The sequence below is a fragment of the Carassius auratus genome, chromosome 19, assembly GCF_003368295.1.
Source record: "Carassius auratus strain Wakin chromosome 19, ASM336829v1, whole genome shotgun sequence".
Taxonomy (NCBI): Eukaryota; Metazoa; Chordata; class Actinopteri; order Cypriniformes; family Cyprinidae; genus Carassius; species Carassius auratus.
Genome location: NC_039261.1, coordinates 6,374,909 through 6,519,087, shown reverse-complemented (window position 1 = coordinate 6,519,087; position 144,179 = coordinate 6,374,909). Strand labels below are relative to the sequence as shown.

General features: G+C 36.7%; 3 protein-coding genes across 5 annotated transcripts in view; all 3 read right to left on the bottom strand.

Moving 5' to 3' along the window:
• samd12 (sterile alpha motif domain containing 12) overlaps positions 1-65,971 on the bottom strand; it is an 81,863-nt gene extending 15,892 nt beyond the window's left edge. The window contains exons 1-5 of one of the 3 annotated variants that reach the window (XM_026288560.1): positions 65,205-65,760; positions 48,672-48,862; positions 46,620-46,749; positions 35,961-36,101; positions 21,661-22,093 (exon numbers count right to left, since the gene is read on the bottom strand). In XM_026288560.1, the coding sequence (XP_026144345.1) occupies positions 22,065-22,093; positions 35,961-36,101; positions 46,620-46,749; positions 48,672-48,862; positions 65,205-65,268 (555 nt within the window). In that variant the 5' untranslated portion in view covers positions 65,269-65,760 and the 3' untranslated portion in view covers positions 21,661-22,064. Of the gene's footprint in view, positions 1-21,660; positions 22,094-35,960; positions 36,102-46,619; positions 46,750-48,671; positions 48,863-65,204; positions 65,761-65,814 lie in introns of those variants that run through there. The other 2 variants (XM_026288562.1, XM_026288561.1) reach the window with 2 other exon arrangements.
• Positions 65,972-67,396: 1,425 nt separating this feature from the next.
• Positions 67,397-70,071, bottom strand: abrab (actin binding Rho activating protein b). The gene is made up of 2 exons (XM_026288559.1): positions 69,213-70,071; positions 67,397-68,858 (listed from the first exon to the last, which is right to left on the bottom strand). Exons 1-2 carry the CDS (start codon positions 69,833-69,835, stop codon positions 68,375-68,377), a joined length of 1,107 nt encoding a protein of 368 aa, XP_026144344.1. The 5' UTR covers positions 69,836-70,071; the 3' UTR covers positions 67,397-68,374.
• An 8,554-nt stretch (positions 70,072-78,625) lies between these two features.
• LOC113119250 (angiopoietin-1-like) lies at positions 78,626-129,279 on the bottom strand. The gene is made up of 9 exons (XM_026288558.1): positions 128,410-129,279; positions 107,203-107,358; positions 106,654-106,775; positions 104,492-104,733; positions 98,957-99,084; positions 97,326-97,427; positions 92,960-93,126; positions 84,301-84,431; positions 78,626-81,071 (listed from the first exon to the last, which is right to left on the bottom strand). Exons 1-9 carry the CDS (start codon positions 128,761-128,763, stop codon positions 80,908-80,910), a joined length of 1,566 nt encoding a protein of 521 aa, XP_026144343.1. The 5' UTR covers positions 128,764-129,279; the 3' UTR covers positions 78,626-80,907.
• Between the last annotated feature and the right edge of the window lie 14,900 nt (positions 129,280-144,179).

Genomic DNA, 144,179 nt, shown 5'->3' with positions numbered 1-144,179 from the left:
CTAATGCTTCATGTAACACATTCTACAGTCAGTAATTAAACTAAAAATCAATTTGTCTGGGAGAAGACAGAACATTGTGGCTTGCATGTGGGTGTTGGAATCGCTTCATTACATACAAAGACATTCTTTCCTCTTTTTTCCTTCTGGTTTGTTTTTAAGGGGCCGGAAATTCTGCACAGGGCAAGTCTGGGCCTAATTACACAGATTCTTCGGTCACATTATAACAGGAAGACCCCCATGAAAGCTAGAGATGAACAAAATACCAAAAAAAATACAACAGTGACCCAAGTCAATAAACAGCTTAGTGTCTAGACAACATGCTTGAGATAACTATTTTTCCCGAAGTAATTATTTTATATTCTTTCACCAATATTGAAGTAAAAATAAGTAACAGAATTTAAAACTCTCAAGTGAAAACTACTCACAGGATGGCACACAGCTTATACCAGATTGTATGTAGATTCAGAAACACATTAGCAGCTGTCAGCTCTATGGGCTGGGTCATATAAGGGCATGTGCCAAACAACTCAATGATAAATATTAATAAGACAGCGCAATGACTCCGGGGAACACATGCCATCATGACAACATCATTTTTCTCTCTTTGAATATAATAACTTCAGTCTCATCCATCAGTAACGGAAGGGAAAAAGCTTCCAGCTTATTGCAGCAGCATTATGACAAATGTTTAATGTAAGTGACAGTGGTGTTATTCAATATGGTGACTCCAGGTAAATCTCACCCGGCTATGATTGAATTACTCAAAAAAGCAAAAAGGAAAAGGCAAAGGAAATATTTGCACAAGCCACAATGACTAATTTCAAACATTGAGGAACAAGTAGTCCCGGAATTTGTTGCCTGATAAGACACCCACGCTACACTGACTAATCACGGAGGAATACAGCCTCCTACCCCTCCTCTTCCCCGTAAATCCATTCAGATGTCAAACGTGTGATTGACAAATACAGTTTATTTGCACAGAACACAACGCCTGGGTTTCGCCTAGTATGTGCCTTGGGGGAAAAAAAATGCAAAATTGAGAAAGGAAATTCATCAAAGCCTGTTTCACAAAGAAAATTACCATAAAAGTTGTTAAGGTCCAGTGTGGAAGTAGTTCATAAAAGGATAACTCGTACAGAAGTGGGGTCCAAAACAACACCGGACCCCACTGACTTTAATAATATGGACAAAACCCAGGTTTTGAATGACATGCGGGTGAATAAATGATGTGAACTTTCCCTTTAATAATGAACTGGATCCACTGATAGCATTATTTAAGTATATCTTTTACTGAAAATATGAAAACTAGACAATATAATAAAGCTTCAGCACTCCAATTAAGGTACCTAAACCATTAAAAATGTGCACTCGTCTGGATATACGCCTGATTATTATGCTCTGCTCTATCATTAAATGAATTAATGCTGCTGTGATCAATAGGAAAAGTACACAAATATTTCTTTTAAATTAAATTCTGTTCATTGAATTTACCCCAGAGTCATAATTACTGTACCAGGAATAAGAGGAAGAAGGAGAGACAGACAGAAAAAGGAAGCAAAAGAGCACATTCCCTGCCCTCCTATGCAGCAAAACTGTTTTCTTTAAGGACAACAAAGAGCTTGGTGAAGCGGAAATGGTTTCCAATCCATTTTCTCTTTAGGATCTAATGCTAATCACTTCCTTCTATACGGAAATGGACCGATACTATTATTTTTCCTCCCAATTGTATTAAGAGACCAAACACACACACGCAAACTAAAGATAAACTATACCAGAGATGTCTAATTACTCTTTAAATCGGAAAAGCCCATGAAAATAAGCCAACTCATTTCCAGTTCGGAAATCAGTCCAATAACACATCTAATCATGCATGGCAGTTCCAATGAACACTGCTGGGGTAATGTTCCCTTTGAGCTATGCTCTTGTGGACTTCTTAAACAGTAGGAGGAGTTTATATCAGTGGTTCTCAAACTGGTGCTAATTTTGCCTAATGTTGAGTCTACGCCATTCATAGTCTACCCTGCATCATATTTGTTGAATAAAATCTGACAGTTGTTTCTTACTAACTTTGGGGCACCAATTTCTAAAACAGTGTCTGTTTTGATCTTGAATGTCACACCATTTCACAAAATATTATGTGCATTTTTTTTGTACAACTATTTGTAAGGTGAAGAAGCCTTGTATTATCCCTTAATCACCAGAAAAGAGTAAAACCTGCCGCAAAGACACAATTTCTATCGTCCTTTGAGTCAGGTTCAACTATTTATTAAACTCTCAGCCAATTTTCACTTGTATGAACGAGTCTGAAGATCTTTTTTTTTTTTATGACTAATCCTGATTTCAAGGTTAGAATCATGGCCATTGACAGAACAAATTGTGAACATGACCAATATGTGGGTGTTTTACTATACCCAAAGAGTGACAAAACAAATTACTATTATTTAACCTTTATCTAAGAGGTTAAAAGCATAATATCTTAAGATTGCAGTGTGGAGAATCATAATATGTGATGCTCAATGCCACTGTCATTGAAGCAAACATTACACACCAATGGCAAAGCTAACACTAATAGACTTTTTATTTATGTATAATGTGATTAGAGAGGACTAAGCAGAAACAAAAGATTTAGAAATATAGTTAATGTGCAGCACATTAATAACAATGATTCGGTCTGAGTATTTTGCTCTGTGTGTGAATTCAGCTTGCGTCTGTCTAAATATAATATCTCTGTTTGGTGATTCATTAGCGCTCTATGCTGAAGCTCTCCAAATGTATTTGGAAAGCTTCCGTCTGAAGGGAGGATGGGTTGGCACACAGCAGCAATAACGAAAAATAGCAGGATTTCACTCTTCATTAAGGGAGAGGAAAATGAGTTTGTCTTTCCTCGTCAGTCGAATATGAGCAGCATGGCGCATTCACACTCGGTATTAGCTTCGGAGACATCCAACATTTTAATGATGGTTGGGGAAAAAAAGAAAAATGGGGAAAATATCTTTAGGTGTTAGTGGAGTAAACAATATGTGACTATGCAGAACAATATTCAAATACAATCAATCAATTTAAATATTTATTGAAGGGATGTCCTGGGTGTCCTTCAAGGCTGTCTGTTATAATGGAAATTAAATTAAGCTTCATCCCTTATTCTGTAAAATATTTACATTAACTTACATTGGAAGTCAAAGGAGTACGGATAAATTGTGATTCACAAAGCCAAAAAAAAGTGTTATTTTGAGAATACTTAAAATAAAATAAAATAAAATGATGTGGAAGAACCTGGCTTCTGTATTAAACTCCATTCAGTTTCATTACATGGATAAAAAAGATTTTAATACAATAAAAATTTTAAAAATACAAATTTAGAATTAGGGTGAGTACAAGATGACTTTTTATTGGAAATAAAAAAAGTTACAATAAAATAAAATAGAAATTATCCGTAATGCCTTGCCTGATTGACTTCCACTGAAGCGGTTTAACTGTAAGCACTATTTTTATTTTTTTGTCTGTGGCAATTTAAGGAATCAACACAGAGCTTATCTTGTTTTGAACCCAGCCCAGAATTTTCCTTTAAAAGCAGTAATAATGGCAATTAAAATCAAAAACAAATTCACAAATGGATATACATGCCACTCATACATCATTACATGAGCTGGAGAATTCTACAAGTGTAGACAGATGTGTCTTACTGCCCTAAATAGACAGGATTGAGAAAAACCTTTCAGCCTAAGCTTTAAGATCCCCACCTAAAAATGAGGTAATAAAAGAAAAAACATGAGGTAAACGGTCTTTACACAGTCTTACTTCAATGGATGTAATTATGCGAACATGCTCATTCTAAACATTTATTTGAAACTCCAATATTATTTTAAAGTATAATCATTTGTGTGTTCTGGCAGTTTCAGAGAAAGACTCCCGCTGTGAATGAATCACATGCTTAAATATAAGTCCCACTATTCCAATGCTGAATCGAAGGGGAGCCACAGAAATAATGTGCAGGAAAATACCAGTTTCTTACAATTGCCTCCACAAGCTCTGTAGATTGTCTTGTTGATATCATAGAGTGCAGATTTCTTGACAAAATCGTCTGATAAGGAAAGCATAATAGCAGTAAACACAAAGCCATGCAATTTGTAACTTTCCATCTATGAGGCCATTCAGTGTGGACTTTCCTGACAATCTTCCCTTGGACCAGCAAGCACTGCCATCGCCGGCATTTGATAATTGCTGCCTCTGCTCACGAGCTTAATGAAGGTGTGGGTGCGCTGGAGGAGGGCATCTTGACAAGTGTTTAAGAGACTATTTCTGCTATGCATCTCAGCCACCCATCTCTCAAAGCAACTCCTAAATTACAAGCTCATTTGAGGGCAGTGCTAGACCTGCGTGGAGCCGCACATCAAAATCAGCTCTAAGAACTTCCCACAGGTGAAAACGCAAGGCAGCACTTTCAGGCATCAGGCAAAGGTAAACAGTCAACGCTCTCTGCTTTCAATCGAGTTATGTAGGCTGAAAAAGATGGTTTTGGCTTGCATGTCAGCAATTATGAAACACAAACATTGATGATTTATGCGCTGCCCTCAGAAATTAAGAAATTGCCTGTAATCAGCCACCATCATTTATTCAGCAGAGTTATGAAGATGCTGACAGATGTAGATGGTCTTCTGCTCATTATTCTACCCAACAAAGTTTTTTCGTTTCTATGTGGCGAGGCTACTGAGTTAAGTTTTATTTCCTAGTGCTGGGGTCATCCAAGCCATCAATTCATGAGACTGCTACTAACCACATGAAACATGGGTATATCTTTACAAGGTCCTTATATGGCATTTGGTTCAGCATAATCAGCACCTCATTCTGTAACTATTTTTACCCTCAATCTACATATTTTCTAGCACTGTAATCAGTCTTGTGGAAGAAATATATTCATCTGCATAAACACACACAATTACAGATTTATCCTGTATAAAATATACAACTATGAGAACATTATTATCTTCTTCCCACTCATCCAAACCATGCAATTACAATGAAGGAGAATTAAAGCTTTTAGGCTTTAAAATGACACAAAAGCACCATGTAATTATCATAAAAGTCGTTCATATGACTCGAGCACTATATATGTGTATATATATATATACAGTATACTGTATACGTATGACATGTCTTCTGAATCCATATGATAGTGTGTGAAAAATAAATCATATTTAATGGGTTGTTATTAGTTGCAAAGGCGTGGAAAATTTCCTGGAAAAGTTTCAAAAAACATTTTTTATGTTAACGGCAGCCGGTCTGACTTTGAATTGACTCATTCAGATTCTGAACTACACCATTTAGACGGATTCTGAAGTAAATTGTTCAGACAAATCCTGGAATCAAATCATTCAGATCAATTTTGAATCAAATTATTGAGACCAATTTTGAAGCAAATCATCTGGACTGTTTCTAAATCATATCATTTAGACCAATTTAGAGACAAATGATTTAGACAACTTCTGAAGCAAATCATTCAGAATGATTTATTCACAAATCGGTCATTGCTACAAATCTTGGTTTCAGAGGACTTGGTGTATAGTTTATGATTTGTGTGAATCACTTTTATGATAGTTTCACGCGTTTGCATTTTTTTAACAGTTGAAAGCTTCTGTCTTTACATTTCTAACACCAAAAAAAACAAAAAGAAAAAAAGTAATGTGGGTATGGATAGATTTAAGTGTGAGTAAATAATGACAGAATTTGAATTTTTTTGGTGAGCTGTCCCTTTAAACTTCCCAGATGCTTCCACAGTGTGTCATCCCATGCCATGTTATTTGAAGTGACTGGGGTGTCTATATGAATGCTGGCATGACTCTCAGAGGGACCGCGTGGTGTTTGATGGACCCTCCACGGGGACCAGGTAAAAAGCAGCCCCTCATATACTGCGAAACGGGGGCACTGATAGGCAGTCTTTGTGATACCACTGTAAATTACAGCACTGAGGACCCACCACACACAAAAAAAGCCCTGCCACCCCTCTGTTATCCATCTCACATTTTTGATTGCTCCATGCGGGAGGGACGGGCGGAGAGGGGAAGGAATAGAGGGAGGGGAGAGGAAAGGTGAGGGTTTAGATAGTTATTCTGTGAAGAACTGATGACACTTTCTGGAGGGGAGTAAAAGACAAGGAGCGATTATCACAATCGGCCCTCCTTTTCTTGGATAGACAGGCTGATTGGGGGTCTTTAGCTCAGAGACCACCACTCAGTCTTTTCAGCAGAAGCTTTGTGAAGATGTTAAATGCTCTCAAAAGCTCCTACTGAGGCATTTTTCTGTCTGCTTCGCGTCAATGGTATTTGGCTCTCACTGAAGGATTTCTCTCTTAAAGGTCATGTGCCAATGAATTTCCTCCCTTATTCATATTTTAGGGGAAAAGTTCTCAAATATGAACACCCAGATATAAACACCACTTTTTGATTGGCACAGAGGGTGTTTGGCATTGCAAATAGAGTTGGCGGGCAAATCGAAATAGAGGATGCCAAGAGACCTGTTGAGTTTTCTTGTTTTGGGAAAGGTTTATACAGAGCTCTGCTACATGGTTACACAAACTGTTTCAGTATAATGTCTCATACAGCAGTGTACATCATTTGTATGATGATATTTCAGTCTAAAGGCAGTGATTTAAATGGCTCTATATCCAATTCCAATTCCTGGAATGAAAAATGAAAATTCCGCCATCATTTACTCACCCTCATGCTGTTCCAAACGTTCTTATTTCAGTGGAATGTTATCTGCATCCCCATTGATATTAATTGTATGGACAAAGAGCCCCAAAAGTAAGAACCATAATAGAAGCAAACAGCAACTGAAGGAGAGGGATACATTTTCAACAAAACAAAACAAAAAACAAAACGAAACAGAAAAAAACAAAACAACACACAAAAAATAAATAAATAAATAAATAAATAAAGCAGTAGCAGGCAGCAACTGACAGAGAGGAATATATTTTCAACAAAGCAAAGCACAATAAAAAAGAAAAAAAGAAAAAAGAACATAACAAAAAACAAAACGAAACAGAAAAAAAACAAAACAACACAAAACAAAAAAATAAATAAATAAAATATAAAGCAGTAGCAGGCAGCAACTGACAGAGAGGAATATATTTTCAACAAAGCAAAGCACAACAAAAAACAAACAAAAGAACAAAAAAACAAAAAACAAAGCAGTATCAGGCAGAAGAGGAAAACATTCAACAAAACAAAACTATTTTTCCTCCAGCCATATTTTATATCTTTTAACAAATATCTCTTCATATCACTACTCATGATATGATACATTTTGCTTTGAAGCACATCATGTACAAGGTGTGTTCAAAATGGACTCACATGCTCAAAATATGATTGCTGATTCTTGTGCATATAGCCGACAGAAAATAGGATGTTAATAGTCATGATTCTCATCCTATTGCATATTTTATTATGGTGTTCATTCCACATCTGTGGAAGAATGCGGACAATCATTGGAAATGAAAATACTATATCTTTTCCCCCTTAATGGGGTTCTTTTACTTCTTGATATTACTGCACAGGGCCAGTTTGTCTTTCTCTACTTCTCCTCTGCCTCTCTGAGCTCTTCAACCCCGAGGTACAAACATTTATAATTAAGGTCATGTCAGAATCGTTTCAGTCACATGACACTCATATATTCCTCTTTTAATTGTGTTTCTATGAAGCAAGAGCAGGAGGTCGGATCAAAGGACTTGCTGGTTTCAGACTCCTCTCTCTCCTATTCTTTCCATCTCTCTAATTATTTGGACTATTTAAGCTGAGAATGAGAAAGCAAACAGCAGCTGCAGTGTCCCTGCTAATACTAAAGAGTTATTCATGCTCAGCCCTCCCTTTCCACACGCTTTTCCCGTAAAAGCACATCGACACACATCATATTGACAAAGACACCAATCAATGTCTACTACACTTGATCTTAACATGTAATCTTTAGCTCAAGACGCATTAACTCTTTTGAAGCCGTAGTTATAACACTGCTCTTCTTCAGTTTGTTCCTCTATTCCCCTGCTAATGGTGTGGAGATATTAGTAGCTCTCGTGCCGAGTTTGGTGCACATGAAAAGAAGAAAAATCAGGAACGCCAGGATATATCCCACTACAGAGGAGGATTGCCGAACATCAAGATTTCAAACCTCGACGAGCCCTTGCTGATAGAAAAGATACACGAATATGACATACCGCCTCGTCCCGCTCCTTGTCTGCTGATCAAATCAGCAATACTGTTCCTCCACCCCGGTTCTCTGAAATTGGAACGCACATGCGTCGCTTCGATGAAATTCTGCGTGATTTATTACCTCTTATAACTTTCATGTGAGACTTCATGAAAATCTCAGCTGTCTTGCATTTTTTATTGTTCTGACAGGATTTATCAGTCGAGGGAGACAGATCTGAGGGAGAGAAAAAGAGGGATCGATTGTGCCTGCATTTGATCCTTGTATCCTTGGTTACTGCACACAGGTACAAGGACAAGCGTACGCACATACGCCAAATGGGCCTCCTGTATGTGGATGTTTCCATGTTTGCAGGGGCGTAAATTTCGTCTAACAGTTGGGGGGACAATAAACATAAAATTTCTCAAGAGCAATTTTTGAAGGGGACACAAATGATGCAGCTTAAATTGTACTTGTAAGGAAATGTATACACAGAGGAAAGCCTATTAGTGCAGCAGGGAGACCGTGCCAAATTAGACAACTTCAAACTGTTGTGGTCGCGCTGCGACAGCGGTCATGTCTGTTATAGACATTACTCTCTTGCCACGTCCACAGTTTTCCCATGGAATTAGGCTACTTTTTCACTGTTCCCGGGGATTGTTTTTCATGTCGGCGCCGTATTTTAGGACACGGAATGTGGTTTTTAGTGCGGGACCCCCTCAAAACATGGTGACTCTCTCCCCATGAAGACTGGAGTAATAATGCAGAAAATTCAGCTTTCCATTAAAAAAACTAATATTTCACAATACCACTGCATCTATTTTATAGTAGCCTTAATGAGCACAATGAACTTTTTTTTTCAAAAAAATACATACAGATCCTAAAATTGTTAGTGTATACAAAAAAATCTGCATGTTTAACTAATCTCTGCTCATAAAAGGGACACTTCACTCATTAATAAAAATTTTGTCATCATATATTCATCCTCATGTTATTGTAAACCATTATGCATTAATTTCTTCTGTGGATCAACATTAAAGTTAACTTAGAGGCAGAGGTGTGGACTCGAGTCATGTGTCTTGGACTCGAGTCATGAATTTGATGACTTCGGACTCGACTCGACAAAATGTACAAAAGACTTGCAACTCGACTTGGACTTTAACATCAATGACTCGTGACTTCACTTGGACTTGCGCCTTTTGACTCGAGAAGACTTGCTACTTCCCATGAAAACCTGGGGGAAAAAAAAAAAATTTACACGGCTGCGCCGCTCTCCGTATTACTGGGCCCCACACGTCACCTGTAGGAGAAAAAAAATCCATCCGTGGCAAAGGTTTTGCAATCAGTCCCCTCAGTTTATAAACTGTACCCACGAATTCCCAATTTGTGCACTCAGATTTTGTAAACCGTACCCTCGGTTTTTGAATCCGTACCCACGAATTCATATTGCGTGCGCATGCTTTTGCAATCTGTTAACTGACACGCATTTGTAGCTCCGCCCCCACCGGCAGATTCATTTCTGTTTATTAACAATTATTTTTCATAGTATCCAATGAGTCCACGATCAGCATTCACAAAATAGTCTTCTTTTTAGCGTTTATTTTACATTAATCACCAATAGGATAAGACACAGCTGCCTGTGTTTTATGGCCAAAAAAAATAAACGCTAAAAAGAAGAAGAAAATAAGGTTAAAAAGCAATATAAAACAAATAATATGCCGGTTATGTTTTAATTCCTTTTCTCTCTAACTGAATGCAATGTTATTTTTGGCCTCATTATTTAATAATACCATTAATAGTGAAACTTGCATCTAACTCAGGCAGGTGGGGTGGGGTGGATGGAGCTTAGTATAATAAAATCACATAAATAAGTCTTCATGCATGTTAAGAAAGAATTGTACACAACACAAGCATTTCCAAAACTGTCAAAGGTTATTTAAAAATAAAGCAATTCATGAATTATTTTCTTGTACTCATTTATTTAGCTTACAAATTAAAATGATAAAAATAACTTCATTATTATCATTATTATATATTATTATACAGGTTATGCATAAGAATCTTTTATCCAAAATAATTTACAACAGAGGAAAAAATTACTCCAGAGTTAGTCACAATGGCAGTTTTATTGTATAATAATAATCAAGATTATTCCTTTATTATTATTAAACCTATTCCACATAATAATATTCAGTAAAACTGTATGTTAACACGTAGCTTGCTGCATGAATTCCGTGAGTACGGTTTACAGATCCGTGGGAACGGATTGCGAAAGCGTGTGCGCGGATTATGAATTTGTGGGTCCGGGTTCAAAAACCGAGGGTACGGTTTACAAAATCTGAGCACACGGATTGGAAATTTGTGGGCACGATTTGTTACACAGAGGGAACAGTTTATGAATTTGTGAGTACAGTTTATAAACTGAGGGGACGGATTGCAAAACCACCGCCACGGATTGATTTTTTTTTCTCCTATAGGTGACTTACGACACCCGAAGTTGCACAAAGAAAGGTAAGTTTTGAATGAATGCTAAGCACCTTATTGGATTTACAATACTGTATCACCGAGACAGTAAACACACATCTCCCTTGCTGGTGCATGCTAACAAAAATAGGGATTTTTGAACCCGGATTATATGAGGTACATGAGTGTAGCACACTCAGATGGAAAACCTCGCCAACATCATGTCAACGTCCATTTTATTTCTGTGGTAAGAGGACTTGAAATGACTAGAAACTAAAATGGCAGGACTTTGGACTCGACTTGAGACTTGTTGGCTTTGACTTTTGACTCGACTCGGGACTTGCCTCATCTTTGACTCGGGGGCAAAGACTTGAGACTTACTTGTGACTTGCATAACAATGACTTTGTCCCACCTCTGCTTAGAGGGATAACTATCCCTTTAAGATGCACATGCATATTAGTTATTTATAGCAAGTGAGAAATTGTATTGCAACATGGAAGGGATTCTTATGGTTTTGAATCAAAAACTTGGCCTGAATGGAGTATTACAGGAAATGTCAAGAATGCTTCATTAAGCTGTGAAATTTGTCTTTTTCAGCGAAACAATTTGATTCAACATTGATTAGATGGTTAGATGGATGTGTTTATTGTTTTGACAAACATGAAAATGTTGCTTGCAGCAAAGCAGCAGAGCGTTGGAGAGAACACACTTCTATTTTTAAGCCAATGCATAATGAAGTTCATGGAGCAAAAAAACAAAAACAACAACAAAAAACTAAAAAACACTTCAGACACATTTTAACCTGATTTTGCTTTCCTGCAGAGGCTAGAAAGTTATTAAAAGAATCCCTACCATTAATACAAAATAGTGTTGCTGCTCAACCTAAACAAATGCATTTATTTATTTTAGGTTTTGTGTCCTGAATGCTGGAAAACTGTAGATTTTGCTTTGGAACCATAAAAGTACAAAAGACAAACAACTTCATAACTATTTGCTCTCTATTAGTCTCTCATGGGCTGTTTCTGAGCAGGTGGTGTGAGAGAACCTTCAGTTCACCTTCACGAAACTCACTAAATTTAATCTTGAATCTCTGGCAACGTACACACTGAGTGGCCTGGCCACCTTAAGATTACATATAACCCATCTGTGCCACCCCAGCAGTCTCTCTGGGGACCCTCCAGCAGCAGATGCAGTATAAAACTTCATTGTAAAACTGTAGAAAGGAAGCAAGAAAGACTTCGCCTGAAGCCTGTATTTCTAATTCGGGGACCACACTGAGGGAATCTGACTCCAGAGCAGCAGTCCTGCGTCAAAACCTCTTTCAGAACAGGGGACTGTATTGGTGAACCTTGCCCTCCATTTGTTGTGTACAAAGACGAGTAGCTCTTGTTCGAGAATGATCTGCCCTGTGCTTTGACCTGCTCATGAATCAGCCAGACTGAATGCCATCAGAATAGCTACTTTCATCTACTTAAGTGGTCCTGCTACTGATTTTTCGTTGGGCGATAAAGTTATTTGGTGAACAAAGAAGCGCTAGATACATTCACAGATGATGGTTTATTCTGCATCCTAACCATAACTGTGATGCCAAGACAGCGACAAGAGTTAATGCCATTTAAATGTATTTTGTCCAAAGCCAGGGGTTTTCAAACAAAAATATAAAGATTTTGTAAATATAAGGCTATATGGCTATATATACAGAAAACCAAGGTGACTTTCATTGTGTTGGAAACTGCATTGCGCCTGGCTGGGACCCTGTACAGTATTTGAGGCTCAGTGGAAATAAGTTGACTCCACTGGTCAGTTTCGTTACACAGCTGATAATGGAAATGGAAGCACTAGTAAAGAATCTGATCCTCTTAGTTTGGAAGCTGCTGACATTTTAGGATTAAGTCCATGAAGATTTGAATCCCATGAACTGTAAAAAAACAAAAAAACAAAAAACATCTCAATAAACTGACACACTTGAATTTGAACAGTTTCCTTAAAATACATTGAAATCTTAAAGCAACAGTTCATTCACCAAAATTAATTAATTAATAAAAATAAAAATAGTAATAAAAACAGAATGAGAAAAATAAATTAATATTTTGTCAGGTTTCATTTGCCAGAGCTCACGTTAGCAGGGCTGTGACATAAAAATGTCCCATATGACAGCTCACAAATTGTCTAATATCTAGCAGTTTTGTTTCAAAGAGGAATAAAAATAACACAGGGTTGGGATGAACAATGTAAAATATGTAAATATGACACTAACACATTTTTGGGTGAACACAGCATGACCAAATATCTACATAACGATGTAAGAAGTACAGCAATAAAGCTGAAATTCTGTGAAAAGTTGCATAAAGCATCCATTAATATAGCAGGAGTACTAGGCTGCACTCTTTAACTTGAATCTGTCTCCATTTTATGTCAGCAATAAATCTGTACACACTATATCTCTATGGCTGCTGAGTGACAGCCTCCACACACTGTATTGTTAGCCTGTGAGTTCTCTTGCCTACATTCTTTTTCAATAAGGCAGCACTAATACAATTTTTTGGGGTCACTTTTTTGTGAAATCCTGTCACTGACAGGTGGGCCTATCAGCTGAAATGGCAGGGGATCTGGGCCCAATACTTTTGTCAGATGCATTGTAATTGTGAGGGGCAGTGCGGATGAACCGGGTGGTCGGGATATTGCTTTGTATTTCCCTAGAGCCCCTGTCGCCTCCTCTAGTCTTTCACTACATCTCTCCCTGATTTTGTGTGGTGAAGAGACAAAGAGGGACAAAGAGAGAGAGACCAAGGCTTGGCTCACATACTCATTCGCTTAAGTGAGAACAAGGAATATGTAGATATCTACAAAAAACACACACACAAAAAAACAAAAACAAAAAAACACAGAAAGAGAAAAGACCAGCTGAAAAGACCAGCTTAACAGAAAAGCCATAATGTTCAGCAGAAAAAGTTATCTAGAGAAGCTAGTCAAGAAAGTCTAGATTACCCATGTATATTCTCATTTATCTCAATCTGCCATCTTTGCTCATGGGCACTCATTCCATCCAGGTTTGTTTGACTGGCTGTCGCCTAATTACAGAAGGAAAAAGACTCCATGATAACACTCACTGGTGGCCACACAAGATCCCTTGTAGTCCTAAACACTTTTATAAACAAATATAGCCAGTTTCTTTCTTTTCCAGAATAATTCCAGAATAAAAGTAAAGAAATGAACAAATAAAATAGGGTAGGGTATCACAATATTACTGTTTTTTGTCTGTATTTTTGATCAAATGATAGCAGCCTTGATGAGCAGAAGAAACTTCCCTGTTTTGTGCTTCTAATTTGTAACTGGCTTTTAGTTTTGTTCTCTCTCCACGTTCGTCACTAATCATGCAATGCCGATTCTGCTTATGAAAGTTAGATTAAGTGAGACAGAAGTGTTTATTACGTTTGAAATATGGATATTTTTCTTACAGGAGGATTTGCTACAGGAGGCCTTTATTCACCCCCTGTAGCCATGTGAGGCATGTTTTATTATGGATGAGTGAACTTTATTTGACATCTTTTGGATATACTTTGCAGGTAATGACTTCAGTCTGAAACTTATGGACATCTTCAAAGACCCTCCTTTGTGATGCTTTGCCAGGACTTCACTGCAGCTGACTTCAGTTGTTGTTTGTTTGTGGGTCCTTCTGTCTTTAGTTTTGTCTTTAAAAAGTGGAATGCATGCTCAATTGGGCTGAACATGACATGTTCTATTGACATGGCAGTTGCATAATATTCCACTTTTTTCCTTCAAAAACTCCTGGGTTGTTTTTGCAGTATGTTTTGGGTCATTGTCCACTTCTTCTTTGAAGCGCCGCCCAATCAAGTTTACTGCATTTGTCCAAATCTAGCAGAGAGTATTTCCCTATACACTTCAGAATTCTTGTTCTGGCTGCTTCTGTATTCTGTCACATCATCACTAAACACCAGTAATCCAGTGCCACTGGAAGCCATGCATGCTCTTGCCATCACACTGCTCCACCGCTTCACAGATGATGTTGTATGCTTTGGATCATGAGCTGTTCCAAGCCAGTGCTTTTTTCTTGCCGTCATTCTGGTACAGGTTGATCTTAATTTCAGCCGTCCAAAGAATGCTTTTACAGAAGTGGTCTGGCTATTTTAGATGTTGTTGTTTTTTTCCAAAGTATAATCTGGCCTTGTTTGCACCTTGTGGTGAACCCTCTGTATTTGCTCTTATGAAGTCTTCTCATGAATGTAGACAGTGACACAACTTCCTCATGGACAGTGTTCTTCACCTCGCTGGCTGTTGTGAAATGAATTTTTCTCTACCATGGAAAGGATTGTAAGATCATCTATCACTGTTGTCCTCTGTGGATGTCCAGGCCTTTTTATGTTGCTGAGTTCACTAGTGTTTTTTTTTTTCTCAGAATGTACCAAACTGTAGATTTGGCCACTCCCAATGTTCCTGCTAGCTCTCTGATGGATTTGTTTTGACTTTGAAGACATTCACTAGCATGAGCTCCATTGACCACGAGATGTGGGTTCAGAGCAACAGCTTCCAAATGCAAAGGGCACACTTAGAATCAACTCCAGAACTTTTACCTTTTACCTTAATTGATGCAGAAATAACAAAGGAATAACCCATGCCTGTCCATGAAAAGCTTTTGAGACAATGGTCCAATTACTTATGATCCCTTGAAAATGGGGGGAGGCATATATTAAAGAGCTGTAATTCCTTTAACTTTTCCTCCAATATTGATGAGAAATTAAAGATCAGAGTGTGTACTTTAAGCCCATATTCATTATATAACTGTAACTTTATGACTGTAAATGTTTTGGTCAGCAGCTAAAATAATAAAAATTGTGCTTGTGTCAGGCAAATATATATGGACCTAACTGCAAGTGAACATACTGCACACAAAACAATATTTTCAAAGATTTGCGGGCCTCGTTATAAGTCACATTTTTCCCACAGCTGCAAATCCACACATTTCCATATTTGAATCTGAATTCTAATTTCTAGAACAACAGTGTTCACAGATAAGACGTGAGTGTTGTGTGCCTGGTTTGCAGCAGGCAGGATAATCTTGCTCTGAGTGGAGTGGCTGTACTGTAACTACCTTAATCCTTTATCTCTCGTTCCCTCTTTTTCCCTGTTCTCCTTGCCTCTATTCCTTTCTCCCTCCTTTTTTCCTTTCTTCCTCCCTTCTTCTTCAGTTAAAAGAGCCATGCTCTCCATTAACTCTTTTCAACAAGAACTCTGGAGGAGAGTACGCCATTAAACACAAGCCCATTTTAGGCAACAGGATTAAAAGGGAAAGAGTTCAGTAGAATATGTGAGGGGGAAGGGTTTAGAAAGTGCTGGAATAAAGTCAACACTCAAATCTGGTAAGGCGAGAAAGCAGTTAAGAGAGTAAGAGTGCTTCTCAGAGATAGACGCCCTTCCAAAAGGTCCGCAAATGCTGAGAGAAGAGAGGAAACAGCATGGCTGGACACACAACACTAAACCTCACTAGGTGGTTTGGATTGGTTCCCACAGCCCCATCCGTCCCTCTCAAGCTCAATGAAGGCGTTATATAGGAGTGCTCTCAAATCTCCCGCTGCTAGAAAACTGACAACACAAGTGGCTAACCAACATTGCAGGAGTTGAAGACAAAGAACGGCAGGTCCTGGCTTAGTTCGTGATAAGACTTTGAAAATGATAAATGGCCCTGAGCTCAGCATTAAGAAGGTAAGCTGCAGTGGGTCCACTCCAGCTTAGGGATGAATCTTTTGTTGACCGTTCTCAATTCTCATACCTAAATGCAGAAAAATAGGGCAGGCTATGTAAAAATGCATTCGGTTAATTAAGACGAAGTAGACCGCAAATCTATGTGACGTTCTGCTGGCAATGGGGGGGGTGTCTCTTGCTGCAGTAACCTGTAGTGATTGGACATTGGGGGGATGATAACATTTAGATAGGATGAATCTCTCTGACCCACCTTAACTATGTTAACAGAAGTTTCTATAGCACCTTTCATAATACTGTATAATGTTGGACCCGGAAAATTGCCGGAACTTTGGCGGGTCACCTTCTGTGTGAATGCAAACACATTCCGTGATTGATTCAGGGATCGGTCCCGGGTCGGGGACCTAGTAACATTGCCGGGTTCAGTCCTGGAACGAGCACTGTGTGAACAAAAGCCAGAACTAATGACGTAAAGGGTGTTTTGTAGTGATGACCCACATTATCACGTGACTCTTTTACCAGGTGTTTGAAGGCAAATCAGCGCTTGCGGAAAAAAAAAAATGTGGGCAAACTGTAATGAAGCAGAGATCAGTTAGTTCCTCACTTTCCGCACTGACGCTGAGATCGTTCGCCAGCTTAACCCTCTCGCATGTTAGTTTAACATATTCTTACTGAGCCCCTAGCGTGAGTTTCTTTAGGCGACCGTTATTTAAGAATGTATAGCCTTACTTTTTCCATGGCATCACGTCATGCTTGTCATGTGACACAACACAGTCAAAATAGATCTGTATGACACATGGATCGCTTTTATTTAGTTTTTCCTGTTTTATTCAAAAATTTCCTGTATGAAATATCATGAACTGACAGGTGTAAACTATATTATGAAATATCTGATATTCAGATTCTGAAATACGAGCAAGGAAATATAATTGGTAGTTTAAAAACCTTTATATTGACCGTGTTAGTTGATCTATAACGGGTGATGGGCGCCGCCATGTTAGTTCGCGCTGAATCCGAGCTGTGGGATTTACCACATGCAAATTCATCCTCTCCTCCTGAAAACACAAACGTAAATCCACGGTAAACTGGGAGAAGAGCAAAGTAAACTTTAGTAACCTACACAATCTGTATATAATATCAATAAAAAACATGTTGTCAGATTATATTTGTAAGGATCATTATTGCCGTTTCCACAGACATCAGCATATATTTTACAAACTGTAAATGTATGTTTTTGCTAGTACTCATGTGTATGTAAATCTCTGAAACTTTAAATAAGCATTAAATGGTTGAAAATACTGAATGTGTGTGATAATATGACAAGCGCTCAGCGCGTCTGATCTGGCTCTGCGCCAGGCAAAGTGCGAAAGCAGATTTCAATTCAGCAGTTGATGATGTGACGCACTGAAAGTTCTAATGACACCGGTGTGATCGTACGCTTCATGGACCAGCCAAGACTGATCACACCGGTGTGATCATATGCGTCAAAGGGTTAAATGAAAGTTAACGTGCCTATCGTTTTCGACTTGTACATTACATGTAATATCCTGATGTCAAATGTCTTTACGGGACTTTACGGGTTGTGTGTGAACGCACGCACATAGTCCGGGTAATCACTGTCAGTGTGAAAGTGGCAAAATCTAGCGAACCGGGAACAATTGCCAGGACACATTACCAGTGTATTTTCACAGTGTGAAAGGTGCTTATCCAGACAATGATTGGTTTCAAATACTTCTGAGGGAGTCTCAATCTGCATTCTAGTGCAAGTGCATGTTCATAATATAATACAAAAATTTGGTAGAACGGTATATACAATAAAACCAAAACTTATTCAGACACCTTCAGCATTTCTCACATTATCACAGTTTATTCACTATGGTTTAGAAAATGGTAATAAAATATGACAAGAACTCAAGAGACAAGAGTTAAACTGTCAGAATAAATTCATCTTGATAATGTCAGATAACTTTGATAGAAAGGTATGTAATGAATTAGGTTGAATAGCTGTTCGATGTCAGCTGTTATATTTAAATACACAATTAGATAATACCAAATTAGGTCAAGCAATTAGCAAACAATGTTTAATTTTGTTCAATCTGGTGTAAAAAGTTTGCATTAGCAATTTAAGAAAGCAAGTGTTTAATCAAGTGTCTGAATAATTTTTGGTCCCACATTTTTTTTTATCAATTTTACTGGTAGTCCAGTGTATGAAGAATTTTTGGGTATGTCACAGTTTACTTTATTTTGCTATCCTCACTCACATAAATGAACTATAGAGTCCTGCATTTTTTTAGTAAAAAAATGAGAAAATTATATCTGGTGTCTGATTAATTTTTGGTTTGACTGTATGAATTTGTATAATGGGAAATAAGAGATTGAGAAATAAATTTTTGTAACAATGTAAAAGTCTCTAATGTCTCTTTTGAGCATAGTAGAGGAAAAAAATAAACGGTCACACTTTATTTTAAGGTTGACTTCTCGATATTAACAAACGTAAAATGTGCTGCTTCTTAATAATTAGTAAGGTAGCTGTTCCTGTAAAAGTAGGTATGGGGTAGGATTATCGATGCAGAATATGGTCTTGCAGAATATGTGCTTTATGTACTGAATAACAGCCAATATATTAATTATAGGCATGCTAATAAGCAACTAGTTAATAGTGAGAATTGGTCCCTATACTAAAGTGTTACCAAAATAAATTAATTAATTAATTAAACATCTACATGTTCATTGTTTAAAAGATGGCCAGATATTGTGCCAATTTTTGAATAAAGTAAGTGCAATGAACAGGTCCAGGAATCTGTGGACTCTTTCATAGTGATTTCATGGTAAAATGTGTTAACAGCATTGAATGTACTACACTCCCACTGGTGGCTTAGAGCATAATTACCCAAAATATCCAATAAACAAACACATAGGATACTGGGGATGTACAGAACATTGTCAATGGTGGCAAAATTTTATTTACATTTTATTTTTGATGGAGTTTTCAATGTGCCGTTTTCACTCGGCCAATGAGCTCCACATTTAGTGTATATATATGAGGATAGAAGACTTTTTTTTATAAGCCTTCCATATCTATGCAGTACACTCACAATGCGGCATGAGGTGCAGACAGAAACTCAGAAATGAACAGAGGAAGAATGAAAAGTGACAGAGAGAGAATAAGAATAATATTACAGTGACGGCGGCAGGGATCTTATCAGAGATCATGAGCTGATGAGAGCAACACTCATGTTAGAGAACACTTATCACTTCAGAGGAGAGAGGGGGCAGTGTGGAAGATGGGGAGAGAAAGACAGGGAGAAGAAAAAGATAAAAAGAGGAAGGAAAGGAAAAAAGAAAAGGGTGAAGGCAGTGAGTTGTTTAGGATCAGACCTATGATGTGACTCCTTGTGCGGAGCTAGAAATTACAAACATACAGCCTGCACCGATCAGTGAACCTTGGCTGAAGAATTGTGTATTTTTACCCCAGTGTTAACAAACTTTAATAGGATGAGATCGCACAAACTAAGCAGGGATGCATATATATTATAATGCATTTTTATCTTCATTTTAAGGCAAGGTAAAGATAAAATGCAATTGCTTATCCCTACTGTTATTAATATTCATGGCAGCTTAAAAATTCCTGACACAAATTTGAGGTGTGTTTTATAGTGTAATGGAAAGCCAGTGTTTGCTTGAATAGGCCCGAAGCTGCAGCATGAACATCTCAGAAGCCTGCAGTCTCAAAAGAAGGGAGGACGTATTATGCATTTGCTTTATAACCAGACAGCTTTGTTATGAATCGCTGCCCCGAGTGTGACAAATTACTATAAAAGGGACTATCACAATAAACCAGAAAGTGAGGAACACTCCAAATTGAAGTGTGTGACACACACACAAGCTCGCCCCGGCATTCACGCACAGTATGTAATTATGTGAACGAAGGGTGTAAATAAAACCGACTGGGCTTTTATCGCTGCTCTCTGTAATTGATTTGCTAGATCTGCTTTGTTCCTAATGGCCAGAGGATACATCTCTGACCTGTACTGAGGAGAAATGGAGAGGGCAGCTAGGCACGACGGGGGTGGTTTGATTTGATTTGTCGTGGTGCTGAAACGCTTGGCGTGGCTCGCCTTAATCACATGGCTTAATTAAAAACCGGCAGCGTGCGGGGTTGGAGGGGTGACTCCCTCACCGCATGCAAATACCGTCGTTGCCACCTGTCCAGACCACATCATTAAATAAAGAAAAAAAAAAAAAAACACTGACTACCGCTGGAGGCCATAATTAAGCGTAAAATTGGGCTAATAACAAACTTGTCACGGGTGAGCATGCTATCAGATATTATAATAAGGTAGACTTTGTAAAATCAAAGAGATGATGAACATTTATGTCTCCTGCGAGCTGCCAGAAACACCAGAAGTAGGGATTTGGCACTTGGAGAGACTTTGGAAATGCCGTTTGATGGTTTTAAATCACAACCAGTCTAGTCTAGGCATAAAACATAACCTTAATTAATCCAAATCCTAATAAATGCACTTCCGATGAGGCGTTCCAGCGTTTCCACAACCTCCTTCCAGGATTAGTTTGCACAACGCAGGTGCACGCCATTGAAAAGAAGGATAAATGTACACTCAGCATGCACAGAGGAAGTTGTAACAGAGACAGCCAGAGACATAAATCGTAAAGACGTCCAAATCTTTGTGCGGCACGCAATGTGCAAACAGAGAATATTAAATGAAGACTCTTGAGCACAGAGGTTGTTTATATGCATCAAATAAACCTGGCATCAAACCTTAAATAACACACTATTACTTATGTTAAGACCAGCACCTAAGCTAAGTTTTTTTTTTTTTTTTTTTTAAACAATACAATATTTTTCTGCCAGGCACTGTTAGATACCCTGCCGTCTGCAATTTATTAAGCAGTACATTTGAGAGAACCTTCTCATTGTGTTCGATTTCACAGCAACCGATCTGGGGGCAGCTGTACACTGTGTTCTCTAGACGAACTTCATTGTAGGTTTTCAGGAACACAACTATTTAAAAGCTTGGATTAACTAAGATTATATTCACTCCGTATTTGGGACTTTCAAACATATTTATTAGGTATACTTTATAATCTGTTATGTACATATAATTACAGACTGGAGTGGATTGGCATCTTTTTTTATGACTTTTGAAGTTTAAATTCACTATTATGTATGTAGGGTGTTAAACAGGACTGGCAGGCTTGCATTAAGTTGTTTGAAAATAGCTAAAGGAACCACCAACATAAAAAACTGATCTAAATACTACAACAAATTACATCACATATCAATCATCACATATCAAACATCATTCACAATCAAAACGCGTGTTTATACTGAGAAACAGTTCAAACAACTGGGGTAATATATTGCCCGCAACCGGGGGTGGGATAATGGTCCATCCATCATGGGTTTATTGGAACACCATTGGCTAAAACGAGGCACCATCTGTGTTCCTCCGTCTGGCCTCTGTCAGAACAGGTGACGGCAGCATCGCTCCTTCTGGTTCTCATAATCTCGCTCTCAGCCAAAATGTAACATCTCAACGCTAACAGGGCCCATAAAATATGAGCATCTCTTGCCATGGTGAGCCCACGCATGCTTTGGACAGATCACTCAACGTGGAAACATCTGAGGTGGAAAGAGGATGCACAGCACTTGTTTCTTCTGTGCCTGCACGCACCCGGCCGGTTATGACTGGTTTTTTGTTATCAGGAAAGCTATCAGGATGAGAGGGAGGTGAGCAATTAAGACGGGTAATTACATAAGGGGATGACAACAAGATGGAGTGAGAGGAAGAATGTAGGGAGTGTGCACTGCATAAAAATGTCTTAAATATTTTAGTACGTTGTTGTATTTTCTTTAGTTAAAAACGAGTAAGGACAAAAAACATACTGCAAGATATAATCTTTCAAAACAAGATTACATAATTTTACAATTTAAGCGAATTGTTCTTGTTGCAAGCATGTTTGGAGAGTTTTGAGTGCTTATACATAGATCTTTAGAACTAAAGATAGATAAACAGAACTAAAAATAATTGCATAACGTAACAAATAGAATTACAATTTGACTGAATGACAGAACTAAAGATATATGAAAATGAAAATTAGATTGGCAGAACGGCACAGAGTGACAGAATGATAGACAGAATGATGGATAGAATTTATAGAAAAATAGACAGAATGATAGAACGACAGATAGAATGCTATTGAACAATAAAATGCTAGAACAATAGGTAGACAGATCAATAGCTCGATGGACAGACAGACAGACAGATAGACAGATAGACAGACAGACAGACAGACAGACAGACAGACAGACAGACAGACAGATAGATAGATAGATAGATAGAACCAGAAAATGATAGAATGGTAGTTTAACAGACCAATTGCTTGCTAGATAGATCAACACATAGGATGAAATATAGATTGAAACTAAGATGAAAGATGCATTGGATTTTTTATTTAATGGAAATATCCAACTCAAAAGGAGTAAATGATGACAGAATCTTCTTTTTTGTTGATTTTTTCTTTCTGGGCTATTCCTTAAAGATGACAAGGAGACAGAGAGACACATTTAACTCTGTGTATCAAAGGCCTGCTGAAGATCAATCAAGCAGAATAGCAAAAAGCCCTTTCAATAAAGTGGCTTTAATCTCCTCACAATGTTTCCATCAAACTAAAAGTAAGTGTCATAAAGGGGCCCAGGGGCTTAATAACTACCCCTGTGAAGAGTGTAAATCTTTAATAGGGGGCAAAACTAAGCCTGCAGCTACTCTGAAACTTACACACACACATACTTGCTCACAGATATATAGACGGGGCACAAACAGCTTGACATTCTCACACAAGGAACTATAGTGCAGTGTATCTGCTACTTACAAATACAAATAAGTCTCATTGGTACCCACCCTTTAGGCAGTCGTTGTCGGTAAATATTTATAAACCGATTTTTATCAAGGCTCAAACTGATTTAAGCCAATTTGCTCTCCATGAGTCAGTGAGATTCTGATATACTGTGAGCTGATGCAAGAGCAAACTCACAATTAGATCACAGCTGCGACATTATTCATGGAGTGGTAGTAGAGAACAGGAAACAGGGACTGAATGAATGAAATAAAAATCCCAGCCACAATTCTAGAATGTTTTAAGTTGTTGCCAGGTTGTTGCTATATGGTTTCTAGGAAGTCGGGCCGTGAAATGTAATATTTCTGTCATTATGTATTCTCAATTGCAAACCCATAAGACTTGCCTTTTCTGTGGAACACAAACTGTGCATTGTTCCTTACCACAATTTTTTTAATGGAACCGGAACCAGAACCGTTAGGTGGAACCGGAACCGGAACATTTTTAACGATTCCCAACACTGCTTAAGAGAGACTGATTCTTTGAACTGCTTCACACAAGTCGTTTACATATAATTTAGAAATTATGTATAATTAAATCTATTTTTTGACCTTGCATGCATGTAAACCTGTTTTAGGATACTCATAAAACAATATCAGCAACCTTAAAAATGGCATGATAGGGACATGTGACTGTGCTGTTAGGAATGCTCAAATTTCACTATACTTGTATAGTGACAATAAAGAATCTTGAATACATACAATACATACATATATAAATGTGATGCGATCTGGGAAAACACGCTGGATGTCGTACTGGGACATTTTCAGGAAATTCGAAAAATAGGTTGCATTCAATTAATATTCTATAACATCATGTCTATCACCTCTAAAGAGATCTTGGCAAAAATCAATTTTCAATATTTATTAATTCATTTTTTAATATGGTGAGATGGTGGAGCGCAAGAAAACAATGTAGTCTGAGGCTGCTCACTTTTTAGACGATCTTGCTCATCTCTGTCCACTCAGTCGTGGTGATGTCAGTGCCCTAAAAGATGTTATGATGGACTATTTCAAGTTCAGAGATGAAGGATTCGATGATGATGTTACTAAAGAGGAGGAGTCTGTTATATGTACAGGTGTGCTGCGCTCGCTTTTCTAACTAAAAGGTACATTATTCGTGCTATCCAAACATATAAGGGGCGATAAAACGTTCAGAGATTATGCCTATCTTGATAAATAACAGAAAACAGTCCTCTTCGGTCTAATGTTAGTCTGTAAGTCAGCTTTCATATGGTATCAAAACCTAAAATAGGTCAAATTTCACCATGTGTTGGGTTTTCCTAGATCGCATCACAAATAAATAAATAGGGTTAGCCTATATGAATGCCTTGTTCAGCAGAAGTCATCATAGAGGTTTGTAACAGTTCGCGGGTAAATGATAACAGAATTTTAATTTTGGGTGATTTATCCCTCACTCTAGAACCAATTCAGTCTTATTTATGAACAAATCATTCAAACAAGTTTTACAAACCTGATCAAACAATTCACTGAGAAGGTCCAAATCAACGTAACGATTGATTCATGAAGCTGACATTGTTACGCTTATCATGGATGTGCAAGTTTCACATTAACTTTGGTCTGTTTCTCACAAAAAAACTAGTACTTGTAATTAGCGTATAATGCATTTTAAAATGCTCATAATATGATTACAGTTATTTTTTATGGATTACATAATTACATATTCATACAATGGCACTCCTCTTTTGTCTCGTTTAAATTTTCCTTTCAAAAATGCTACTGTGTGTCATACAATTCAGTTTTGATTATATTCACAAAGACAGACAAAAAATATTTCAAATAATATATTTTCGTACTCTTAGCTTTTTTTTTTTTTTTTTACATCAATATGGCAAGTTTAATGGCAAAACAAGTTTGAAAAAAGTAATATAAAAGCAATCTAAAAAGTAGTCAAAATACATTAGCTTAAAATTAGTAACCTAGATTACTTAAATACAAGTGACTACAGTTTTCATAATGTAATCTGTAATCAGTAACAGACTACAATTAGTAAGTAATTTACCCAGCTGTGCCTACAGTCACGCCTTGTTTCTTATAACAAATTAACACTTTTAATTAAAGGAAGAAAAGTGCAAACTTTTCCTGAGAAGAAGACTGTAGACGATATTCACTTCTCATCATGCTCACCCAGAGAGGGAGGAAAGGGACATTTTGGCAGGCAATTAAATGTGTAATGGCAGCAATTATAGCTAATGATGGATTGTTGATCAGTGCTGGAGAATGTAACAGCAATTCTTTAGAGAAGGAATGGATGAGGCTAGAAATGAGAGAGGATGTGTGCGCGACGGCACAGCAGGGAGAGCAGGTTCAATAGTCCAGTGAAAGGCTACAATCAGACTTATTGAAAAACAAGAGGTGGAGCCCCTGGGTTGACTGAGAGGGGGAAATTAGCTTTATTTGTCCAAAAGCCTCTGTAGAATATGGAGGGGAAAATATAGCATAATTAAGGCCATTTATCCTGTGAACTCAAACAGATGTTTATGTCATTTTGAGAGGTCACCGTTCCATGGACATAACATGTACAGAACAGTTCCTCTGGTATATTGAGCGATTTTCTTTCGCATGAACTCACAAGTCCACTTCAGATGAGAATCTGAATAAGACGAGGGGGAAATCGAAGCGGAGTCTGCCAACTCAAGAAAGTAAACCTGAACACCTGCCTCTGAAAACCTTCATATTCAGACCTGCTGAACAAAGCTCGGACAAGCACAGGAAAACCACATTCTATGTATCTTATCTCCAGAAAGGATGGTGTCTGCCCTTTTATAAACATCTGTTTTGAGTGATTCTGACAATGCTAAATGGCTGCAAAATACATACCGAATAAACAGAATTAAGTCTGCTTTAAGGATGATTACAAATATGTCAATCATGCACATTTATTATTATAAAATCATTCTCTTATTTGCATTATGTGGAAAACTAATGATATAATTCATAATTTATACATATTGTTTCTAATTAAAAAAAATCCCTGTCTAAATAACAATAACTAAACACTATTATACTGATGGGAATTACGCACATCCAAAGTTAAAATTAGCCTTAAAATTTGACCAAGTAAAATGAAAGCTTGATTTTTTTTTTTAGGGGTAAATGGAGTCATTGTATGGTGACAGTCAGCTAAACACACTTTCCTTCCCACCCCACAATATAATCTAGGACACCAAGCCACCTTCTCCTAACCATTCCTTCACTCTGTTCTTTAGAATAAACTTTTTCAAATGCCCACGCTAATAAAAAATATACAATGATTCTACAATAGTTTTGGGCATGTTTCAAAGTATTATTTAAAAGTACCTTGAGCATGTAAATAGAAAATACAATCGTAAAATAAATATGGTAATCATGAAGTACCTAAATACCACAGTATTACCATCTGATGTTATCACTGTACCATAGTTTCATCACTTTACAGTACCTTCATAGGGTGTAATATTCGACTGCAGGAAGTCTCAAATTACAGAGCTCAAGGGCCACTGTTAGAAATAGCTGGGGCTGGAGCAAGAGAATAAAATGGACAGTTAAGTAACCTTAGGTGAAGTAACCTGCAATCCTAGCCATGTGATAAACCAGCCTCACACTCTTACTAGCTCATTAATAAAAAAAAACGCTTTTAAAAGACCCTTTTCATTTCCCACAACAAAGACAATTTAAACATCTAAACCCGCCTTCATAAAATTATTACATGCTTCCAGTGTGTCAACTTTCAAGTTGACATTCAAGAATACCAATTCAACTATAACTCATCTACCAAAGTCAAGAACGGTGCTCTTCTCATACTAATTGGATGGATTGTATTAGGAATTTGCCAATTTTATATTAAAATTTAACTGTCAGACTTAGAGACTGGATGTTATTGCTAACTTTTGATGCTAGACGGAACACAAATTTTTTCACGGTTATTAAAAAATAAATATGATTTAATGAATTACTAAGCCTTCTACCTATGAAATCTGATTTAAATACATTTTACACCCTGTCCACACTGCAAGTAACATGACATTTCAAAACCAGATTGCTCACACATGAGTGCTTGGAGTGAATGTACAGTAGGTTGTTTTGTAGATGTGCAACAATCCTGATCTTTCTCATGCAGAGCAGACACAGTCACGCACTATGAAAAGCACAGCATTAAAGAGCCTGACCTGGCCTGAATGATAAAAAGCAATGAAGAAATTTTTTATTAACAACCCTCGGTGGAGCAGGGCAGAGTTTGGACTGGCTTCCTTGGTTTAATGCCCACAGTATTGATCCTGCTGGCGAGGTCCACGGCCTATTGCTGGGAAGCTGACTTCATGGCAACTACCAGTGTGTATATGCACACAAGGCAGTGCATGTTTATGTGAATGTATAAGTGTGAGTGTATCTGTGAGAGCATCTTGGCGTCGGGCGGCCGGAGAGCTCGGTGGTTTTGCACTGCAGATGGGGGGGTGGGGGGGATGCAGACAGAGTGGAACCGGGCCGATGCGTTTTTAATGGCACTGCTGCTCTCTGGAAACTGATGTACGAGGCTCCACGCTGTGAAACTCAAACCTCCAGCCAGTTCATTTCTGATTTTCTAATCCAGCCAATGCTACGCTGTTCCTCTGTATTGACCGGATGGCTGCACCTGACAGACCTCCAGGGCAAATGATCCCATTTGCACAGATTTATCTGTATGGTGTAGACCATTGTAACAGCTCGGTGGATCATGTATCAGTTTTTGCAAAGTATTTTTTTTTTTCTGAAATTTTGAATAGCTTCTGAAGGGCAGTACAAAAAAAAAAAACATATTTAGTCAAAATAAAAAAAGAAATTACACATCTTCATTCTGTTCAAAAGTTTTCACCCCTTCTCTTAATGCATAATTTTCCCTTCTGAAGCATCAGTGAGTGTTTGAACCTTCGGTAATAGTCCCTCAGTTGGTCTAAGTGTGAAAAGATTGACATAAAAATCATACAGTCATTGTTGGAAAGGGTTCAAATACAAAAAAAAATCTGGAAAACCAAAGAATTTGTGGGACCTGAAAGAATTTTTCTGAAGAACTGCAGGCAGTTGAACTATTCAGGACAAACAAAGGACTCGTGAAAACTATCACTAAACAACAACAATAACCCTCACCTGTGGATCATATTTTAGATTTAGTCCGAGAGCTTTCAGTCCCTCCATTGAAACTGTGTGTACGGTATACTGTCCATTAGGGCTGCACGATATTGGGAAAAAATGACATTGCGATATTTAATTTTTCTGCGATATATATTGCGATTTTTTCTTACAAACAAAAATGGTGTGAGCACACTTACATTCTCATTTTAAATTATTTAAACATCGACACCATCGTGTCAATTGATTAATATGCGCGAGGGAGAGAGAGCAAGACAGCGCTCGTGTTGTTTGAAGACGGCGCTCTCTCTCTGTCTCTCTCGCGCGTGCGCTCTCTCTTTCTCTGTCTCTCTCTCTCTCTCGCGCGCGCTCTCTCTCTCTCTCTCTCTCTCTCTCTGTCTCTATCGCGCACGCTCTCTCTCTGTCGCGCTCTATCTCTCTCTGCCCTGTTAAACTTGCATGTGTTTTTCAGTCCTGTCAATGATAAACTTTCACTCTATGATGGTTAAGCTGTGCAATTAATCCGCAAAACAAATTCGTCAAGGGCCGGGGAGCAGCTGGCACGTACAGTTAATGAATAACAGATGAAATACGACAGCCTACATCGCACATCCTGCGATGTGACTATCGTGGATTCGTACATCGCGATATCGATGCTTAAACGACACATCGTGCAGCCCTACTGTCCATGTCCAGAAAAGTAAGAAAAACATCATCAAAGTAGTCCATGTGACATCAGAGGATCAGTTCGAATATTTTGAAGCATCGAAAATACATTTTGCTCCAAAAATAGCAAAAACTACGACTTTATTCAGCATTGTCTTCTCTTCCTTGTCTGTTGTGAGCGCGTTCAAAACACTGCAGTTTGGTGATATCCGGTTCACAAATGAATCATTCGATGTAACCAGATCTTTTTGAACCAGTTCACCAAATCAAACTGAATCGTTTGAAATGGTTCGCGTCTCCAATAAGCATTAATCCACAAATGACTTAAGCTGTTAACTTTTTAATGTGGCTAACACTCCCTCTGAGTTCAAACAAACCAATATCCCGGAGTAATTAATGCACTCAAACAGTACACTGACTGAACTGCTGTGAAGAGAGAACTGAAGATGAACACCGAGCCGAGCAAGATAACGAACAACAGACTGACTCGTTCTCGAGTCAAGAACTGGTTGCATCGGTTTTCAGATCTCCAGTAGTGATGGGAAGTTCATTTTTTGCCGCAAACCGGTTCTTTTGGACAGTTCGATTCAATAAACCGTTTAAAGAAAACGGTTCACCAGTTCTTTTGCGTTCAACGTAATGACGTCATTGCCGATGATTGCCCTTGATTCAAGCCTTCGGTTTACCCGTGCTCATAAAACTAGCACAGAATCAGTTCAGAATCAATCACCAAAAGAATCAGTTCGGTTCAGAATTTCTGTGTGTCGGTTTGCTTCACGCTGAATCACACATGTGCAGTATCATCAGCTCCTCGGTTTTCGAATCGGATGCGTCCGACAGAAACTGTTCTGGACTCGAGAACTATTTTTCAGTGAACTAACCCTTTAAGAATCAAGCGTATGTAAACTTTTAAAGGGGGCATACATTCAACTATCATTTTCTCTTGTGGACTACATGTAAACATCTTTTTTGTGAAATATTTTATTCAGGTCAGTACTAATTAAACATTAACATGCATTTTGTTTACCCACTTTTACTTTGTTAAAATAATTTAAATAATAAAAAAACTAAAATGTATGCAAACTTTTGACTTAAGCTGTATATATATGCACTATATACACAAACACTTAAAATTAAACACTGCACAGGGACAAAGCTGTCTGCATACTGTAATCCATATGCATGTGTGCACATTTTCTATATCTAGGAGTCTCAGCCCTTGTGTCATTAATAGCATGTTCTTCTTCCTCTGTCCTTGAAACACAAACATGCATATATATATATATATATACATACATACACACACACACACACACACACACACACTTCGCAGTTTCCTCTATCTTTTATTTGGAGGAATATCGTGCTGCAACAGGCATCTCTGTGACCTTGGTATTCACAGCCCACAAAGTGCGACGCAACAAGATGCGGTGAAGAGCAAAGCAAAATGGCACAGCTAAGATTAGCCTTGTAGTTCTGATACAGAACATGAAAACTAAAGTGGAAATGTAAGTAGGGAGCTCTCGATTTCTCATGTCAAGGGTATTTTAGTCAGCAGTGGGTGGAAGTTGGTGAAAATCAGTAAAAAAAAATGAGATCATGAAAATAAATCTAAAGATGTTCAGTTTCAATAAAGACAGTTTTGCTTGGAAATCACATTTTAATGAGCAATGATGGTCAATCGAAGGAACACAAACAGTTCTCTGAACTTTCTAAGCCCTGTACTTCTATTGAACGTATTGATGAAAATCCAAGCAAAAGATCTGCTTGAACCCTGAAGAGACTCTTCATGCCTATTTAGCAAACAAAAGAACCCTTTTGGAAGTGGGATGTCTTTCATTCATCAATAGATAAACATTTTTCAAAATGCATTTCTTTGTTAAAGCTTTTGTTTGAATGGATAGTTGAGAATTGGTTTGAACTGATTGTCCCTGAGGGACAAAAAAAAAAAAAAAAAAAAAAATTCCCTCAAATTGATTTTTAAAGAAAACTGTACTTCAAAGAAATGCTTAATTTCAATTCAGTTGTATAATATCTCTTTTCAATTTGTAGAACTGCAAATTCAATTTAACTTGGCGGAGGATCTCTTAAAGGGACAGTGCACCCAAAAATTAAAGTTTTGTTATCATTTACTCACCCTCCTGTCATTTCTTTATGCTATGCTGATTTCTGGGACGCAAGTGCTGAAATTTGCGTGCACAAGAATCCTCTAATTATAACACATGAATTGTAGACATTAAAAATTATTCATTATGCATATATTTTTCGTGTTATAACAGAGCTTCATGAGATTGTGATAAACTGAGAACTATTTGCTGGTTTCCTACCATGCCAAACCATGTACGTAGCAGTCTATGCTTGCTTTAGTTAAAAATAACAGTGTTCAGTGTTATAACAGTGTTCTGGGAATGTTGATGCTTTAACAACAAATATTTATCAAGAAAGTTTATGCTGGGATTTCATATAAATTTCTAGGATTTCTTGGACACAGAAAGAAAGTAACAATTAGTAATGTAACTAATTCGTTTTGAAATAAATTAATCAGAACAGTAACATGATTACCTTTAAAAGGAGTAATCAGTAATTTAAATTTTTACTATTCTGAGACTTCAAAAGACTCAAAACAAAGCATTTATCTCATTTAATTTTATATATGCTGAGGACTCTATTAAACAACATGTGACTGAATGACAGGAACTTATGGAGGAATAATAGGAGAGTATATTTCTTTTACTCATTTTCTTCAACAAGACTTAATCACATCTTCCCAAACAGGGCTCAGGAAGTGTCTCTTCTGGGATTGCCTAGGAAGGAAATTAAAAAATGAAATTAATCTGACCTTCTGGAGAAGAGGAAGGGTTCCTCGAAGCGCCGCAAAATAATGATACCAATCTGCACCTTTTCCCACCGACACCCCAAGAGAGGGGACCACTGAGTGCATTTCTCTCCCTAGAGTGCTCTCTCTGGCTTTGTCTCTTTCTCTCTCGCTCTCTTTCTCTCGCTCTCTCTCTCTCTCTCTCTCTCTCTCTCTCTCTCACACACACACACAATAATGTTAATAATAGAGATCTCCTCACCTCTGTCTCCTAGATATACTAGTGCAAATGCTACAATGTGCATCCCAAGACTCTGCAAAATACTCCATTTAAACATTACAGACTACCTCAAAACATGCTAGATTTTTTTGTGGTGCACTTTATTTATAACAGCCATTACCTTTTTCATAAATAAAATACAGCACTTTAAGACTGTTATTGACCAGTCCAGTATTAGTTTCTTATAAATTACACTACATATTGCAAAAATTTTATGTCAAAAAATTTGTGCTGTGCAATGATTAATCGTAATGATTAATCGCAATTAATAGCATCCAAAATTAAACGTTTTTACGTACATAATATATATATGTGTGTACATTTATCATATATAACATGAATGAAAAATACATGAATGTGTGAAAATACAGGGCACTAAATACAGGGCACTAAACCGTTTCAACGATTGAAAACAAAAAACGGAAACGAACTGAATTTTGACAGGAAAAGGACCAGAAACCGAAACGAGAGGAATGCAGGAACAGGAACGTTAAAATATTGATTCTGCTCGGAGTAAACCAATTGGATTTTTTTTTTCATTTAAAGCCCTGTTTATAATGTAAATTATATTCATATAAATATATACAATATATATACTGTACGTGTGTGTCTTTAGAAATACATAATAAATATACACAGTACATACACATAGTATATAAACAAAAATGCTTCTCCTTATTTTTGCAATGATTAAGATACAACATTTTCATCTTGCAGAATACTGTTAACTCTAAAATAGCACATGCTAAATGTTTTCAAACAATAACATGACAAATTTATCCACCACATGATCAATAAAACACTTCTATCACACTTAGAAATGTTTTTATTCTTCTTCTTAAAAAACATTAAAACATCACAGTGTATTATCATCAAACTGCTATCATTAAAAAAATATGAATGTTTACCTCATCCCTCAAAGACTCCCAAAGACATTCAAAGCACTTTGAAAGGACGGAACGTTTTTGTTACTGATCACTTTTGCTCTTTTGGTTTGATAAATGCGCTTTGCTGGACTGCTATTAAACTCCCTGTCTAACTTTCTAGATGGCAGCCAATTTAAAACCTGTATAACAACCTCTGAGATTTGACCCTGTCAAGACACATGTATGCAATAATTCATAATCTGTGCAATAACCTCTATGATTCTGACCTCTTCATGAATTAAAATGAGACTGATGTTTTTGGGGAATTCAGAGATACTTGAATCAAAAAGGCTAGAAGAAAGAAAAAATAGATAATACTCATTAAACTCGGCTCAGTCACTCTTTGTTTTCTGGGCTGCCTGATTCATTAACATTGAGAACATCTATTTTTATCACAACAGTGTAGATGGTTTTTATCTCCCCTGAAGTCTAATATTCGATGTAGCCATGGATACCGATGTAAAAGCAATGTGTAAACACTAATGAGAAATAATTATGACAGAATGATTAGAACTCAGCAGTTCTCATTACTTCAAGGCCCATAAACAATTGTACAACCGCTTTGTGAGCCATCTGTTGTGATTGTTTGGTATCTATGGGTGGGTTTCAATTTTGTATTGATGATTTCATTGGGTTCTGGTACTGTCACAGTTGGCAAAATAACAGGTCTGATCTCACTCAGGGGAGAAGAGAAGACGTTCAACATCAGCAGATACTGTAGATGTCCCACAGACAGAAAAACTTACACCATGTTTAGTTATGTCCACATGTATGAGGTCACTGTTCCCTAATGGGTGTACAGCAACAAAATACATACTTTCCATATCATACACATCCAGCCAAATGCTAATGGAAACGCCTAAAATACTTCATGCTTACAATCAAAGAAATATGGGTTGCATTGAATCTATTAATTTGGAAGAGCTTATGTTTGTCTGAGCCATGTGTACCTGTTCCTGACACGAAGAGCTGCGACAAAGATTGAGCCCTGCTCGCAACGTGTTCTAATCCAATTTAATCAACAATGAAATGATTAGGGCTAAACAATATTTAAAAAAAAAAATAATACTTGGAAAGAATGAATCATTCTAGATTTTGTTGGGGAGTGCATCTGCAAAAAAAAAAAAAATAATAATAAAAAAAACTATTTTCGTTTAAATCTCACAAGCTCGGATTCACCACGAACTAACATGGTGGCGCTCATCACCCATTATAGATCAACTAACACGGTCATTATAAATCGTGTTTAAGCTACCAAATACATTTACTTGCACATATTTGAAAACGTACTATGTACTTATGAGTCGACAAATTACGACATTAATAATTTTATTAATTTCAACAAATTTACAGTCAGACAGACACTGGTATCTATAGTCTTTGGCTACATCCACTGTATCGCACACGTTTTTTACTAACACGGCCCCAACCCAGTTTCCCACTTGTAAAAAAACGACTTTGTTGTGGAGTTAATATGCATTCAACTCATAAATACGATCCATCCGTCATGACTTGAACACACCATTAATGTTGCCTAAAAAACTCACAAACTTTGCATTGATTGAACGACAATATAAAATCCACAAACACTGCTCACAATAGCATGAAATAGCATGACATGAAAGCCAATCAGTGATTTCCGCCCGGTGGATGGTTATATGAAGTAGAAAACACTGGCTGTTACTGTCCGGTTCACTGTAACTGATAAGGCCTTCGTGGTCCAGCCATCCCTCTGGCATTCACGGGAGCCAGAATCTAATTATTTTCTCTGCATGGTCCAATGAGCCTTAAAGGTTAATTATTGTCTGTCTGCATGATACCCGACTGCCAGTGCACAATAAAAGCTGTTAGTCGCTGCAGATAGGAGCTAATGTCAGACTGTGTGTATCCAAGTGTCCGACATGAGTTACCAGGTGCATTCGTGAGGAGGATTCTATGATATTTTTTTTTTTTGTGGCTTCATTTACTATGAAGACAAGCATGTTTGCTTTGTATTGCAAAAAAAAAAAAAAAATAAAAAAAAAAAAAAAACCACCAACATTCAGCCTTGCTTTACTTTGTCAGGCACAGCAGCTCCTCTTTAGTCCCCTAAAAATACTGTCCTTCACTGGGCGATTGCAATTTCTGGCCGATTTAGAGAGCATCTGTGTTGCTGTCCGTTCCCATGCACGTCATTGTTTAGTTTAGTTTGTATATCAGAAAGAAGGCAAAAAACAGCAGTGACAGCTGGGGCCTTCACCAAATAATACCTCTCTTTCTCTCCTTTTCAATCACCAACTCTCTCTTTCAAGGAATGCTTAGCCAGTAAAGATGGAGGTCAACAGATCTGAATCCTGTTGAACTTGAGTGAGGTTTGTGCACATGCAGATATGCAAGGCATGCAGTCAGCTTTTTTACAGTTCCTATCTATCTATCCATCTATCTATCTATCTATCCGTCCATATACAATATGCATCTATACATCTCTTTAAACATCCAACCATCTATCCGTCTATCTTTCCATCTGTCGGTCCATATATTGATGGCTTTTTAAACTAAAAGTTTCAAGTTTAAAAAATGGTCTTGACACACTTTTCATTTCTAGTTAAAAATGACTCTTAAATGAGTTTCTTTGAATTGCAATTCTGCAATAACTTTTTCATTTAAAGTGTGAGGGGACCCTCAACAAGATCAAGAAGACACGAAAAAGAGCACTACTACACAGGCTTAACTACACAATCTACATTAAAGGAAAAAAAGGTTCATAAAACAGCTTCATAAAAGGGTAGTTATCCATTAATTAAAATCTATTAAGGCAGGGTTAAAGTGAAGAAAGTTCACTTCAGTTTAAATGAAAAAGATCAGAAGTCTATATGCATAGCTGTACATGTTTGTGTGTATGTGCATGTACCTTGGGTGAGCAGCTGCAGAGTGCGGACCTCTTCTCTGACGCGGAGCTGGAGGACCTGCTGTAGGATGTACTGTCTCTGACTCTCCTGCATGATGCCCATACGCTCCAACTTCCTGTCAGTGAGCCTCATCAGAGCTCGACCTGCACACACACAAACACAAGAACATGAATCCAAGCTGGGCTGTACAAAGAAAAAAAAATCATTACAAATTGCACATTTATAACACATAAAGAATAACTGTAGTTGCCAATTATTAGGCGCTATTATAATTCCCTTGTGGAAAAACGGATTGAGTATTGTAATAACCTAAATTACAAGAACTTAACGAGAATATATTGTAATTAGTGAAACGAAATAGACTGGAATTTTTTTCCTAAAGCTAGAAATATGATCAAGGTCAGATGAAGTTCACTGTCATTTTTAATCATCGCCTCACAAATATTCTCCTAATATCAGTGCTGATAAAAGTCATAATAGTGCCTGTCAATGCCCCAGTTAACAGCTGCCATTTGTGCACAATAAAGTTAAAGCCATTGTACCATCTCACACAACGCCTTGAGGTAGCGAAGCAGAAAGCCTGCAAATGCATTTACACTGCGATGAAAATTTTTAATTTGGATGTTTTTCGTGAAAGAGATAAAACACTGTATCATTATCTATGGTAAGGATGGTATTCAGATGGAGCACAGTACAATTTTCAGTGATTATGTTGCATTATGAGTGTGGATGCTCTGCTCCTGTCACTTGTTCCCTCACTCTCTCTTAATGGTCGTGTTTAAATCGCAGCATGTCTCCGGTGAAGAGGAAAGCTATGTAGAACTGAAAAAATAAATCCACTGAAAGCTAACCAAACAAACAATTTAGCTGACCCTTACCCACTGGAGAGCATTTCATGTGGTAATGCAAAAACCGGAAATTAAAAGGACAAAGGGAACACAAAGAAAAATTAAGTAGCACAGTTTATCAGTAAACGACAGGGCAGCCTCTAAAAAATCAGTACAATTACAATAATTAAAAGGCAGGAAACATCTGTTAGAAAATTGCAAATAAAATAATACATGTAGTAAGCTTTATGATTAAAATAAGCAATAATGCAGAGAAGAATAATGTGGAGAAGAAAAAAAGAAATGCACTAGATAGCATATGGTGATTTTTTTAATATTCAAACCATTCTAACTGATAAGGATCCCAAATCACTCAACAAAACTGCCACTCTATATAATAATAATAATAATGATGTACATTGGTGACATTTAAATCAATATAATTAGCAAGAACAATATTCAACACATTGCAAAAAGCCAAATGTTTAAATGTGCAAGGCATAAAACAAATATACATGACCAGACGTCTCAACACAGTAACTGACTCCAAATTTACACTGGCCCTGGGCCATCAGGTCCTCCGTATTGTTGCGTCCTGAGTTAAATACATTCTCTGAACATTTTATTATCTGTATTCTCGATTAAATTGAAGTGATTTGATGTTCATTTATATTTCTTGGGAAAAAAGTCAGATACTTAAGAACAACAAGATTCTTTTAAAGTAAAAACAGATGTACATGGGCTTTTCTTTAGAATCATTTTATAGGACAGCCTACAATAAAGCAATATGAGAACAAAAAAATCCCTTTTATTGTGTCTGATCAACTCAAACGGTATCACATTTTGATGCCATCTATATTTCTAAATAGAATATTGAGGCGCCATGAGCACAGATGGGGCCTCTTTAGTCACGGAACATTAGAAGCAGAAAATTGGAGTATGTGTGAGGCGTGTAGGTTGAGGTGATCGGGGTAAGGTATTTCAGTATGTTGGTAGAGTGCCAAACTACCCCTTCATTTGGCAGCATTTGGCTGAAACGCCTCAATGAGGAACAGAAACTCGGCGTGCCTTCTCTCTGAATCACTGCCATAAGTGTTTCACTGAGAAGATGAGTCAAAGCCTGGTTAAAGAACAGAAGAGAGTGTGAAAACAGAAAAGAAAGAAAATAAGAGAGGAATACATATACAGATGGGAAAAGAGTTACAGTACACATGTGAGTGCATGAGAAAAAAAAAAGGGAAATGTGCCATTCTAAACAAATAACTGTCCAACAAAAACATTTGAGATGTTTCTTAGATGTTACTTAGCAGGAAGAACAGGTCACTGGGTAACAGCTGTCTCAGCAAGATAAGGATGCAAAAGAATTTAGTCTGGTAGAAAACAAAAAAGCATAAATTATTGTCTGCTATAGACACAAGATGTGTTGGTCATCAATTGCGCAAATAACATTAAACATAGAGCTTCACTTGAAGATGATTCAAAATATAAATATGTCCTAATATTGAGTGTTTTGAGACTATTCCCAAAAATCATATTGAAAGCTAACTAAACAAAACAATTAGAAAATGCAAAAACTGACTATTTCTGTGAAAGGTAAAAGAACAACAAAGAAATGTATTACAACTACTGCTCTTATTTAATGTATTACTATTTATAATAAAATATTAAATAATTATAATAAAAATAATTAGAAATTAAATGTATGTTACATGCTATAAAAATATGCAGCCTGTGCATCATGTGTTTGTTTGCCCTTGAGTGGTGAAAATGGCCTTTTCATGTTTTAATGACATTAAAGTCTCTTGTCGATCCTTCCAGTAGAAGCTGAGCAAGATGTTAGTGCAAACACCATCACTGCCGTTTTCTTTGTTCACGTTCCTGTGTCTACTTATCTTTGTGCAACTAACAGAGAAATGGTTTCAAAAATGTAACACCATCTTGGATTCCAGCATACTGATCAGCTGGAAATCACACTCCACCCTTGGCTTCTTCTGAATACTGTTGTGACTGTTATACAGTGCTACTACAATAACCATTTAACTAAGGCTACAATCTCAAATCAGAGCCTAAATGATGCATACGCAAAAAGTAGTAGATTAAATGGTTTGCAAGCAACATTTAAAATCACAAACATATAATCATATTATAGGAGCTGCAATCCACATACAGTATGTTAGACATTAGGGCAGATAAATTCACTCTCTTTCTCCCTCCGGTTGCTGGACTGGCATACTAGTCTTCAGTCCTGATGAATGGATTAGCTTAAAGCTCTCTCTCCCTCCACTGTCACTCTAGGGACCTGTCCCTTTTACATGTGATCCAAAAGCCTGGCTAATTACTTCTCCAACAACCAGAAGGGATGACAGACAGAAGGAGAAAGAGAAGGGGGCTGGGGCGGCTCTGGGGCCTATAAAGATGGAAATTAACCTCAATTTCTCTGACAAAACTCTCATGGTGAACAAGCAGGACTGTACTTGAGAAACACTGAGGCTGCTCGGACTGGTGAAGGAAACTCCTCAGGTGATACTGTAGCATACTTCACATAGTTTAACCGCAGCTGCATTCATGAGTCCCAAGAGGACCTCTCATGCTCTCATTCTTTCTATCACACATACACACACACACGTATAGACACACAACCTGGCAGGCTCGCTAGCCCCTCAAACTATCGAAGAGCCTGAGTGCATAGCTGCCAAGTACGTCCCTATGCAGATCCATACAGAGTACCATCCAACAGGCAAGATTATGCAGCAAAATTACCTACTTTACATGGCAGAGGACCAAATTCTAAATGAAAAATGCCAGTGAGGATTCAAAACCAGTTTTTTAAATCTGTAAATCTGATGCTGAATTGAATGTTCTGCTGCATTTATTCAGAAAATGGAAGAATAAATTTTTATATATTACATTATTTTCTATATTACATATATAATCAAATGGAGAAATGTCCAAAATTCAGCATTCATTTTTCTGTTTTTTTTTTTAAATAGTAAAATAGTCGGCCTATTATAAAGAAACATTTACATTGTTCTCATTACAACTACTAAAATATATAAAGTAAAACATTTGGTTTGGCCCTGGTAAGTATAAACATCATCAGTGAAGTTCATGCATGTTCAGAAGGATTGATGTAAGGTTCATATTCACCCGTGACTTTTCTGTTCAACTGCCATATAGTTATATAAAGAAATATAAACCTAAAGTACAAGTGTAGAAGAAAAAATACAAAGTCAAGTCCTGCAACAGCTTATCTTCAGTGTTCCTAAAGTTCCTAGGACATCCCTAGGACAACTTAATAAGTCCAAATCACTTGAAGGAGATTGAACTGTTATCATTATTTGGACTGTCCTGTTGCTGAGCCCATATTGATCACTAGATAAGAGGACAATGGCATTTGGAATTTAATCAAAAGAGGGCAGATAGTAAGAGTTACAGGGATGAATAGAACATAAGGAGAGAAAGGGAGAGAGAGACATTGATGCTTAGCGATGTGCATTTGTGCTGGCAACAACCCCACACTTGATTGTGAACGTAACTTCTACTTAATGACTTCAAGGAGGAAAATCAGCATAATTTAAAAGCGGTTTAAGTGTGTAAATGTAAAATACGCTCTCGTATCCCAGCTTAATCTGAAAAGACAGCCGTAAGTCAGTCATCTGCAGGCACTGAGGCGATATCAAAGCATTTAACTTTTGGTTTGAGAATCCCCAGCCTGACATACGTAGCAACAGTGGCTCAACCAACAGTTTGGGGGTGGGGCTTATGCATGTTAGACCAATAGCAGACGGGGGCAGTTTTTATCTAGAAACCTGTTTGACCACAATTTTTTAGCGATTCCATTTGGTGGCTCCAGTGGCGCAGACATTTTGCATTTTACTCTGAAAAACTAAAACAGTCAACTGGGACAGTCAAGTCAATCAACTACATGACCACCAGAGAGGCAAACTATTATGAATGAGCAGTCATAACATACCATGTCTTTCCACATGACATACGCATTTGGAAAGATCCTATAGAGAATGGGAATCCCCTCACAGTGGCAATGCATTCTGGGAATTTAGGTCATGGTACAGTGGAGACTGGGTAATATAGTGAATGTAGACGCTTGATATTATTAATGTGTTTATATTATTCTACTTAAGGTCCGTTAGAGTGGTTATGACTCACTTTACATCATTTGCCAAAGCCATTTGCACGGGCGGTGTGGAAAACATGCTTTTTTCAGGGTTAGAAAGCTGGAAAAGCAGAGGTATTTTCTGCATACATCGATAAGGGGTAAATTATGCCATAGCCCTCATCAATGTCTGCATTAAATTCCTCTGCTTTTGATTAACGCTATATTGATACAGTAAGTGTTAATCATTCCAACGTGATCTTAAGTTGAATCACATAAACATAAAATAATATAAAATGTCTGCATTCACTACAGAACTCTATTAAACTGAAACTCAGTAGGGTAAACAACTCAAATAAGACTTGTTCTTAATAAATGATCTCTGTAGATTTATTATATATGGTGGTTTGCATAAAACTATAAGTCTTCACATACAAATAGAAGAAAATTCTATATGGAAACATTATCTTGCGGCAGCTCGTTGATACCCAGCCACTTGTTTGTACAGATTAAGTTTCATTAATTTATTTGATCACTTGCATCGTTGTTCGCCATCCCTAATAGTAAGAATCTTCACCTTGGTTCAGTCAAGTCAAGATATTTTTTTGCATAGCATCCACAATACACATAATTTCAAAGCTGCTTCTAGAAAGTTCTTTATGCTTAATTATTTACACTAAGCAGTTTTACTGGGCAACATGATGATATATAACAATGATAAATAATCCACTGTTTGAGAACTAGCTATGTATTCTCCCCTTTTAAAAAATAGCCATGGTTTTGCTACTCTAACCAAAGTGTTTAAGCAATTAGCTTATATTAGTACCACTGTGTAGTGAAGGAGACTGAATAATGAATATTTGCAGCCTTTCAGACAAAGCACATAGTGATTTTTTATTTATTTAAAGAGACTTAATTATTAATCCGTTTTATTCTATGAGTATTTAAGATGGTTTTAAAAAAAATAAAAAAAATAATAGTAACCGGTCAGGTTTTTCTGTGGTGATTTGCGTGCGTTTACACTGCGTGCTCCTGAGTGTTACCTAAAACATGGCATAATCCAGCACGGAGTGATGTGGATTCCCATTCTCTACAGCAGAATTTGATGCTGTGCCGCCGGCCTCCATTTCACCAGAATGTAAAACTGCAGCATTATCAAGATGCTCATTACACTCCATCCAGAAAAACATCAGTTGTGTGAGTCATCCGCTATATACAGTGGCATGCAAACCGCTCACCTCAACATCCATCAGAGCATGATGAATAAAATGCTTGAAAAAGAAAGTAATAGCAGCCAAAATATTAATTGTTAATGTAGCCATCAATATAATATCACTGTACACCCCCCACACCCCACCCATCAGAATACTTAGAAACACAAAAATTGCAGTAGTTTCATTCAGGCCACATCATGTTCTTATCCTCCAACATCACCACAATTCAATCTGATCTTTCCTCTCCGTCCTTCTCCCCAGAATACTGAAAAATTGATCTGATGGCTCTGAATTGCATCCCTGCAGAACACTGCAATTTCAGACGCTCATACCTCATCATCCCGCTCGCGGAAATCACCGCCGTGCTACCGAAGGCTGAAACTGTGCTGTTCTGCAAAGACATCGTGCTGAATCCCAAATATACACGGCTGCTCCCTTGAAGTCAGAAGTCTAGAGTTGAATTACACTGGGATTTAGCAGATTATTGAGATACAATTGGACAATTTCTTCCCTAACTTTAATGAACCTTTTATCGTAACAGCAAAAAATATAATATGAATGGTTAAGATCCATTGGTATCAAATTAGCGACACAAATTCCAGGTTTAATGCCAATTCCAACAAATGAAAGAGACCATGTATTTTTGATTCAGTCTCAGATAATCAGAGTACTGGGTATTTCACTCAGATAACCTACAGCCTATGCTGCTTTTCACCAGCTATCTTAACCTCATCACATCTCTGATAGTCACTGAACAGCACACTGAAAAAAATGGAAAGTACCATGTAAAATCCAGAAAAGAATTCATATAACTTTTAAAACTGGAGTCACTACTGTGCAGACGTCATTACATGCAGTTTACAGACAGGATTGTGTTTATAGAGGGTGTGACATTAGGTCGATGTTTAGTTTGGGTCCTTTGATTCAGCCCAGAGTGGAAGCTGGGAATGTTTTGTAGAAAACATCATTGCAGCTATTTAAGTGTTAGCCCTGAATATGTGTTTAACTCTAAAGCAATCGTGTTGAATCTTTTAAGATCTATTAATGTCTTAAGAGGCATTTCAGAAAACATCAGATTTTCTATGTCCATATTACAACATATAATTTTCATGTTAAATATGAAACTCAAATACATGTAAATTCACTGTGAACAGAAAGATCAAACTGGGACTGCATGACAAATGCAGTCTATATGGCCCATAAAAAAGCTCATAAACTTTGCCAAGACCACCGGTGTGCTGCCTGATGGGAGTCTCTTTTGCATGAGTTGTTTATAACTCTTAATAAAGTCATATAAATAAACCCAATGTCTCACCACACCCAGTATTCTCTGGCCTGATCTGACCAGCAAAGAGCCAGAACGCCTGCACAGACATCGACTGTCCAGTGCATGTGGAAGCACGAGAAGAGCCAGTTTACTAGAAACATCCCAGCTGGATTCATTTATCCTCCTGCAGCAGAAGATATGTCAAACTTTCCTTTATTTCCTGTAAAACCACAGAGAATGATCCAATGATCATGAAATGATTCAGGACTACAGTATGATTTGATGATGCTGCCAATAGCCACGCCAGACCGAACAGTGGCATTTTTCATAATTGCTGTGAAACATGCTTAAAAAATGGACACTTGGGTTACAGTGACACCATAAGTCAAAGTGCCTACTTCAGATTTTATTGCTTAAATCCAAAATGTGATTATGCTTGTTCACATGACTTTTTAAAAAGCACCACATACAGTAACAGACTGGAGAGGCGACACTGCTAAATTGACTTTTAACCCCAAAACATCCAACCCTGGTATTAATTATTGTGTTGTATTTATCATAGTTTATTAATAATATGTGCATGATTTTTTAAATAATTAATTTTGTTCATTTAGAAAAACATTTTTTTTTTAATATAAAATTCATAAAATATTAATGACTAATGCCTTGCCATCACACTACAGTCCTACATATTCTTTTTTTACAGTAACTCAAGGGCACAAATTATTACATTGCTTTAAAAACAAAAACAACAAAAAACAATCATTCTGACCTGGCTGGTTTAACTGATATGTTATGATGCACTTTAAATTGAAATATGATTAATATCCAGTACTCGTTCAATTTAGAAAAAGCCCAAAATGTGGTTTTTGCTGTTTGCACTGCCATCCATAAAACAGATCTGACCATCAGTCTTATGCTAGACCTTGTGCACATAAATAAATAAGAAACACTGGCAAAACGCTCACAACAGTTCTTGAATGATCATTTCATTTTAATGTCCAATTAGCCACTATCTGTCCAATAACAGCTGGTTATTTAACAGCATTAATTGTGGTATTATATAGTGTTGTATTTTCATAACCCTACTGTGCTGTGGCCCATGGGATTGACGTCTATTTGAAATCCAGCCCAGATTTTCATTGTATCTGACAGAGCAGCTCTGGTTCAGTCATTCTCTCTTATCTCCTTGGCTGTATATTACACAAAATGAGTGCACCTTCTCCCCTGATTACACCTACGCTATCAAAAATATGTGCTTAACTCATTTACCAAAGCACTCGCTGCCTCTGTCTTTGTAATTACTGCAGATTAGGGACTAATATCTAATTATGCCTTAATATGCTTTAATGCATTTTTAATGACAGCTCGGTGTTCCAGTCAAACTCTCAGAGCGATTTGGGAGATGTGTCGAAACGGTGAGGGAGAATCTCAACAGTCGTATGTTGGCGATGCAAAGGTTTATCTTACTACGCTCTGGTTCAAACGGAAACAAACCGACACTTAATAGTAAGTCATTAGGTAACTTAATAGTTAGTAATTTCATGCTCTCTCAAAGCTGTATTTGAGGATGCTTGGTTTGATGTAAAGCTGAATGAAAGCATTGGCGAAATCTTCAAAAATCCTGTGAATTTCAGAATGAATGGACTCTAAAATGTGATCTGATGAAGACATAATGATTAATCAATACCAGTTTCAGAGGCTTCACTTTATAACTCCACATCCCTTGAAGCTCTGATGGATGCATTATTTTTTTACCTTTTGAAACAATAAAAGAATTAAATATATACATGAATGGCATACAGGTCCTCAGACATATGGCTTAACCTTAAGATAAGATAAAATAAGATTGTTGTTAAGATGAAATAAATGTTTATCACATAATATAGTCCAATATAAGAGATGTACAGAATTCAACTGATGTGCAAATGATCAAATGATCTGCATCTCATTCATTCAGATTTGTTTAAAATGTTTAAGATGCAGAAACACACAGTGGTATGGAAGAAAACCACACCAGAAAGCATCTGTTTAATGTGCTTTTGCACAAGCAAGTTAGTTTTTAACATTGTATTTTTGTGATTTGGCACTGATCCATCTCTCTTTACTCTAATGAAATGTGTTAAGCTATGCATGGTATGACCAGAGATGGATGCAAATTGTATTGTGTCTCTAATTGGTAAGGCCTGATGTTTATGAACTGATTCCAGTTAATTAATACTGGATCATCAAATCGAGCAGTTTGCATATTTTCTGCATAAATTTAGGCTAATTGGATCACGCATCACCCTAATGCAAATCACATTCACAATTCTTCCAGTCAAACTAGAACAATCCAGAATGGACATAACACTGCTTTAGTTAGCATTACTCATGACAGTTGAGATCAGTTGGCCAAATCATGATAAATCACCACAAAGGCTTTTCATCAAGAGACCTTGGAAACTGAACATTTACAGGACGACTGCTCTTGATTAAAGGACCTCAGTTCATCAGCACTGTGCGATTACACTACTGCAAAGAAAGCCATGATTATAAACAAAGCAGAGCAAATCACTCCATGATCTATTTGACCGCAAAGTTTGATTTTGGTATACTTCATCTCCCACTTTAATAAGAAGGACATCTTGGGAATAAAATACCATTGACCCTGATTTCCAACTACAAATTTTTTATTTTATCAAATCAAAGATGCCAATTTTAGAGTTATATAAAAATTTAATAAACTGTACATTATAATTAGATATTGCTTTTTAAATAAGTACAAAAAAGTCAATAAAATGCAATAATACAAATTCACTCTTAATATAATATAAAATAAAATAAAATAAAATAAAATATGAGTATACACCTACAAAATGTTAACATATTGGATTTTGATGCTATGCCTGCACCATGAAAGCAATTCATCTCTATAATGCTTCTTGAAGTAGGAACACATTAAAGCACAATACAACATGAAAAACCGTGGTACATTCATCCATCACTACAAGTTAGCTTACAACATTAAAACGACACAAGCATACATAAATTCCCCCGACATGCCTCCTCAACTACACAGGAACCCCTGCTGAGCTAATAAACATCAGAATGCAATCATCTAGGCTGAGCCGGCAGCAATTAATGGCAGTGCCATTATGAATGTCTTAATGTTAGTGGAATGCGTGCGTAAGCGTTGGACTGTGGGTATTTGACCTTGGACAAGATCACTGTAAGACTGACAGGGTGCCTGTGTTTACCTGTGATGTCGTGCTGCTTGAAGGAGTCACTGTAGACTTGGTGTTGATTGGGACAGTGTTTCTTCAGCCATTTACACACGTCCTGCTGGCTCCACAGGGCCACGGGTTTGGACAGCTTCACAGTTCCCGGCTGGGCAAGGGAAAAAGAGAACAATGTAATTGTCTTCTGGAACCTTACAGAAGAAAATATTCATTTTTCCATCATGGTTTGTGCTATATGCAATATTTAAATTATAAATGAATCAGATCTTTTCAATAAATTGATTGAAGCATTTCACAAAACGAGTCAGAAAGATTCATTTATTGTACAAATGATCTGGTTCTTAAGTTAAACTTACTGATCATCGGTGAATAAACTTCACTGGATACTCACATAAACCGGTCACATAACTTCATTAAATGTGGAAAAATATGGACCACTTTTATTTGTGACCTTTTTAAGGCTTAAATGCTTCAGTTCCCATTCCCTGTAATTGCATTAAAAACAGCAACTGACACATTCTTAAATGTATTCCACAGAAGTCACACGAGTTTGGAAGAACGCGAGGGGTGAATAAATAATAACAAAATGTCATTTTTGGGTGAACTATCCATTTAATGACCGCCTCCTGTTTGAATGCCAATACTTGCCATTTGAGTGTGGTGTGAGCTGAATTCAGAGCGTCTGGAAAAAGGGCCATTGTGACAGCGCTGTTGAGAGCTGAAGTGTATGCTACCTTTAGGAAGCAGGCTAATTCAGCGGCGACAACTCAGGCAAACAAACAGACGCTGAGTCAGTAGAAACAACCTCCAGTGGGGCGAGAGTCACAGCCCAACTAAATACAGCACCGAGCTAATTAACCCAAGATATGTGCCACTGAGCTGCGAGGGCAGGCCCGCGGAGCCGTGATCACTGACAGAGTATTACAAAAGGATTGATGAGGTTTAATATAAAGACACTTTACACTGCATCGAAAGAGCAGTGCGAGTGGAGATACCATCGTGAGCTCCGATCACGGAAGACTTTAAGAAGTTGTGAGGACAGAGTCACCAGTTCTGAAGTTCCTGGAGGTAGGAGACAAGTGGGAACGGCTTTGTAGGTGGATTCCCAGCCAATTAAATGAAGACGAGTGACAGATGAGATATTGAGGGGAGGAATATCTCAGTGAGCTTTTAAATTATAACACACGCATGCAAACACAATGTCACAGTCATTCTGTCCTTGGTATAATTAGACATTCAAGAATTTTCATGTTACTATAGCAACAAAGCATGATGACTTGAAGATATGAATGCATAACAGCACTAAAATAATCATCTACAACAACAGGAGTCAGAATTCATATTGGAAGCATTGTAGGCTTATGACTTGAAGGGTTGGTCGATATAAACAAAATGCATTATTAAAGATGACAGAGAAAAATATATGGCTTCAATGAAAATGACAATATGCGTTTTTATTAATGCATTTTATTGTTGGATGTATGGCGATTTGATTAACTTGTCTATTTCTCAAATATATGGCTCAAAAGTTTATATATGATTGGCAGTAAATTTAACTGAAATTTAATAAGACAGACAGCCTAAATCAGAGCAACAATGCACAGACTCCGTGGATTGGAGCGCCATCTCGTGGTGAATGGTTTAACTATCAAAAATATGTGTGATGTCAGTGAGTTTAATGTGTGCAGTGAGAAAATGTGCTAGCTTTTGTTTAAAGAAGCCAGTGCAGATTTTAACTCTGCATCACTTATTAAATGATAGTAGCAGAAACTGTAAAAAAGGGGCATTAGCTATAATTCATTCCAATCTCAAATTAAAAAATGTCAGCTTTACAATCATAGGAATAAGTCACATTTGAAAATATATTTTAAAAGAAAACTTATTTTAAATTGGAAGAATATATTACAAGATTACACAATATTGCTCAACTGTAGTTTTGAGCAAATAAATGCAGTCTGGGTGAGCATAAAATATTATTCTTTTAAAAGACCCCAAACTTTAAAGCGGTAGCATAATTCTAGAAGTCATTAGCGTGTGAGATCATGGTAATAGTCTTGAATCTCTTCTCACCCTGGAGAGCTCAGATTCTGAGACAGAGCGCTGAGGTGGAGATCGTCGCTGGAAACCAGGACTCTGGTCCTGAAAGCCTGGGCTGTCATCATCCAGTCCGTGATCAACAGACACTTCCTCCAGGTGTGAGGTCACATCCTCTGCACACACCTGATGGTCAAGCCCATTCTGGGTCAGATTGCAGTGAACAGCTGTGGAAAACAACAAGTCCAGGACTGGTTAGTGACCAATAATGGCCATGAGGTGGAGCCATTGTGTGAAGATGTGAACAAACTGTAGCTGTAACTGATGACTCTTTCCAGACTACATAGCAAAATGACATGAAACGACTCACCAGTGAAGGTTTAACACACAATATTATGAATAAGTTATTGACAGCAATTCAGTTTTACATCTTGCAAAATGTATATTTAGAGCTGAAGTGCGCTCAAGCTCAAGTCTCCCTGTCTGGGCAATGACAAATGGAGGTAGTGCAGAAAATGTTGCTTTAAAGAGCACCTCCTTTAAAATTATTATTATTATTTTGTAATATGTAATAATAAAATAAGATTTGCAATACCAAAACTGGCATTTTGCCGGGTCTCTGAAGAATACAAAGCATTAAATCCAGCATTTAAGGCATGCTATTTAATAAATACGTTTCACAATGTCCTCTAGATGGCATGAGATGACAAAATTATACATCTTCCGAGGTCTGATAGACACTACAGCATTTTTATAATGCTGGCTGATTGAAATCAGAGGTCTCACACACCATAATGTTAATGGACATGGAATATCTTGTAACTTTTATATAAAAAAATAATAAAACAGGGCTTTTATATTTCTCAGTGAGAACAATCATTTGGTTAATGCTTACAGACCATTTTGTGATTATTTTAGGTACAAAAATGTTAATAAAAAAAGAAGGAAAGAAATCTTTTAAAACTCAGTCTTAAAAGCTTTTGCTTACAGAGCACATTTCTGTCTGTCGCTGTGACAAACTGCAGAGCGTTAAAGAGAAAAACACTTGAACAAATCCGTCTGTCATGTTATCTGAAGTGAATTGAGGCCAAGCAGATGAGAGCCAGACGAAGCTTGTTCTGGCAGAAATTACACAAAGCTGAAGACTGAATTAAAAGCCCAAAATAAAACCGAGTGCTGCCTCATAGCTGAAACATAGGGTGGTTAATGACTATCCACAGATCTCCAAGACGGCCATATGTGATTACACTCTGAGTACATGTGACTAAAAAAATCATTACTGAAGCATCAGAAATGCCAACTGTTTAATAGTTAATAATTCAATAAATTCCATCCCATCTGTTTGCAAACAATAAACAAGCGTCTTATAATAGAGCATTTAACAACCACGGGGGAAAATTAGTTAATACAAGGGACAGGTTAACCAAAAACTTACATTCTGTCATTGTTTTGCATTGTTTGTGTCTTTTTAAAACATTAATTAATCTTTTCTTCTGCGGAACACAAAAGGAGATGTTCAGCAGAATGTCCATGCTGCTCCTTTCCATACATTGAGAGTAAACGGTATGTAGCTTTAGAAGACTATATTAATATAGTGCATAATTCATAGGACTACTTTTACAATGCTTTATTTGTGCTTTTTGTCATTTTTGGAGCTTTGCAGCCTATCCACTGTCTTTTTATGGATGAGAGCACAAGAGCAACTTGGACATTCTGTGAAATCTCTTTTGGTGTAAAGAAAGTGAGTCATACTGGTTGACATGAAGGTGAGTATATTTTAAGAATTGTAATTGTATCTTTAATTCTACTGGGTTGATAAGCTCAACAAGCTCTCAGTGCTAACACCAGCCTGTGGCATTGCGTAACGGGTCATCAAATGAATCTAAGCCATGATGACATCTGCTGAACACCATTTAGTGAGAGAATGACTGATAACTTGAGCAGAACAAATTGCTCTGCTATTATTTACTGAGCCCCTGTTGCTGTGAATGCTGGGAATATTCATCCTGTGTGATGTGTCAGTTCCAAAACAGACAGAGCCAGAGCATCTACAAGAAAAGAAGCAGCCTTGAAACAAAAGCAACTTAGCATGCAAAGCACGAAGCGTTTCCTTCTCTCGGATTCCCTCCCTTTCTCTTTTCTCCATGCTTCGCTCTCCATCTTTCTTAGGTTCCACAAAATTGAAACCATTCGGTCAGGTTGTTTAATGGCCAGGCACTCCACAGGATATATAAAATTATACATTTAACTCAATTTTCACTTTATTGCTGGAATTTATTCCAAAAATTGTCTTGCATCCCATAACGTTTACTATCATTAATTCACACCAATACACATTACAACACACACACTCACAAAATCCATTCATCTCAAAGACAGAGCATTGCCCTTGATTTGTGTGTTTGGAGGGGTGTACATGTGCCGGAGGATGATGTTGGGCCTTGAGGTGGGTAGGATGCTTTTTCTGCCTTAGCCTCTAAATATAGATCAGAACGTTCTTCCTCTCTTCTGTACGACATGCGCACTGAGAGAAGAATGAAGCGAGAGATGCTTCATGGTTTAATCCAGCCCTGCTTTCCTACCCCTCATTTAAAGCACTAGTTCACCCAAAAATTTTAATTATGTTAATATGTACCATCATTAGAATAAATTCCATTTTAAAATTAAGGATGTCCCGATTAGGTTTTTTGTGCCCCCCATCCGATCCAAGTCATTGAATATTTCTGTCGATACCAAGATACTGTCATATTGTCTCTCTCTATGTATATGTATGCACACACTGTATAAAGACATTGTTAGATGTAAACATGTATCAATGGTAGACATTGTACACAGACGGTGTGGACACAATTATAAATATGGGACTACTGATATAAACTTGTTGTATTATTTTTTTTTTGTGCTATGCACATAAATTTCAACAACTTCATTTGCTTTTAATGGCGGTTGGTAAACACTCTTAAAGGTGCATGCTGCCTCCAACTCCACAACACCATCATGAGAATCAGGCTTTGGAGAGCCAATACTGATCAGTTAAAAAAATGCTTGATTGGCTCCAATCCCGATCCTTGAGATCAGCTTGGGACATCCCTATATAAAATATTTAAACAGAAACAGTTATTTTAAATTAACATAAATTAGTTATATACTATGTATTATTATATTTTCTGTATTTTGATCAAATAATTGCCCCTCTGTGAGCAGCCTAAAGTTACAGTTTTTTTTTTTTTAATCAGAAATGCCCTTTGTTGTAGCCTTCAAATCAAAAAGTGCACCTTACGAAGCATAACATGAATTTGGATGTAAGTTACATTATCAAACATAACTGGTTTTTGCATTTCAAACATGATGCCTCATGTCATATTTACAATACATTTCCATTAATGCATTGCAGTCCAGTACAATGCAGTCTATTTGCTTACATTCCTTTCCATAGACATCAAACATACATCAAATAAATATTTAAGAGTAATGTTTGATGGAAAATAGGGTAACAAATTACAGTGTTCTTCACACAAATATACAGAAGATGAATATTACACAAGTTTGCAAGCACTGCATGTTTTTGACAATATTAAGAGCTGCTGAATTAAGATTATTCAAAAGAAAACAAAAGGCTGATAATGTGATTTGTGATAAAGTGAAATAACATTTTTATCAACTCTCCCTTTAAATGAGAAGGAAAGTAGGGTTGGTTTACACAGTGAAGCATTTCCTATAATGCGAAAGGCCGGAAAGGATGAATGAACAGAGGATCGATTCAGCTCAATAGTGTCTGAAAATCACAACTCACATTACCCTTAGCCTCAGCAGTATAGTGAGTATATCATCTGCAGCGCTCTAGTGTGCTTCATGATGGGTTTGGCTGTGCAATCTGAAGTAAGGCTAGATGGCAGGTCATTCAAAAGTGGAGTGGTTTGTTTGTGCACTCAGCGTGTGACCCAGAAACAGAAGTGGAGTTGGTTGAGAATCAGCTGATTCAGAACACAAACGTACATCACTAGTTGGATGGGGTGAAGAAATAAAGCCTGGTCTACTGTGCTGTGAGGGCTGTGTGTGTCAACTGCTCTGATGCACACACACTGAAGGAGGGTGGAAATCACTAACCTATTACAGTATATACATTATCCATAAGGAGAAACCAACAACTATGACCAGACCGTGCTGCTCTCCTTGACTTAATGACTAGACTGATGTGATTTAAATTCTAGTTTTAAAAGCATAGTTTTATGTGTTAATTTCATTAAGAGGCCAATTGCCATTTGATTATTTTTTCTTTAACTCATTTATAAAGCATTTGTGAAAATATAATCTATGAATGTTTTATATCACTACTTTTCATAAATTTGGGGTTTGTAAGATTTAAGATTTTTTAAGGAGTCACCAAGGCTGTATTTATTTGACCAATAACAAAAGAACTGTGAAATATCATAATTTAAAACAACTGTATTCGATTTTAATATATTTAAATTGTACTTTATTCCTGTGAGGACAACGCTGAATTTTCAGCAGCCATTATTGATCAGAATGATCAGAAATAATTCTAACATTTCTTTTTATAATCAAAGTTGAAAACAGTTGTGCTGCACACTTAATATTGTTGTGGAAAATCTGATACTTTTTTAGGATAATTTAATGAATCCAAAGTTTAGTTTTTTAATTAACATATTTTGTAACATTATAAATGTCTTTACTGTCAATATATTGCATCCTTGCCGAATAAAAAAAATAAAAAAATAGAGAAAAGGTGGGGAAAAAAGAACTGACCCCAACTATCCCACTGTGAAAAACTGCAAGACAATTATAAGGCAACTTAATAATACATATTCATAACAACAGAAATGTATCATGGCAAGTGGTTAGGAAGGAAAATGACTATTATGGTTCTAGATAATTTTTTCTTCTTCCAAATAGGGGTGTGCACAAATAGTCAAACATTCGATCTGTAATAATTATTTGAAAAATAAAAAGTATTAAAAACTTTTTATTTGGGAGATTGAAGTTCTTCAAACAGTGGTACAAGAGGATGTGGTGCTGGTCCTTCAAGAGTCACTCAAAACTTATCTGTCCACAAAGCCTATAAAAATGAATGTATTTAATATAATGTCTCAATGTATTTCACAATACTTCAGCATGTTATTCTAATTAAGTGAGGGTAATTTTCTAGGATTTTTTACCCAAGCAAAGTCTCTCAGAACCTGACACCTTGTAATTTCAATTCAACCTTCAATGCAACCTTCCTGGAGACTCGAAATTCAAATTGTTGGGGGGTGGGGAGGGGCGAAGTCATGGTTAGAAGGCTTGGTTGAGTGCAATCAGGCAAGACGATGAAGAAAAAGTGCTGCTGTAGCCTTCTAGGTTTTTTTTTTTGTTATTACACATGCACCTGAATAATTATGTATGTCTTTATAATAAATTGCTATTGCTGACAGTACAATACTGGACAATGATGTAATCTGCAGAATTTACAATTATGAGATTACAGTGATTCCCATACAATGAGTGCCGGTGTTTTTATATCACTGTTTTCAGAAAAACAAATTTTAATTTAATCTTGCATGTAATGTCTGTTAAAGCAGTTTTTTGAGCGGACCACTGCTGTGTACAGCAGTTACCGGGGAAACCTTGATCTGTACCACTCCAACAGCGACTCCTGCTGGCAGAGATTGAATTTGCATACATACACGCCTGTTAAACACTGTACTATGGTATAAATAAATTCAACTGTATAGCAGTTTCACTGCAGTTCATGGTATTATGATAGAATTAAATAACAATAAAAATAATACATATGCACTTATCTGTACATAGTAAATTAAGTTATTTTTAAGCGGTTGTTGACATCCTATCTAAAAGGTGATTTAGCCAAAAACAAAAAAACAAAAACGTTACCACTGTAATATGTCTTGCAATAACCGTGCATGCAAAGGTTCTGCGTGACTGCGAGAGTATAAATAATATCTGCAAAATTCTAAAGCTCAAAGTTCAATGCCAAGCGAGATATTTTATTTAACAGAATTCGCTTACAAAAAACGACCCGTTTGGACTACATCCCTCTAGTTCCTGCAGTAATGACGCCACGAAAACAGTTTTTTGACTAACCTCCACCCATATGAATTCACAAAAAGGGGGCGTGGCCTTGTTGCGCTCCGACGGAGAATAAGGAAGTGCTATGTTTGTGTTCGTCGCCATGTCGTAGAAACGCTGTTATTTTCATCGCGGAGTCCAATCATCTTTGTTTGGGACGCTGTACTTGGAGATTAGCGGTTACAATTTATGTTTAACTCGGTTCCTTGAAAATTATAATCCACATGTAAAACTATGTGCAGCACATTTTGCTGAGGACAACTTCCTCAATCTCAATCAGTTTAATGCCGGATTCACACAAAGATTATTCTTGAAAGATGGAGCAGTTCCCTCTTTGTCTGGAGAAGGCGTTGTTTATGGACCACAACCAGTAAGTGTATTTTATTATTTAAGTTGGTGCATTTAACAGTTTCTGTAACTTATTACACAAAGGGCAACGCTGTTTAGCTTTGTTAACTAGATGTTAAGGCTGTGCAAAAAAACGAATGCGATTTTCTTGCGCATCTCGTCAGTAAAAACGCTCCAGTGATTATAAGTACATCTCCAGCACATGCTCCTGCCCACTTGCTTCTCAAAATTACTCCAGAACTAGCCCAATCGCGTTTTCAGGAGGGTCGCGTGCGCTCAGCTGCTGTCGAATCACAACACAGGAACCGCTGGCCCAATCAGAACTCGTTACGTATTTCTGAAGGAGGGACTTCATAGAACAAGGAAGTCATCAGCCCGTTTTTATGACAGTGAAAACAGAGATATACAGATAGGTGAATTGTGTTTTTTTTTCACGCGAAACATAAACACGTTATATTGCACACTGTAAACATAATCAAAGCTATAAAATAAATACCAGAAAAGATCGTCATAAGTGATTAAATACAAAATTAATAGTATTTATTAAGATTGATGTGGTTTGGAATTGGTAAAATGTGCTTAAAAAAAATTAGGTGTCTACTAATTATGCATGCGGCGTATGTATACAAATAAAACCTTGAGATATAATGTAACTTTGTTGTAGAATGTTGTGTATAATGCTGAATTATAAGCTGGTTCAGAAACCGAACAAAAACTTGATTAACAATAGTGTATTTCTCATTAAACCTAACTTAAATAAATGCATATATTTTTTATGAGGCCAAATATTAGAATACAATATTTTTGTATATAAATATTTTTAAATGCCCATTCCTACTTCCATGTAAATCTTGACTTATAATGTAGTATAAACATTACAGTATGTTTATTTTACACACTATACACAGTAAATAACAGAAATATTACATGTGATTATCAGTGGCATTTGCTGTGAGATGAACATACAGCATTTTTGGCCTCCTAAGATTTTAAAAAGGTCAAACTACACTGCAGGCCTATATCCACATTTTAAATGCTTTACAGGGTGTACAAGTATCTCAAGATCATGTAATAATATGACTGACTTGACTAGCGAAATTGTATCTGCCAGACAGATCTAAATATACAGGCCTTTGCAGTTGAAATTGGAGAAGATATTCAATAATGCTAACTCGGAAAACTCTGAAGAACAGCTTTCAAGTCAGCAGGGCCACTTCAGGACCACTCAGTGGACTCCTTGTTACACGCTTGCTAAAGCTCTAATTGAGCTCTTTGAAGATGCACAGAGAAAGAGGGAAGAGAGAGCTAATTGTCCCATATGTGAGCCAAGTAAAAGCTTCCAATCTTGGCCCCCTTTCTCAATTTTAAGCTATCATCCAAGATCAAGCGATTGTCCCTGCTCTATAAAGTAGGTCACCTTAATTCTGGAATTGGATACGGATATTGGACCCTGCCCTGGAAGACAAAGCATGAATTCATTACATCTCCAAATCCAATCTGGATCTCATGGTAACGATGGTCAGTCGGGTTCAAGTCTGACCAGAAAAACAAGAGGAAGGTTTTCCCTTCATCATTTCTAAAGTGATTCAATCTGACATCGTATCAAAAGTTAAGACTGAATTTTATGTCCCCAGCATTAATGTCTCCAGGGTTTTGATCTTTTACAATTCATTCAACTGATGCAGAGCAAAAAAATAAATAAATAAAAAAAATAAAACCTTGCATACTAAGATGTATTGTACATTGTTCCAAATATATTACAACAAAAAGCTAGTGACCCACTTTAAATAAACACAACTTTACTGTAAAAAATATCTTCAGCACTGACCTACCAATAACTTGCTTAGCAGACAAAACAGAGGCAAAACACTCACTGCACTTTTGAAACAGTCACGGTCTTCTGAGAGATTATAAATAGCAAGTATTGCAAGTTAATATGGACGCAAAGTACTGAGACAGATATAAATATTTAATCAGAAGCAAGATTCTGAAAGCATTTCCAAATCCTTTTTTAGGGATTTGTGACTAGTTACAGACACAAGGAGTTTCTTGCATGGCATCTGTTCACTGGGACGGTGCACTTTTTATATTTGTAAAAAATCTCTCAAGATCCACAAAAGAGAAGCTGTCATCATCTTCTTTTGTTCTCATTTTATTTGTTCTTTATGCTACTCAAAAGAGTCTTTCTGTTGTCATTATTTATGACCTCCCCACTTTCAACTGGTTGTGGCTACCCAAATCTGATACGTAGCCTCAGCATTTGTAACCAAGGAAAGGGATACATGATATCTGCTATTTCCTGCCAATGGTGACAATTAGCATACAATACAAATCAAGCTCAGCAACATACAGATTCAGCACTGTATTACTCATATAAAACATGTCACTTCCCCTAATATGTGATTGATTTCTTTACCCAAATTATACTAAAGCAAACATCCAGTGACTGCTTCAAAGCTGTATTGTACATGTAAGTACACAACTAATTGCAAGCATTTTGTGATATTTAGCTTGTTAACTTTTGTGTGACAGCCTTACAAACAAATGCTCTGAAAAGTATATTTCAGCTCGGTGTGAATCAAGTGATTCATTCAAGGCATCCAATGAATCTACCTGCAATCTTGACAGCAGATGACTTATTACTGACCACAACAGCTGGAATGGCATTGCTTAGCATGCAAATAAGAAGCTTATCTTGCAGAAAACTAAATGTGAGTCCAAAATAATGCTAATAAATAAAGTTTATGATCTGAGGATACTGACAATTGAACTAATCTAAATGCTGAAAACATTGAAATGTCCAAAAATTGGCCTGTATCATCAGGCAGCAGATGTATAACCATACCATACAAATTTGACATTAAGATATTGTAAAAAAAACAACAACAAAAAAATAAAAAAGTTTGATAACATATCTCAGTATCGAATCAATCCATCCTTTACTTGGTTCAATTCACTAAAAGAGATACTATACTAAAAATACCAAAAAAACCTTTGAACATGCACACTTGTGCAAACTTAATATGCTTCATTGCTGTGAACATGACAATAGCAGCCAGCTCTTCTAGCCTCAATTCAGATGAATATTAATCAAGGCTTAAATTAGACTGACTATCTTTATCCCTTCCCTTCAGTGTCAACTCTCTAAAGTAAAAATAGCTTCGAGGAGTGAATAAATAGATGTGCAGGGCAATTCATATTGATCCCTCCCTGAGACTTAGGAGGAAAAAGTTTCAGTCTCTATATGTGAATATCAGATCGATGCTCCTTACTTGTTCACATAGCATTCATAAAAAGAAATGTACATAATATGCCAAGACAAGCAATTTTTACCCCACTTCAACTATGAGAAACAAATATTTTACATTGTTAAGGTGTCAACGGTTGCATAGGTAACTTACTGAGGAATGCATGAATATGAATACGTATTTTCATTTCGAATATACAATTTAATGACATTTGAGAGCTGCAGCTGAGGAGATTGTTATCAATAAATAATAAAAAATTTCCCTCAAACAACAAAGTTTTAAGAGCTGGAAAAAGAAAGGTGCACCTATGTATCAATGGCATGGAGTTAAACCTCTCAAACTGGTGCATAACAATATTAATCTGTTTCCACGCTTTCTAAGCCTACAAAGTCTGAAACCTTCAGAACAAAGTTGCTACACAAACACTATTTTCAATATCTGCAAGTCGACCAGCTTCAATATGAGTTGAGTAAACAGCTTTCAAGGCATCATTCTGTAAATCCTATTTCTAATTCGCCAAGCATATTTAAGTTTTGTGATATCGTTACATAAATATCAAACTTCCATATGATTCATACCTTGAGAAGGCAAACATTTGATAACTAACAGATGCATAAAAGCCTCCTTTGGGTTATATCTTTTCCTAGCCTCCAGCCAAGATACATAATTGCAATCTATACATTCTGTAAATGTAGCTTCTTCTTACATTTCTAAACAACTCAAATTAACTTCTACAATATCAATGGCATAACATCTGAGATGCCTGGGAAAATCGGTACCCACTTGCCTTTCTCCCTTGTGACCTGCAGCATAATGATTCACTCATGATCCCTTCATCTCTAAATTTCACTAGTATTAAGTGTATTATCTGGATCGAATCATTCTAATATGCTGATATGGCACTAAAGAAATATTTATGATCAAAATGGTTGTGCTGCTTAATATTTTTGTGGAAACCATATTTTTCAGGTTTGTCTGACACCGTACACCGTTCCAAAGAATAGCATTTATTTGAAATATATCTCGTTGCAAAAGTCTTTACAGTTTCTTTTGATAAATTTCATGCATCCCCATTAAAAAAAAAATTGCATCCTAAAGAAAAATAAACTTATTGACACCAAATTTGAAGCATAACTTGTAGGGCGGTGCAAAAAAATCGAATGTGATTTTCATGCGCATCTTGTCAGTAAAGGCACTCCTGTGATTAGTAATATGTCTCCAGCATGTGCGTTCAGATCAGGATTGCCAGGTTTTCAAAACAAAACCTGCCCAATTACTTCTCAAAACTATCCCAATCGCATTTTGTTCCGGGCGATAAAATAAAAATGTTTTGGCGGGGTTCCCTTTTTAAAATTTGCATTTTAGGGACTAAACATCACGTTATTTGTATTGAGGTCGCTTCGAACCGCAGACATGAAAAACAACTGCAGACTTGGCAACATTGGTTGGCCTTTAATACAATTACAGGCAATTCTTTGTTGATTTTGAAAGTGATTTTGTGTAGCTTGTCGGTGGACTATGGCTCTGTGTAGTAAATGCTGCTCCGCCTGAACCAGTGTTGCCAAGTCCACGGTTGTTTTTCCATGTCCGTGGGTTGAAGCGACCCCAACACCAATAACGTGATGTTTAGTCCCTAAAATGCTAATTTTACCAAGGCAACCCATTTAAAATAAAATAAAAACTTGCATTCTAACCCCGGGATGCAATTTTTATCGGGGAACCTGCTGGAAATGCGATTGGGCTAGTTTTGGACTAGTTTTGAGAAGCAAGTGGGCAGGATTTGTTTTGAAAACCTGGCAACCCTGATCTGAACACACATGCTGGAGATGTAGTTCTAATCAAAAGGGGCCTTTATTGACGAGATGCGCATTAAAATTGCATTTGATTTTTTAGTTTAGGAGCTCAACTAGTTGCTTATTAGCATTCACATTATTACTATCATATTGGTTGTTTATTAATACTTCTAGAGCACATATTAATGCCTTATTCCTACCCTTTCTCTTAACTTAACTAGCCTAACTTACTAACTATTAAAGCTCCAATATGTAGGAATTTTGTAATAAAATTTCCGAAAATAAGTAGCCTAACTTACTATTAAAGCTCCAATATGTAGGAATTTTGTAATAAAATTTCCGAAAATAACTTGCACAGTGTGATATATTTCCTCCAGTTGTGTACTTACAATATCTCAAAAGTCTCCAAAGATTTTTTATTTCAGAGAAATTCAGATTTTAAATAACTGGCCGTCCCGGAAAAGAAATGTCGCCTCTCAGTGACGCAATGTCCGCTCTATACTTTTTTTTTTAGACCATGTGATGTTCCACCACACCGGAAAAATCACATGGTCAAATGAGGAAGTGGTGGTTATGTTATAGCCGCACGTATGGTTTGCTTGTCGTTGTTATGGATCACGATTACTCTTTGATGAGTATTGAAGTGCCAGTAAAACGTAAGCGTCTGTATGACAGACTGTGTGACAAACGGAGGAATAAAACCAGGATAAATATCGGCCAGGCGTCTATGAGATGAAGAGAGCTGTGCGAAAATCTTGGACTTGACAGATTTAGATACATTGCTATGGTGAAAATGCATTAAAAACGACATCTCCCATCGTCACCTGCTTTATAGCGTCATCAAGCTTCACCTTTGTTATTGTTGGAAATGCGCAATTCGCCTTTGTTATTGTTGGACTCTTGTGGTCAATTACAAAAGTCGCATAATGGAGCTTTAATAAACAGCAAATTAGAATTTTATTGATGCAGAATTCTCACAGTTAAGAGTTATGGGGTGTTACTTGTGCTAATAGATTGCGCTATCTTGCGTAGTTGGACGCCTAAACATTTTGAGTTCACTCGCTTCATTCGCTCATGAAATTAGCTTCACAACAGATGAAAAAATGCATCATGGGAAGGGCTTCTGCCAGTTGAGTTCACACAGCATTGTGATTTCAACCACCTTTTACTAAAAATATTACCATTATCGTGTCATGGAGTGTAGTTTTAAAAGTATTTCAGGCAAGAATGTAGTTGTTTTAAACTCAAATATATTTATAAAGACATCACCTACATAAAAATTTTGTTTCGCCGATTTTGGAGATGATCAGCTCGGTGCGATCAGCGGGAGCTCAGTGCTCATGCTACTGTTGACAGCAGTCTCGACTTGGCTAGTCCTTCTGACATTTGCTGCTGGCTCTGAGGTCTCTTTTGTGGTTAAACATAAAATAGAATTCATCCATTGTTGTTTCGGATTTTGCCTCAGCTTGCTATGTCGTAATCACGTCACTACCAGGGCAAGCTCTTTATTGGTTAACGTGGCGCAAATGTTCGCCAAAGTTCAGATTTTCCGATTTGTGTGGTTCGCCTGAAATGCTCAATTCGCGCCACATCACTTGCGCCAATCGTGTCATTCACACCACCTCATTCGCGCGAACCACGCTGCAGGATGTCTATTCGTGTCTTTGCATTGCCTTAACATGTAAATCACTCGTGGTTAATGATTCATTCGCGTCTGGTGTGAACGCACCATTAGTTAATACTGAGAATTGGACCTTAAAATAAAGTGTGGCCAAAACACATCGTGTTTTGTAGCTGAAAACCTTTAACAATGCATGCAAACAAACAAAAGTACAGATTAAAAGCAAAAAAATTAATAAATAAGTGAACAAAGAAAAAAATTAAAGCAGCCTGCAGCAATTAGGCTATTGTATAGAATGTAGCTTACACTTAACTTTGAAACTCAGTAAATCTTTTTTTCTTTTTTTCTATTGTTTTACATGTTCTTATTAAGAAACACAGGCATGTAAACATGATCGGGGGATCATGCTCCTAAGTCTGTTAACAATAAGGCCACACGCGGAGAAAATGCGCTCTGACGGCACAGTCGTTGGCGGGACTCACAAATAACGGTGTGCCAAGCGAATAAATTTTGTGAAGCGCTTCGTGTTTTCTTTTCACCACTGAATGGGATCTTCATCTGGTGGAATACATGGCTCCAGCAAGAAGTGTTCGCACTCATCTCGACTGGACTCTGTAATCTGTATTCATCGCTGAAGAACTGGCTCAGCCTTTTCCGATGAGTGGGCATTGCATCCTCTTCATCGTTGGTGGCGGCGGTTGCATCCGCTCCAATCGCATCAAGGAAAATGTTCTGATAATGTTAAATAAAGTTTTTTTCTTACTTCTCTCATGTTTTCATTGAGAAACCTAAGATGTTTGTGCCAAGGGTCTAGGGCGCACACGAGAAGAGGAGTTTTCACTGCATTCTCCAAGTTAGCTGTGTTTATTCGTTGCTTGAGAGATGCCGCAACAATGTTCTTGAATTTGGTCGCTTTCTGTGATTCTCCACGGAATATTTCAGGTACTGTAGAAGACCGCAGTTCTTATTCATTAATTAATTATTTTTTGCTTGCATACATCTTCAAATATGCCGTGGAGAATCACAGAAATTGACCGAATTAGGTTTTATTGTGGACTTTTTTTCTTTCTTTTTTTTTTTATGGCAAGCAAAAATATAGCGAAATTCGAATATCATTTTTATTTATCGAATAATTAGAGCAGAACGAATATTCGACTATCCGTGCACACCCCTAGCCTGAAACCCCAATGTACCCTTAGACTACCTTGTCTTAAATAAGGAATAACACTGCTGAAGGACTGCCAAAAGCACCCAAAAACCATAACTGTGATCTGAGCAACCGTAAATGTAACAAATAATATTTTTTCTAAAAGAATCATTGCCAACTCGGCTGCCCTATATAGCAGAAACTGGTTCTTGTAACACCTTGTCAATTCTTTTGATCAAAGACAAGATCTTGCTCTCTTCAGAAGCTGTGTTCTGGAACGTACTATTTTTTTTTACAGTTTCTTCAGTGTTGCATACATATTAGCAATGTGTTGCACCACATCACTCTCTGAGTCTGCCTGGAGTGGGTGGGAGTCTCTCGCCTTTTTGATCTCGAGTCAGTTCATGGGCTTGAGAATGCAAATGTCTTGAAATGTCTCCTGTGACTATGTAAGCGCTCCGTCACCAGGCCATTCCAACATATATTTCTCAACTCAATTTCACATACAGGAAGCATACCAGCATTCCTCATTTTATACATGCCTAACATTTCAACATACATAACATACATATTTCTGCCGTGTTAGTGCAATGCATTTCTCACATCCAGAAATCTAGTGTTCTGCTGTTTTATAATGTCTGAACATCACTCTAAAAGCAGAAAAGTATCCACTAAGGATGAAACATTCAGCAGAGCATGAACTAAGCAGCCCTCCAGCTGAGTAATAATGCTGTGTCTTGTTCATTCAGGCTTGGTTCCAGTTTATATGTCACATCCCCGATGACCAATCATGAGGCAGAATAAAAAGTGTTTTTAAGAGCCAAAGCATTTATACAAAAACACCCAGAGCAAGATAAGGTATGAGATCCCTTTAGATGATACAGCAAGACTCTTTGAACAACCACACTACAGTACAAAGGGTTTAAAATATATAATCACTCAGAGTTTTGCAACAGATCTGTAAAGAATGCCCATTTTTTCAGTGGAATAAAACAGCAGGCCAGCAATACAAGTAAGAAGTTACACTGAACAATGTACACTCCCTAAAGATCGATTATCTCAAAAGATGTGTACATTTTTGTGCACATGCCTTTAATGTAAAACATATATTCTCAGTCACTTTGTTCTCTTGACTGCATGCTGAGACAAGACATCTTCAAAATGCTGACTACAAAAGGTTTGGATATGTAATTCTAGCTTCTGGCCCTATCCAGGATACAAATTACAGTATTGGGTAAAGTATGACCTGCCAATTAAGGACGGAGCCACCAAAAGGAAGTTAAAAAAGCTTGTTAAAGTGTATTTCTTTTACCCCGTCTTCATCAAACATGCAAATATACAAAATAAAACTTCAGAGAAACTCTATAATGGCTTGTGCAAGCAAGTCAAATGCTTAAAAATCATATATTATTGCATTGTGTTTTAATAATGTAAATAATGAAATTCTAACAATTAAAAAAAAAATAATAATAATGTCATTTTTTGAAACTAATTGGAGGCCATCCATCACCTGCACAGATAAAGTTATTTATTATAGGTTAAATGTTATTTATAAAAGCATAGGCATTTAAAGAATTTAAGGAACTTTAATGTAATTGATATCATAACAAAAATCTAAACTGAAATTCCTACTCCCAGTTACTTTTTTCAAAGATTCAGGATTACCTTATTATATAATTATAGGTAGGTTATTGTTTGATCCTATTAATATTCCCAACCCCCCATTTGTTTTCCAAATTCAAATATTTCTATAAATGTGCAAGTAAACTTTTTGTTTCATAATTGTTTTTATTTTTACAAGTTGCCATGTTTGCTACAATAGGCTGTGTAGTGAAAGGTTCCATTGGGACAACTGTACATACAGCATACTGTACATGCAGGGCTACTGGGGCATGTTGTCACAAAGGTCAACATGTAGTGTATATCAGTACTGTACAAAGAACCTATGCAAAAAATAAAATGTCAAGTAGGTTTTTGTAGTGAGGACTTTAAATCACTTTAAAAAAATAATAATAATAATTCGCCAACTAGAAATATATACCGACGCTAAACGAGTGACGTAGTCGTAGTTTCCTCAACACAGCCCATCATTCCACAAATTAACTTTAATACGCATTCACTGGCAGAAAAAATCAACAACACTAGAACATACATGAGACTGAAGCGAAGTGATGCTAATTCTTGACATTATTCATGACCTAACACAACTGGTTTGCTTGATCTGCCAGTGCGATACAGTAATAATCGATAAGTCGTCATTCAACGCAAGTTTCGAGAAACGACAGGTCATTACAGCGACACAGATGTTCTCAGAGATAAACATACCTCGCATTGGGTTTTGAATCCAGAGGATTCCCCCGATAAGGTGAGGAGACTGCCCTAACATCATGGTACCAGAGCAGGTGGTCGAAACACAAACGAAACACTTGGCTCTCTGACAGAAGCGTCCAGCTCGCGCGCCTTATGAAAGCTGATTAATAATAACGCGCGCGCGCCAGTCCGCTTCTCCTCAATGAAGAGCGCATCGCATCTCAATGACCTACGTGAAAGAGTCGCAGAAAATACGGCTTCTAAACATTAAAATGGTTAATTCGGAGAAGGAACATGCTGTATTGTGTTCTGTTCCTCTCAATGGTGTTCCGCGGCAAGATGTGAATCAGTGGGTGGACGTGCAGATGCTGAATGATGCAGATCGTGAATCTTTACAGTACATGCATAGACTGATTTGAAGCCCACGGGCCCCGCGAGCCCATCTCCATGTCTTAGGTTTCCAGCGCAGAAGCAGGACAAAGATCTGCGGCTGATCCGCAGCCAATCATAATCTCAGTCCGGCAGAGGGGAAGCTTCGTTTGTTTGTTTGATGTTTGAAGCGTTCTTTTCAATAAACAAACATTTCCGCACAAAATATATCTCGAGACGTTTGTTAAAGTCTTACCTTGAACAGCCATGATGCTACTACATGAGTTCTTGCATTATGGGAAGGAAGGTAAAGCTGTTGGTTGTCCAAGTAGCCTGCCCGACTCTACCAAAGCGTCTTGCTTATTAACACTTGGGAGCAACCGCTGTCAAAGCCGAGCGTGCTGAAAAAGCTTGAAATGTGTACTCAAAGAACCATGGGTATTGTAGTTCCACCTCAAGTTACTGGATCTGTAACCACGTTGTTAAACCGGTTTCAACTAATTATATTAGTCAGCACAGACATGTTTGTTAGTAGTTTGTTGGAATATTAAATATATGTATTTATTTCAAATATAAATAAACATTTAGGCTAACATTTATCCAACATTCAATATAGTGTATATGCAGTATGCATTTAAAATGTTATTTTATCTATCTAGGTTTGTTAATTTATTTATTTAATTGATTGATTAACTTTTACATTTACATTTATCCAAAGCAACTATATATATATATATATATATATATATATATATATATATATATATATATATATATATATATAATAACTTATAACTATATATATATAAGAAATTTGTGTTCTGACTATTGTTGTGTCTGAGATTTCTAACATTCTTGAAAAACAGCCATATAAATCTTAATCTACAAACTTCCAAACTGTAAGTCAAAGATCCCTTCAAAACATGTTATCGTTCAAGGAGTTAGAACCACTTCCTGTGAAAGAGTTTGACATCGCAGGGAGGGACAGAAGCTAGTATAAAGTGGAGAATGCAGAAACTGAAGAGGCATCATTATAGATACAGATCAGTCTGAAGAACTCAGGCTTTCTCAGTTTCTTTTGCATGAGTGCATACAATAATGATGAGCATGAAGCCTTTACAAATCTATTGTCAAGTAAACCTACATCTCCATTACTGAGAACTGATCACATCACAACCTAATTCAGGTTATGGGAAATGTGTTAGAATATATGTCTACAATTACACATGGTTCACTTCAAGTCTTGGCAGTATGAAAGTATTTTGAACAGGTTTAGTTGAACGAAAAGAAAAAAACTAAACAAAACAAACAAAAATCCTGCACATTATTGCTTCAGTCTTGTTGAACCCACTCTAATGAAAAGCCTATCTTGGGGATACTTCTGTGGCAGGGAGATGGAGAACAATATCTGAACACAGAAATAGTGGAGAAATCCTACATTAAGAACAAGGTCATTATCCAAGTCTCAGGAAACTAAAACACCAGTAATTTAATCTTCCAGCTGTAATTTGTGACAATTAGAGGTCGACTTTTGGCAGCTCAACAACCCTCAAGGCTCTTGTTCAACCAACCACAGACGGCCAGTGAAAGAAGAGTGTGCTTCCAGATCAATGTCATTACAGTTGGAGCCCCTTGATAGACATCAAGGATCCTGGAACAAATGATGACCATTTTGGGTCTGACCAAGTGGCTTTTCCTGAAACTATACTTTTTATTTACATTTTATTTTATTTTCATCAGTGCACACCTAACTTTGCAAATAATTAGCAAGTAGGAGAACACTGTATACAGATGAAGTGTGACTACTATGTAATTTACCTAAACTGAAACCTTCAGGTGGAGCTACAGAGCTTGGCTGTCCATCAGGTCCAGGTGTGAGATTTTGTTCCACATTTTTATGTCATGATACAGCACTTCCTTGTAAGGTTTTTTTTTTTAATTATTATTTTTTTTATCCACATTCCTGATGATTACAATCATCTCTAGTTTTTCTGGTTTCCAGACAAATGACAATCAAAGAATGTTTGGCATTGTTTATCAGATTGCTTTGTGACTAAACGTGTTGTTCTGCTACATGACTGTCTTCATGCCCTTACCGTAGGTTGAAACAATTCCCATATGCTTCCCATAAACATGCTGCCATTTGTTGCTGTAATGTGACATACTTGGAAAGAGAGAGCAACTGTTTATTTATTTTCATTTTAAATCAGTAAAACATAAAAATAATTTGCTTCTTACAAAGTAGGTTACTTCCAAATTTCCAAACGGTCAAAAGACAGCATTTGTGAATGAACATGTAAAGGACAGATTTTATTGTTAGCTCTATACTAATCGAAACAAAGACCCATCTTGTTTTACTCAAATACTTGTATTTTATTAAAAGTACATCATGTACTAAATGCAGAGATCATTTCCAGTTTCATAACGACTGTAAATACATGGCAAGGAGGAAATTGTAGCGTTAGTGCACTGCTCCCTCTTCTGGAGGATTTACAGTATGAAAAATACCAGACTAACAGCAGCCCTTTTTGTCTTCACTGTATATCCTTAGGGCAAAAAAATCCAATTCCTTTTTAGTAGTTTCCTATTAACAAAGCACGACTCAATGAAACAAATCTTTGTACATGCATACACATAAAAAAGCAAACATAGAAAGAGCTGAGACAGCTCAGTAAACTCAGTCTGCAAACTTACAAACTGTAATACACACATATAAAGTTAGAACCATAATTATTTATAATTTAACAATATACCTCTCTATATTTGATCAATAGCAGCAACATCTTTCACGTTCAGTTCAGAGTCCCTACGCTGTGTCATACTAACAGAGTAATAATGACGCCATCATCCCGGCCCTGCCACAGCATCTCCCCGTCAAAAGCCACTTTTCCATGCTTCCTGGCCCTCATTAGTATTCCCACAACTTTATCCGAGATCCGCACATATCTGTCAAACAGATCACCAAAAGTCACTCTAGTGTAACCGTCCGGATCCGGGTCCGCCATGGTCCTTATGATGAAGCACATGTCATCAATCTCCCTGTGGATGTGTGCCTCTGCGCGTCTGGCCCTCTCTGCGGTCTTACTGCCCTCTTTGGGCCTCCCATAGCCCTCCTCACCCGGCCGCAGCCGTGTTGACATGGAGTACTCATAATCAAAGTCCTCGCTGAAGGGGTTGAGCTTCTGATTGACGGTATGCTCTGATGCCCAGTTTTGCCAGCGGCTTTTTAAGTTGCCCACAGCGCTGTATTTTTTGGACAGGGTATTTATTTTGTTGGCATCTTCAACATCCTTCTTGCCCCTAAAAGATTGCATATATTTATAATAATGCATATATATATATATATATATATATATATATATATATATATATATATATATATATATATATATATATATATATTTATGTTGTTTTGATGTTGCTTATATTGCAAAGTATTATAGTCTAATAAAAGCTATAATGGTGCTCTCTAAGGTGCATTTCCATCAAACACAGCATAAGTTAAAAATACATTGATTTATAACATCTAAATATTACCATGACTGACTAACCTTTCGTACCCAACTAAAAGATCACACATCAGCTTTATCATAAAAAAAGAAACACTCCATTTTTTTATTTATTAACTGTTGCATTTAGAAGTTCAGAACCTACCTGAGAACAGAGGATCTTTTGATTGTGACCGCAGACTCTGTAGTTTCATTCGTCCTATTATTCTCGGTGTCCTCCTGGTTGGTTCCTAGCTGCAGGCTTCTATCCTCATTATCCTCACTGTCCTCCTGAGCCTGCTTTTTCTCATTTTCCATTTCCTTCCAGCTCCGTGTCAGCTCCGAGACCATGTTGGAGCACTTCCTGCGGCGTGTGGGTGACCCTTTTTTGATCAGGATCTTGTCCAGTTCATCCGTGGCCGGGTCCTTACAGATGCGTTTGGTCAAAAAGTCAATGCCCGCACTTTTCTCCTGAACTTCCCTCGTCACGGTTTTCACCACTTGTGCAGTTTTGATGCGTGACTCCTCGGCGGCCTCCACATCATCCTGGTCTTTATTTCTAGAATCCTGATTGGAAAGGGACTTTTGAGATGGTTTGATCTTTGGAGCTACCTTTTTTGCATCTTTGGGGTCTTCTGAGTAACTCGGGGCCCATCCGCTGGGTTCACTGGACTGCTTCTCTTCATTTTCACTCACCCACTGCTGCCAGCTCCGTGTTAAGCTGCACACCATGCTTATGGCACGCAGCTTTTTAATGTTCTTGTTCGTTGAGGGCTTCTTTTCTGACATTGTTTACCTCCAAGGGGTTGCTTCTCTCATTCAAGTTCTTTGTCCCTGATGGCTTTTATATAGCAGCTCGTTGTGATTCCCAACCTGTAGTAAATTCTAGACTCTGAGCTCTCCCTTAGGCACTAGCGGTTTTGAAATGGGTGAACCAACCTTACATGGCGGTGGAAAGTATGCCAGGCATCTCCGCTGATCATCTTTCCTTGACACTTACCAACCTCTGGGATTGGTGGGGATTCAGGTTTCATCATAGACATTGCCCATCGCTGGGGGGTAAACAGGGCAAAGATGTCAGTGAGTGTTAAGCTTTTTCCTAGGCTGCGCAAATGTGCAGACAGCTGCTCTGCGCGTCTTAGCGGGATACTTGCATTTTATAGCTTTGTCTTTAGCATTACCTGATGCTTATCAAGATAATCAATCAGCAGTGTCAGTTAGCAAAAGCAACAATGTCCATGTTGTCAATGATAAGTGGTAAACTACCAATGTGAACTGTGGATCACATATGCATAGCTTTCCACAACAGTCAATTATACTGTGAATAATTATAGTGGGAATGAATGGATTCTTGACAACAAGTCAAACTTAACGTCCAAGTTGAAGAAAGAAGTTCTGTATTAAACCTTTTGTTTACATTTCAAACTGGAAACTACAATGTCACTTAGACCATCACTGCACATGGTTTATTTTTAGCTCATAGTTAATAGATATATATATATATAGAAAGCCTAATATATAGACATAACATACAGTATACAAACAAAGATTATTCATTTGACGAGAACATGATTTTCTTTTTTTTTTATTCAGTGTGGTACTTGCTATTTCTTCGTAATTATTTGTGCATTTTACTAGTAATTTTTGAGTGAAAATAGTTTCAAAGTAAACCATACACCATTATTTATTTTTTAGTTATTTCATCATTTATTTATTTTTGCATGTGTGTGTGTGTGTGTGTGTTCAAATAACAAATGTAAAGGGCTAATAAAAGCATGCAATAAATAACAAATAAGATATGCAATTATAGAATAACATTTCTCCCTATATAGTCCAACCAAGAGAACAAGATAAATAATAAGAAATAAGAAATGAATAACCTTTTTGATTGAGGGAAGAGCAAATGTCAAGGAGTCACTCGATCCAAGACAGAAGCAGAGATATCTTTAGTGAGGAAAAAATGTCACCTGAAGGAGGCATGAAGGAGTTTCTGCTTGCGTACACAGCGGATAGTCTTGCATTGCACCTGGCAGCATGCTAAGACAGAAAGGATTTGACAAAATTATAATGCAACTAGAAACACTTCCTTTGCTTTATACCACAGAAAAGCATTTAAGTTCAGAAAATTTACATATTTAAATGATGTCTATTTGACTAAAAGGTGTTTAAGTATGTCAACTATGTTTATCGGTTTGTTTTCTGATAGCACTGAGAAGCATTATTAATAGTATCTGCATGAAGCAAAGGAAAGGCAGCTGCTTGCTGTCAGTCACATGATGCAGAGCTGTGTCAGTGTGCATGCATATTGGACGGTCACTGTGACTGTAAGAGAACTCTAGACAAATGCAGCATATTCCAGACTGCTCTTGATTTTAGACCAGAGAGAAATGCATGCCAATAAAGCAATTTTGAATTGAATTAAATTAAATTGAGTTGAGAGAGAGAGAGAGAGAGCACAGTGCAACAGTACAAAGTCATAACAAGAAAGCACATTTGACCCACAGTCAACAAGGGCTAAAATTAAAAGTCATTTTGGTCAAAACATTTGCATAGGTTACAAAGATGAAATTTGAAATTATAATATTATTAGATTTAACACTGATTAAATCTCAGCGAAAGATCACCAAAACAGAGAGAAAAAAAAAAAAACACTGCAGAATTAAAATAATGTTGGTGTTTGTAAAGTGTGTGTGCACTGAGTAGCCAGCAGAGGTCCTCATAACAACAGTGTTCCAATTTGAATGGCTGAGAAGAGCTGTCGTGTAGGCTACTTAATAACCTTTTGTTAAACCGAATTAAACTTTTATTTGATTACTTTAAAGTGCACAGACTATATATAATTACATTGCAGGCCAAAAGTTTAGAATAATTATGATTTGTTTAATGTAAGCTGCTGTTATTTGATCAAAATACAGTAAGTACAATTAAATTGTGAAATAATTACATTTAAAAATAACTGTTTAACTTAATGTATTGTAAAATTTAATTTATTCCTGTGATGGCAACGCATAATTTTCAGCAGCCATTACTCTAGTCTTTAATATTAAGTGATCATTCAGAAATAATTAGAATGTGCTGATTCAGATATATGTATTATTATTATCATTATAATTTTTACTATAAAATAGTCAATGTTTTAGCTATTGTCGTGCATGCTGCCAGTAATGCCAAAGTTCTCAGGGAATCTCTGATCAAATGTATGCAATGTTTTTAAAAGCTTCTACCAAAGCATAAATGCAAAAAGTAATCTGGGATAAATTGGTCTGTGAAAAGTGTTTTAGGAGATATTTAGAGACCAGAAATGCAGACAATCATTAGAGCATAAACACAATCATGTGCAGATGTTGAGATAAAGGCAGATCATCCAGAACGAATGATATATGGGGTCATTCTGCAATGCAGGTCAAATGTCAAGGCCCCAAATTCCCTTTGTGTTTCGAACTGAGACCACTTTAAATGACCTCATCTCACCCCACACTTTCCCAAAACCTCTGTAAAAAGAAAACTGATGGCTAAGAGCCCTTACACAGTTTTGATTGCTCACGCAACTTCATGAAAATTAAAAATGCTAATTGAGACACAGCTCACTCTCAGTGCACAATTCATTCCTTCCATAATACCTCATTTAACTCATCTAGTACACAAATATTTGTCCTACACCAGCCCTCAGATGGTTTCCATTCCGACCAAGCTTTCAACTGATTTATTACGTTCATCATTGGTATGGATGGGTACCTCATCCAAAAAGCCAGGTGTGAATTGACTTCCCAAATGTCTGGAACGGCTGTCTGCACTAGACTTATGCCCCAGTGGTTCCTTCATCAATCTGGGCCGAAAATCTCTCCTGGTCAAGGCGGGCAACAGGGTCCAGAGTCAGAGTGAGAGCACCTGTACCTGCTGTTGCATGTCGCACTTCCCTGTTTCTCCGCCTTTCTGTTTGCCTTTCAATTCCTCCGAGTCTAAAACCGTTCCTGAGCTTGTTTAGTTTGGCCATCATAGCTAATTGAGCAGGCACAGACTTCACCGCACTATATCCGAAGCCCTGGGGTTTCTGATTTGCGTATCATTCTGAGCAGGGAAATATGATTTCTGTTGTCGTAATCTGTCTCTGGTTAAGAGGTAAATACATTGCTCTGCTTTTTCACTGAGGTTGCAGGCAAAGCTTTTGGTTTTCAAAATACTGTACTTGCAGTAGGTGGAACACATTGCCATCAAATAAAAAAAAAAATGTTGTCCTGAAAGTAACAATTTTGAAGAATTATACTCTAGGGTTTTACTCATAGTTATTACAGAATATTTGTACTGTGAGAATCATGTTGCACTATGTTGTGTTTGGAGAAGCCGTCCAACTTTAGCTGGCAACCGTGAATTAAAAATACCTGCAAGAGCGCACAGTAGATGAAAAACAGTGCCCAAATTCTCTGACAGACATAGAAATTAGACGTAGAAATTATAAGAGAGAAAAATCTGATGAGTAAAAAATAAATCATAACATCCTCTTTTCATGGATAACAACCTAAGTGTTGCCTCGAACATTCGGGGTGCTCCAAAGTCAACAGTGTCAGCTCGTGGTCTTCAAATCTGTCTCTAATCCAATAAAGCTATACTGCAATGAACATTATTGATTGTGTTTAGCCATCTGGAGCGGCCCCATAAATAAATGTAATGGACGGTAAATTAGCTTGTACGTGTTCAGGAGTCAGCAGAAAACCCGCCAACAAGCCAAAGAAGAAATCCCATCCCCACCTTCGTCCCATCTCTTAAGTGTCAGGGGGAGTGAGTGGACTCATGCAATCAGATGAGCTCATTATGGACCAAGAGGTGCTGTCTGGTTTGGAATTTATTAGACACATTCGTAATGTGTCCATTTTTTAGGGGTAAGCACGTGAAAAAGTGAAGAGTTACATATGTGGCGGATCACGAACACATCAGGTCTCGTTGTTTTTTGACTCCTGTGTGAGTGTGAAGTGTCTGGCGCGAGGGTTGGCAAGATGAACAGAGCAGTTTGTCCTGGCTGATTTATTAAAAAGTAATTAAATTAATAAATATATATGAAAATATATAAAAAAATCAAATATATAAAAATACATTTTAGGACTGTCAATATCGAATAGCAAAAGAATAATGAGGAAATTAATAACTTATAATTTTAAAGATTCGTTTATATTTAGACATTTTCAATTTCAATTTCTGTATATTTTCAACTTGCTAGTCTAATAAATGATCAAATTGAAAGCTCTCAAGTATACTGTAATGTTGAATGACTATACAGTAGTCAGTTAAATATTAGAGGAAAAACTATTTCATCTGTAGAATTATTGGAATCAGTGACACTGGGCTTCAGTCATAAGCAAGTTGCCATTAAACAAATATAAAAATATGAAGAATGAATGAGAAATTATTGCAAGATGATAGTATATGTAAAAACTTCAATGTTAGATATATTGTATCGATAAACAGCACTAATACTGTATATATACATGCTTGTTCTTTTTTTTTCTTCTCAATTTAATTTATTTGTTGCAATAAATATTTCTGGACAGGAATCTGTTTGCCCCTGAGTCAGCATCCCTATGGACAAGTGTTAAGCAAACTCAGCAAGCCATGACTTCATGCTAAAGAATTGTATGTCAGACACTAAATCTCCTGAGGTAGTGTTAGTACATCCATTATACATTTTCCTGAGAAGAACAACACAATTTTACAGTATTAAAAATGAAGGAAAAAATCTAGGAGTTCAGCTGGATATCTGAGAGGGAGGACAGGGCCATACCATGTAAACATGTTTCCTCTCCTCTACAGTGAGGTATAATTAAGAGCTCTTGCCTTTTTTGTGTGAGTTACGTGATTTATTATCCCTCATCTTTACTGTACTGTAATGCTTTTGGACATAATGAATAGGAAACTATTCTCACACAATTACTCATCCTGGACTGTCTGTGCAGATTACCTCAAATGCACAAGAGGATATAAAACCTTTTCTTAAGATGTATGCAACTGCAAAGAGATATTTTCTAGATGTTCTGAAAGACTTGATACTGGGCACGAGCCATTCTGTGAAAATAACACTAGCACATCTTCATAAGGGAATGAGACCATATTGTCTGTTGTCTGAGACCTTGTATGTAAGAAAAAAACCATGTATGTCTAATTAGCTTTTAGATAACCCAAGACAGCAGCTCTCATATATAATCCAACAGACTTTCTTGAGAACTCCCTTGAAATTCTGAATGTAATACTTAAAGTAACAGTGCAATATGTTATCTAAACTTAATGGCCACATAAGTGCATAGATTAATAGGATGATACATTTGCATCTGTTGCCATGTAATGCCTGTAAGACTTCAAATCTTGATTTCTCAAATGTTCAAAGCTGCCTCTTTGTGGTCAGACCCATTTTTATTGTGTTGTAGCTCCTGATTTATATTCCATTTTTGTTGTGAACCAATGGTTGCTTCATAGGTTTCATTGCGTTGGGTCTGCCAGTTCCTTCTGGGCTGCTTGTTGGGGATCTAGCACTCAGTTATGGTCCCATGCTCTTTCGTTGACGTGACTAGCATACAAAGCTTTTGCCAGTATAATAAAGTCAGTCAAAGCAAACAACAGTCCTACTTTTATCAAGGGCATGATTCTCTAAGGGTGCTGTGTTGCTGTGCTCCAAAAACATTAGGATTGCTGCTGGTGAAATAAAGGTTCATGCCACTGAGCAAACAAACAAACAGAGCTTTTCTCAGAGCACATTCACAGTCAATCACTTCAGTGCGGCTGGGGGGGGAAGGACCCTCTTGGGCCTGATTCAGCTGTGGCTAACAGGACGAGAGGGAGTCTGATGAACAGGCCTTTGATGGCCTTGTGGCTCGCGGCTCCATCATAACTCTTCTGAACACCTCCCTCGTCCCATTAGTCTCTTGCATTACCTCAACACATTCCCTCTCTCCCTTCAGCCTCAAAACCCAAATTTCACTCTTACTCTCTTCATCCATCCATCACCACGAACACCTTCTGGACTTCCAAAAGGGGGAGAAAAGACCCAAACCACTAACTGTGTTTACACTTTTATTTTCCTTTCAGACTCAAAATCAATGCAGCCTGACAATGCCAAACAGGGAAATCTCCAGGGCAACCAGGCTGTAGATAGACTGAGTATCTGTTTCTCTGAAACCGAGGATCTGCCAGTAACCACTATTGCATTTTAAAAATATAAAGACCCTGAGATCAACAAGTTGATCCATATTTAAATTGAACTATTCACTTATTGGTGTCGCAGTGAGGTTGTGCGTTTCTCAGGCAGTTGAAGCACTAGAATTGACCCAAAAATTTAAATTCTGTCTATTTACTCACTCTCCTGTCGTTCCAAATCCTGTATTGTTTTCTTTCATCTATGGAACATAAAAGGAGAAATTTTGCACAACGTTATTCCAACTCACCATGTTAAGATCGGTCATGGTTAACTTTACCCTGGCACGATTCTAGAGATCTTTGAATGCGAATAGAAGGGCAAAACAGATTCAGTGGAAGAACATGCTTCTCTTCTTACATTTTTGCAAAACTGTAAAATTGTACCTATACGAACAAATCAGTTTCCAACTCTAAAACACTAATGGCAATAAAAGACCAAAGACCTTTATTATTTTTCACACAAATACTGGTTACAGGGGCAGATTATCAGTTAATAAAGATTCAGATGCGTAGTTCCTTACACAATATGACAATGCTGTGAGCTAAAAATATCTTTCTGGTGTTGTAAAGTTGCTCTGTAGCTCACCTGGTACAACATGGCAGTAGCAATGTCAAGTCCTGTAAAAGACGCGAGTCATGATAAAAATTCTCAAACACTTATAGAAGCAAGCTAACATGGCACTGTTGTTTGTTGCACAAATGTGGTTTTATTATAGTTTTACTATAGTTAACACTAACAATAAGATGTAGTGTAGGTGGTACAATATGTTATTTTCAAACATAATGGAATATTAACCTTTTAATGGCACTTACTGGAAATTTCACTTCTGAACCGCCACAATATGTATGACAATCATAAAAAATAAAAAATAAACCTTACTAGATTCACATTCATTTGTTTCAAATGAATCTGAAGATGTTTTTAGCACTGCTTGCTGAAAATGGTCACATAATTTAACTAAAATCTTGCCACAGGCACATTTTTACAACAAGCCTGGTCGAATTTCTTTTTCAGTCAGTTCTTCACACAATGTATGGCGCAAGAGTCCTACAGGCTACATTTGTGGTGCTTCTTTGATTTGAAGTGATGACACTGTCTAAACTATATTTACATCTGTTAAACATCAAGGCCAGCACAACAGTTTTTCTGCATTAATCCTAATTTGAACAAACAATGAACGAAACATGCTGAAACCTTAGTTGTAGTTGTTTAAATCCTATAAATTCAATAAGTTTAGAAATAATAATAATAAAAAAAACTTTAAAATAGCCCCAAACGGTGCAATCCACAGCTTCAGCATGTTTTAAACTCACCCTGGGAATAAGTTCAAGTGGTCCTGAGCCAAAGAAATTCCAGAAGATTCATTTTTCTGTTTGCTTCCCTCAATCTAACTTGAGGGAAAAGATTGCTGAACTGCGGCCCATTATTCATTAAAAGGTTATATCTGGTTTATTTCTGGACTATGCAGAAACATACTTTTAGAGTAATGTATATTTTTCTATTATTCAGGTGGCATTATTTCCAATTGCTATTGGAAATAATATGTTTCAGGGTCTGGTGTGTGATGATGCTATCTCTTCCTTCTCACTCTACAGGTACCAACTTTTTCTCGTCTGATCCGGCGTCAGGCCCATTGCTCATCAGTAGAACAGTCCCCCTCTTCCTCTGGGGTTCCTGTCCCCCTATTCAGCTTGAGCAAACAGGAAATGATCCATCTTCAGAATCACCAGTGGACCGCAAAGAGGCGTCTGAGTTGCCCTTCACCTAGTGTTCCTGGTCACATAAGACTTTAAGCACTGGACGATGTTGTTAAATACTTAATACATATTTGTTAAATTATATCTCAGCAATGCAAGGCAACCGTATCTCACCTCTTCTGTTAGATTATGTGTTGGCATGAATCCATCACACATCTTGAATGCTTCTTGATTGTCCTTTTTGTAGGTTCAACATGGCCCGGTTGGTCCTCCATTGTGTCTGTGCCCATCTGATGGCAGCTGCATTCTGGAGGGTATAGTGGGTCGGCTCAGGTGTTGAAGGACAGGCAGCGGTTTACAGGCGCCCGTCGTTTGCTTAACCCTTCGATTAGGGTGTAGGAATGTCAGCTATGGGGGGATTTAGCGGTCCCGACAGGATCGTTTGACACCTCAGCAATCTGTCACGCCAGAGTGGCGAAGAACTAACAGTCTGCTCGCTCTGGACACAAAGGTGGCTCGCTTGCTCAGGGCCCATTCTGTCCAAAAACTGAGCTCCTTTATATTTTTTTCTTCTGCCATGTGTAAATATTGTGTCTATGGAGCGACGTGACCCAAACAGAAAATGCTGAATAGCTCTGTGAAAGAAAAAGAAAGACTGGATTCCAGAGACGGTAATAAATGACTCAGAATTGCTTATCCAGCTAAGCTTGGGGCATCGAGTTTATTTTTTTGAATAAAGTCATGAACATCATTACAAAGGATGAGGCATTTAAATAACATGGCAAATGAAATTTGAAACAGGCAAACAAGGTCAATATCATTAATGTTACTTCAGCTACATCTTCTTTAATTCAGAACATGTTGATGGTTCTGAGCTAATAAAAAAAATGTAAAGCAGTGCTTTCCTCTAGAAAGCAATTTTAAACACAGTAAATTACAGTATTTGGAGTGTGATATGAAACATGCTATCATGCAGCTTTCCAGACAGTTTATGGATTTACAATAAAAGTACCACTTTCCAGTAAAATGCTCCATGCTGTTGTTACTTGATGGAAGACAGTACAGCAACAATCTACTAGAAAGGTATTATCAGACTTTTTTTTTTTTTTTTTTGATGAAAGATTCTGATGGTATTCAAATGACTTTAGTGAGCATGCCAGTAAGCTAAACATAGCCTCTTTACAATCCTGCCAGCTCAAAAAGTCTTACATGATAATGTTTTTTCTTTTTCCACAAACCAAAACAATTGTACCGACAGAATGTATGTACAGCAACACTTTACAATAAGGTCCCGTTAGTTAACATTGGTTAATGTATTTATTTCACAATAAGCAATACAATTGTTATAGTATTCTTTTTTTTTTTTTTATCTTTGTTAATGTTAATGATTAAAAATACAACTTTTCTTTGTTCATGTTGGCTCAGGTCCATTAATTAGCATGATTCAAGATACAAATACAACTTTGGATTTAAATAATGTATTATTAATGTTGAAATTACCATTAACAAAGACAAAAATGCTTCCGAAGGATTTTTAATTTGACATTTTTTTAGTTAATTTTAACTGATGTACTGAACTAATGTTAACAAATGGAACCTTATTGTGCATTGTTACCAAAAGTCTTAATGGCTCGCTCACACAGTGGATGGAATGGAAAAGATGCGGTTTTAACTTTTAACTTCACTTGATTTGTTAACAACAAGCACACAATGCTTTCAAAAGTAGCAAACCTAGCATGACAGTCAAAGACATCAGTTTAGCAAATGTTTATATGTGAAAACAGTTAAAAATGTCATATCGAAACACAAAAATGCAGTCTGTGTGAACCAGCCCTACGATTGCTACAAATAAACATCATGTACAAATGAAACTCAGATCTGACTCCATATATCAAAACGTTATCTTTCAATAATACAGTCATTCAGAATTATTAAACACTTTTGAAAACCTAAAGTCTTAAGTTTAAGGATAAATTTACAATAAGTTCATCCAAGCTTGTCGGTAAGAGCAACACTGCTTTAGAGAAGAGCTGCAAAATATGACTGCAAAACAATCCTAATATGACAAATCCTGATAAGACAATATGGTTTGAATCAATTAAAACATTATTATATGTATAATACTGCACCAGTGGAGTACAAAAAAAAATATATTGGCTTTACTCCATCAGTTCTAATGATGATTAATATTAGATCAATATTTTTATGGTATTATCTTTAATAGCTGTGATCTTTGGCATGCATTTCAAAATGTTATGCCAAGTTACGAAGTGTTTAAAAGGTCACCAAAGTTCAAAGCCAATAATAATAATATGCAGTTTGCACAATCAATACAATCAGGAGGATGGATGTGCTATTCTTTGCTGAAAATGTCCCTTGTAAATAGCACTGTAAGTCACCGTTAATTCTGCATGCTATGGTTTTCTTCACTTTGACAGGAATAAAGTACACAATAAAATAATAATAATTATAATATATTGGGATAAAAAGGCATAAAAATGTGGAGTATCACAACCCAAATATAACTGTGCAACATGTTTGTATTAAACATTAATAGGTCCTTATAGGATACTGAAGGACATTCAAGCTGCTTTAAATTCACTTGGAGACTCGAAAGCCAGATGAGCACGGGGCAATTGCTACACGATGCAACCCAGTCCACTACCATCAAAGGTGATGTGCCTGCCTCAGCAGTCCATAGGTCCTGAGTGACAAGTGAATGGCACTTGAATTCATACCTCTGATACTTAAAAATAAAAGCCCAGCCAAGTCAACCTCCTGCCCTAAATTCCCAAAGACCATGCCATCTCCCATGTAGTCCCACGAAGGTGATAGGACAGCCTCCTATTCACAGGATTCCTGTTTCCTGGAGAGCTGTTATCCAAAAGAATGCTGCATTATCCACATGGCGAGCAGCTAACCACTTATACAGTGTTACTTGATATTGTCCTGGGCCAAAAAGTAACACTTCACCAAAATGGGAATTATGAGAAGTCTGCCGGTCGTATCATCATGACAGTGGATCGGAGAGAGTAGCTGGGGCCTTTGAAATAGTGCCACTTGATTCCATTGAATTTTCCGATATGTTGACCTTGTCTGTAGTACACCCCATTCAGGTTGGATGGGCCACAGGCATCATACCACCATCCTAAAACAAAAACATTTACAATTGAGAACAACTGGTAATACAGTTATTCAGGATCACATTATCTTAAAAGAAGAAAGCAAACAAATGTAGTACCACACAACATAAATCATACATACATTGTAAGAGTCATTTTAATTACTGTACTTTTCTTTAAAAAAATACAACCACATCATTAAAAGCCACTTATGGCCAGGCTAACATCTTGGTTGCACTTTATTTTACAGTACGTGTACTTACATGTACTTATAGTGTACTTACAGTGTATTTATATAAGAAAGTTCTGGTAACACAAGGTAACTATATGGGGTAGGGTTAGGTTTAGGGGTAGGTTCAGGGTTAGTACCTAGTTATTTACATAGTTATTGTAATTACTATAATAAGTTCATAGTATGTACTGTACATGGGGAACAGGACTGTAAAATAAAGTGCTACCAACATCTTTGCGTAAACTAGGTGTCTGAAACTAGATGCCTAAAACATTGCTTGTACATGTGTGATACTATTTTGGTTTATTATTTCAGATTATTGACTATTTTTATTCCTGACAGTCTAGCTGTGTATTTTGTCAGGCTATGCAGGCAGCTTTGAAGCTGGATCCAACAGTATGCAGGTGCTATGTGGTCACTGTGGTATAGGTGAGGAGTGAGTGAAACCGTAACCTTTAAAGTATTTAGGGAAAGTGGATATATATATATACTTGAAGTAACTGTACTTGGTAACAGAGCAAAGAGGATGTGCCAATCATATGTTCTACATAATTGTTTAAATCAGCTGTTTGAGAAGTCTCTTCTGCGGATTTTCGAAGTGTTATTTGTGTTAATGCCTGTCTTGACAGATGCACTTTTAATAGCATGTGCTGAGGGATGACCCGAAACGATGGGCTTGAATTTAAAAAAAGCAGTCTCCCAAAATGTCTCTAAATGTCATGTCATCATTTACTCATCTTCATGTCTTTTAAAAGCTGTATGATTTCCAAAGGAACCCAAAATGTGTTATTTATAGTAAAACTTCCATGCTGTTTTTTCCCGATACAAAGAAGGTGAATGGTGACCAAGGTTAAAAACGCAAGATTTTCAGTTCAACAACTTAAATTTCACTCTGTTCTCTCACATAAAGCTATCATATTGTTTCATAGAACTCAAAATATAGCCATAAAAACTAATTATTATATTAAATAATTAAATAATCTTGACATACATTGGTCCCAATTCACTTACATTATAAGCAAGAAAGAATCATGAACCTTCTTCTCAGAAAAGAATGAAACTTGAATAGGTTTGAAGTGCACGAGAACAAGTAAAGTACATTTAAAACTGGATGATTGGGTTTTGCTGGCAAATCATTATCATTTGTTATCATCTAGCTTTAAGATCCTCGGATGTTCTCCAAAAGTCACTGTGGCATTATTATACTATGATGAATAATAGCATTAAGCATGATTTGAATGAACTTTTATTGATACATTTTCAGTATTCATTATAATTAAGTTTGAGTAATTCTGTTATGTGTTTTTGTCATTTCTATTTAATAATTGTAGTTTTTCCGCTTGAAATGTTATTTGAAGTTTTTGTCTAGTTCTCGTTTTCATCTATTATATAGATGAAACAATCATAGATTATATATATTTTAAAGTGGCCAAAAAATATATATTCTTAGTAGTTGCAGTTAAAAATAACAACACTGAGTCACTGTACAACTTTTCAGCGCATTAAATAATATTAATCTGGCATGTTCATTCAATTAGACACGTATATATAAAAATAGAGTGCCTGTTGTGCCACGTCTCATTCCCATGAAGAACTTGAGCTTCACTTCACAAGCTCAGATGCCAGAGAGATCTGTGACATTTTAACAGCCGTCCCGCGAGCCAAATACGCTGCCCTTTGTCACGGCTCGCACTGACACAGTTAACTGTTGGATGCTGATTCTACTTGTTACTACCCCTTCTCATCTCAGGCCGTTAACTGGCCGAGGTCCTCGGTTGTCTCTAGGCTATGTGTTTTATAAGCTTGTTAACCACACTGCATAACAAGAAATGAGGCAACAGAATTATAAAAAAATTGATTTCATGATATAAACCAGAGCTGGAACCAATATGTATTTCATTAAAGCACTCACACTACAGAATTTAAAAGGGACTGACAATTTCAAACATTTCTGCACTGTTTTTTTTATGTAAAACTTTCATTAAAAATCTTTCATTGCGACACTACTCTGTTTTATTAATTGCATTGCCCAAATCCCCTTGCACATACAGCAGATTTATGCATGTCAACCTAATGTAAGGCTCACATTTGTTCTCGTCCTGATATTAAATATCTCAGAGATGAATCGCTGTCAGGGTTTTATTTAGCATTTGGCCACCAAGGACAGAGAAGGTGACGGCAGATTTGGGTGGACAGGTTTGATTAAATGATGCACAGTGATTTGAGACCTGAGAGCTGTCTGTATGAAAAGCAAAAGTTGTCTGTGGTTTGCATCCACTAAGAAAGACTGTGGGAGTCCTACACAGATCTACAGATACTTGGTGTTCAGCCCATTCTGGTAGACTCCTCACAGGATGTGAAAGTCCACAAAGGCCTCATTACTACTTGCTCAAATCTTTATGCAGTTTCTTTGCCAAAAAGAAAGCATGTGGTGGTCCTATTGCAGCAGTTAGCTGTGTACATAGACACAGACAGCGTTTAGACTGAACCTACTGTCTGCACACTTCTTAATTCACAATGGGACAAGTGTGTATGTAGAGCATAACATTATAGCAGCTCTTTAAGTAGTTTATTTGAAATTATTATTTTTTTTTTTAAACAGAATGATTAATTATTGGGTTCTAATCTTAAGTTTTGCTGAAGTGAATAAAAAACTTTACAGAAACACTATGTCTACAGTGAAAAAATATTTAGCGCAGTGTGTTTTGATTTCTTAAAAATCTTTAAGAATCAGAGACCTAGGTCTAGGTCATTTCATTGTGTGGCAACAGACATGTAAGTAGAGTAAATGCAACAAGATTAGCATTTCGTATTTGCAAAAAAACTCCTAGCTGCATATAATTAAAAAAGTACATGTTCTACTTTTCCAGTTGTAATGTATTTATAAGCTTTTATTCTACTTTACACGCAATGGTAGTACCATCTTGAGGATCACGGCTAGTGTATCCCAAGAACAATAACAAGCTTGTACAGATTGTTTAGTATGTATGGATATATTCAGCAGCAGTGGATTTCTGCCTTACCCCCGCTGAGCATCAGCGCACACTTGCACGTGCAGTTGTCATTGTCCATGTCTTTAGTGCTGAAGTCAGCGCCGTGGATCGCCAGACTGCTCTGTCTGCCCGCCGTCCCGCTGTGGCTCTTCAGGAACAACCTGAGACAGAGGGAGGACAGAAAAGAAGAGAGGGAATAAGTAAACAAGGAGGCCTTAGACAAGAAAAAAATACGGCCAGAAACATATATGACTGATTTATGCAAATTACCTTCACACTCATGACCCATTCTATACTGTTAGCATCAGTTTTTTATAAAATTGGCCACAATCCCCATACCATTTAATTCAGGCACCAAAGGACACGTAGAAACCACACAGAGTGTGTAATTCAACTCCAGCCACCTACACTTGAGGATTTCAACCGCAGTTTTCAAAACCCTCACTTAATGCAGGCTTGGATTCAAATGCTTAATTTTATGCAGCACTGACGCCCAGAGTTTGGTGATTGAAGGCCGGCCTTTGATTTTCCCATCTTGCTTCATTGTGTCAGCAAAAGTTCTGCCCAAGGTCTTAACCTGAGGGTTATTACCCCTCTGACTGTTTTTCTTTTTCTTTTTAAAGTGTTATACTCAAAGTCAAAATACTGTACTGCATGGGCACGCCAGCAATGAAAGGAACACCAAATGAAACATGTTCGGCCCCTCAAAATCATTTCCTTAAAGTCATCATGGCCACAAATAAGATCAGACAGTAGAGAGTGAGCTTTATAAATCTCTTCTTAGATGAATCTTGGAAGGCAATTTGGAAAATATATTTTTGGTTACATTTTTAGGGATGTCCAAAGAGGCCAGTGATGCAACGACAGGCTTTAGAGGCCAAGTGTGTGATTGGCGTTCTTATTGTTAAGTGGGATTTTTTTCTTTACGTTTTTTTGTTCCTCACACATCATCCATCTCATAGACTCTCTTATAACAAGCGGTCTAATCATTTTAAAGCCACCCACATCAAATATCAGTTGCAAACTTTCTTCAGTGACATCATGTTCATTAAGATGAAGTGCGCTGTTGCGGTCTCTAAACAAAGATAAATGAACTGGCTGTTTGTGGTTTCCGGATATGCTTGATGCCAAACCAATGTATTTTGTTCTTCGCTGACACTAAAAGACTATATTTTAAGAGACATTTTATAATACACAAATGCAATACTGATCGCACTCGTTCAGAATGACTGCACGCTTCATTTACAGTACTGTATAAGATGTCAAATTTGTCAAGCTTTTGTTTTTATGAGGAAATAAACTTCCAGGACGTCCTCAGAACATTAAACGGCAGACACAAACATGTTGCTGCATAATTTGACTTGTAACTGCACAATTTAACTGCACTTTACAAGTTCACTTCTTCATAAAGCATAGCCAAATAACATATTTAATTTTTTTTTCATTTAAATTGATGTTTACTTTTTAAAACTGTTTCAGTAAAATTTAAATCACTATTTCAAGAAATATCCAGAATGCACAAACATTATAAAAATGTGACTAAATGTTATAATACTAAATACTCAAAGTACATTAAGAGTGTGACAAGTTTACATTAAAACACTGGCCAACATATAAAAGTTATTTTCAGAAACAATTTTTCAATGTAGTGATGCACATAAATCATACAATTTGTAAGCTATAATTTAAAAGTGATTGAATATTAACATATAATTTAAACGTTTGGGTGCAGTTCGTTTTTTTTTTTTTTTTTTTTAAAGAAGCCTCTTATGCTCACTAAGGTAGCATGTATTTGATCAAAAACAGTAAAAACAGGAATGTTGTAAATTAAATATTATTACGTTTTAAAACAACTGATTTCTGTTTTATTTTGACAAGCAAATTATTCTTGAAATTGCAAAGCTGAATTTTCAGCAACCAAGAAACTTTTATTATTATTATTATTATTATTATTATTATTAATGAAAACAGTAGTCAAAACCAAATATTTTTATATAAAGTGTGACAGATTTCAGGATCCTCTGATTAATAGAAAGTTCAAAATAACAGCATTCGCATAAAACACAAATATTCCTGAATCATTATAAATGTTCTTACTGTCATGTTTGATCATTTTTTTAAATAAAAGTATTAATTTCCTTTAAAAAACAAAAAAACAAATGAACTGTCTATTGATAGATATGAACAGTGGTTTACAAAACCCTGGTTTAAAGCATTTAGATCAAGTCCCTCACACACAAAAACCAGGTGAATAAACGCACACCTGCTCATCTCCAGTCACTGTAGTTTCAACACACTTAAGTCTTGTGCGTTCAGTTACTGTTGTCCCACATATATCATGTCATGTTATGGCCTTTGTTTCAATGTTGAGCCCAAACATCTGCATGGCCAACATAGGATATTGTTCCTTATCCTCCTTCTCACCAGCCTTAATGAACTATTGCTGAATCAGTCCGAGCCTTACTAGGAAAAGCTGTGCTGAAAATTGAGAATGGAATGAGATTTATGTGGTGTTTCACAACAGCACCCCGAGGGAAGCATTCTCGTGTCCGGTCATTTCATTTCCCTAATCTGAAACGATGGCAGTTTGGTACTGTTCCTCACCGGATATGTGATGTTTATTCTGAGTAAAAGAGAATGTATGGATGTGTTTTTCCTAGTTGAAATCATGTTCATTCGATGAACTAAACTATTATTCTGCAACACAAACTAGAAGAATGCAGGAAGCAAATACAAAGTCCTCTTACAGCAGCAGAAAAACAAAAACCTGAGTGCTATAAGTCACACGTGCCATAGGGGTCCATGCGTCAGAGCCCCTTGTCAAAGACTGAAAATAAAAAGCCTTATATATCGTTTCCTTTCTGCGGCTGTGGGACATGTCAAAACCCATAGTGTGATAAGCGTGAGGCCCACTCCTGAGAGGAACCCACGGTTAGCTCCTGCAGAGCGCCTTTAATCTGTCACATCTGAAACATGCAACGATCCTGCAGCGGTAATATTTCTTTAATTTGGTAATGTTGCTGTGCAATTTAAGCTGAGTCTGGAAACATGAATTACTGTTTACAGCATCTTAAAGACTCTCTAATGACAGTTACTGCGCCATTTTGCTGGCCCAAAACATCTTAAAATTCCATTTTCATCTAAAAGGTCAAACTGATCATTCACGGTTCCTTCTTTTTGACCTCATCTGGATATAACAATGAGCAAATAATGTACAAAAATTGGATGTCAATGAAGGAGACCTAGGAAATTGGTCTGTGCGCCCTTTTGCTGACAGCACTTTGGAAGAACCTGAGAGTATAGACTTTTAATGCTTCAGCAGAGAGTTCACAGCCTTCAGGGTGTGTACATGTGCCAAGACCTCCATACAAAATTGAGATTTATACACCAACTGAAAGCTGAATAAATAAGCTTTCCCCTGATGTATGGTTTGTTAGGATAGGACAACATTTGGCAGAGATACGACTATTTGGAAATCTGGAATCCGAGGATGCAATAAAAAAATAAAATCAAAATAAAAATATTGAGAAAATCGCCTTAAAAGTTGTCCAAATTAAGGTCTTAAGAATGCATATTACTTATCAAAAAATTACGTTTTGAAGTGTTTACGAGAGGAAATGTACAAAAGATCTTCATGGAACATGATCTTTCCTTAATATCCTAATGATTTCAGCATAAAAGACAAATATATAATTTTGACCCATACAATGTATTGTTGGCTATTGCTACAAATATACCTATGCTAATTAATACTGTTTTTGTGGAACAGGGTCACAAATGAACATGTTTACTTCAGGTGCTTTCACACTTTCAGCAGTCCCGTCATTTTCCCTGCCATTGTTATTTACCAGGTCTTTTGATACTTTACTAAAAAACAAACAAAACAAACAAACAAACAAACAAAAAAAATGTATGCCTCATCAGGGGATACAAAACACTGATCAAAAATACAATTAAACGAAAAACAACAAAAAACAGAACAAAAACACTTAAAAAAAAACAACAGAAAACAAAACATACAAAAAACTTAAACGCCACTCAAAACAAATAAAAACAAAAATTCTAAAATTAACAAAACAAAGTATTGAGAATTAGATCTCTTATCTTTAAAAACAAAGTCAAGTACATTGTGAGTGATAAAATGCTGAAGTTTAAGTAAGTTTATTTTGGCTTTTAACTGCTTTTCGCCCTTTCTGCTGATTCCCCCCCCCCCCCCCCAGCTACTTTATACCTCATCCTCTCTCATAATTTTAAGCTTAATTAATATTTTACTCAGAATGCCCACTCAAACACACACTCATGTAAAAAAGATCATCATGGCCATCAGCATATGTTTTGCTATGGTTGCTGATTCCCAGCATGGGATGCTGGAATGCTAGTTTCCCAACCAAACTTTTTAACTACTGTAGGTTAACCAGCAAAACCTACTTGGTGAATCAGCGCCATGTGAAAACACTGTGACTCTGCTGGCACAAATCAGCCTGGACTGAACTGATTTAAGCAGGTCTTCTCAGCAGGGATATACACACTCTACTCAATCAATATACAAAGCAGCCATGTAAACACAGGCAGAGTCTGGGTGTCTGTCAGTGCTGTGGGCATTGGCGCTGGGTCAGTGGCATGCAGCCCAGGAATATGAACAAGACTGACCCCCCGGCATGACCCCGTCCCAATGGGAAAAGAGGTTGCAGCAGCATTGTCAGGTCCTTCAGAGACTCCCAGATACTGACCCCTATCCTCCATAACTTTCCTTGTGTAGGTTCACCCTAGAAACAAAATACTGGCCTCTCCCCAATTCCAGCTCACACAACACTCATACAATTAAAAGAAAAATTAAACCGGCTGCTGCAAAACTTCCACATTATAAAAAAAAGATATATATACAATTCATTCTGAATTATTGCTAGATATCATTTTTCAATTCTTCCTTACATGGTTTATTAAAATAGCCGAATAAAATGCTTCTGCTCGGCTGGAGATTGGAAATGTAATTTATGATCACATTCAACAGTGATGTAGAGCACTGTATAGGTGCCAAGCTAACATTAGCAACAGCACTGATCTTTTGAAGCAATTACGCTCAAGATCCATTTAGCTGATTGTTACACTCCCCCGAAATGAATGAGCTTCAGAATTCATAAGTTGTGTAAACATGACTGTAATAAGAGCTGATGTTTATCAGCAGCATCTGCAACAGCGCTCTCAAAATTGTCAAGAAATTTTATACATGACATAAATGGTGTAATGGGTATTTTTCTTCTTGTCGGTTTCCTCTCTCCTTTTTGCCCTGCTTAATTTTTCTTGCTCAGGTTATGCAGTTTAAAAATACACAATTTTATGTATTACAGGATCGAGAATCTTACATAATAGTGAAGGACAAATATATAACACTTATGCACAAAGATGCAGCAGTCTGACAGTTTAAACCATTTCATATACAGGTCTAAAAATATATATATATATATATATATATATATATATATATATATATATATATATATATATATATATATATATGTGTGTGTGTGTGTGTGTGTGTGTGTGATATTTTCCAATATGTCACTGCAGATTTATCACAATGATTATGTCAATTATATTGAATGGATGCATTGTTTTGCCAGATTCACCGCAGTTGACATGCACTTCCATTGTGGCCGGTGTAAACCAATTATTTTAAAATCCCTAGTAAATCAAATGCTGTCCATTGTTCACCAGTCAAAACGAGATTGCGAAACTGAGACAATGACCCTGTGGTCCACCCATGTCAAAAGTCAGTGTATTGTCACAGGCATTGATCATTTTCACAATTGCTGTCATGGTCTGCCTATTCAGTGCTCCTGAAACCAGTTGATGTTTCCATTGCATAAGCCTAAAAAGTCTGCATCGGGCAGAGCTGTGGTCAGTTAGCACCACCAAGGCATATAACATTACTTTGTGATAGAAGTAGATAACTATACTTGAGGTTTGCCAAAAGAATGCACAAGACCTGAAAAAATAAATAAATAATAATAATTGGAAAGGTTATTTTTTCCATGACAAAGTCTGATTTTCATCTTGTTTTAATGTTTACACTAGTCTACACTTGATTTTCCTGAAATATTCTTGACTTAAATCCATGTTGTAGCACAAAGGTTAAAAATACGCACACACAAGAAACACCAACCTGAATTACTGTGTGTGTGTATATATATATATATATATATATATATATATATATATATATACTGACATTCTAGTATGTACAGTACATGCAAAAAATATTTCTGAAAGAAGTACAGTAACATTGTAAAATATTATTAAAAAAGAATTTGTAATAATATTTGTTTAATATATTTTACAATGTGATTTAAAATTAAATGGAAATATAATTTCATAATAAAATGTCATATTTCCTTTCAAAAAAAGAAAAAATAATAATTTAATTAAAACATAATTACACCAAACTTTTCATCGGTAGTGTGCATATGAGTTGCTGACTTTCACAAAAGAATAAAAATGATTTCAGATTAAATGTAACATTAGAGATTTACTATTTAAATTATTAAAGTGTCAAAACTAATATGCATTTGTAATATTGCTCTGATTTATTGGATCACACTTCTCACTCCCCTCATATACCCAAAATTATTGCCTCAGACCTTTGCAGAAACTTAGTTATGTCAAGAAAAATAAAAAAGAGAGATGGTCATTATTTGAAATTTATTGTTCTGGCATGGTATACATTCAGCCAAGTGCTATTTGCTCACTTCAACCTTTACCCTGTATGCAGTTTGGAAATCATTAGTAATGAAAAAATTTAATAAGTTTGACAGTTAGTCCTTTTCATGATTTAGGTTATGGGATTATGCTCTATTATTTCTATACACAATTACTGTTCTAATACCAACTCTTTTGTAAACCAGCTTTACATTTAAGCGAATGCAAGCGGCTGGCAGTCAGACAAATATTTCCCGACTGGAAAGTCTCCACGTTGGTTCTGACAAATAGAAATGCTTATGCACCGTAATATGTTAAGTTCTAAATTATCCATTGTAGATTGATGCACACGCTTGTGGAATTTTAATGTGCTTTTATGTGCCATTGACTATATGTGTGTGCATATGTACAATACAGTATGTGTGCATGTATTAAGCACAACTGAATTCTGAAATGCTGGTGTTACTGCTATACTTCTCGAAGGGATATTTCACCCAAAAATAAAAATATGATCATTTTCACTCTTCCTCATGTCATTCCAGAACTGTATGATTTTCTTTCTTTTTGTGGAACACAGGTTTTGAAAGACACGAGGGCAAGTAAATGATGACAAATTTTGTTTTTGGGTGAACAACACCTGTAACTGCCTCATTACTCACCTTTCCTATAGACTACATCTGACTAAACCAGCACTTGAGAGCACAAACTATACTGGAACAGCATAAAACTCGAAAAAACGATCTGTAAACATTTTGCAGACTCTGGTAGGTTTTACAAAAAAGCAAACATATTAGACAGGCCTATCTGCATGCAACATCTACCGCTTGTGCTTTTTATAAACACAAACTAAAAGGTTGTCAGGTCGGAATCTGAAGGTCTAATCTGAATTGCCAGAGGTGGCCACCTCATGCACACTTTATGTTGGCCCAAAGAAAGAGTTCATTTTGGCTAGTATTCTCAAGAGGCAGTGTGTGATTACCATAGCATAACAGTTTGAGAGAACAAATCTATTTTTAGAGATGAGAATGCTGATTAGATTCCTGAAACTCTTTACCAGCACAGGACACTTTGGGCCAGCCAAGTGTGCAGGACACCACGGACCACAGCCCTGCTAAGATCCAAATAATTTAAAGTTGAGAGCTCGTAAGTGTTCACCTGCTTGTGCATGAGATACAAGTGCAATGAACAAAAACTGTTTGACTTTCTTTCTTTCTTTCTTTCTTTTTTTTCTTTTTTTTTTTTTGCACAGTTTAAAATAAGAAATCTTAGTGGTTAACAGAGCTAAAATAAAGGGGAAGCATTTCGAGTGAGACTCTAATTCAGCCCCAAATGGAATTTAAACAAATAGCTTCATTCCTCCCCATAGCTTCACCCATGAAAAGCATTTAAAGATCCCAGAGAGAGTAAAACTATGAATGAACAGAGGGACTTATCATCAGACTTTAATAAAAACACTTTCATCTTACCCGTGATGCTCCCACAAATTTAATATAACATAATGGTTCATGTACATTTCATAGATAAACATATACCTATAAGCATTTTGTTATTATTTATTTATGAAAGATTATGTGAAACTAAAGACTGGAGTAATGGCTGCTGAAAATTCAGCTTTGTCATCACAAGAATAAATTGTATTTTAAATATATCAAAATAAAAATCAGCTATTTTAAATTGTAATAATATTTCACAATATTACCTTTTTGCTGTTTTTTTAAATCAGACAAATGCAGCTTTTGTAAGCATAAAAGGCTTCTTCAAAAAACATTTAAGTATCGTACCGAACCCAAATGTCAGAACTGTTCAATACATAAAATCCTAAAATAAAAGGTCTTTTATATAAACCCTTATAACGTTCTGAATTTTTTTGAATCAGTGATTAATGAGCTGTTGAGCAATATATATTTTGCATTAAATACATACATATATACATTGCAATATATACATTGCATTAAAATAATGAGCAGCATTCACTTAAAAAAGCAGAAAGTACCTGTAATTTTGTTTTTCACTGTCGATGTGGAAACTGTCATACTGAGAGAAGGCCTGGTGTCCGTCCCAGTCGGTCAGCTCCACATGGAGGGCATACTGCTTCTGATTGGTCAGAATGTGCACAAACTCATTTCCCAGCCAGTGTTCGGCCGACACACTCCCAAAGCCCTAGAAAAGAGGACTCCGGGTCAGTTCAAGTATCGACTTGGGTCACAAGAGACGTTGGATAAAGCAGTGGGAAAGAAAATCCTGTCCAAGATATTTCAAGCCTTACAGATTCAACACAGAATTCCACTATTCCTCATTTTCTTGAGATAATAATTACAGATTTTCATACAATTTTGACATGAAGGTATCAATAACCACTGGTCCGTTTCTGAGCCTAAATGTTCAACGGCTGAATCAGATCTGGAAAGACTGAGAAAACACTACATTATGACATGCCATTCCCAGCACTAATATACATTATTTTTTCTCTGTAATGCCAATGAGAAATGCAGAACTGTGTATATAGTATCTGATTAAACATGTAGTGCATGACATGACTTCGATGAGAAGCAGTGTGTTGTCCCGTGTCATTTCTATGGACACAAACACACATGACAAAGAAATAAAATAAAATCATTTAACCCGTAATGTTTTTGCTTCAAAATGTCCAAGGATATTTTGGATGAGTGTCCATGTCTGTAATTGATCCATTCAGCTCTAAACAGCTGCAGAAAGGCTTCTGAATCATGTCATAATGCAGTGCAGGTGCTAGCGACAGTAATAATTTTATTACAGCATAACAGAACCATACCCAAGTGCGAATACAAATCTTTAATGAGCAACATCTGTAATTAGTTTGCCTTTCCCTGCTTCTAGCAAATGAGAAAATTTCCAATGTGGGCAATGGAAAACACAAGTGCTGGATGGATTTTAACATACATGCATACCTTGATGTATCATTTTAACCCTGCATGGTTCTGTATGTAAATAAGAAATGTATATAATTACAAATGATTTGTAAGTAAATGAATAACATTGACACGGTGGAAAATTGTGTTAAAAATGGTCCTTGAATTAAATATGAATTAAAGGATGTATTTGTGTACTTGAAACTAAAATTCTGAACGGAACAGTTCTTCAACGTTTTCCCTAAAAGCATAAAAAAACTCTTCTTTCCAAAAAGACTTTCTCACTGTTGCAATTCGGAACAGCTAACACTTGCCTTTTCCATAAAACATGTCTGAATTCATTTTTGTCTGAAAAGAAGAAATACAAATCACAATTGTGTGGTTTATGTATCAATGCAATTGTTTTATGGAAAGTGCTTCCAAATAAATGAATAAATGTAATATAATCGATGCCAGCATTTATAAACAGTCTCAAGGAGTAAATGCAAAACAGCCATTTTTCCATTACAATAAAGCATTGTCATATGTAAACATCCATATTTTTAGTAAAACTATGTTTTGACATAGATTTGAAGAAAGTGAACTTTATTAACAGACGAATTTGTGGAGAACTTCAGCAGAGATCTCTCCTGTAAAGGGAGTTTTGAAAGGGAAAAACAAAGGTCATATTATTGGATGAGAAACAAGTAAGAAATGAAAGAAAATAATGTTGCCATATGGCTACACTGTATCACAGGGTTAAATAATTAAACAATGCCTATATGAGTTTATATACAACCAAATTTAACCATGCTACAGGCAAAGTAATGATGATATCACTCGTATTGCATTACAGACTGACTGAAACCTTCTTCTCACTTATTAATTGCTGGCTCATGGGAGCAGGTGATTGATGAGTAAGAGTAACAGTGCAGTAAACATGAGTATTTCGTATTGCCTGTAGCACTCCTGTGAGGATAAAGAGGGTCTGTCCTCCTAAAATCCTTGTAATGTGCCTGAAACCTGATGGCTGATTTTCCATAACCTGTATCTGTTTATGTTGTCAGGGGTGCTTGTTCTGTTCTGATTGGGTTTCCCCTTGGAAGCCTGGCCTTTGTGCATGGGATCGTCCCTGAGAAGCTTTCTCGCCATAAAACCGCATCATTCCTTATGTGAGTAATGTAGAGGAAAAACGAAGATCAATTGTTATTTTAGACCCTAAAACAGGGAGTTCTCTTGGGTGTGTGGTTTTCTATACACCACAGCATCGGTGTCTCAACAACGCACTCAGTTGCTATGTATCATTCCAGTAATAGCCATTCAAAGTGGCCTGTCCAAACCCCTTTCTCTTGCAGAGAGGAATGGAGAAAAGTCTGATTAACACTGCCAAAATCTAAGAACAATTGTTTCCATAGTCTAAATATCTGATTCCATTCTGATGAAGAGTTTCTCCCATCTCCCTTTGGGAAACTGATTGGGAAAAGAGAAATAGAAACCTTGATGGTGATGATAGTAAGTGGCTGGAGCGGATACTCAAATGAGGAGAGGTGGGGTTATTCCAATATTTCATTTGATCCAAACAAGAAAAGAAAAATACAAATAAACTACAAATAAAAGCATGGGCGAGAACCGCTCCAAGTCTTTCATAAGAGTCAGTCTCGATCAAAGACATGGCTTTTTAAAAACATAGCTGTACATAGCATTCATTATCATCACATTGAATATACATATATATACATATATAAAATTAAATTTATGTATTTAGCAGACGATTTTATCCAAAGCAACTTACAGTGCATTCAGGCTATCAATTTTTACCTATAATATGTTCCCAGGGAATCGAAACCCCTAGTGCTGCACATTATTTTTATTTCAGACTTTGGCTTATGCATTTTAGAATGTGTTTCCCAAAAGCATTGTTAGCCAACTTTGGTCACAAGTTCTGTTGTTACCAACATAGTACAGAGATTTGGGGTTTCCCGAAACCATAGTTCAAACGAACTTTCGCAAACAGCAACACAAACTTGCATGGTTGGAACTACGGTTCTCGACCTGTGGTTAGAATCATAGTTTCTTGTTAGCAAGGGATATGGGTTTAAATAAATATGATCTTGGGCACAATACAAGCAGTACAATCTATTTATTCCAATCTATCTAAATATAAATGCATTTTAATCTATGTATTAATGCGCGTCCTCTGTTTTTGAAGAGTGCGCATGTGCATAAATAGCTAAAGGGAACCCCGAAGTATGATGTAAGATGTAACCGGCAATAGATCAAACATCAAATAAACCAAAATGACAGAAAAAAAACAATAGTAATTAGTCATCAGGTGCCATAATATATCAATATATCAGCATCTTGGAGATGTCCAATAGGTTAAATAGCAGAAGTTATTCCTCCACCACATGTGTGTGACATCATTAACAATGGCCCTATGTTGTTTAACTAGAGTGGATCAAGCAACGGAGATGCGTCTGTGTTCGGGAAACAGTCGTAACAAGCTAGTTTGTTTCAACAACATTACATCATACTATGGTGGTTAATCACCGAGTTACGTCTTTGTACGGAAAACGCAGGGTTATTATTAACTAAAACTATTCAAACAAGTTGTTGTTAGATTAAAAAAAGCTGAACAAAATTGAATATTAGATGATAAATTTAAAGGATTTGAAATGGGTGAAATAGGCTGGAGTTGAAATACAAAAATTACTAAAACTACAACTAAAATAAATTCAATAAATACAAATAAAATGGCAAAATGTATATACAAAATGAAATTAAAATAAAAATGTAAATATAAAGATAAAAGTTATTTTAATATAATGATGAATCAGATCAACATTTCTTCTCTGCTGGGTCATTTAGTCACATAACTTGGTTTTTTATTAAAAAAAAAAAAAAAAAAAAAAACTTACATTCCATATATTTTTTTTTTTACTTTTTTTTTTTTTTTTGGTGTTTCCTTGTACTTTTTAATGCAATGTCTCAAAACTCAAATAAAAATATTTGGAAGAAAGCAGGATGTGTAATTGGCTTAAATGTAAGCTTTCTTCTGACTGGTCAGATCAACATTCAGTGGGATACCACATCACATTATTACAAATAATGTCTGAAAGTATGATTGAGTCATAACAATTGTTAAGTTTCAGCCTGTTGCGGCAACAAAACTGCCAGCACTGATGTCCCAGTTTCGCTATGAATTTTGTATTTTATGCTGTTTAATTTTTTTCCAATGAAGAATAACACTGACTAATGCAAAACTATCATTCCTAAGCACAGGGAGAATCCCATTATCTCATCTGACTCATCTGTTTCCTACTCTATAGGGTGTCATGGTTATCCTTCACTCTTTTTAGTCTAAAACAAAAACAGATGAACAGAGAAGATATATCACCCATATGCGTTGCTTAGATGAGAATGGCAAAGATCATGTCCACCGTTACAGAGCGAGTGAAACAGAGGTTGGTGGGAAGGAATATGGCTACGTACCATTTTATACTCTTTCCATGTTCTTTGAAAGTCCATGCTACCATCTTCACGTCTTTGGATTACAGTCCAGCCTCCGCCCGCAGTCTCCATGTTACAGTACACCTGTTTAAAGACAGACATGCACATCACACACATACAAATATACAAGGACGGAAATACCACAAACCATTTATCTTGACCTTATGGATCTGTATATCCTTACAACAATAACAGATACCCCCATTAGCTTAGTGACTTCTCCAAACAGTGATTAGCGGTGAGGTCAAGTAGCAGGCCTGAGATCAAAGCTGTGGTGCTCAGGGACACCTGGCTGTAATCTAGCACAGTGGGTAGAAAGCTGTGGCGTCACCTCACACACACCCAGCTGAACACACAGACCAACCTGGTTGCAATTAATCCAGTATCGGGGGCTGGAGCAACACTAAAACCAGATATTCAGGGACAGATATGTACATTCACGGATGCAGCCTTTTACACAAATTCACGCTGTAAAAGGTGAAAATGTGCACTTCTACCTCACCTCACCCTTAAAAATGACTTTTAATAGTGTCCACATAATAGTCAGTTAGATACAGTCAAATTAAGTAATGTGTTTGGCCAGAACAAAAAGAGTAAATTTATGTTACCACATGTACACTAACACATTTTAGGCTACTTGACAAAACCACATACAGTACACCCTGCCTGAAACCAAACAGTTTTTTTTCCCTCTTTAATATTCCACAGACCACATGAAAAATATGAAGTCATTCAGTTTTGGGACAATATGAGGGCGGGTAAACGAAGTTTTTTTTTTTTTTTTACCTTTCAATAAACTAAATGCTACCTTGTGATATAAAGAATTATGTATTGGTCAACTAGGCAGTCAATTGATCAAAAATGGGCTGTAGGTCTGTTCTGATACCAGGAAAACAATGTTACATTAAAGAAATAATATTATAATATAAAATTATAAAATAATATTTTAATAATTATAAAATAAAAAATTAAGAACAAATTAAAATAAAAACAGTAAAACAAACAAAGGCAGCTAATGTTGCAATGACCTCCACTTCTAAATGATTTAAAATTACTTTCACTTTAAAATAAAGCAGTAAAACAAATTCAAAGTGCAAAAAAAGATAAATAAAATACAAACAAAAACATACATAAAATACATCAATCAAATGAAGATTTCTTAAACTGTTTATGGTAAAGGTTTTTTTCATCTTGGTATTGACACTTGGTCTTTTTAATGCAATATTTCAAAACTTACATAAAAATCTGTGGATGAAAGCTGGACGTGTAATTGGCTTATATGTAAGCTTTCTTCTTAGTCAACACTAGTGTAAGAACTAACTGATCAGAGTTACTGACCCTAACCCTAACCCAAAAAAATAAGATTAAGATTTATCTTAAAATAAAGATTAGGATTTCATTAGATGTATGGGATCTTATCCTAAATGTTGTGGTCTTCTTGATATTATGCAGGTACAGTATGATTTTTATGTGACTTTATTTGACTCTTTTCTGTGCCAAAGACAGTAGAGGATCACCACTTTACGACTACTGTAAAGTCTTGATCCTAACAGTTGTGCAATTAAGTTTACATTTTGATCTTAAATTATTCCATCTGAAAACACATTTCCTACCTTTTTAGTCTCTTGCGGGCTAATGTTGATAGTGTAAACTCCATTTTTCTGGAATCCCGCTTGGTAGAGGTCGGCACAGTCCCGGAACTTCCTCTCCTCGTCAGCTTGCTTGGTGAGGTTTGGCACCACTAAATACACAAAGAAAACCAATGTTAGAAATAGCAAAAACATAAACGATCAGAGAAATAATAAATGGAGCTGTTTATATTGGTACATGTACAGGTACATCAGCAAACGTCTGTGGATCTGCCCGGATGCGTTGAACAAATAAAACGATTTCCACTCACTCTCTCGCTCAGCATGACCGAGCCTCATATTCGGCTAAACAGAAATGTCAACTCTGTGACTTCCATTTCAACAAGACAGCAATACCGTAGACAAACAGCCTAATGATATTTTAACAAACCTCTCAAATCCTGGCAGGTGACAGCTATTTTTCGAGACCCACTGAGCTGGGCGACAGTTTAATCCCGGATAATTTACATCAACCTCCTTGAATTTAATAAAAGAGGGTTTAAGGTGGAATGTTCTGGAGCTGGACCAGAAACAGCTCCTAAAAAGGAATCCTGTACGTATATATGTATAGAAGAGGATTATTTATGAATGCATAATTGTGATTGACAATGAGTATACAGTATTTATTTCTTTAGCTTCTGTCAGCCGGCCTACATGGAGGGATGTGTATAAAGCTGTCCGCGCTTAATATCTGTTTCATGTTACAAACCCGTTCGAACAGTTCGAAATATGTAATCACAGTCGAAAATGACACTGCTGTACAATATCAGAGCTAATAATGTTGAAAAATATTGCACGCTGTGGAATAAATCACATCCTGAGTTAATGGAATAAATAATACACAGAGTCACGGGCGAACTCTAAATATTGTATCGCTTTTCATGCAGGATTTCGAATCTGGCTGGAATTATTTTGAGACTACAAAGGGCCGCGAGGACTTCCAAGTTCGCTTGCATTATCAACATGACCTTCTTCCAGTGACTGACATATTTCTAAGTGTGAAAGTCTTTTAATCAAAGTGCTGAGCTCTGGCTCTTGGAGAGCAGCAGCTCGGCTCTGACAGACCTCTGCAAGCCAACAGCTGCGTCTCTTTCCATCTGCAGACAATTACGCCGCCAATATTTTGAAACCAAGCAAGAGTCTGCGGACAAAATACTACAAGCTATAAATTTCAAGTTCCTGTTATAACAAGTGGTTTATATTTACCCACCGTGTCCTAGTTATATAGATGGAAATTCCTTCCGATTCCCCTCTACTTTTTTTTTTCTTTCACGGCTAAAGACCGCATCTCGGTTTTCACACTATTGTTGTTTCTGTTGGGACTCTTTAAGAAGAGGAGATGTCACTGCTAAAGAGAGACGTGTCAGGGGTGTTTAGGCAGAACTTTGATCCCTGTCGCGGGACAGAGGGCTTGGGCGGGCAACCCTTCATTCAGGGATATTATTCCTGCCGCTTCGGTAAAGGATTGAGTGTCTGTGACAAGGATCTCCCGCTGTGACAGTTTGACAGAGGGGAACTTCGCACTGCGGCGTCTAACACAACAAAACCCCAGCTGTGTCAGACAACGGCAATTTAGCGCTTATAGCCAGGAGCTGAAAGTGGCAGGACTGGAGAGCAGAGTGACGGACAAGTTCAACCCAAACAAAGACAAAACGTGACGTTAGCGGAAGAAAATAAATCTTACTGTTTATTGCTGTACAAATAAATGCATAATGAAAAATGGATCAACAAATGAATGTAAAGCCTACTGCTTATAGTTGCACATTTAAATAAATATATATGTGAAAATGTAATACAATATGATTAAAATAAAATGTAAAGTATAAAATACTAAACAATATCATAATCAAATAAGCAATAAAGCATGGTGGTAGCAATGCCAAGGTCATTGATCAGATTTCCAAGAAAAGCAAGAACTAAAATCTACAATAAATGTGTACTTTGAATGCAATGTAAGTCGCACTGGATAAAATAAAATAAAATAAAATAAACAATGCATATTGTGCAAATTATTACAAATTCAAATAACAAATTATTATGATTAATCTAAGTTGTTGTAGAGAGTTATGAAATATTTTTCTCTTATGTTGAATCTGGAGTTCGGTCGTAACTAATGGCACAAACTACTTGGATCTTTGCAAAACATGGGCATCTGACCACCTCTGAATGCCCAGGAACAACTTTACATTTAAATCTTAGCGAGACTATGGTTAAATTGAGCTATTAAGCAGCTTGCGTTCTGGCTCATAAAATTATAATCACATTATTTATTTACATTTGAATTCTTGGTGGTTCAGTTGGGACTTTAGTTTGGAACAAGTTGATGTGAAAAGAACATCCAAGTGGAGTGATTTTATAAATCAGGATTCTCCACACGATTGAAAACACAAAATACAGTTTAAAATAAGCAAGAACTCAAAATCCCAGTGCGGTGCGCTGGCGAAATGAAAACTCAAACTACTGCACTGCATCTTTATATAAACATCTGAGACGATAAAGTCTGATTCTTTCAATTGGACTGAGAGACTGTGAGAATGATGACCACCAGCTGAGCGAGCAGAACTGTAATAATGAGTATTTTTAAAAACATTTCCTAAGCCATAAACCATCTTAATCATGTGTGTCTAAACCCAAAAATCATATTCTGACATATTACCTATTTTTACAGTGTGTTTTCATACGTCATGGCCTGTCCCTAGTGAACTTAATTTGGAGACAGAAAACAATATTTTGTCCTTCTAATCACAGAATATGATTGATGCCAGTGAGTAAATAATAATTAGCAAATAGGGATTTATTACAGCCTTCCAAAGGGGAGAACAGTTATATCAAAAAATGCAATCTAATGAGTTTGCGCTTATATTATATTTTTCATAATAACCCTTAATAATGCTTCAAATAATATTTTCACAAATAACAGCTTTGCATTTATGAACTCACTGCAATCAAAGATGCTGTACAATGTTTTAAAACCATCAGATCTCTTCTTTTTACGCATGTGGCGAGGCAGTTAACTTGCAGTGAACTTCAAATTTGTTATGTTCATGAAGGTTAAGCACATTAAACAATGTCATAATCATGTCTGAATGAGAAAAGCAGCACGATAAACAGTGCATTCTCTCATTTTTTAGAGCATTTTAGAGCTTGAACATTGTTTTGCAAGTTTAGTTGAGTCATGATTTTAGACAGACAATCTAAGACACCTATGGTGCCTTCCTTGCCAGTTATTTGGACGGGCCGTCCCACAGGAGTCATTTAGTTTGACGAATTCAATCAGAGGTCAGAAAAATACCTCTACAGCACACTGGAGCTTGTCAGTGCAACTAAGGGCTATTTGAAATCTCCGTTTATCATAATTTGTTTGGTAATGTGCACAATTATGCTTGCTTGTTAAAATCACCAAGAAATCATGTTATGGGTCCCATCTTACCATTACACCAAACCACAGTGAACCTAAACTGCATTTTATACGCTCAATTGACCCACTAAATGAACCCAATTGCGAAGTTTTATTTAGGTTTCAAGTCCAGGCACAGAACAGAACCAAGTTGGAATCAAAAATTGACTCATTTAGCGTGACTGGCTGATGTACAAATAGGAACGTCTAAATCCAAGGAGCTGCAGGGTCTTCCAGTATGGGCTGATATTCTTTCCTGTCTGTGTTCTCTTACTGACAGATCATGAAAATAAATAAGCATTTATTTTAGAGTATAAATTTGCTAGTGTGGGACCTGGGATTGCTCCAAAGCAATGACTACATGTTCAACAAACAGTTCAACCAGAACAGAGCAGTAGATGTCAACCATAGTTACACAAACCTAAAAGTATTTTCATTCAGCATGGACGAACAAATTCAAAAAGATTAATTTTATCAATAGTGACAGTAAAGACATTTAAAAAAAAAATCAACATAATCAGCAACATAATACTAGAAAATGTGTGTTTAATAGCAAATCAGCATATTAAAATGATTTCTGAAGGATCATGTGACACTAACTGTGTAGTTAGACTCACAGGAATAAATTACATTTTAAAATATATTAAAATAGAAAAGACTTATTTTCAATTCTAATAATATTTCACAATATTACTGTTACTATATAAACTATTGCAATTTTTTATTACTGTATATTTGATCAAATAATCAAATGAAGCCTTGGTGAGCTTCATTCAAAAACATTTAAAAATCTTAATGGCCCAAAACTTTTAAACAGTAGAGTCAATGACACATGATAAATATTCCTTCATGCTGTTCTAAATTCATATGAATCAAACGTTCTTCAATGGAACACTAAAGAAAAAGTTTAGAAGAATGTCTGAACTCCATATCCCAAGTCTTTCATCTGAATATGACAGCTTTATGACAACACTAAAATTGAACTAATTATTCACTGAATATCTTGTGTCCATTTGTCATGTGTCACCATTCACTACCAATGTATGCAAAACAGAAGCTTGCATAAATACAATCTTATAAATAACCACGTTTGTATTCCAATGAACCACCATGGCTTCATGATTTGCCATTTGAAATGTGAAATGAAACCCAAAAGAAAAAAGGAAGTAGAGTTGCTTTTGGTGCCCTCACAGAAAGACGGAAGCTAAGGCTTGAGTCGACTCCATGACCTGTGCAGTCCCATCTCAGACATTCAAGGTAAATTTTCTGTGACCACAGTGACGTGGGGCAGACGTCGGAGAGACATGGGGCCAAAAGGCCACACTTGGGTTGCAGTGGGGGGAAAAAGGGAAATGAGTTCACTAAACTGACTCCTGCTGGTAGAGGCAACCATAGGGTTTAGCGGGAAATCGCCAATCCCACATCACTACGCTGGGGCTATGTTAGGCCTGGCCTGTAACTCAATCAAGGGCTGTTTGACATTTCAGTCAACTGTTAACCACAGGCAGTGTGCTGAAGCGTGATAAGCGGCATCCGTTGAGGTTCACAGCGCTGTCTGGCTAAACGTGACGTTTAACAAGAAAACAACACATTTCACACCTACCAGAAAGAAGCTTTTCTCACTGATAACATACTGTGTAACAGGCTATTTTTTATCTAAAAATGGCCTGTTCTGGCTGCTACATTTTTAGTTTTCTATTACTTCCTTTGTGACATTTGCTTTAGCAATGTCACACACCATTTTTTAGAGGGTTAGGGATGCCAGTGGTGTTCTTGGCCTGATTGGTGGTTCAGGTGAAATAATATACTGTATACAGTGGTGGCCAAAATTATTATTAGAACACTAGTATTTTCTCCAGCTAAGTCAGTTATTTCTGTCTTTTGCTGTAGAGTAATATCAATATCAATATAGAGTGAGATTTTTGTTTGCAAAAGGAGTCTGACAACAGCCAGTGCTCCACACAGAGATCTGATCTCATCATCATCCAGTCTGTCTGGAATCACAAGAAGAAACAGAACGAACTGAGACAGACTCAATCCAGAAGAACTGTGGCAACATCTCCAAGATGCTTCAAGAGACCTACCAAAACCTGTGCAAAAAATGAGATTTTACATGTACTTACATGCTGTGGCTCCATCCTTGGCACAGAGGCTGAGCAGGTTGCGTACGGTATCCATCATGTCCTGCTGTTGTCTCTGCAGGGCGGTGCTGTTACCGGTCGCGCGACTCAGCTGAGCCTCCAGCTCCCGGATCACTGAGCTCTGTCTGCTCACCAGCGTCTGTAGACTGCTCTTCTCCTCCCGAAGGGCCTCCAGCTCTTCTCTGTGCCTGTCCTCCATCTCCTGCATTTTTTCCTCCAGAAAACTGAGGAAAACATGAGGCAAAGCCACAGCAGAGAAAAACGACGAAAGGGTTGTTAAAAGTAAAAAAAAAATATATAGGAAATTTAACAATCTAAGAAAAGTCCCTGCAAGTATGGGTCAAATCGGGCCACATACTCATAATTTTGGGTCACAGTGTGTTGTAATAAAATGTATGCCATGCTATCATAGATTCAGCCAAAATATCATTGTTACAGCAATCATTGTAACTACTATAAAAATGAATATGGGATCTCCTTCAAAGTCAAGTCAGTTTTTATGTTTTTTTTTTTTTTTTTTCAAGACTGTGGTGGGCAGTTTTTGGCAGAAACTGGTTTCCATGGTAAAACTTAGTCAAGGTTTACAGAAAACAGCATCAAAGTGTCATATCAATGATAGTTTTATTTAAACATTTTATTATTTATTGCATCTTTTTACATGTTACACTGAAGAACGTTTTCTTCGTATTTACAATTTTACTGTTTTTATTAAAATGGTTAACTTTATATGTTTCATGAAACAATAACCTTGTTTTAGTCATGAGGAGCAAAGACACACACTGAGTTAGTTAACATAGATATATCATATTGCATGTTGCAAGTGTGGCTCACAGGTAAACAAAATGTATTTTATTTGCCGTGGGCCAAAAAAAAGTTAGGAATCCTTGGCTTCATCAAGGTATGACTTTGATGATACTGTATTTATGTTTCAGTATTCAAAGGCAAAGAAATGAAGGCCGCCTCATTACAGATGTAATAAATACTGATATGAATGTAGCCAATCTCCATAACTTACACAGGGTACAAACAAACACAGTTCATCTTATAGCTTTGGGCATTAGTGCACGTCTAAAATGGATCCAAGCCTTAAATCTGCACTGTACATCTTGGAAACCTGATGCACGCTGGGCTGGATTCACCAGCTCATTAAAACAAAATGCGATCCACATAGCACTTTAAAGGAATGTAAAATACATTTTAGATTGAAAGAGGAGAAAGTCATAATGTCAATCTATATTATAGGATGAGTAATTACACTAACTGTAGTAACAAAAATGCTAGACATAAACAGATACTTAAAAAAAACACACACACACACAAAAAAAAAACCAGAGGGATATGAATGCTCATATCTTTTTAACAACAGCTGGGCTCAAAGCAGAGAGATCACTGGGAATTAAACCCTCGTTTTGACAGGAACAGACATGTCCCACCAGAACAATCAATACATAGAAAATTGGAAAGTATTCCAAAAGCTTTGCATTGCAGAATTAGTCTTCACAGAGGAGAAAGTTTAACGGTGGGTCAGGGGACATCACTCATGTCTTGGCAGGTTCTGTTGCACTGCACCGTATGGGACCGAGCTAATGTCTGAAGGCTTGCGTTGTCAAGAATTGAAAATCATTTTGTGCAATGATCTATATTGTGGTTCTGGCATTAGAATGAGTATGTTCTAAAAAGAATTACAAGCGAGTGAGATTTGAACATCTGTATTGGCAGATTAAATGGCAGCACAGTGAGACGGCTTAAGCTGGGTCACTACTGTAGCTCTGAAAGGTTTTTTGTGGCTCAGTTTATTGTTTCCTGTGTGCAGTGTTGGGGAGTTACAAATTAAATGCAGCAATGCCACTAACTTAACTATATTCATCAATAGCATAAAAGTAGTAAAACTGTAGCTATAAAAGTTCACCTATTTAAGTTCCTGTGCAGTATTTTAATTATTATTGTAACACCCAATTATGATATTACTGGATGATTATGCACTTTTTTAATATATATATATATATATATATATATATATATATATATATATATATATATATATATATTGTTCAATGCCATTATATATGTACATATATACTGTAATATATTTAAATTTGGTATATTTGTGTGTGTGGGGAGTTGTGTTGGGGTTGGAGGTTTACCCATTCTTGTCATGGATCTTGTTGATTTCATTTATCTGTATCATAAGTTGTTTCTCCAGCTTGTTGGTGGATAGTGAATTCTCCAGCAGCTGAATTTCCAACCTTGAAGTCTGATTTAAAACCTAAAAACAATAACATTCCAATAAAAATATAGTAATCCTTCCGCAAAAACACAGACCTTAAAATCATTAAGTAAGTTAATACTAACTGAGCGGTACCTCAGGAGAAGTCATAAACATATATAAACTATACCGCAGTACCATACGGTAGCACTTAGGAACAGTTATTCTCAACCTCAACCTCTTATTTGACAAATCAGCAAAACACAACTGTGCTGTATCCCTCAGTGTCTCATTAAAACACACAAGTCATAAAAAGATTCAGCAACAAAAACATTAGCATGATACTTAAAAAGAGATTTTAAGTCTAATGCCTTAAAACTAATGTTTTTCTTGGCTGTATTTGAGGTGTATTAAAGGGATACACTGAAAAAAAAAAAAAAGATTGTTCGCTTAATGGAGCATGAAATGGATCCTGGGAAGAACATACCTGTGTCTCGACATCGGTTAGCTTGCGCGTCTGCTCAGCTGTTTGGGAGAGAAGACTGGTGCCCATCTCTAACATGGCCGCCGTGTGGTTATGAACGGCACTCTGTTGTAACTGCACCATTTCGGTCTTCATATTGTCTTTGACGTAGTTCTCAATCTGTGGTGACAAGCAGAAAGACCATTTTAGAAAACATACACCAAAATGTGGACATTTAACCCATGTCTACGAATGCCTTAACAAAAATATGTTCTAAGAACACTTTGCTAACGTTACCAGTAAGTAAAAAAAATAATAATAATATTGATAAAAACATTGGTTATACGAACACTAAGTGAAAATTCAATTTCATCATTTGGCAAACATGATTGAAATGCTACTTTCGAATGTTTCCTGATCGCCCTTAAACAGTACAGTAGTAACAATTGACAAACATTAGTTCCATGAATGATATCCAATGATATATATATTTTTTGGGAACATTTTTAAAAACTATATAACTTTGAACGAAAATTCTATTAACATGAAAACATTCGAAAGTAGCATTTCAATCATTTTACGTTAACCACCAAAAAAACATAAATGATGATATGACGATGTATTTCTGATGATCTTAATCATCTCAATCTTTCCATTGTTATACATGTTGAAATTTAATTTGAGTCTTAGATGCTGGTGATTGTTTATTCATTAAACTATCTATGAAACTGTTTAATTGTATAATTGTAATAAATATGTTGTCCTGTGTAATTCATGTTCTAGTAATGGGTACATTATGTACAGTAATGTTTTGATGGAGGTGAAGAGTTTGGGTTGTGAACAAATGGACATTGTCCAGTATTTAAATACAATATGTGAGATATTGGATATTGGCTAATGAATGATGTTGGATATTGGCTGATGAATGATGATGTCAATATAATTAATGATTTAAAAAGTGGGTGGAGGGATTGAAATGCTCACACACTGAAGAAGGCCTCGAATCAAAACAATTGTGTTTTTATCCTATTGGTTCATATAAAATAAACCCTATAAATAAGTTTATGGAGAGTGTGGATCATGGTCCTATACAAAGAAATGTATCACAAATCAAATTTTTTTCACTGAATTTAAGATTTTCAGATTTAAATGACATTTAAAACTAAAGTTTAAAAAAAGGATCGAGCTCAGAAGACATCTGAAGCTTGACACAATCGTCACTCCAGTGGCTGTAAAATCCATTCAGAGGTAAAACACACTTAACTTGACAATTCCAACAGTCCTAAAGACACTTTAACACCAAGAGCACATGGAGAGTTTGACAAACTTTTTAAGAGGCCAATAAAATGAAAGGAGACACCATTTGAGCACAAGGACAATGGGGTAATCAAACCCCTCACAGTTATGACTTCCTTAAAAAAAAAAAAAAAAGACACAGTAACTCATTAAAGAAAGGATATTTGCATGTTGGCAACATTTTAGAGGAATTTCTTATCTAAGCTTCTTCATGATGACCTGGAGCAACTTAAACAGAGCAGTAACACAAACTCTCGAAGAGTCAGTCTTATAGGTGGAAGCAGATGTAGGTCGTTTGTTCAGAGAGGAAGAGATGTAGATATCTAGCTACAGGAGACGCTTAGGTTTATCATGAAGGCTTTCATTCTAATCTTCTAGCTGGAGAGATGACAAGACCAGAACAAGCTTTAGAAACACAAAGACTACTTCTGTTGATTAAACCTCAAGAGATGACCACTGACACTGAGGTCTTTAGAAATGATTAGAAATTACATCTGGGCTCATTACTTACCTTTTTTTTTTCTTTTCTTTTTTTCGCAGTATCATTTGATGTTGTATAAAATTGTACATGACCATTTTAATCTCGTGTAAATTATCGAATACTTACTGAGAATTATTATTTTAAATTGCTTATAATTAAATAACATGATTAAATGTAATAAAAAATGTATTGTGTTATTGTGTATTTTAATTAAAACATTTAAATGTAACAATGTCATTAAATAATCAGTATTTTTAATTTAATAATGTATTGAGTATATCAAAAGATTTCTATATACAAATCTAAAATTAAATGTTATCGGTCATTGCAATTGTCTGCTTACTATCAGAAAAAAATGTCAGTTCATCCCTATACAGAACTACCTGATCTGTGCTTCATTACAGTTTTCACATATATTTTTGTTGCAAATGTTGTTTGGCCTTCAAAATATCCGGTAAAAGAGTGGCACGATAACGTACATCGTCACTACGACACACCCTTTACGGCATTGGTTCTGGCTTTTGTACACACAGAGATCGTTCCAGCACTGATCCCGGCAATGTTACTACTGTAGGTCCCTTGGACGTGTTTGTGTTCACACAGAAGGCAATCCGGCAAAGATCCGGCAATTTTCCGGGACCAACATGTAGTGTGAAAGGGGCTCAAGTGAAATCTATAGACCTGATTTGTGACAGAAAATATCTGGCTGCAAGACACTTCAGCCAATCGACAGTGACAACAGAGTCGCCCACTCCATTTTTTCCATTATTTCAGCGGGCCGCGTTGCTCCACTTATTACATCATGAATGATCTCTAGTGAATACATTGAAGAGAGCAGACCTACAGGGAGCCAAATTTAAACAGGACTCCATGACTTTCTGAACCCTTTGTCCTGTTCAATTGCAGTTCAAGGACCTGATTGTCACCATGCTGTGGTTTTATGGGTTTCAACGGCATTTCAATGAACAGTCTTAGCATATTTATTGCTGCTTTAGTCATTCCATGAAGTTTGCTTCATTTCCTATATAGTTCAAATCAAGGAGTGTTGTTCAGTAACAAAGAGCCAAACTCGGCACGCACTACAAGCCTAACGAATCACTTGGCACAGCAACGCACGGTTGTTTAGAACATGGAAGTTGTGGTTGAATAAGATAAATCGGCTGTAATTTCGAAGTTTGGAGCACTCCAGCTTTTGACTTATGAAGTTAGGATCGAGATATGAAGTCACCGCGATATAGATGTTGAAAAACAAGAAAGGAGAAACCAAATGAAAGGGTGTGGAAAACTACAGTATCTCTTCACTAGCCAACATAAAAAATGGCATCCGTACGCCAAACAGCTGGGAACAAACAGTCAGAAACATAAAATTCAACCTGTTACTGCTTTAGCCACTAGCAGCCTGTCATGTAGAATTAAGACTACACACTGATTTTCCTTCTTGGCAGTGATTATAAAGCCGATGCTGTTGTTTGGATTACTACAGTACGTAATAGGTGATTGTGAAGCAAGTTATACAGATACAAGTGTCTCTTTACAGTAAACAGTCAAAGCTTGATGGAACTGATTGGAAGGAATACAGAAGACCTATAACACTGCAGGCATTAGACACGTCTTTAGCTGCAACTCGATCAGTAGTTTTGCCGAGACATTTGAACTTTGTCTCTGAACTGACATTAAGCTTCGCAATCTGGCTCTGTGTCTTTCATTAAGCTCTCTCTATGGATAAAGTGTTTGACTCGAATCCAGTTTAAGAGGCAACGGAGGTTTGAACTCTGAGACAATGTTGGCTGAAGCTTTGAGTGCGAGTTAAGTCACCTTCAGAAGGGTGTGGATGCTATTCTGGTGGCCTGGAGAAACATTAGCCCAGAGGTCTGTTGCTTTGACTTTCTGAGGGAATTTCGCTTGTGTCATGCTCTAAACTGGCGGGTGTGTAAATGGAACAAAGGAAGGATAATCAAGATTACACAAACAGAAACGTTGTGTAAAAATATCAGAGGAAGCCGTAAAGGGCTTTAGTGGGTGTATGGATATTTCCCACTTCCATTCACAAATAAACGTGCCTACCCAAAGACAACAGATGAGGTATAGAAAGAGAAATATCTTTCTCTTTTTTTTCAACTGGCTTGAGTCATTTAAAAGCATACTAGTGATGGTAATGACAAATAAAATCAAATGTAATGATGAAAGTGAAGGTATGTTGAGCTAAAGATAAATAATAAAAGAAAATCACTGAGACAGAGACATGAGCAATGTCACCTGCACTTTGTCTCAAAGGCACATTCACACATGCAGGAGTTCGATAGAACAGAGCGCGATCAAGTGTAGGACCCCGTCGAACCCGTTGCACCTGGGGGATTGGCTTACATCTCACAGCTGCCCACCAGCAGAGGGTCATGCCAAATGAGTCAAGGTCAGCCATATCAGCACTCAAAAATCTGACCCGAGAGCAGTCACGTCTATATCGATATCACTATGCCGTTTAAAGCCAGCAAAGTTTACCGCTTGACTTGCAGATTGATTGTGTTTATTTGCAAAGTGCACTGATGTGAGAAGGTGAACGGGGCTGCTCTACTGAGTGATGTTCAAGAGGCCCAAATTTAAAAGGTTGAAAAGTCCCATTGCAGCCAGGATCCTGTTAGACTTTTATTTTGTTATTCCATTTGAAGTCGTGGCTCTGACAAGAAGAATAAAATAGACTTTTAATAACAACACTGAAGGACAAATGATAATGATTCATTTAATTGTAGTTCGCAGTTTCAATAGTAAGAATTGATCAATTACAAGAAAGATCAATTCAATCAGACAAGAAAAAATAGTTAAGTTTATCTGTTATGGTGCACAGTTTTTTCCCCTTTTTTCTGGAAAAAAAATTACTTAAAAAAATCACTTAAGGTAATAATGAAAGAAATCTAAAAAACTAGAAAAAACAACCCAGTTAACGTTTACCATAGAACAGAATATTTCCTTTAGATGATTGTTATTTCATCAAATTAAATATCCCTGCTTCCATGCAAAAAATATATATATATATATATATATTTCGACAACCAATCTAACAGTCGAATATTCGGAAGGTGTTATTGATTATGCCATTTTGACAATGGGGGAGCTCAAATGTCTGATTTCAGATAGAACTACCAGTTTTCTCCCAATAAGTTAATATAAAATTTATATTTTAAAGTGTGTGAATAAATCCAACTACCCTTATAGATTTATGTTTCACTTTCTATGATCTGTGAAGCAACTTGGGGGCAGGGATTTAAAACTTTAACAAGACTCAAACTGACACAGGCAGAGACTGGATTTTTTTCGAACAGGTAGGGTGATTTCAAAGCATTTCAGCTGGTGTATATACTGTATATCGTGGATATATTATTTACCAGATATAACATGCATTTGGATTTGATTCAAGCACTTCATTGTAGTACTACGGTGATATCTCTTCAGCACATAGCGTGAGCAGGTCAAACTACAATGCAGAATATTGATAACAATGACTGGGACTGTTACATACATACTATTATAATGAGAAGACTATTATACTAAAATGCTATGAATTTTTTTAGTTTAGCTGCCGTGTTTCTGCACATTGTTTCATGAAGAACGCGTCCACAAAAGGAGTTTGCATTCAGAGTCTTGCAATTTGTTCATGTGCATTCGGTACCCTTTTTGCAAACAGCCTATAAGTCTTAATATTAAAGCTGCAGTAGGTAACTTTTGTAAAAATATATTTTTTTACATATTAACCTGTCATTATGTCCTGACTTTGGAAATAAGACAGACTATGAATATGAGACAGATAATCTGTGAAAAAAATCAAGCTCCTCTGGCTCCTCCCAGTCCATTTGCAGTTACGGACCACTCCCGGTAAGAAATCAACCAATTAGAGCTGCGGTCCGTAACTTTGTTTGTGTTCAAAATGTAGAAAAATGTATATAATAAGCGAGTTCACCATGAATCCATTTTCCAAACCGTGTTTTTAGCTTGTCCTGACTAGGGTGCACCTATAATAAGTGTTTATATTCGGACTATTTTAGATTGCTTCGGGGATACCACGGCGGAGTAACCCAGTACCTTTGTGATTCTTCATAGACATAAACAGAGAGAAGTAGTTCCGGCTACGATGATCTTCCGCAAGACGCAAGCAGTTCTGTTTTTTAACCGCTAGTGGGTCAAAAGTTACCTACCGCAGTTTTAACTTTATGTTGTATAAATAACGAAGCGTATTCTATATGAATTTATGAGTTGAATCTCATTGATTTAAAAACTTGCTATCAAATATGTCACTCTACTGATCAGAGCTTCAGTGCACACAGCTCAAAACAGAAATGCAGAACATTAACTGCTAACATTTTAGGCTAACATTATAATGAGAGCACTATTGTAAAAAAAACAAAAAACAAACAAACAAACACTTTGTTAACTGTTATGGTTTCGCCGAAGTTAAGTGTTCGCTATTTGTTCAACAAAACATAAAACATTATTTACCCCATTTATATCTTTAAGGTGTTCATTACGCATTTTCCCTGCGTGTTAACATCAGTTATTATGTTAGTCGAATGTCTGGCTTGACTCTTGTTAATGTATCTTGCCCCGCCCCCAAACATATGATTAGACTCAGTTGAATGGTAAATGGTAAATGGACTGCATTTATATAGCGCTTTCAACAGACCACATGGCCATCCAAAGCGCTTTACAATTTGCCTCACATTCACCCATTCGCACACACGTTCACACACCGACGGCGGTGTCTGCCATACAAGGCGTCATCCAGCTCGTCGGAATATCACCAAGATTCGAAAATTCCGATTCGACTATGAAAATCCTTGGTCACGGACACGCCTTATATATAAATACAGGAATCACAATTTAAGTCCTTCAGAATAAAGGAAACACTCCTTCCCAGAATCATAAAAATACACATGGAGGTGACAAAGGGGTTTTAGTGAGCCATAACACCCGACTTGCTTAAAGAGCCACTAAATCACCCTTCTGTGTGCTGAAGAAAATCACCCAACAGAACAGAATATCTCTCTAACTGCTAGTTTGACACAGGAGTGTAAACGTTTAGGGGTCTGTGAATTACAGGTCGGGTCACATGGTGAACACTGAGGTCAGTGATAACTACTACGGCTGGTGCAGAGACGCCAACCTCTGCCTCTCTTACTGCTGTAGTGGTGCAGTCAGCCCTGATTCTGTCCAACAAGCTTTATGAGAGTTTATGAGAGTTCAAAGCACTGTTAAAAGTCTGTTAAAGCTAAAACAATCTGCTTAAATAAACAATCAACTACAATGATCTTTTATAAACCATACTGGACAAATAGTTCTATGTTAGATCAATTCTATCCTCAAGTAATATCTTGCAGGACAATTCATTTTTAGATAAATGTATCTTTGAAATTTGAAGTTTTTTTCTTCTTCTTTTGTTTTTCATTACATTACCAACAGAGGGAGTTAAGGATATACATCAACAATATAATTTATTCCTGTGATGGCACAGCTGAATTATTGGCATCATACTCCAGTCTTCAGTGTCATATGATCCTTCAGAAATCAGTGCTCAAGTATAAAAAGTATAAAAGTAAAGATTGTTATATAAGACAAAGTTTTTGAAAAGCTAGAATTTACCCTGTGACTATGTACTGTATATAGACAGTTTGTGCTCTTGGACACGACTTTCATCACATCATGCAACATGTTTTCTTCACCAAACCACACAGGTTTTGTTTTGCGGAGGGTCTATATGATCTTGTGTAGCAACAAGTTATATAATGCAGTTGAGTGTTAGAAATATATTGTGTTGTAATAGCTAAAGCTGGGCACACAGTTAACCTTTACAACCTCAATCCCCAGGGCTAAGTTTACAGACGTTCACTCAATCACAAGCACCCCTTCAAGGAACTCTCTCTCTCTTTCTCCCACACACACACAGACAAACTCAAGCAAACCATGTGAAACATTCACAGATAAATATATAGCCTGTTCTCTCTCACAATGTGAAAACCACATTGTTTTTCCTTGCAATTCGATAAGATTTTTAAAGCTCAAAGAGTCAGAAGACACCTACTGTAAATATTGAGATACTGTACACTACTGTCCAAATTTAGATGTTTCTTTTTCTTGAAAAAGAAAGTTTTTTTTTATTCAACAAGGATTACAAAAGTGACAGTTAAAGGGTTAGTTCACCCAAAAAGGAAAAATATGTCATTAATGACTGAATGAAAGAAGACAATGCTAAATAAAGTCGTCGTTTTTGCTATTTTTGGAGCAAAATGTATTTTTGATGCTTCAATATATTCTAGCTGACCCTCTGATGTCACATGGACTACTTTGATGATGTTTTTTTTACTTTGATGAACTTTCTGGACATGGACAGTATACCGTACACACAGCTTCAATGGAGGGACTGAGAGCTACTAAAATATCTTAAACTGTGTTCCAAAGATAAACGGAGGTCTCACGGGTTTGGAACGACATGAGGGTGAGTTAATAATGACATAATTTTACTTTTTGGGTGAACTAACCCTTTAAGACTTTTACAATGTTACTAAATATTCCTGTTTCAAACAAAAGTCGATTCATCAAATACTCCTGGAAAAATATCCAAATATCAAATATATTAACTGAACAGAAAAATACTTGAAATATTGTGCATGAGTGGCAAGAAAAACTTGTATAAGGATTTTAAGGTACATTTGTTGTCTTTTTCAAGTATGACAGGCTTGTCCCAAATCCCATTCACTGTATGGAAAAGCAGTCTGAACATTCTTCAAAACTTTTCTTCACGAATTGCAACAACATCAACCCTTTAATATGGAGCTGTGTATATGGACAGTTTGCATAGCTGGGAATGATTCTAAGCTTGATTCATCATTGGAAAGTTTAACCACCATCAACCAATGAGAAGAATCCAATCAATTTGTCACAGATGCCAAATGGATCTATTTTCAACTGTAATCATTTCACTAATTTATATTTATCTGCATTCTGCAAACGCTACAGTTTATATATGCAACGTAAATCTAAACCATCCATCTCCCAAACAATTGAAAGCAGTGCACGGGTGCCATGGCACAGTCAGCCATGTTGTAACTTCAGTTTGTCAGCGGCAGTAAAACATTACATTTTGAGAACTGGCATATTCCCAGCTGGAGTTGTTCTCTATTACAAATCCCTGAGATATTTGGGGTATATTTGGGTCCCTTGTCGCAGAGCTCCAGCTTGATATTTCAATTCCAATAAAAAAGCTCTCATTTTAATGCGTGATTGTGGAAATCTTTGATTGTTACGTAAGTAGGCTACTAATTCCTGTGTCAGATGTGGTTTGAAACTTTAGATAGAAATCTAAAACATAATATGGTTGTTTTAAAACAATGCAAAGGTTTTATTAAGTCTGTGGAGGGTATTGAACTGCAAAATATTTAAATAAAATCCAACAAGAAGTACAGTAAATGCATATGCCAAATGGATGCAGAGAAACGCAATATCCATACAAAATCAACACTGGTCAAAGCAGCCATCACAATCTAAACATATTGCTTAAAAAAATAGAGAAAAAGAAAAGAGAAAAATACCATTCAAACTTTACAGAAACAAAGGTTTAAGAAAATATAACTACTTATCTCTGTGTCTTAACACACCTTTTTCTACCTTATATAAACACACACACACACACACACACATATATATATATATATATATATATATATAAATCCACAAATGTCTCACAATATTAGCAGTGATCACAGAAGATGAGTTCATCCAGCGCTAATTAATTAAAATGGATTGATACATTTAAAATGGCATTGCTTACCAAAACACAGCATGAACAAACAAAGATGCCAAGAGGGCTAGTAACTCTATCTGCACACAATCATTGCCAACTGATGTTCTGTAGTGAGGATAGATCTCCAACTAGCACATAGACTCAACTTTAAACACTGACGCCACTCATAAATCCATAATATCTTAATCACTGATCAACTTTTGGAAAGCATGAGGCCTGTGCTCTTTCAACTCATTAATTTTCATCTGTCCAAACACCAAAGGCAATTGTAATTGATACTTTCTGTTCTATAAATACCACAAACACAGAACAAGAGCCCATCTGATGAGAGCGCTGATGTGGTGCACCAAACCCAATAAAGCAGAGAAGGCGCTTGAGGTGAATGAAAGCAAAAAAGAATTAATTTTTGATATCCTGTCTTAAAAACATGAAGTTACATGTGGGACAGAAAGAAGATGGAAAGGCTGTTTGCTTTGACTCAGTGAGAGATGAGAAGACAGCTTCCAAAATAAATGTTTGCTTTTGTCTTTCTTGATTTTGGTAGTGTGAAGAGGACATGTGCTTGTTATTATTATCAATAAACTGTAAATGGATGTTCAGTGTCTGTCTAGACAAGCTGTAGAGGGCTTATTTCATCTGCATGAAGTGATTAGACTCCAACTAGAGTCCAATATTCTATAGATGCTGCACAAACACAAAAAATGTTCAAGGGGTTGATTTTTATCATATAATACATATTATTATTTTGATTATAAGAATAAGACAATTTACTTTATCTTCTTTATTTTTGTTAACTTTGTCCCAGACTTTCAATTCTAAATGAAAAATGTATTATATATTAAATGTATGAACATATTTACTGTGATGTGATATGATGTGTGCATATAAATAACATAGTTATGTATATATAATACATTAGTAAAATTTTATTAGATTTCTAATTACATTTAATATATAAAATTAAAACTGAGAGTAATTAAAAAGTAACTTTCAGTTACTGCCTTAGATTTTTAAATATAATATTTGTAAATATTAAACTGGCTGTTCAAGTCATGTAAAATTAAATTATATTAAACTAACCTTTAAAATGGCAAAATCTTATGCAATAAAAAAAAAATTAAGTAAAAATTGGTTAAATTAATTTGATGGAAAAACACATTGCCATGACTTAATCTTGATTTGTTTTTGTTTTTTGTTTGTTTTTTTAGATATTGTTCCTAGGCCATTTAAATAAACTAGTGACTGTCAGAAAAGTTTTGAAGGAGTCAAAAGTGCACATAGTTAAAGAAACACCCTCAAAGGTCCACAAGTGTAAACTCTGATAACCCTGCAACAGCTTTCAAAAAAAAAAAAAAAATATATATATATATATATATATATATATATATATATATATATATATATATATATATATATATGTTATCCATATCAGTTTGCAGATACACATACTGTAAAGGGAACACCATATAGCATTAACTGGATTTATGTTCACGCTGCATTTCTCATGTGAAATCACGTTGACAGTGGAGAAATATTTTCCAAATGAGATTGTGTATGCTGTATATTTGCTCAAATGCTCAAATTACAAGACCCCACTCATATCTCTTTTGCCTAAGTTGGTTTTTCAAATTACTGTGATTTCCTGGAATTGCCCTGATTAATTATGTGCTTCTGGACATATGGTAGAGGAAACGTCAGCATTTACTCAACCCTTGAACAAAAAAACCCTGAAGGAAACAACAAACAAACCATACTGGAAACCAGTGATTTGCCCTATAGAGCAGACCTCAGATTTCCAAAAATGAGAACTGATCATGGGAACTTCTTTGCCATGATAGATCACAGGAGGAATGGGACCTCTTATTGGCCTGGTAATCCCCTTGGAAACGTTCTACCCAGTAAGGAATCACACAGGGACACTGAGGAACATTATCTCAAAAATGTTTGGAGAGAGGTCTATTCCAGAATCTATTTTGAGGAGAACCTTCCTAAAGAATCATTTCCTTTCAAGGATATCCATGCCTATATAAAATTCAGAATTTGATGCAAAGACCTCATTAATAACCGGGGAAGGCTTTTGGGACAATATTATGTTAATCGCAGTTACAATGATGTCGTTTAACTATATGAAGGAATTACAACTGCAATCTCTCTTACTGCATGGCCCATTTGCACATAGTCTGAACACTTCTCAGTCAGAACAACGGTTTCTCACATCAAAACTTGGCCATGGGGCACTGATTGCCTTATTCCAAACAGTGGGCAAGGGTGAGGCATGCATCACTGTTGCCATGGCGTGTCTGCTCTGGGCCTTAAAAAAAAAAGACATCTCCAAAGCACACCACATATCCGTCCCAGTGGGGAATTGCACAGACAGCTAGTGCAGAACTCAAAACAGCAAGCTAGCAGTGTTGTGTACAATGTGGATGACTGGCGCTTTATCTGCCTTGTTGAGCTTGGCATGATGTATTTGACCTATAACAGATGTGTTTGCTGTGGAAATACTGTATGTATGTGCTCACTGCAACTTATCACACGGCAAACCAGGAAAATACAGCATTTTAACGCAATGTACTGGCAGCTCTATGAGGCTTTATATGGCTGCCAAGGTTTTTGGGCAAATGAGTAAAAAGACATGCTGAACTCGGCTGTCTGCTTGAAATTCCAAACATGACCAAGCTGATCACAAAAAAACCAAACAGACAGTCCCCTGCTGTCTGAGTTATGGACATATGGACATATATCCATATCTGAGTAAATCACACAGAAACAACATGCTGGAATTTATTTTAAGCAGAAAGGATAATTCTCATGACAAAAAAATGTATTAAGTGTAGGGTAGTTAATTAAGTGGAGTGTAACCATTTAAATTCCTATATTTTATATTTTGTATCTAAAGTATATAAATACATAATTTTTCTAGATATAAAAATACATGCAGGAAAAAAAAAACCCATAAAATATGTAATGATGCTTTTAAAATATACCAATAAAAATACTACTTTCCCCTTCTGCTCTGGGTGTGTGTTCACGGTGTGTGTGTTCGCTGCTGTGTGTGTGCACTTTGGATGGGTTAAATGCACAGCATGAATTCTGAGTATGGGTCACCATACTTGGCTGTATGTCACTTCACTTTTCCCCAGGACTTTCTCTCTTTTTTTGTGTCTCAAGGCATCAGTCTGTTTCCAATGCAATGGTCTGATGATTTATTATTTTTCTCTGTAAAAGTGCATAAAACCGTGCATGCATATACATTGCAAACACAGAAAGAAAGAAGTCAGCCCAGAGATGACAGGCTCTAACATCCCTTCTGAGCTCTATATGGGCAGCCCGGCACAGACGGGGATTTGCTGCCTTACTTGTGGCATTGTGTTGTCTCACTATTCAACGCTGTATAATTTAGAGGCCCCTTTTGTGTCTGTGCAAGTTGTTCTGTGGCCAAGCTGAGGGAGGGAAGAGTGGAGAAAAAAGGAACACAAACATAGAGTGTCAGGAGGAAAGTGTGAGGGAGTAGACTTTTACATTGGTAGACAAGACCATAAATAACTTGTACAAGAGAAAATGATTAAACCAGGTCTATCCACGCAAGCCTGGATGCTCTTAAACAGCTATTAGTGTGGCTCTGTGCATGCACCTCTCAGATGAGCACAGGAACAGATCTGGAAACAATACACGGGTGTCAAAACACTGCCACGCAGAAGATCAGTCTTATAGACGCAAGCCAGAGATCCGTTCACACACACTCTTCACTCAGTAATGCACTCACATCATGCATTCTCGCAGCATTTTAAGAGGAGTGTGGAACAAGATAGCTTCCTGCCAAAGCCTGATGGTTGACATCTATGCTTTTAATATTCCTTTATCTCCACTGCGCTTTAAGCATTACATTATGTTGAATTACAGACCTCATGAAATGGTTTGATTAGCGCAGTGTTGAATTTGAGATACTGACGTTTGCTGCAGCAGTGTAAGGAAAAACTGTTTAGAAACCTTTGCAATTCCGATTGGTGCAGAAATCGCCACTAATATAACTTTCGCCCCTAGAGGCGGTTAAAATCAAGACCTTTCCTGTGCAGTTAATACTTTAAAGTGCCTCCAACACAAGGGTAATTGAATGTAAATTACACACATTTACTACTTATTGAAGCTGGAGCCGTTTTCCACCTCTGATGGCACAGTGTTGAACGATCTTTGACCTTTTACTTTTTACCACTCGTTCAGGTTGCTTTCAGATTGATGAGAGTGTAGGAGGAGGTGAGAGGCTTTTATCGCCGTCTTTAGCAATTATACACAGCCCTTCCTGACAGCCACACCCCTGGTACAAGATGGAATGTGAGAAGCCTGGACGAGGGCCCAGACAAGGCAAACATGATGCTGGTCAGGGTTCAGATGAACCCCAGAGGGGCGCAGGAGCGGGGGATGTGAGGGGCTGCGGGTGTCACATCGTTTGTGGCTGAAAACTCCTAAACCACAACACAGACATAATATCCAACCACATGTCACTTTAGGTATGAAGCACGCGATTGTTTCTTGTGCCTGCGTTAAAACTTAAGAAAACAGTTATTGAAAATCAGGACATGACGACAAAGTATCTTCTAATGGAAAACGGCTGCAAACATGCTGCTACTCTGCAAAGGTATATTTCATAGGATTAGTTCAAATAAAGATGAACAATCTGTTATCAGTTAATCACCTTCCTGTCATTACAAACCAGTATGACTTTCTTTCTTCTATGGAACACAAAAAGAGAAATGTAAAGAATTCTGCTGGTTGCTTTTTGCATGCAAACGCACTGAATGGGGAGCGAAGCTTTCAAGTTTCAAAAAGGACACATGCGACATTGACGCATCATAAAAATGGTACATACAGTATGATTTACGCTCTATATTTCATTTATGAATTGGACCAATTCAATCTTCAAGTTCAGCTCACTGAGTTAATGATTCAGTAACAGATGTTAACAGCTCACTGGAACAAACATGGCAGGTTTATTGTCGAATTATAGCTTAAATTTCAGTCTTTTTCTCACACAATGCTTTCATATGACATCAGAACACTAGGATTACAGTAAAAAAGTCATATGAACCACGTTTTTATAAAACTTTACTTTTAAGCTTGAAAGTATGTTCCCATGGGGACTAACTGCATGTAAAAGAACTACTAGTTCAATTCTCCATCACACAGCCTTAGAATATAATAACAGAATTTCAGTTTTGGGTGAACTATCCAGCTCAACTGGTAGAGCACTGTGCTAGCAAGCAAGCAAGTGCAAGGTTGGGGGTTCGATTCCCCGGGAACACATGATATGTAAAAATTGATAGCCTGAATGCACTGTAAGTCGCTTTGGATAAAAGCGTCTGCTAAAATGCATAAATTTAAAACCCCCAAAGGTTTGAAGACGAGTTTTCTGCAAATATCTTTCACCATCACTTGTGAGCCTATGTTTTCAACAGGTCTGTAACTGTATGTTAAGTTTAAAGACCAATTATGCTTTTTAATGGAGATCATAATGTAAGATTGGCGTCAGTTAACTTAATATTCACTTAACCCTCATTGTGCAGATCATAAAAAAATATTTACGAAAAGAAAACTGATAAAACAAACTACTCCCTGAGATCTGGCAGGGATGCGTCTAGTAAGAAGCAAGACCTGTGGCTCGGATACAGCTCAAGTGTTACAAAAACCTTATTGTGAGAATGATAAGAGAAAACATCATTCATCCAAATACTCTGTCCCACACAATTACACACACACATTTTTTGGTTTCCTGTTCTTTCTTGACTCAGTCCTCTTTCCTTTTCCCATAGGGAGGGTTGCATTATTGCTCATTACTTATCTGCCTCTCTTTGTTCAACAATTTTGCAGTTTGGCCCAAGAGTCATCCATAGCACTCTTTAATCCACTGATCCTATGTTTTGAATTGATTTCATGGAAAAGTTGATGTATTTAAACAATAGATAAGCTGAAATATTGGTCTTGAGACCTCAGGCTAACTGGGACCAATGAAGACATTCATAGTCATTCCTGATTCAATGGGACCCATCTCAGAAGTAGCACATAATGGGTCATGCAGGAAATCCCATTTTACAAGACCTTCTCTTCTCTCCTTCGGGGGTTATCAGCGTCACGCAGTTCCAGTTTTAATGAACGAGAGAACAGAAGTGGTAATATATAGATATTCTTTATATAAATGTGTATTTAGTCAAGCTTAGAAATTATCATCTGCTTTGAAGATCATGTACAATTGTAATTATTCAAACTGTTAAATTAAATTTCTAAACTTGTTAAGGAGCCAACCCGAAAATCATGACTGTAATATGCAAAAACATTTGACAATCTCTAAAAATCAATGGCAAGCTGGCACGTTTCAAAAGTTATTAATAACATTAGATGTCAAATACTAAAAAGAGGAATAAAAAACTTTAATAGAAAATGAAATAAAAGTAGAACCGGACCCACTTTATATTAAATGGCCTTAACTACTATGTACTTACATTTTAATTAATAATTTAGTACAATGTACTTATTGTGTACATACATGTTTTTACATTGTACTTATATTTAAAAAAAACAACACGTAATTACATCTGTATTTAATTTCTGTAATTACATTTAAAATTACACTGTTGACCCATACTTTACACCTTAACCCACCCTTAAACTAACCCGTACATCCAACCCTCTCCCTAACCTTACCCCTATCCCACCTCAATAGCAGCAAAAGTGTTTTACAATACAATATGAACACAATAAGTACATTGTACTTATTTTTTTAATGTAAGTACATAGTAGTTAAGGCCACCTAATATATAGTGGGACCGTAGAACCTCTGTTAATAAGGTTAAAAAAGAAGCCATCACATGCAGTGGGAAAAGAAAAAGCTCATTTAAAAAAAAAAAAAAAAAGTGTAATCTTGTCCTAAACAATTTCAACAAAAATTGCCATATTTTAATTGAGGAAAAAAAATCAAATAAAGGGATATTTTTAATGCAAACAATAACACCATTTACCAAAGACAATACTCCAGGGCAACACTAATGCCAAGAGATATAACAAAACATTCCCGTTTTATTCAGGACACATTAACTTTTAACCTGAGACCATTTTTGGAAAACCAAAAGCCCAAAACACCTAATGTAAATAAAATGGCAATTAAATTCACATTAATCCTGAAGTGAGTGTGCACCAGAGGACAATTTATTAAAGTCACAGATGGAAATTTGACCTCATAAATACATTAACCGGCCTACAATGATGTGGCAGAGAGTTAGGACCATTTACAAAATTAGGAAGACAATAAGTGGCCAATACATTTGGGTTTAGGGTACACATTTCGGGGGGTTTTCTCTGCCCTTTTTCAAACAGACATGGCTGAGTTATCCTAACGACCCAGATAAAATACAGCTGGGGTAAAATACTCCGAAAAAGCAAAATAAAATATCAAGAAATTTATATGTTTTTAAATTGCTAGGAAAAAAATAACATGTTCAGTGCATGCTATTTTTCAAGTCTTTATTTTTTAAAGAAATGGTGACAGCAGTGTATCGTTTTTCATGTTCATTCATATTCACTAGTATTACATTTGGAGCAGTAACATCTCTCTGTGGTGCTCAGATAAACGTGGCAACTTTCTGGTGCGTGTAAAAGTTATGAAACAGGAAGGAAGAGCTTTTTAGTCGCTTAAGTGAACGTTTACTCCGCTTCACCCAGCTTGTTGGTCTTGGCTGCTTCCATCAGCAAAATAAACTCTGATACAAAGGAAGTCACCCCTAAAATAGCTCAGTCCTGCTTTGGCTTTTTAGACATGCTGTGTGGCCGAGTGAGGGTCCACAGTCTTCATGAATACCCTCAGTGAAGGAAACCCTCTTGAGCACTAGGATTAACCTTTCTGTTTCACTCTAGGCACCAATATCCATACTGAGGGTCGAGCAGAACAATGGGAATTTCACAGGGCCAGGGTTCGAATGTGTGCTTTTAAATCTAAAGTGCTACTTGGCAAGACACACTATCCTCAGAAACATGAGCTCGGAAAACGTTTTCTTTGAACACCGGGTGTGAAGATCTATCACTATCACAGCACATGTGACACGGCAGAAGCTTGAGCTTTGTCCAAAATGGACCTTAGGCCGTACTGACAGACTGAATTCCATCTGCTTTAGAGACGATCAGACTTTAAGACATTTATAGTCTCTGATAGAACATTTATGTAACATTAATGCTTAAGGAAATAGTTCACCCAAAATGACAATTTTGTTTTTGTTTTAAAATTATATCCTCAAAGTAAAAAAAAGAAAAGAAAAGAAACATTTCTCATCATTATAAACGTTGAAACCAGTCGTGTTGCTTAACATTATTATGAATCCTGTGGTACATATTTTTTAAAGGAACAGAAAATGTTTAAAAGAGGAGCATTTATTTGAAATAAGAAACTTGTGTTACATTATAAATGTCTCACTGTTCATAAATCTAATGCATCTTTGCTGAATAAAATAATTAATTTATTTAAAAAAATGGATCCATTTCACTTTGATTATATGAAAACAAACAGTCAGGACATTGTGTTCCGCCAAAAATAAAATTAAGTCATGGGATTGGAACGACATGAGGTTTAGTAAATGATGAACTATCAACTTAAAATTGTGATTAGATATCCAAGGAACTGGATAATACCTTTCTTTGCCCTACTCTCATGTTTAAAAGCATCCCTTCATTAAACATCTGATAGTTTAAGCATTTGAGATTAGCAGAGGATAGCTAGCTACATCCTCAAGTGGTCTGTTTCCTGAAACAAATGATAAAAGATCACAGTCAATCCACAAAAGTCTCCCTCTTTGGACCATTCCTGCTTCTGGGATAATCCTTGGACAAACAGAAGCCACCTTTGACTGGACAAGAATGTCATCGGGATACTCTCTTCTCCCAGCACAGCAGAATTCCACAGTGAACGTATATCGACCCCACACAGACCCCTCCGCACCTCCAACATCAGACTAGTCACTGTCTGCAGTCGTTCATCAGCCTACAGCTTGAGTGGTATTAAGAATTACTCCACAGTCACAGTCACTTGATTAAGACAGATGGACCAATGCAGGACACTTCATCTGCCTTCCCATGAAATATGTTAACTGCATCCTCATGTGCCTATGCCTCATAGCTCATTCTACTAAAAAAATCTTTCTTGCACTATCCATCCTGTTACATTTCAAATACAGAAAATATGATTTAATTCCTTAGGCAGAGCTACTGAACAAGATAACCTTTCTCTGTCAAGATCTATTAACATCGCCTTATCGGAGAAAGGTACAGTATGTTTTTTTTCCTACTTAAAGTCTCAGTGAGGATGAAAAGTGACATTACTAATGCTAGCAGATGTGCTTGCACTCCTTTCACTATATTTTATGATAAGCCACTTCCTCACTGGTGTAGAATTCAGACTGCAGGAACGGCCAAATTGCTTTTTTATGAACTCTGACATACTGAAATGTAGTATGTCTTTTGATATCGTGCTTGTCCTGGTAAAAGGCTTTTATTTTTCCTTCTTTCATTCTTTTGTTTTTAACCATTGCACCACAATATTATTTCAGCCGACTCTCTAAAATAGAGCCAAGCGAGATTTCGTTTTCCTTTTTAAAAAAGGATCTTACAAGTGTCTGCAAAAGCTAATCTGTAGCTGTTTTATATCCTTCAGTATAATTAAGTTGGACGGCGTTGCAAAATGAAGACAAGAATGGAAAGAGAAAAGCAAGTGGAATTTGACTGTTTGGAAGGAACCCTTTAGATCAACAGAATGATGTTCATGTTGCAGCCATGAATTTTACTTAAAAGCATCATGTTAGATTCTTTTTAAAAAACGGACAGGGGCCACCCATTCCATTATTACGTAACACTGAGTCATTACGTCTTATTTTTCCACTTAAATAGGATTGCACATCATTTCGTTGTACTTTATGTATAATGACAATAAAGATTCTGATTCTGATTTTATTGAACAAAAATTGAGCATGAAACAGGTTACAAATGGATTAACATTTAGTGTACACGTACACTATGCTCGAGAAAATAAAAAGAAGGAAAGAGAAACTTGAGTTTGAGATATCTAAATGACATTGTTAAGGACAATTAATTTCAAACTCTTCATGTAATCCATCATATATGTTAAAAGTTCAGGTTTTGTTTTATGAAAATAAACAGATTCAAATAATTAATCTCAGACTACTCACCAAGATCACAGTACTGATAAATAAGAGTGTGTTTTAAATAATTATGGTTTGTTTGTCCAATGAAAGTGACAAAGTCAATGTTAGAATGAGTTATCCATGCCAAGAACCCTTTGGTTGTTTCTGTAGGTGTTTCTGTTTGAGAAGCAATTACCATTAACTACTTAGTGACTGACCGGTCTGGTACAACCATTATAACTGAACTATAATAATTATAGTGAAATAAAAATGTAATTATGTAGAAATCTAAAAGATCAAGCACTTTTCTTTTATACAGGAGCAAATAAAATTGCTACACAAATGCACAAATGCTATCAAAACAAATGGCATTATATTTTTAAATAAATATCTATATACAGTGAAGTCCAAATGTCTGAGACCAGTAATGGAAAATGCTTCTATTTCTTTTTAAATCATTAAAATATATTACAATAATTAAATTAAACAAATGCCAACTTTTAAGGTTGTTCTCAGATTTTTCTGGATATTTAGTAAATATGTTTTAATCCATAACAAACGAATATTTAATAAAAAAAAATTATTTTAATCTGCTGCATAAATGTAATTTCAGTCAACTTTGTCAAGTTTACAAAAAACAACAAAATCTCAATCATTTTGGGGCGGATTGTACAGGGACTGGGAACAAGCCGATGCTTTTAGAAACCATTAGAAAGCCATGCTGCCAGGACAGTTAAAGCTTAACTTATAATAGAAGCATAGATCCTCCTCGCTCTTCCTTCAAGCTCTCCCGGGGGTCTGCTCTGACTTCCTGTCATTAAAGAGACAGCGCGCCCGACTACCATCTGGGTGACTGACAACCCGCCATCAACACAATGTGTGGAGTCCACCTGAACATCTGCAAAATCAGCCAGACGCTACTCGAGCGAGACTCCCCTTCCAGGCGGTTACGTCGTGCAATGCGAGCAGACAGCGGCAGAACAGAGCGATTTATGTTGATGTAAATCACGTTTCTGACAGCTAAAGTGGCCAACGTAATGCTTTTAATAAGACAGGTCTGTTATTGTAAAGCTTGTACTCTGCCTCGTTGCAAAACTCATAGTGCAGTGACCATAAAACACATCCTTACAATCTGGCATCTGAACATCGGCCAAGAATGCAGTTAAGAAAAAAACATCTGAGATGTTTCACTGTTGTCTAAACAGTTTTAGATGACAACCGAACAGTCGAAGTGCTCAGCGTCAAGAACGGTGCTGATCCCTGTCAGCTTTCGACTCGTAAACAGTTCTGACATGCACATCCTTAGTTTTCTCACCCCAAACTTTGCATTTCAGACTTTAAAGACACTTATCTTTCGTCTCTGCTGCTCTACTGAAGAACAGCTGTTCATTCACTCCTCTCAGCTTACGCAAGCTACAACTACTACCATAATTGTGTATGCAGAAATTGCGATAATTGTGCGATCCTCCGTTGTGCAGGTTAATAGAACTCACCTTTTGCAACCACTGCGTATAGTTCTCCATGACGTGCTCCAGCTGCTGGATCTTTTGGTTGGAGAAGTCTGCTTCAGGTTGAGGTGCGTCCCGCTGAAGTGCATTGGCATTGTACGGCGTACCCGCTTTAAAGTCTCGACAAGCGCCTCCATCACCCTCCGGAAGGATAAAAGTGTAGCTACACTGTCCGTGTTGGATCCGGTGATATCTCCGACCGCTGCTGCTATTAGCTTTCGCTGTGGAGCTTCTGAGTCCTTCTTCTGCTCCTCTTCTTTGCTCAGCCCCTCCGCAGTCTGCTACCACCAGCAGCACTACCAGGGACAAGCAGCGGCACAAGAACCAACCCCACCACATGGCAGGAGCTGGAGAGGAGGGTGAGGTCGCAAATATCAAAGTTCGTCTCAGGGTGCCCTAGGTTCCTTCAGTCCAAAGTCAGGTGGAATTAGTATGAGCAGAGATGTACGGATGGCCTGGGGCATGTGGTGATCACGTCCGGACTGGACCGTTGCCTGGAACTCATTATTGATCCTGTCACTGGCTCTCAAGACACTTCCTGTCTTTATATCAAGTTGGGGAAAAACTGAAGCCTTGAGAAACTGTTGCAAGAAGTGCATGTGAAATGCAGCTGTGCAGTTATGAAGAAAGCAAGACAGCGTCCATGAAGATGTAGTCTGGAGTGTTGTCAGACCTCCCCTGGCGCTCTCTCTCTCTCTCTCTCTCTCTCTCTCTCTATGTTTCCTCTGTGTGTGACCGTGCGACTGAATGACTTTGCTCTGGGCTTCTAGCATGCTCTGAGCCTGCCCCTCACAGTGACTGGAGAGGAATGTGTGTGCGTACGTGTGTGTTTGTGTGTGTGCGTGTGTGAGAGAGAGAGTGAAAAGGAAAGTGGAGCATAGCGGGACCCCAGCAAAGAGGATGTTCTCAGTGCTTGAGGATCATTTTACAAGCTTTCTGACCCTATGTTTGTGTAGTAGCCCTACCTCCAGTACACTGAACCTTCAGTAACATACACAAGGACACATCCACCTGATGAACTTTGACTATATATAGAGTTTATCATTGAGTTATTCTAATGTCTTTCCTTACTTATCCTTCTTCATGTTGTGGAACACAAGAAGACTCTATGTTGGACTCTGCCTTATACATGACCATTGCTGTTAAAACACTTGATTTTCATATAAATATATAAAATATCATATCTCATGTAAAACTAATATATTGCTTCAGAGGATTTGGAATACAGTGCACAGGTCTCATGGACAGGTTGTTGTCATACTTTTATATTAGTTTTGTATAACCTGACATTATCCACTTTTATTGTATGGAAAAAGAAGCATTTTGCAAAACTTACATTTTCTGTTTTATAGAAAATAAATAGTCAGGTTTTCATGACAGAAAGACAGACAGATAGATAGACAGACAAACAGATAGATAAATCTGTCTCTTTAAAACTTAAGAAAAGTTTCAAAGTCTAGTCACCAAAGAAGAAAATTAGTAACAGCTTTTTCAGCCTTCCCAAAATTGTGTGAAACAACACATGGAATGTGACATTGTGAAACTCGGCTCCCATCAAAAACACAAGCCTGCAATTCACAGCATCTCCCTCTTGTTTTCATAAAAACAAAAACTGAAATCTAGCACTGGCCTGATGGAGGAGCTGCATCATCAGAGGAGACAGCACTATGTTGGAGCAGGCATTCTATTAACACTGATCCTGGACCAGCTTTCTCATCTCTGAACCCAACTAACTATAGTGAGACAAAAACAAAGAGCTGGTCTCAAAACGAAACCCAACAATTGGCAGAAAACTGTGTTTGGAGACAGGAGGTCAAAGGTCAAGTTCCAATTAAAGCCCCCAAGCTTTTTTCCCGTCCCCTACTATGGCAACCTAGCTGGCAGATAAAGACTGAATGGTTCTTAGTACACTGACTATGAGACAATGAGTCAGTGCAGTAATCCTCATAACAGCCCTCCTCCTCGCGGTTTCTAAATTGGTTGTAGGCGCCCCAAGATAAAGAGCCCAGAATAACGCCTTAACTTTTAAAACATGAGTAAACATTTCTCTGAAATCTGACGCCACACCCCCATATCTAACAATATAGGCGTCTGTCTCAATACCATACAAGTAGCAAAATATGTGAATTTTGGATTAGGATAACAACTGATTAAAAAAATAAATAATCAAACATAGTAAATTTAGAACCATTTTTCTCTGGTAGGCTATGGCCCAAAAATGGCCACAGGTTTTTTATCACAGACTGCAATAGAAAAAAAATTCAAAATTACTGTCATGGAAAGTGGGGAAAAGCAATGCGAACCGAAACAATTAAGATGGGATGGACAAATCAAAAAAAAAAAAAAAAAAAAAAAATTAAAGGAGAAAACATTTCCTTTATTCAGTGAATTCAGAAGCCATATGTATAACCAAGTGCAGGTATTTTGTTATAAATTAATCTTTAATTGGTAGAAACAACATACAATTAGGAAAATGCTTACATGTAAAAATAATATATATTATAATATCTGCATATAGTTGGGTCTTTGGCATTGATGTCAATTTCAGTATACTCTATCTTAGTTTGTGTAAGGACATTTTTGTCACCACTTGATGTTCAGTTTAAAATCCTGAAGCAAAGCCAGTTGCTACTGATTTAGAAGACAAGCAACACAAAGTTTAGTTTCCCACTGAATCAAAGCCACTACATTATGTTTACAGTGTTGTAGGTCAGAACTTCAAAGACCAACGTAATTTGGCGTTCACTCAAGTTTTCAAGGAAATGCACAAACTGTGGATATTTACACGTCGTTACTTACTTGTGTAATCTACACACCAAAGTCTGCGCAAGAAAGTAAACATAGAATATGCTGCGAGAAAACAAACATTTTATTCGTGCTGCATTTTGACTGCTTAGAAACCCAACTTTTTCATCACAGACCACAGTGTACCATCACATTTATCACATAAGTATGTATGTATAATATTGTTCTTTCAGCTTTTTTTTTTTTTTGCTTAAGATGTTTCAAATGGTAAAGGTCATCTATGTTCAAGTAAACTTAACTAAATGCAATAAAAGTGTAATTGTAGCAGTTTTACTAAATAATCTGTAGTTGGCAGACGACTCCAGCGCAAAGGCATAAAGAAGCCTGTACTAAGAAAAAAAAAAAAAAACATTTTGCCCAAGATAACAATTGCTATTAGAACGTGATGAGCTCTTCATTGACTCAATTATTCTCCTGCTGCTAGTGTCTGGCAAAACATTTACTCACAGGGGGTTTTTCTGTCGATGACGGAGCTGAACCACTGCCAGCGGACTTATTCATCCATTTCAATGGATAATTACCAAGCACTAATATGTCACACAGCCGCATTCTTCTGCCTTCAATGGACCAGTTCATCCCATCCATAACCGAGGCCTCTCAGTTCATCGGTTCCCCAAGGGGGAAAACAGCCTCATTCAAATTTGTCACACTAAAAGCTCTCGACGTCTCATTTGATAGCATATCAAGCCCAGCCAGCTCAAAACATCCAATTGAAAGTGGCATTTCAATGGCTGGTTAACATTTTTTATGTTTTGTGGTGACTATGCAACCATCTTCAGTAAGAAATCCAAGTTCAAAGAAACACAAGTGGCTTTAAGTGGATGCACAGGGAAAATGAATTGGATCGCTAAAAGGATAAAAGAAAAGACAGAAATAAAAGAGGAGGAGTAAAAGAGAGTGTATAGCATGTGACATGTCCATGAGTCCGAAAGAGAAAGAAAAGTGAAGAGAAAGACATGTTTAGTCTGCATTCTCGCACCTTAGTCTAATTCTTTAGGACAGATGATTTGATTGATTCTTTAAACAGCCCGGCGTGGCACATGACGACCGGGATGATGTCATAAATTGTAAACTGTTGGAAGAATGACACCAGCAGCTATTAGTCTCAAACCCCTGCTGTGGACAGCTCATCTCAAACCAGTTCTCTTGGGCCAAACCAATAGAGCATACTGAGGTCTGGGTATGTCAAAGCAACCCTCTGTCTTCCTTACTGATGCTAAAGTTCATGTCAAGTTTAAGGAATGTGCACTTTTGTACCTGTCCTTCAAAAGCTATACAGCACATCTCTGTTTATAGTCTTGATTACAGTACCCAGATGTGCTGAGGTCACACAGAGACAGATGCAAGCATTATTAAGTGCAATAATTTAACATGATATTTTGTTAATGGATTTTTTTACACCTCAAAGTGTATAGTGTTTAGCTGCCCCTCATTTGGCAACAACATACATCAGCCTTTCTGAAAAGCTTCCATCCTGTAATGATATTCAGAAAACAGCTGAAGATGAAAGGTGACCAAGGATTAAAGTCAGACTGATATAATCAATAAAGTTTCTGATCTGTTAATCTACATATGTCTGCCATCAGAAAGTTGCAGAAATGTCCATCTTTTTTTTTTTTTTTTTTTATGATATGACCCCTTTAACAGATTTAGTTTCCACTAAAAACATAATTTGCTTGGCTTTCTCACAGTTGCAAACTCAGTAATAACTACTGGTTTAAAAATAGCTATTAATTTTAACATTGATATTCTATGGCATATTTGAGTTTTAAAGAGATTTTTTAAGAGACCGAAATGTACTAAATAAAAAAGTCCTGATTTACTAATTTGGCATGCAGAAAAAAAAAAAGAAGAAGAAGAAAAAAGAAGAAATTGTGGCCACAAATTAAGATTTTATAAATTAATTATCTCATGACTACGATTTAAATCAGTTAAAATAAGGAAATTAAGTATTACAACATGCCCACATTTTCTAGAAGGAACAAATTAATAATTCATGGCATTGGATTCATAATTCATGCACACAATTTGTTTTCCTCCCCTGCATATCATGCCCAGAGCTCTATACTCTCACCTTTGTCAGAAAACGTCATTCAGGATTTGAATGACATGAGACTGATTAAAGAATCATTTTTAGTTATTTGGTAAATTGTAGTCAACATACTGTACAGTAATCAAACAAGTAGCATAAAACGATGTCAACATCTAGTCCATGTACTTTTCAGACTGTGTGTGAAATCTACTGCCACTGACTTACTGTAAATGGTAATGCTAACAGGTAGTTTACGGACAATAAATAAATGAAAGCTACTGTAGGACTAGGATTCCTAATAAAACTTGACATTTCCTCAAAACTGGAGATCTATCTTGTTGTGAGCTGTGCGTGGAGGCTTCATCTCATGTGCTCGCTGATGTATGATGTCTGAGATCATTGCACATTCAAAGCCAGAATGTTTAAGTTCTCAGCTCTGTTAGTGCTCGTAATCTCTTTGATCAAGGCTGTTCTAAAACAAGTGCTTGCTGCTGTTGGTATCTTATCTTTCCAGACCACGGGAGGAGCTGCTCCTCATAAGAGTGTTTACAAAGAATCTGGAACCATACCTCATCTGACTCCCTCCCTAAGGTCAACATGCATTTCCCGTACTTCAACAGAACCTGCACGCTACAATGACATGGACTTGGAAAGAAAGAAGAGCGAAATGGAGGCAAAATAAGAACAATTTCTAATGATGAATTATCCACTCAGGTAAAGTTATTATTAGAGAATTGAAGACCATGCTGTCATACTTTGCAATTTAAACTATTAATATTGGAGTTTCAATAGGTACATTTAGCAAGTGCTAATTTCAGACTTTGTGTGTATCTAATCAATAGAAAAACAACTGGTAAATGTCCCCAAAGTCAAATTTGGACTTGGAAATAAGCTCATGTAAAAATTGTATGGTAAAAGACAAATAAATGCTACAGTAAAAAAAAAAAAAAAAGTTAAATGGTTATACAGTGAAAAATTTTAACAAAATTAAGCAGTCAGTTTAAATAATTTGATAGTAAAATACTGTTGAATATACAGTTTTTGGGAGTAAAACAAGTTATAAATCACTTAATGTATAATATTACAATTTTCATTAAAACAACTGTTTAAAGTTCTGTTATGTACTTTAGGGATTTTTATTACACGAATGTTATACTAAATGTAAAAAGCTAAATGTTGTAATTTAGTACATTAACATTATTGTATCACATTTTGTACTGTAAATGTACAGGTAATCTGTAAAAATTACAATGTAACTTTATGTTAAAGATTTGGCATTTACTGGTCATTTTTTTCATAGAAATTAAGGGGGGGGGGGGGTGAAATGCTATTTCATGCATACTGAGTTACTTACACTGTTAAAGAGTTGGATTCCCATGCTAAACATGGACAAAGTTTCAAAAATTAAGTTGTACGTTTGAAGGAGTATTTTTGTTCCCAAAATACTCCTTCCGGTTTGTCACAAGTTTCGGAAAGTTTTATTAGAATATGGGTCTGTGTGACGTTAGATGGAGCGGAATTTCCTTATATGGGTCCTTAGGGCACTTCTGCCAGAAGAGCGCACGCTCCCGTAGAGCAGAGCAATTCACTGATCAGAACGAGAGCGAAATGTCACAAAAGAAGTGTGTTTTTGGTTGCCAGGGCAAGACAACCCTGCACAGATTACCAAAAAAAAAAAAAAAAACAGCATTAAGTGACCAGTGGATGGAGTTTATTTTTACAGAGCATCAACGGAGCTGTGCAAGTGTTTTTGTTTGTTCCCTGCATTTCGAAGATGCTTGTTTTACAAACAAGGCCCAGTTTAACGCCGGATTTGCGTATCGTTTATTTCTTAAGGATAATGCAGTCCCAACGAAAAAGGGTCACGATCGTGTGTTGGAACCACAGGCGGTGAGTAAAACTGCTTCAAATATCTCTGTGTTATTAACTTAGCTATCGGCGCGTAAGCACATCAAGTAAACAACATGCGATGTTGTCATCAAACTGCACTTTCCACATGTACAGCTAAAAAAAAAAACATAAGACATAAAACACAAACATAAAACACAAAAGACGACATAAAGTGGAACTTAGTCATTTTCCAAAACCGCTAAGCAAATATATACAGTTTCAATACATACCACATAAAGACGTCGTTGCTGCTGCTGCTCTCGTTCATTTTCAGCCTCTGGATCTGATTCTGGATCATAAATATACACTGAATCTGACTGTAAGCCATGGTTTATTTTGGATGATGGTTTTACCCTCACGATAATGTCACAGCTTCCACACGCTCTCAACGCAAAAGCCTACTCGAGCTCGTGATTCTTTAGCTCCGCCCACACGTCACTCCCCCAGCCGCTCGTGTTTTTCTGGGAAAAAAACGGTACAGACTATCTTTCTTTTATAAATATAATAAAACTATTTGGAGTTATGAAGGATGCAGTACTACGCTATAGGTACTCAAGATTACCAGGATATTGAGTGAAAACGAGCATTTCACCCGCTCTTTAAGGATTTTTTAATTTATTTTTTTACTAAAGTGAAAGTGATGGGATGTATGGTGACCAGCACACACACACGCATGCATGCACGCATGCACGCACGCACATACCTGGAGCAGCATGCAGCGCCAATGCTGCGGTGTCTGGAGAGCAGTTGGTGGTTCAGTGCCTTGCTCAAAGTTCTCACCTCAGTCGTGGTATTGAGGGTGGAAGAGAGCGTTGTACATTCACTCTTTCCACCTACAGTCCCTACTAGGCTTGAGACTCGAACCCACAAACTTCATGTTACAAGTCCGACTCTCTATCCATTAGGCCACGAAATTAATACATTATTCTGATTAACCTGAATCTAAAAAGCCTTTTAAAAGTGGTCCATCAGAAAACAGAAAGCAATTTCTTTTTTTCTCTTTTTGCCAATTTATTAACATTAAAACTAGAGATGAGACAAGAAAAATGAGCTGAACAGCATCAGAACAATTCAAACCTGCATTTCCCTTGAGCACCATGACTGTGCTAACCACTAAACTACAATTCCAAAACTTCATTACAAATCAAGCCTGCAGGGAAAGGTGGGCCACCTGGTAAAACTACTTCACCATCACTCTTCCCACACTCCTACAGTCACCATCAAGGAATTTTCATCAGTAATTAAGGGAACATGCTGCACTGTCTTCTGTGGTTTGAGGCAGTTCCATGCATTGGGTTTCCCTGATTACACGCACTACCCACTAATCAGAGCACTCAGATCTCTGTGTGATACTCTGCTGTCAGGGATGGAGGTCTGTCACTCTTTTCCACTTCACCCCGTATGGTAATTTGATCCTCTGTGAGGACAGATGGGAGAGTAGCAGCACATTTAAGTGGCTCTGGACCACTGGCTGACGCACATTTATCTCCAAGTTCACTAATTGAAGAACTTTTCTGTGGTTATCCTGGGTGGAATCAGCTGAGATCATACACAGGTTTGACATCGTATGAATCCTGGCTATCTTCTTACTCAGCTAATTGTTGGCTTGTGTTTTTGCAGTTGGTTTGGTTACTACTCTAAACATGATGCCATTTGTCAAGGTGGATTTTCTGCGCCTGGAACGCCGCTTGTCATCTTATACAAGGGAGGGTCATGACTTCATGCTGAAATGGTTTTATATACTGTTTCCTAGTACTTGAAAACTGCATCTACAACATTTTCAATATCAGATCAAGCATTAGTGTGTGAGATCACACACATTTGGTTGTTGAGAGCACAATGACTTCAGGTCACACATATTCTGTGGATATTACTCATGTAGTATGAAACACCCCAAAACTGATACACCCATGCTTGTCCACCATGATCACGTTATTCAAGATTAAACTTAGAATTAGTTTTAAATTCAATTACTGAACTTAATTTGAAGGTAGCAAACAGACAGTTTATGAATTGGGGGGGGGGTTCTATTTCTGTTCTTTGTGTTGTGTGACTGTGCAGATTTTATTCTAGTTGCTATTCAGTGCAATTCACAATGCTGTGCGAATGCAATTGATTTAAATTCCCAATAACTGATTCAAAGTTTTTCCCAACTCTGCTCTTGAGCCTAAAACTTATGATGTGCTGATTGCATATTACTTGGAACATCTACATTGTTGTAAAGACAAGCAGTCTGTTTTGTCCGAGTTTGGATAATACACTGGGAAAACTAATGCTAAATCCCTTTTATACTAACAAGAACAAGAACATAACAATAAAAGCTATTTTCCTCTCTCACATAAAAACTTAAGGAGTCTGACAAAGCTCTAAAACAATGCCGTTTCTGTCCCATCCCTCCATCAGCAGGCCATAAGGGCATCATTAAGCATTACAGACCCCACAGAATACATCATACTTTAAAGGTGATGCTAGCAGTTTGGACAGGCTAGGAAGTCCAAAAGATCAGCATTTAGCTGAAATTGAAATCTTTTGAATCATTATAAATGTGCTTACTGTAACTTCTGATATATGTAATGCATTTTTTGCTGACACAAAAATATATAAATGAAAAAAATATATATGTATAAAAAAAATTTGGTTGAACTTTATTTTACAGTACGTGTACTTAAATACACTGTAAGTACACTATAAGTACATGTATCTAAGAAAGTTCTGGTAACACAAGATAACTACATGGGGTAGGGTTAGGTTTAGGGGTAGGTTCAGAATTAGTACCTAGTTATTACATAGTTATTGTAATTACTATAATAAGTACATAGTATGTATATGAGGAACAGGACTGTAAAATAAAGTGCTACCAAAAATTTACTAACCCCAATCTTTTGATCAGTAGTGTAATACGTTTTCAAATCTTTGGTCTCTGTTGAGCAGTGTGTTTTTATTGTGTATACAATGCATGCTTTTTAAATACATATATAATTTGTCATGTCATTCAGTCAAGTTTGATTGTTGTAAATTGTGGTAATTATCTGGCAAGGTTTTGAAAAGGTTGTGTTTCACTGAAACAGGCATACAGAAAGGCTGTGTGTTCACCCAAACATTCATTATACTATAGAATATGAATGGAGCCAAATGAAAAATTGTGGCAAGTCAATAAACACACTCAAGTTAGACATTATAAAACAAGCCTCTTAAGAGTCTCACCGACTCTAAAAATCATTAAGCAAGGACCATTTCAAACCTAAACACCTGCATTGTCAGAGCTTGAAAACAGTCTAGACAAATGACCTCCTTAACCCTTAAGCTTGCATTACATCTTCATAAAATTTAATTAAATATTTCGTTTTGAAAACCCTAACTGCTGCCTATCTAAAATAGCGGTATGAAAGCAACATGGCTTTTCATGTACATGCTTGATGAAACATTTGTGCACTCATATTCATTCATATTCCCCCACTCAAAAGGCCACTTGACACCCAAGAAAAAGTGAGGCCTTGTGGAACCTGGGAACATGGCGATATGTCCAAAAACCATTTTATTTGATTCCAAATAAGTGCAAAGGTCCCAATATCTAGGTGTGACAATATAGAGGATGGAGCAAAGCAAAGCTCTAATGGGACTTCTTTGTGATTGTAATAAAACAATAAGTCACAACTTTTCATCTTCAAATTTTATTCTCTGACATGCTTTTTGTAAAACACAAATTAATGTCAAATGATCTCAGATTGTTTTACAATAAAATATGCGGCTGAAATGTGACCATATTAAAGCAACCTTCTTTAATATTTAATTGAACGGGAACATTTTCATTCGATTCCAGATGAAAAGTCTGATTCTTTGTGATATGTTTTTTAACTCAGTGCCCTGGAATGTCAAGCAAATGTAAGTCATTGGACACATCACACAAATCACTTTCACAGAGTCTCTCTGTATTTTGACATGTCCTTGACACGGTAAGCTCTATTGTGCATTCTTTCAGGAAACTAAGATGATTCAATTGTATTGTTTTTGGTTTCATTATTATCCCACCCAGATATTGACCCATTGATAGAATAAGAAGGCTAAAGTTTGCGTTAAAGGAATTTGTTTCAATTGCATGTTTTCGCCAATTGCATTTCAATCTGTTAGTGCCTATTGATTCCCACCAGCAGCAGAAGAAAACATGGGCCCCCTTACACATTGCATTAATGTGTGTGTGTGTGTGTGTGTGTGTGTGCACGCGCAATCGGACACAGATACACACTTACACACATAAAATAGAAAGCGCCACGTAGATAGGTTGCGTTATTCCCCCAAAAATTCACATATTTTTTAAAAGGCTTTGTCCATTTGAAATAATTAAAAAAATTGAAAACAGTTTACACTTTAGTGAAATGTTGTCAGAATCTGCCCCTACTGCATTTACACCGTGCTTTTAATGTGGTGCAAGCTGATTGCAATCCCATCACTGAAAATGTATGCCAAATCTAAATGGGGTAGAGTGAATTTTAACCCTTTAATCTATAGTTGAGTGACACCTATATAGACCATGGTACTATCAACACCAAAATCATTTGAAGGTTTGATTTTCATAAAGTGAATGTACTGATAAATGCATAAATCGCTCTGGATAAATAATGCATTACAAAAGTACAGAAGTCTCTAAGTTCTTTGGATATCAAACATTGCATGTGAAGGCCACCTGCTCCCACATTTGCTGAGGTTTCAACCTTTATATCCTGGAATCAACAGACAGAAATGAGACTGAGCCAAGTGAGCCTTTCAAATACAATCCAACACAAAAGCCATTAATCAAAAAGATATTTCATGAAGGAGCAGCCATACATTATGCTTTGCATTATACAGCATTTTATTGCACTACAAGGCATTCTTAGAGAAAAACACTGAGCCAAGAAAACATGCTTTGCTTCTGGTCAAAAGGTGAAATCCCCGTAACAAATGCTATGACTAACATCAGTGGGAAAATAAATAAATTTTTCAGTGAATACTGTGTTGAGAGCCGGTCCATCCCTTGAGTCATCTTTCTTATTACTGTAGACATTTATAGACCCTTGCAAACTTGATGGAGACGAACGATAATGAAATTGAGCCCAAGTGAATTCTGAGCACCTCTGAACCTAGTCGTGGGGCAGTTCCTCAGAATATGATGGTGATCTATTAAAGGAGTCATTGCGTCAGTGTTGGGGATGCTTTTTATTGCTCAAACACAATAAGGTCAGATAGCTGACACCTCTTTGTGAGGCCCTTATAACACATTGGAGACCTAAAACCATTAACCGCAATGCAAAACACGCATTGCATGACAGATCAACACATCTTTGCTAGGAGGCTACGTTTTATGACTTAAGCCATATATCAGCCATCACACATCCAAAATATTAATGCTACTAAAACCAGAACCGCTTAACGCCCTTAGTTTACGGTTAGAATGAGCTATTTTCTTTTAGAGCAATGGCTTTTCAAACTTTTTCAGATAGTGGACCAGTGCCCTTGACAAAATTTCACCATTAATTTCATTGCCACAAGATGATTCATTCTATGATTCATTCTATAAATAAACTTCATTTATAGGTCTATTTTTGTTTATTTTCATTTATCAATCAACTCAAAGACCACTAGAGGTCCAGGAACAAAAAAGGGTCCCCATCTAAAAACAACTGATTAAACATTTACATATGTTGGTGTGGCACTAGAAACTCTCACCATACTTTGTTCAGCGTATTTTTTACAAGACAAGTTGTAAATAAACTACTGTAGCGCATATGGCCTCCAGGTTAAATGTCCATCTGTGGTTACTCACAAAATATGTTATATACTCTATGTATGCAAGTCCTTTAGCCTGAAAAAATAAATAAAATCTAATTTGCAAGGAAAAAAAGCACAAATGCCCCAACACATGGTGCATAACCCTGTGACCTTGGGTCAGGCAATCAAACAGGCTTGTATTTGTTGATCTTAGTTTTCTGACAGTTTACCGAAGTAGGAGCTTGTTAGAGAGAACATTTCCTAGTTTGCACAGATGGGTAACTATGTTACTTGTTTAAAAAAATTCAAATCGACAGGTTCTCAAAACTAGCTGGAGCCCAAATGTTTACTTACAGTCTGTCAAAAGGGAAGTCTTTTATTGCTTTAATTAGTGCCTCAACTAGTTATGGTAGCAAGCACACATTAGTGAATAACACAAATTTTATTAAAACATTTTTAAATGCCATATTAAGAGAGGGTGAGGAGGGGGGCATTTATTTGTATCTCAGTATTATTTAGATTTTATAGAGACAAGATCTTGTTCTTTTGCAAAAAAAATAAATAATAATAATAATAATAATAATAATAATAATAATGGTGTAGGATTTACTTTGAAACCATTTTTAGTAGAAACTGGTAATTTAACAAGTAATTACAAAGAAATGGCAAATAACATCTTTAAAAAAATTGAAATTAAGAAGGCTGAAAAAGTATTTTCTTGTAAAATAGTCAAATAATCTATTTAGATAATCCACACACACACACACACAAGCTTTTTTTTATAAATCGTGTTTTCCTTTTTTATTCAACTTTTTCCTTTTAACCCTAACCCTTGCTTTTCTTTTATTTCCTTTATTCTTTTCTTTTTTGACAATTACGTTTAAGCGGCACAAATTAAATACTATTTTCAACCACTTTTGTGGAATCACAAATATCAGATGTGCACCAACAAATGAATTTGCAGTTAAAATCTACACTTTCGAATCAAGCGCCAAAGACTGCAATGAAATGAAATCCAATGAAAAAAAAAGAAGGAAAGTCTTTCAAACATCATTCATATGACATCCGTTTAAAACTTAAAACAGATCATATCCTGCAAGAGGAAATAAAACAAAGAATAGAATATTAATATTTTCCACAGAGAGATTTGGATATGAGCACCAACATTTTAAACACATCAGTCTCTAACAGGAAAGAAAATGATGATTGATAGAAACATTTTGGAGACCGATGAGGGAGATCATGGAGGGAGATGTTTTGACCCATTCTGAGCAGACTGAATGCCAAGAACCAGGTAAAGAACAGACAACCAAAGGAAGTACAATCATAATTCTGATACTTCCGAACCTTTCTCAAAGCCAGCCAAAAGCAAAGTGTGTTACCAATACAGTCCAGATACACGTTATTAATATTTCCCAAAGCACTAATGGTGTATTTGCACAGTCCAACACTTTGTATCCAGTTGTTATGCTGAAAACTTAGCTCAAACTTTCATTATCCGCTTTCATTGTGAAGCACAACTCAGGTCGTATTGCTTGCTGTATACAAAACAGTTTAAGAATGAGTTGAATTAAAATATTTTTTATGGAAGTATCATATTAAGATAAATTCACAAAAGAATGTCAAACAGCCAGTTTATTGCAAGAGCAGATATCTCAAAATAACGTGTCTGTGGGTCAGAGGGAATCTCTCTCAAAATAACAGTGCACATTAAAAGGATGAGAGGTCACAACTACTGTCTCTTTCTGTTTATTACTTTGGTCAGCATCAGTTTCGAAAACACTAAGAGGTGTCTTTGATGTGCGGGAAGCACTTGAGTCAGGCTGGAATCTGAAATATGCCAGACAAGACACTCTCTCTTTTTTTCTCACAAAGCCACAGTCCACAGTCTGTGGGGGCAGATGGGTCGGGGTGGACACACTGTTGATGTAGATTTGGTTTTAGTTTAGTCGCCTTGTCTCATGTGCAAATATTTGTGCACACTGTCAGTGAGCAGGACCAGCACTCACTTTACGGGTCCATTAAATATAGCAAAAGAAAAAAATAATACGAAGGACAAGTGAAAATATGCGATTAAGTGAGCCAACAACCTTGAACGCAGTTCTGGTAGTGCTCACTAACGAGGTGACTGTGCCAGAGTTTCAGCGAGAGCCACTCGGAGCATAATCAGATTCTTTCAATGTAAAGAAATCAAGTTATTGCTCAAAAATGATCGTGTAACTGCTTCCCAATCCCAACCCTTTCAAGGAGAACATCATTTGTGGGGAAGTCGTGGCCTAATGGTTAGAGGGTTGGACTCCCAATCGAAGGGTTGTGAGTTCTAGTCTTGGGCCGGACGGAATTGTGGGTGGGGGGAGTGCATGTACAGTTCTCTGTGTGTGTGTGTGTGTGTGTGTGTGTGTGTGTGTGTGTGTGTGTGTGTGTGTGTGTGTGTGTGTGTGTGTGTGTGCATGTGTGTGTGTGTGCGCATATTTCGGATGGGTTAAATGCAGAGCACAAATTCTGAGTATGGGTCACCATACTTGGCTGAATGTCACTTCATTTCTCTCTTTTGAAGGATTTCAGAAAGGGACGGTTCACCTAAAACTGAGAATCATTTACTTATCTTCATGTTTTTCCAAATCTGAAAGACTTTCTCTCTTTTTTTTAATCAAACACAAAAGGAGATGATTAGCATAAAGTTTATGCTGCTCTTTCCATACAATGAAAGTGAATGACCTAGGGCTGCAATTACGGTTTAAAAACGAAAGCATACAAAAAAATATCCCTACAATGTTCTATCCATTTTCCATATTCTATTTTAAATTTTGTAAGGTCATACATAGCTTTACAAGAAATTAAAATTGTTCATAAAAAAATAGTTTGGCCATACATAGCTTTACAAGAAATTGAAATTGTTCATAAAAAAAACTGTTTGTTTAATTTTGCTGCACATATTACTGATCTTATTAGTACTCACAGGTATTCATATGTAAAATGCACACTTGAATTATCGCACATTTGCAAACATACAACATGGACATACTGACAGCATCTATCTATTAATAGCTTTAGAAATGTAATTGAAATGTGATTAAATGAATTGGGTCATTTTAATTTATACAGCAGCAAAACGTATACAGAAAGAAAAAAAAAACATTATCAAAGTGAATATTAAATCTTGTTGATGGCACTGAAACATATTCAATTCAATTCAATTAAAATAAAACATTTTTTTTTTAATTAACCCTATTAACTCAACATTCTATAAACCTAAAACGGTTCATAACTTGTACTCTAAACT

Coding starts and splice junctions, on each gene's coding strand:
- LOC113119250 (XM_026288558.1), bottom strand. CDS start 128,763: ATGTGGTGGGGTTGGTTCTTGTGCCGCTGCTTGTCCCTGGTAGTGCTG. Junction 104,734..106,653: donor AAGATCCATGACAAGAATGG/GTAAACCTCCAA, acceptor TGTTTTCCTCAG/TTTTCTGGAGGAAAAAATGC. Junction 93,127..97,325: donor CATGGAAAGAGTATAAAATG/GTACGTAGCCAT, acceptor CCTCTTTTCTAG/GGCTTTGGGAGTGTGTCGGC.
- abrab (XM_026288559.1), bottom strand. CDS start 69,835: ATGTCAGAAAAGAAGCCCTCAACGAACAAGAACATTAAAAAGCTGCGT. Junction 68,859..69,212: donor AAAAGATCCTCTGTTCTCAG/GTAGGTTCTGAA, acceptor GCAATCTTTTAG/GGGCAAGAAGGATGTTGAAG.